This window comes from Anopheles moucheti, chromosome 2, assembly GCF_943734755.1.
Source record: "Anopheles moucheti chromosome 2, idAnoMoucSN_F20_07, whole genome shotgun sequence".
Taxonomy (NCBI): domain Eukaryota; kingdom Metazoa; phylum Arthropoda; class Insecta; order Diptera; family Culicidae; genus Anopheles; species Anopheles moucheti.
Genome location: NC_069140.1, coordinates 72,114,542 through 72,257,195, shown reverse-complemented (window position 1 = coordinate 72,257,195; position 142,654 = coordinate 72,114,542). Strand labels below are relative to the sequence as shown.

At 44.0% G+C, this 142,654-nt stretch overlaps 11 protein-coding genes across 12 annotated transcripts; 4 read left to right on the top strand and 7 right to left on the bottom strand.

Annotated features, from left to right (window-relative positions):
- Window positions 1-26,158: 26,158 nt before the first annotated feature.
- On the bottom strand, window positions 26,159-34,666 carry LOC128297072 (rho GDP-dissociation inhibitor 1). Its single transcript, XM_053032635.1, has 5 exons — window positions 34,534-34,666; window positions 30,411-30,637; window positions 30,214-30,323; window positions 30,026-30,140; window positions 26,159-28,722 (listed from the first exon to the last, which is right to left on the bottom strand). Exons 2-5 carry the CDS (start codon window positions 30,589-30,591, stop codon window positions 28,526-28,528), a joined length of 603 nt encoding a protein of 200 aa, XP_052888595.1. The 5' UTR covers window positions 30,592-30,637; window positions 34,534-34,666; the 3' UTR covers window positions 26,159-28,525.
- Window positions 34,667-35,718: 1,052 nt separating this feature from the next.
- On the top strand, window positions 35,719-41,043 carry LOC128304184 (chromosome transmission fidelity protein 8 homolog). The gene is made up of 4 exons (XM_053041347.1): window positions 35,719-35,738; window positions 39,727-39,868; window positions 39,944-40,823; window positions 40,904-41,043. Exons 1-3 carry the CDS (start codon window positions 35,719-35,721, stop codon window positions 40,286-40,288), a joined length of 507 nt encoding a protein of 168 aa, XP_052897307.1. The 3' UTR covers window positions 40,289-40,823; window positions 40,904-41,043.
- On the top strand, window positions 35,916-38,615 carry LOC128304170 (general transcription and DNA repair factor IIH helicase subunit XPB). 2 transcript variants are annotated; one of them, XM_053041335.1, is made up of 3 exons: window positions 35,916-36,322; window positions 36,402-36,811; window positions 36,921-38,615. In XM_053041335.1, the coding sequence occupies exons 1-3, from the start codon at window positions 35,937-35,939 to the stop codon at window positions 38,540-38,542; spliced, it is 2,418 nt and encodes an 805-aa protein (XP_052897295.1). In that variant the 5' UTR covers window positions 35,916-35,936; the 3' UTR covers window positions 38,543-38,615. The 2 variants fall into 2 exon arrangements, with proteins under 2 accessions (XP_052897295.1, XP_052897288.1); XM_053041328.1 differs by having other exon boundaries at window positions 36,885-38,615.
- Window positions 40,770-41,167, top strand: LOC128298867 (uncharacterized). Its single transcript, XM_053034673.1, has 2 exons — window positions 40,770-40,823; window positions 40,904-41,167. Exons 1-2 carry the CDS (start codon window positions 40,770-40,772, stop codon window positions 41,165-41,167), a joined length of 318 nt encoding a protein of 105 aa, XP_052890633.1.
- A 1,189-nt stretch (window positions 41,168-42,356) lies between these two features.
- Window positions 42,357-82,842, bottom strand: LOC128296884 (diacylglycerol lipase-beta-like). Its single transcript, XM_053032401.1, has 12 exons — window positions 82,739-82,842; window positions 81,485-82,257; window positions 71,768-71,961; window positions 50,443-50,540; window positions 50,152-50,364; window positions 49,111-49,223; window positions 48,077-48,629; window positions 47,875-47,998; window positions 44,294-44,797; window positions 44,065-44,223; window positions 43,726-43,838; window positions 42,357-43,656 (listed from the first exon to the last, which is right to left on the bottom strand). The coding sequence occupies exons 4-12, from the start codon at window positions 50,535-50,537 to the stop codon at window positions 43,470-43,472; spliced, it is 2,061 nt and encodes a 686-aa protein (XP_052888361.1). The 5' UTR covers window positions 50,538-50,540; window positions 71,768-71,961; window positions 81,485-82,257; window positions 82,739-82,842; the 3' UTR covers window positions 42,357-43,469.
- Window positions 82,843-83,826: 984 nt separating this feature from the next.
- On the bottom strand, window positions 83,827-85,905 carry LOC128297327 (uncharacterized protein F21D5.5). Its single transcript, XM_053032952.1, has 3 exons — window positions 85,758-85,905; window positions 84,211-85,690; window positions 83,827-84,134 (listed from the first exon to the last, which is right to left on the bottom strand). Exons 1-3 carry the CDS (start codon window positions 85,894-85,896, stop codon window positions 84,011-84,013), a joined length of 1,743 nt encoding a protein of 580 aa, XP_052888912.1. The 5' UTR covers window positions 85,897-85,905; the 3' UTR covers window positions 83,827-84,010.
- A 1,746-nt stretch (window positions 85,906-87,651) lies between these two features.
- Window positions 87,652-98,356, bottom strand: LOC128297478 (synaptojanin-1). Its single transcript, XM_053033122.1, has 7 exons — window positions 98,119-98,356; window positions 93,896-94,233; window positions 90,772-92,208; window positions 90,528-90,710; window positions 89,828-89,939; window positions 88,160-89,756; window positions 87,652-88,055 (listed from the first exon to the last, which is right to left on the bottom strand). Exons 2-7 carry the CDS (start codon window positions 94,020-94,022, stop codon window positions 87,741-87,743), a joined length of 3,771 nt encoding a protein of 1,256 aa, XP_052889082.1. The 5' UTR covers window positions 94,023-94,233; window positions 98,119-98,356; the 3' UTR covers window positions 87,652-87,740.
- Window positions 98,357-99,036: 680 nt separating this feature from the next.
- Window positions 99,037-101,526, bottom strand: LOC128296990 (mucin-19). Its single transcript, XM_053032527.1, has 2 exons — window positions 100,655-101,526; window positions 99,037-100,171 (listed from the first exon to the last, which is right to left on the bottom strand). The coding sequence occupies exons 1-2, from the start codon at window positions 101,524-101,526 to the stop codon at window positions 99,037-99,039; spliced, it is 2,007 nt and encodes a 668-aa protein (XP_052888487.1).
- Window positions 101,527-102,977: 1,451 nt separating this feature from the next.
- LOC128310237 (protein aveugle) lies at window positions 102,978-103,518 on the top strand. Its single transcript, XM_053046827.1, has 3 exons — window positions 102,978-103,085; window positions 103,145-103,258; window positions 103,327-103,518. Exons 1-3 carry the CDS (start codon window positions 103,050-103,052, stop codon window positions 103,510-103,512), a joined length of 336 nt encoding a protein of 111 aa, XP_052902787.1. The 5' UTR covers window positions 102,978-103,049; the 3' UTR covers window positions 103,513-103,518.
- A 161-nt stretch (window positions 103,519-103,679) lies between these two features.
- LOC128310236 (uncharacterized) lies at window positions 103,680-106,358 on the bottom strand. Its single transcript, XM_053046826.1, has 2 exons — window positions 105,060-106,358; window positions 103,680-104,983 (listed from the first exon to the last, which is right to left on the bottom strand). Exons 1-2 carry the CDS (start codon window positions 105,989-105,991, stop codon window positions 103,690-103,692), a joined length of 2,226 nt encoding a protein of 741 aa, XP_052902786.1. The 5' UTR covers window positions 105,992-106,358; the 3' UTR covers window positions 103,680-103,689.
- A 10,114-nt stretch (window positions 106,359-116,472) lies between these two features.
- LOC128310026 (calbindin-32) lies at window positions 116,473-140,100 on the bottom strand. Its single transcript, XM_053046558.1, has 13 exons — window positions 139,959-140,100; window positions 136,516-136,601; window positions 136,146-136,154; window positions 133,205-133,294; window positions 129,581-129,667; window positions 129,369-129,425; window positions 127,777-127,860; window positions 127,606-127,661; window positions 126,782-126,827; window positions 123,178-123,198; window positions 117,306-117,362; window positions 117,120-117,191; window positions 116,473-117,032 (listed from the first exon to the last, which is right to left on the bottom strand). The coding sequence occupies exons 1-13, from the start codon at window positions 140,098-140,100 to the stop codon at window positions 116,889-116,891; spliced, it is 951 nt and encodes a 316-aa protein (XP_052902518.1). The 3' UTR covers window positions 116,473-116,888.
- Window positions 140,101-142,654: the final 2,554 nt, after the last annotated feature.

The window sequence follows — 142,654 nt, the reverse complement described above, 5'->3', positions numbered from 1 at the left end:
CATCTTGTCCGCCATCTTGTCCGCCATCTTGGCCACCATCTTGTCCGACATCTTGGCTGCCATCTTGGCCGCCATCTTGTGTCCGCCATCTTGTCCACCATCTTGTCCGCTATCTTGTCCGCCATCTCGTGTCCGCCATCTTGTCCGCCATCTTGTCCGCCATCTTGTACGCCATCTTGGCCACCATCTTGTTCGACATCTTTTGTGCGCCATCTTGTGTCCGCCATCTTGGCCACCATCTTTTGTCCGCCATTTTGGCCGCCATCTTGGCCATTATCTTGGCCGCCATCTTGGCCACCATTTCTTCCGCCATCTTGTGTGCGCCATCTTGGCCGCCATCTTGGCCACCATTTCTTCCGCCATCTTGTGTGCGCCATCTTGGCCGCCATCTTGTGTCCGCCATCTTGGCCGCCATCTTGTCCGCCATCTTGTCCGCCAACTTGTCCACCATCTTGTCCGCCATCTTGTCCGCCATCTCGTGTCCACCATCTTGTCCGCCATCTTGTCCGCCATCTTGTCCGCCATCTTGTCTGTCATCTTGTCCGCCATCTTGGACGCCATCTTGTCCACCATCTTGTCCGCCATCTTGTGTGCGCCATCTTGTGTTCGCCATCTTGTCCGCCATCTTGGCCGACATCTTGTGCCCGCTATCTTGGCCGCCATCTTGGCCGCCATCTTGGCCACCATCTTGGCCGCCATCTTGTCCGCCATCTTGTCCACCATCTTTGCCGTCCTCTTGTGTTCGCATTCTTGTCCGCCATCTTGTCTGCCATCTTGGCCGCCATCTTGACCGCCATCTTGTCCGCCATCTTGGCCGCCATCTTGTTTCCGCCATCTTGTCCGACATCTTGTGTCCGCCATCTTGTCCGACATCTTGGTCACCATCTTGTGTCCGCCATCTTGTTCGCAATCATGTGTCCGCCATCTTGTCCGCCAACTTGTCCGCCATCTTGGCTGCCATCTTGTGGCTGCCATCTTATGTCCGCCATCTTGTCCGCAATCTTATCCGCCATCTTGTCCGCCATCTTGTCCGACATCTTGGCCGCCATCTTTTCCACCATCTTGTCCGCCATCTTGTATGCGCCATCTTGTGTCCGCCATCTTGTCCGCCATCTTGTCCGCCATCTTGTGTCCGCTCTCGTGGCCGCCATCTTGGCCGCCATGTTGTCCGCCATCTTGTCCGCCATCTTGTCCGCCATCTTGTCCGCTATCTTGCCCGCCATCTTGTCCACCATCTTGCCCGCCATCTTGTCCGCCATCTTGTCCGCCATCTTGTCCACCATCTTGTCCGCCATCTTGTCCACCATCTTGTCCGACATTTTGGCCGCCATCGTGTCCGCCATCTTGGCCACCATCTTGTCCGCCATCTTGTCCGCCATCTTGGCCGCCATCTTGTCCGCCATCTTGGCCGCCATCTTGTCCGCCACCTTGGCCGCCACCATGTCCGCCATCTTGGCCGCCATATTGTCCGCCTTCTTGTCCGCCATCTTGTCCACCATCTTGTCCACCATCTTGTCCGCTATCTTGTCCACCATCTTGTCCGCCATCTTGGCCGCCATCTTGGCCGCCTTCTTGTCCACCATGTTGTCCGCCATCTTATCCGCCATTTTGTCTGCCATCTTGCCCACCATCTTGTCCGCCATCTTGGCCGTCATCTTGTCCGCCATCTTGGCCGCCATCTTATCCGCCATCTTGTCCGCCATCTTGGCCGCCATCTTGTCCACCATCTTGTCCGCCATCTTGTGTGCGCCATCTGTGTCCGCCATCTTGTCCACCATCTTGGCCGCCATCTTGTGTCCGCTATCTTGGCCGCCATCTTGGCCGCCATCTTGGCCGCCATCATGTCCGCCATCTTGGCCGCCATCATGTCCGCTATCTTGCCCACCATCTTGTCCGCCATCTTTGCCGCCATCTTGTCCGCCATCTTGTCCGCCATCTTGTGTCCGCCATCTTGTGTCCGCCATCTTGGCCGCCATCTTGGCCGCCATCTTGTCCGCCATCTCGTCCGACATCTTGTCCGCCATCTTGTCCGCCATCTTGTCCGCCATCTTGGCCGCCATCTTGTGTCCGCCATCTTGTCCGCCATCTTGGCCGCAATCTTCCGCCATCTTGTCCCCAATCTGGGCCGCCATATTGTCCGCCATCTTGGCCGCCATCTTGTGTCCGCCATCTTGGCCGCCATCTTGTCCGCCATCTTGGCCGCCATCTTGTGTCCGCCATCTTTGCCGCCATCTTGTGTCCGCCATCTTTTCCGCCATCTTGGCCTCCGTCTTGTCCGCCCTCTTGTCCGCCATCTTGTCCGCCATCTTGTCCGCCATCTTGTCCGCCATCTTGGCCGCCATCTTGTCCGCCATCTTGTCCGCCATCTTGGCCGCCATCTTGTCCGACATCTTGGCCGCCATCTTGTCCGCCATCTTATCCGCCATCTTGTCCGCCATCTTGGCCGCCATCTTGTCCGCCATCTTGTCCGCCATCTTGGCCGCCATCTTGTCCGCCATCTTGGCCGCCATCTTGGCCGCCAAATTGTCTGCCATGTTGGGCGCCATCTTGTCCGCCATGTTGGCCGCCATCTTGTCCGCCACCTTGGCCGCCATCTTGTCCGCCATCTTGTCCGCCATCTTGTCCGCCATCTTGTGTCCGCCATCTTGTCCGCCATCTTGTCCGCCATCTTGTCCGCCATCTTGTCCACCATCTTGTCCGCCATCTTGTCCACCATCTTAGCCGCCATCTTGTCCGCCATCTTGTCTGCCATCTTGTCCACCATCTTGTCCGCCATCTTGTCCGCATTCTTGGACGCCATCTTGTCCGCCATCTTGTCCGCCATCTTGGCCGCCATATTGTCCACCATCTTGTCCCCAATCTTGGCCGCCATATTGTCCGCCATCTTGGCCGCCATCTTGTTTCCGCCATCTTGGCCACCATCTTGTCCGCCATCTTGGCTGCCATCTTGTGGCTGCCATCTTGTCCGCCATCTTGTCCACCATCTTGTCCGCCATCTTGGCCGCCATCTTGTCCACCATCTTGTTCGCACTCTTGTCCGCCATCTTGTCCGCCATCTTGTCCGCCATCTTGTGTCCGCCATTTTGGCTGCCATCTTGGCCGCTATCTTGGCCGCCATCTTGACCGCCATCTTGGCCACCATCTTGTCCGCCATCTTGACCGCCATCTTGGCCGCCATCTTGTCCGCCATCTTGTCTGCCATCTTGTCCGCCATCTTGTCCGCCATCTTGTGTCCGCCATCTTGGCCGCCATCTTGTCCGCCATCTTGGCCACCATCTTGTCCGTCATCTTTGCTGCCATCTTGTGGCTGCCATCTTGTCCGCCATCTTGTCTTTCTGTTTGGCCGCCATCTTACCCACCATCTTGTCCGCCATCTTGTCCGCCATCTTGTGTCCGCCATCTTGTGTCCGCCATCTTGTCCGCCATATTGTCCGCCATTTTGTGTCCACCATCTTGTGTCCGTCATCTTGTCCGCCATCTTGGCCGCCATCTTGTCCGCCATCTTGGCCGCCATCTTGTCCGCCATCTTCCGTCCGCCATCTTCTGTCCGCCATCTTGTCCGCCATGTTTTCCGCCATCTTGTCCGCCATCTTGTGTCCGCCATCTTGGCCACCATCTTGTCCGCCACCTTGGCCGCCATCTTGGCCGCCATCTTGTCCGCCATCTTGTCCACCATCTTGGCCGCCATCTTGTCCGCCATCTTGTGTCCGCCATCTTGGCCGCCATCTTGTGTCCGCCATCTTGTCCGCCATCTTGGCCGCCATCTTGTCCGCCATCTTGTCCGCCATCTTGTGTCCGCCATCTTGTCCGCCATCTTGTCCGCCATCTTGTCCGCCATCTTGTCCGCCATCTTGGCCGCCATCTTGTCCGCCATCTTGTGTCCGCCATCTTGGCCACCATCTTGTCCGCCACCTTGGCCGCCATCTTGGCCGCCATCTTGTCCGCCATCTTGTCCACCATCTTGGCCGCCATCTTGTCCGCCATCTTGTGTCCGCCATCTTGGCCGCCATCTTGTGTCCGCCATCTTGTCCGCCATCTTGGCCGCCATCTTGTCCGCCATCTTGTCCGCCATCTTGTGTCCGCCATCTTGTCCGCCATCTTGGCCGCCATCTTGTCCGCCATCTTGGCCGCCATCTTGTGTCCGCCATCTTGTCCGCCATCTTGTCCACCATCTTGTCGGCCATCTTGTTCACCATCTTGTCCGCCATCTTGTCCGCCATGTTGGCAACCATCTTGTCCGCCATCTTGTCCGCCATCTTGTCCGCCATCTTGTGTCCGCCATCTTGTCCGCCATCTTGTCCGCCATCTTGTCCGCCATCTTGTCCGCCATCTTGGCCGCCATCTTGTCCGCCATCTTGGCCGCCATCTTGTGTCCGCCATCTTGTCCGCCATCTTGTCCACCATCTTGTCCACCATCTTGTCCGCCATCTTGGCCAACATCTTGTCCACCATCTTGTCCACCATTTTGTCCGCCATGTTGTCCGCCATCTTGTCCGCCATCTTGTGTCCACCATCTTGGCCGCCATCTTGGCCGCTATCTTGGCCGCCATCTTGTCCGCCATCTTGGCCGCCATCTTGGCCGCCATCTTGGCCACCATCTTGGCCGCCATCTTGTCCGTCATCTCTTCCACCATCTTGTCCGCCATCTTGTCCGCCATCTTGTGTAAGCCATCTATGCCGCCAGCTTGGCCGCCATCTTGTGTCCGCCATCTTGGCCGCCATCTTGGCCGCCATCTTGTCCACCATCTGGTCCGCTATCTTGTGTGCGCCATTTTGTGTCCGCCATGTTGCCCGCCATCTTGTCCGCCATCTTTTCCGCCATCTTGGCCGGCATCTTGGCCACCATCTTGTCCGCCATCTTGTGTCCGCCATCCGGTCCGCCATCTTGGCCGCCATCTTGTCCGCCATGTTGTCCGCCATCTCGGTCGCCATCTTGTCCGCCATCTTGTCCACCATCTTGTCCAGCATCTTGGCCGCCATCTTATGTCCGCCATCTTGTCCGCCATCTTGGCCGCCTTCTTGTCCACCATCTTGTAAGCCATCTTGTGTGCGCCATCTTGTGTCCGCCATCTTGTCCGCCATCTTGGCCGCCATCTTGTGTCCGCTATCTTGGCCGCCATCTTGGCCGCCATCTTGGCCGCCATCTTGGCCACCATCTTGGCCGCCATCTTGTCCGCCATCTTTGCCGCCATCTTGTCCACCATCTTTGCCGCCCTCTTGTGTCTGCATTCTTGTCCGCCATCTTGTCCACCATTTTGTCCGCCATCTTGTCCACCATCTTGTGTCCGCCATCTTGGCCGCCATCTTGTGTCCGCCATCTTGTCTGCCATCTTGTCTGCCATCTTGTGTCCGCCATCTTGTCCGCCATCTTGTGTCCGCCATCTTGTCCGACATCTTGGCCACCATCTTGTGTCCGCCATCTTGTTCGCAATCATGTGTCCGCCATCTTGTCCGCCATCTTGTCCGCCATCTTGTATCCGCTATCTTTTCCGCCATCTTGGCCGCCATCTTCTGGCCGCCATCTTGTGGTCGCCATCTTGTCCGCCATCTTGTCCACCATCTTGGCCGCCATCTTATGTCCGCCATCTTATCCGCCATCTTGGCCGCCATCTTGTCCGCCATCTTGTACGCCATCTTGGCCGCCATCTTGTCCGCCATCTTGTGTGCGCCATCTTGTGTCCGCAATCTTGGCCACCATCTTGTGTCCGCCATCTTGGCCGCCATCTTGGCCGCCATCTTGTCCGCCATCTTGGCCGCCATCTTGTCCGCCATCTTGTCCACCATCTTGTTCGCCATCATGTCCGCCATCTTGTCCGCCATCTTGTCCGCCATCTTGTCCGCCATCTTGTCCGCCATCTTGGCCACCAACTTGTCCGCCATCTTGTCCGCCATCTTGTCCGCCATCTTGCCCGCCATCTTGTCCACCATTTTGGCCGCCATCTTGTCCGCCATGTTGTACGCCATCTTGTCCACCATCTTGTCCGCCATCTTGTCCACCATCTTGTTCGTCATTTTGGCCGCCATCGTGTCCGCCATACTGGCACCATCTTGTCCGCCATCTTGTCCGCCATCTTGGCCGCCATCTTGGCCGCCATCTTGGCCGCCATCTTGTCGGCCACCTTGGCCGCCATCATGTCCACCATCCTGTCCGTCTTCTTGGCCGCCATATTGTCCGCCATCTTGTCCGCCATCTTGTCCACCATCTTGTCCACCATCTTGTCCGCTATCTTGTCCACCATCTTGACCGCCATCTTGGCCGCCATCTTGGCCGCCTTCTTGTCCACCATGTTGTCCGCCATCTTGTCCGCCATGTTATGTCCATCATCTTGTCCGCCATCTTGGCCGCCATCTTGTCCGCCATCTTGGCCGCCATCTTATCCGCCATCTTGTCCACCATCTTGGCCGCCTTCTTGTCCACCATGTTGTCCGCCATCTTGGCTGCCATCTTTTCCGCCATCTTGTCCACCATCTTGGCCGCCATCTTGTCCGCCATCTTATCCGCCAGCTTTTCCGCCATCTTGTCCGCCATCTTGTGTAAGCCATCTATGCCGCCAGCTTGGCCACCATCTTGTGTCCGCCATCTTGGCCGCCATCTTGGCCGCCATCTTGTCCACCATCTGGTCCGCCATCTTGTGTGCGCCATTTTGTGTCCGCCATCTTGCCCGCCATCTTGTCCGCCATCTTTTCCACCATCTTGGCCGGCATCTTGGCCACCATCTTGTCCGCCATCTTGTGTCCGCCATCCGGTCCGCCATCTTGGCCGCCATCTTGTCCGCCATGTTGTCCGCCATCTCGGTCGCCATCTTGTCCGACATCTTGGCCACCATCTTGTGTCCGCCATCTTGTTTGCAATCATGTGTCCGCCATCTTGTCCGCCATCTTGTCCGCCATCTTGTATCCGCTATCTTGTCCGCCATCTTGGCTGCCATCTTCTGGCCGCCATCTTGTGGTCGTCATCTTGTCCGCCGTCTTGTCCGCCATCTTGGCCGCCATCTTATGTCCGCCATCTTATCCGCCATCTTGGCCGCCATCTTGTCCGCCATCTTGTACGCCATCTTGGCCGCCATCTTGTCCGCCATCTTGTGTGCGCCATCTTGTGTCCGCAATCTTGGCCACCATCTTGTGTCCGCCATCTTGGCCGCCATCTTGGCCGCCATCTTGGCCGCCATCTTGTCCGCCATCTTGTCCGCCATCTTGTCCGCCATCATGTCCGCTATCTTGCCCGCCATCTTGTCCACCATCTTTGCCGCCATCTTGTCCGCCACCTTGTCCGCCATTCTGTCCACCATCTTGTCCGCCATCTTGTCCGCCATCTTGCCTACCATCTTGTCCAGCATCTTGGCCGCCATCTTATGTCCGCCATCTTGTCGGCCATCTTTTCCGCCATCCTATCCGACATCTTATCCGCCATCTTGGCCGCCATCTTGTCCACCATCTTGTCCGCCATCTTGTGTCCGCCATCTTGTGTCCGCCATCTTGTCCGCCATCTTGGCCGCCATCTAATGTCCGCCATCTTGTTCGGCATCTTGTGTCCGCCATCTTGTCTGCCATCTTGTCCGCCCTCGTGGCTGTCATCTTGTCCACCATCTTGTCCGCCATCTTGGCCGCCATCTTGTGTCCACCATGTTGTCCACCATCTTGGCCGCCATCTTATGTCCGCCATCTTGTCCGCCATCTTGTCCGCCATCTTGGCCACCATCTTGTCCGACATCTTGGCTGCCATCTTGGCCGCCATCTTGTGTCCGCCATCTTGTCCACCATCTTGTCCGCTATCTTGTCCGCCATCTCGTGTCCGCCATCTTGTCCGCCATCTTGTCCGCCATCTTGTACGCCATCTTGGCCACCATCTTGTTCGACATCTTTTGTGCGCCATCTTGTGTCCGCCATCTTGGCCACCATCTTTTGTCCGCCATTTTGGCCGCCATCTTGGCCATTATCTTGGCCGCCATCTTGGCCACCATTTCTTCCGCCATCTTGTGTGCGCCATCTTGGCCGCCATCTTGGCCACCATTTCTTCCGCCATCTTGTGTGCGCCATCTTGGCCGCCATCTTGTGTCCGCCATCTTGGCCGCCATCTTGTCCGCCATCTTGTCCGCCAACTTGTCCACCATCTTGTCCGCCATCTTGTCCGCCATCTCGTGTCCACCATCTTGTCCGCCATCTTGTCCGCCATCTTGTCCGCCATCTTGTCTGTCATCTTGTCCGCCATCTTGGACGCCATCTTGTCCACCATCTTGTCCGCCATCTTGTGTGCGCCATCTTGTGTTCGCCATCTTGTCCGCCATCTTGGCCGACATCTTGTGCCCGCTATCTTGGCCGCCATCTTGGCCGCCATCTTGGCCACCATCTTGGCCGCCATCTTGTCCGCCATCTTGTCCACCATCTTTGCCGTCCTCTTGTGTTCGCATTCTTGTCCGCCATCTTGTCTGCCATCTTGGCCGCCATCTTGACCGCCATCTTGTCCGCCATCTTGGCCGCCATCTTGTTTCCGCCATCTTGTCCGACATCTTGTGTCCGCCATCTTGTCCGACATCTTGGTCACCATCTTGTGTCCGCCATCTTGTTCGCAATCATGTGTCCGCCATCTTGTCCGCCAACTTGTCCGCCATCTTGGCTGCCATCTTGTGGCTGCCATCTTATGTCCGCCATCTTGTCCGCAATCTTATCCGCCATCTTGTCCGCCATCTTGTCCGACATCTTGGCCGCCATCTTTTCCACCATCTTGTCCGCCATCTTGTATGCGCCATCTTGTGTCCGCCATCTTGTCCGCCATCTTGTCCGCCATCTTGTGTCCGCTCTCGTGGCCGCCATCTTGGCCGCCATGTTGTCCGCCATCTTGTCCGCCATCTTGTCCGCCATCTTGTCCGCTATCTTGCCCGCCATCTTGTCCACCATCTTGCCCGCCATCTTGTCCGCCATCTTGTCCGCCATCTTGTCCACCATCTTGTCCGCCATCTTGTCGACCATCTTGTCCGTCATTTTGGCCGCCATCGTGTCCGCCATCTTGGCCACCATCTTGTCCGCCATCTTGTCCGCCATCTTGGCCGCCATCTTGTCCGCCATCTTGGCCGCCATCTTGTCCGCCACCTTGGCCGCCACCATGTCCGCCATCTTGGCCGCCATATTGTCCGCCTTCTTGTCCGCCATCTTGTCCACCATCTTGTCCACCATCTTGTCCGCTATCTTGTCCACCATCTTGTCCGCCATCTTGGCCGCCATCTTGGCCGCCTTCTTGTCCACCATGTTGTCCGCCATCTTATCCGCCATTTTGTCTGCCATCTTTTCCACCATCTTGTCCGCCATCTTGGCCGTCATCTTGTCCGCCATCTTGGCCGCCATCTTATCCGCCATCTTGTCCGCCATCTTGGCCGCCATCTTGTCCACCATCTTGTCCGCCATCTTGTGTGCGCCATCTGTGTCCGCCATCTTGTCCACCATCTTGGCCGCCATCTTGTGTCCGCTATCTTGGCCGCCATCTTGGCCGCCATCTTGGCCGCCATCATGTCCGCCATCTTGGCCGCCATCATGTCCGCTATCTTGCCCACCATCTTGTCCGCCATCTTTGCCGCCATCTTGTCCGCCATCTTGTCCGCCATCTTGTGTCCGCCATCTTGTGTCCGCCATCTTGGCCGCCATCTTGGCCGCCATCTTGTCCGCCATCTCGTCCGACATCTTGTCCGCCATCTTGTCCGCCATCTTGTCCGCCATCTTGGCCGCCATCTTGTGTCCGCCATCTTGTCCGCCATCTTGGCCGCAATCTTCCGCCATCTTGTCCCCAATCTGGGCCGCCATATTGTCCGCCATCTTGGCCGCCATCTTGTGTCCGCCATCTTGGCCGCCATCTTGTCCGCCATCTTGGCCGCCATCTTGTGTCCGCCATCTTTGCCGCCATCTTGTGTCCGCCATCTTTTCCGCCATCTTGGCCTCCGTCTTGTCCGCCCTCTTGTCCGCCATCTTGTCCGCCATCTTGTCCGCCATCTTGGCCGCCATCTTGTCCGCCATCTTGTCCGCCATCTTGGCCGCCATCTTGTCCGACATCTTGGCCGCCATCTTGTCCGCCATCTTATCCGCCATCTTGTCCGCCATCTTGGCCGCCATCTTGTCCGCCATCTTGTCCGCCATCTTGGCCGCCATCTTGTCCGCCATCTTGGCCGCCATCTTGGCCGCCAAATTGTCTGCCATGTTGGCCGCCATCTTGTCCGCCATGTTGGCCGCCATCTTGTCCGCCACCTTGGCCGCCATCTTGTCCGCCATCTTGTCCGCCATCTTGTCCGCCATCTTGTGTCCGCCATCTTGTCCGCCATCTTGTCCGCCATCTTGTCCGCCATCTTGTCCACCATCTTGTCCGCCATCTTGTCCACCATCTTAGCCGCCATCTTGTCCGCCATCTTGTCTGCCATCTTGTCCACCATCTTGTCCGCCATCTTGTCCGCATTCTTGGACGCCATCTTGTCCGCCATCTTGTCCGCCATCTTGGCCGCCATATTGTCCACCATCTTGTCCCCAATCTTGGCCGCCATATTGTCCGCCATCTTGGCCGCCATCTTGTTTCCGCCATCTTGGCCACCATCTTGTCCGCCATCTTGGCTGCCATCTTGTGGCTGCCATCTTGTCCGCCATCTTGTCCACCATCTTGTCCGCCATCTTGGCCGCCATCTTGTCCACCATCTTGTTCGCACTCTTGTCCGCCATCTTGTCCGCCATCTTGTCCGCCATCTTGTGTCCGCCATTTTGGCTGCCATCTTGGCCGCTATCTTGGCCGCCATCTTGACCGCCATCTTGGCCACCATCTTGTCCGCCATCTTGACCGCCATCTTGGCCGCCATCTTGTCCGCCATCTTGTCTGCCATCTTGTCCGCCATCTTGTCCGCCATCTTGTGTCCGCCATCTTGGCCGCCATCTTGTCCGCCATCTTGGCCGCCATCTTGTCCGCCATCTTTGCTGCCATCTTGTGGCTGCCATCTTGTCCGCCATCTTGTCTTTCTGTTTGGCCGCCATCTTACCCACCATCTTGTCCGCCATCTTGTCCGCCATCTTGTGTCCGCCATCTTGTGTCCGCCATCTTGTCCGCCATATTGTCCGCCATTTTGTGTCCACCATCTTGTGTCCGTCATCTTGTCCGCCATCTTGGCCGCCATCTTGTCCGCCATCTTGGCCGCCATCTTGTCCGCCATCTTCCGTCCGCCATCTTCTGTCCGCCATCTTGTCCGCCATGTTTTCCGCCATCTTGTCCGCCATCTTGTGTCCGCCATCTTGGCCACCATCTTGTCCGCCACCTTGGCCGCCATCTTGGCCGCCATCTTGTCCACCATCTTGTCCGCCATCTTGTCCGCATTCTTGGACGCCATCTTGTCCGCCATCTTGTCCGCCATCTTGGCCGCCATATTGTCCACCATCTTGTCCCCAATCTTGGCCGCCATATTGTCCGCCATCTTGGCCGCCATCTTGTTTCCGCCATCTTGGCCACCATCTTGTCCGCCATCTTGGCTGCCATCTTGTGGCTGCCATCTTGTCCGCCATCTTGTCCACCATCTTGTCCGCCATCTTGGCCGCCATCTTGTCCACCATCTTGTTCGCACTCTTGTCCGCCATCTTGTCCGCCATCTTGTCCGCCATCTTGTGTCCGCCATTTTGGCTGCCATCTTGGCCGCTATCTTGGCCGCCATCTTGACCGCCATCTTGGCCACCATCTTGTCCGCCATCTTGACCGCCATCTTGGCCGCCATCTTGTCCGCCATCTTGTCTGCCATCTTGTCCGCCATCTTGTCCGCCATCTTGTGTCCGCCATCTTGGCCGCCATCTTGTCCGCCATCTTGGCCGCCATCTTGTCCGCCATCTTTGCTGCCATCTTGTGGCTGCCATCTTGTCCGCCATCTTGTCTTTCTGTTTGGCCGCCATCTTACCCACCATCTTGTCCGCCATCTTGTCCGCCATCTTGTGTCCGCCATCTTGTGTCCGCCATCTTGTCCGCCATATTGTCCGCCATTTTGTGTCCACCATCTTGTGTCCGTCATCTTGTCCGCCATCTTGGCCGCCATCTTGTCCGCCATCTTGGCCGCCATCTTGTCCGCCATCTTCCGTCCGCCATCTTCTGTCCGCCATCTTGTCCGCCATGTTTTCCGCCATCTTGTCCGCCATCTTGTGTCCGCCATCTTGGCCACCATCTTGTCCGCCACCTTGGCCGCCATCTTGGCCGCCATCTTGTCCGCCATCTTGTCCACCATCTTGGCCGCCATCTTGTCCGCCATCTTGTGTCCGCCATCTTGGCCGCCATCTTGTGTCCGCCATCTTGTCCGCCATCTTGGCCGCCATCTTGTCCGCCATCTTGTCCGCCATCTTGTGTCCGCCATCTTGTCCGCCATCTTGTCCGCCATCTTGTCCGCCATCTTGTCCGCCATCTTGGCCGCCATCTTGGCCGCCAGCTTGGCCGCCATCTTGTGTCCGCCATCTTGTCCGCCATCTTGTCCACCATCTTGTCGGCCATCTTGTTCACCATCTTGTCCGCCATCTTGTCCGCCATCTTGTCCACCATCTTGGCCGCCATCTTGTCCGCCATCTTGTGTCCGCCATCTTGGCCGCCATCTTGTGTCCGCCATCTTGTCCGCCATCTTGGCCGCCATCTTGTCCGCCATCTTGTCCGCCATCTTGTGTCCGCCATCTTGTCCGCCATCTTGTCCGCCATCTTGTCCGCCATCTTGTCCGCCATCTTGTCCGCCATCTTGTGTCCGCCATCTTGTCCGCCATCTTGTCCGCCATCTTGTCCGCCATCTTGTCCACCATCTTGTCCGCCATCTTGTCCACCATCTTAGCCGCCATCTTGTCCGCCATCTTGTCTGCCATCTTGTCCACCATCTTGTCCGCCATCTTGTCCGCATTCTTGGACGCCATCTTGTCCGCCATCTTGTCCGCCATCTTGGCCGCCATATTGTCCACCATCTTGTCCCCAATCTTGGCCGCCATATTGTCCGCCATCTTGGCCGCCATCTTGTTTCCGCCATCTTGGCCACCATCTTGTCCGCCATCTTGGCTGCCATCTTGTGGCTGCCATCTTGTCCGCCATCTTGTCCACCATCTTGTCCGCCATCTTGGCCGCCATCTTGTCCACCATCTTGTTCGCACTCTTGTCCGCCATCTTGTCCGCCATCTTGTCCGCCATCTTGTGTCCGCCATTTTGGCTGCCATCTTGGCCGCTATCTTGGCCGCCATCTTGACCGCCATCTTGGCCACCATCTTGTCCGCCATCTTGACCGCCATCTTGGCCGCCATCTTGTCCGCCATCTTGTCTGCCATCTTGTCCGCCATCTTGTCCGCCATCTTGTGTCCGCCATCTTGGCCGCCATCTTGTCCGCCATCTTGGCCGCCATCTTGTCCGCCATCTTTGCTGCCATCTTGTGGCTGCCATCTTGTCCGCCATCTTGTCTTTCTGTTTGGCCGCCATCTTACCCACCATCTTGTCCGCCATCTTGTCCGCCATCTTGTGTCCGCCATCTTGTGTCCGCCATCTTGTCCGCCATATTGTCCGCCATTTTGTGTCCACCATCTTGTGTCCGTCATCTTGTCCGCCATCTTGGCCGCCATCTTGTCCGCCATCTTGGCCGCCATCTTGTCCGCCATCTTCCGTCCGCCATCTTCTGTCCGCCATCTTGTCCGCCATGTTTTCCGCCATCTTGTCCGCCATCTTGTGTCCGCCATCTTGGCCACCATCTTGTCCGCCACCTTGGCCGCCATCTTGGCCGCCATCTTGTCCACCATCTTGTCCGCCATCTTGTCCGCATTCTTGGACGCCATCTTGTCCGCCATCTTGTCCGCCATCTTGGCCGCCATATTGTCCACCATCTTGTCCCCAATCTTGGCCGCCATATTGTCCGCCATCTTGGCCGCCATCTTGTTTCCGCCATCTTGGCCACCATCTTGTCCGCCATCTTGGCTGCCATCTTGTGGCTGCCATCTTGTCCGCCATCTTGTCCACCATCTTGTCCGCCATCTTGGCCGCCATCTTGTCCACCATCTTGTTCGCACTCTTGTCCGCCATCTTGTCCGCCATCTTGTCCGCCATCTTGTGTCCGCCATTTTGGCTGCCATCTTGGCCGCTATCTTGGCCGCCATCTTGACCGCCATCTTGGCCACCATCTTGTCCGCCATCTTGACCGCCATCTTGGCCGCCATCTTGTCCGCCATCTTGTCTGCCATCTTGTCCGCCATCTTGTCCGCCATCTTGTGTCCGCCATCTTGGCCGCCATCTTGTCCGCCATCTTGGCCGCCATCTTGTCCGCCATCTTTGCTGCCATCTTGTGGCTGCCATCTTGTCCGCCATCTTGTCTTTCTGTTTGGCCGCCATCTTACCCACCATCTTGTCCGCCATCTTGTCCGCCATCTTGTGTCCGCCATCTTGTGTCCGCCATCTTGTCCGCCATATTGTCCGCCATTTTGTGTCCACCATCTTGTGTCCGTCATCTTGTCCGGCATCTTGGCCGCCATCTTGTCCGCCATCTTGGCCGCCATTTTGTCCGCCATCTTCCGTCCGCCATCTTCTGTCCGCCATCTTGTCCGCCATGTTTTCCGCCATCTTGTCCGCCATCTTGTGTCCGCCATCTTGGCCACCATCTTGTCCGCCACCTTGGCCGCCATCTTGGCCGCCATCTTGTCCGCCATCTTGTCCACCATCTTGGCCGCCATCTTGTCCGCCATCTTGTGTCCGCCATCTTGGCCGCCATCTTGTGTCCGCCATCTTGTCCGCCATCTTGGCCGCCATCTTGTCCGCCATCTTGTCCGCCATCTTGTGTCCGCCATCTTGTCCGCCATCTTGTCCGCCATCTTGTCCGCCATCTTGTCCGCCATCTTGGCCGCCATCTTGTCCGCCATCTTGGCCGCCATCTTGTGTCCGCCATCTTGTCCGCCATCTTGTCCACCATCTTGTCGGCCATCTTGTTCACCATCTTGTCCGCCATCTTGTCCGCCATGTTGGCAACCATCTTGTCCGCCATCTTGTGTCCGCCATCTTGTGGCTGCCATCTTGTCCGCCATCTTGTCCGCCATCTTGTCTTTCTTCTTGTCCGCCATCTTGGCCAACATCTTGTCCACCATCTTGTCCACCATTTTGTCCGCCATGTTGTCCGCCATCTTGTCCGCCATCTTGTGTCCACCATCTTGGCCGCCATCTTGGCCGCTATCTTGGCCGCCATCTTGTCCGCCATCTTGGCCGCCATCTTGGCCGCCATCTTGGCCACCATCTTGGCCGCCATCTTGTCCGCCATCTCTTCCACCATCTTGTCCGCCATCTTGTCCGCCAGCTTGTCTTTCTTCTTGGCCGCCATCTTGGCCACCATCTTGGCCGCCATCTTGTCCGCCATCTTGGCCGCCATCTTGGCCGCCATTTCGTCTGCCATCTTGGCTGCCATCTTGTGGCTGCCATCTTGTCCGCCATCTTGTCCACCATCTTGTCCACCATCTTGTCCACCTTTATGTCCGCCATCTTGGCCGCCGTCTTGTCCGCCATCTTGTGTCCGCCATTTTGGCTGCCATCTTGGCCGCTATCTTGGCCGCCATCTTGGCCGCCATCTTGGCCGCCATCTTATCTGCCATCTTATCTGTCCACCATCTTGTCCGCCATCTTGTGTGCGCCATCTGTGTCCGCCATCTTGTCCACCATCTTGGCCGCCATCTTGTGTCCGCTATCTTGGCCGCCATCTTGGCCGCCATCTTGGCCGCCATCATGTCCGCCATCTTGGCCGCCATCATGTCCGCTATCTTGCCCACCATCTTGTCCGCCATCTTTGCCGCCATCTTGTCCGCCATCTTGTCCGCCATCTTGTGTCCGCCATCTTGTGTCCGCCATCTTGGCCGCCATCTTGGCCGCCATCTTGTCCGCCATCTCGTCCGACATCTTGTCCGCCATCTTGTCCGCCATCTTGTCCGCCATCTTGGCCGCCATCTTGTGTCCGCCATCTTGTCCGCCATCTTGGCCGCAATCTTCCGCCATCTTGTCCCCAATCTGGGCCGCCATATTGTCCGCCATCTTGGCCGCCATCTTGTGTCCGCCATCTTGGCCGCCATCTTGTCCGCCATCTTGGCCGCCATCTTGTGTCCGCCATCTTTGCCGCCATCTTGTGTCCGCCATCTTTTCCGCCATCTTGGCCTCCGTCTTGTCCGCCCTCTTGTCCGCCATCTTGTCCGCCATCTTGTCCGCCATCTTGTCCGCCATCTTGGCCGCCATCTTGTGTCCGCCATCTTGTCCGCCATCTTGGCCGCCATCTTGTCCGACATCTTGGCCGCCATCTTGTCCGCCATCTTATCCGCCATCTTGTCCGCCATCTTGGCCGCCATCTTGTCCGCCATCTTGTCCGCCATCTTGGCCGCCATCTTGTCCGCCATCTTGGCCGCCATCTTGGCCGCCAAATTGTCTGCCATGTTGGCCGCCATCTTGTCCGCCATGTTGGCCGCCATCTTGTCCGCCACCTTGGCCGCCATCTTGTCCGCCATCTTGTCCGCCATCTTGTCCGCCATCTTGTGTCCGCCATCTTGTCCGCCATCTTGTCCGCCATCTTGTCCACCATCTTGTCCGCCATCTTGTCCACCATCTTGGCCGCCATCTTGTCCGCCATCTTGTCTGCCATCTTGTCCACCATCTGGTCCGCCATCTTGTCCGCATTCTTGGACGCCATCTTGTCCGCCATCTTGTCCGCCATCTTGGCCGCCATATTGTCCACCATCTTGTCCCCAATCTTGGCCGCCATATTGTCCGCCATCTTGGCCGCCATCTTGTGTCCGCCATCTTGGCCACCATCTTGTCCGCCATCTTGGCTGCCATCTTGTGGCTGCCATCTTGTCCGCCATCTTGTCCACCATCTTGTCCGCCATCTTGGCCGCCATCTTGTCCACCATCTTGTTCGCACTCTTGTCCGCCATCTTGTCCGCCATCTTGTCCGCCATCTTGTGTCCGCCATTTTGGCTGCCATCTTGGCCGCTATCTTGGCCGCCATCTTGACCGCCATCTTGGCCACCATCTTGTCCGCCATCTTGACCGCCATCTTGGCCGCCATCTTGTCCGCCATCTTGTCTGCCATCTTGTCCGCCATCTTGTCCGCCATCTTGTGTCCGCCATCTTGGCCGCCATCTTGTCCGCCATCTTGGCCACCATCTTGTCCGCCATCTTTGCTGCCATCTTGTGGCTGCCATCTTGTCCGCCATCTTGTCTTTCTGTTTGGCCGCCATCTTACCCACCATCTTGTCCGCCATCTTGTCCGCCATCTTGTGTCCGCCATCTTGTGTCCGCCATCTTGTCCGCCATATTGTCCGCCATTTTGTGTCCACCATCTTGTGTCCGTCATCTTGTCCGCCATCTTGGCCGCCATCTTGTCCGCCATCTTGGCCGCCATCTTGTCCGCCATCTTCCGTCCGCCATCTTCTGTCCGCCATCTTGTCCGCCATGTTTTCCGCCATCTTGTCCGCCATCTTGTGTCCGCCATCTTGGCCACCATCTTGTCCGCCACCTTGGCCGCCATCTTGGCCGCCATCTTGTCTGCCATCTTGTCCACCATCTTGGCCGCCATCTTGTCCGCCATCTTGTGTCCGCCATCTTGGCCGCCATCTTGTGTCCGCCATCTTGTCCGCCATCTTGGCCGCCATCTTGTCCGCCATCTTGTCCGCCATCTTGGCCGCCATCTTGTGTCCGCCATCTTGTCCGCCATCTTGTCCGCCATCTTGTCCGCCATCTTGTCCGCCATCTTGTCCGCCATCTTGGCCGCCATCTTGTCCGCCATCTTGGCCGCCATCTTGTCCGCCATCTTGGCCGCCATCTTGTGTCCGCCATCTTGTCCGCCATCTTGTCCACCATCTTGTCGGCCATCTTGTTCACCATCTTGTCCGCCATCTTGTCCGCCATGTTGGCAACCATCTTGTCCGCCATCTTGTGTCCGCCATCTTGTGGCTGCCATCTTGTCCGCCATCTTGTCCGCCATCTTGTCTTTCTTCTTGTCCGCCATCTTGGCCAACATCTTGTCCACCATCTTGTCCACCATTTTGTCCGCCATGTTGTCCGCCATCTTGTCCGCCATCTTGTGTCCACCATCTTGGCCGCCATCTTGGCCGCTATCTTGGCCGCCATCTTGTCCGCCATCTTGGCCGCCATCTTGGCCGCCATCTTGGCCACCATCTTGGCCGCCATCTTGTCCGCCATCTTGTCCACCATCTTGTCCGCCATCTTGTCCGCCATTTTGTCTTTCTTCTTGGCCGCCATCTTGGCCACCATCTTGGCCGCCATCTTGTCCGCCATCTTGGCCGCCATCTTGGCCGCCATTTCGTCTGCCATCTTGGCTGCCATCTTGTGGCTGCCATCTTGTCCGCCATCTTGTCCACCATCTTGTCCACCATCTTGTCCACCTTTATGTCCGCCATCTTGGCCGCCGTCTTGTCCGCCATCTTGTGTCCGCCATTTTGGCTGCCATCTTGGCCGCTATCTTGGCCGCCATCTTGGCCGCCATCTTGGCCGCCATCTTATCTGCCATCTTGGCCGCCATCTTGGCCGCCATCTTGTCTGCCATCTTGTTCGCCATCTTGTGTCCGCCATCTTGGCCGCCATCTTGTTCGCCATCTTGTGTCCGCCATCTTGTCCGCCATCTTGTCCGCCATCTTGTGTCGGCCATCTTGGCCGCCATCTTGGCCGCCATCTTGGCCGCCATCTTGGCCGCCTTCTTGGCCGCCATCTTGTGTCCGCCATCTTGGCCGCCATCTTGGCCGCCATCTTGTCCGCCATCTTGTTTCCGCCATGTTGTCCGCCATCTTGGCTGCCATCTTGTCCGCCATCTTGTCCGCCATCTTGGCCGCCATCTTGGCCGCCATCTTGACCGCCATCTTGGCCGCCATCTTGTCCACCATCTTGACCGCCATCTTGTCCACCATCTTGTCCGCCATCTTGTCCGCCATCTTGTGGGGAAGGGGGGAGGGGGATGGAAGATGTCACCTCTTGAAGTACATGCTTTCCTGGTATCGCAAATCAGAAAACAGCTGGTTTGTATGAAAAGTTAGTGTATAAACATTGCATACCTTACGGCGCATTGCGTTGCAAGTTGGTTGCAAAGTTAGTGTATAAACATTGCATACCTTACGGCGCAGTACCAGGAGCTACCTCTTCCGTGGATGCTCTCCTGGTACTATACATTCGGAAACTGGTAGTTTTCGCAGAATTTTTTCACGACCAACGGGAAAGTTAGTGTTTAAACATTGCATACCTTTCGGCGGTTTTTGAGCAAAATTGCTGCAAAATTTGACTCGACCAACGGGAAAGTTAGTGTTTAAACATTGCATACTTTTCGGCGGTTTTCGAGCAAAATTGCTACAAATTTTTACTCTATCCACGGGAAAGTTAGTGTTGAAATATTGCATACCTTTCGGCGGTTTTTGACCAAAATTGCTGTACAAGGTGCTACCTCTTCCGTGGATGCTTTGCCAGTATCGGAAATCGGAAAACAGCTGGTTTTGTATGGAATTTCGTACCAGCCGACGGAAAGTATGAGCGAGATGAAGGATGCTTTCCGTTTTATTGATATTACTTATTAGCGATCGTTCTCACGTGTTTGATAGCATGCAATAGCAATTGTGATAGGCAAATTTGTCCCATGCTGCAGATGTCACCACTTGAAAACCATGCTCTCCTATAGTGGTTTTCACAGTTGACCAGCTGATTTGGTCATTGGACAAATTTGTCAGCATTTTGGCAACTCTCGTGGCCCTGCGCCTAATGGATCAACGAATGCTATAAAACATGATCAATTGTTGAAAAAGTTCAGTAAGTAGGAGCTCACCACAGAAGTCAACCATTAATTTTTGTTCATCGCCTAAAACATCTACATGAGCGGAACAGGTTGCTAAGAAATTTCGCTGATTGTTACCGAAAAAGTAAACCGATTGGAAACTGTACCTTGGGCGAATAAATCGTAGAAGGCGTTGGACTAATCAGGAATCATAAATGTACGTAGATCGTAGAAAATGTGATCCAAGTAGTGGGGTTATGGTTCTCCTTAGTTCATACAAACGTTTATATATAGACTAGCTTAACGGCCCGGTTTCAGGGCTACGCAATAGAAATCTGCGTTGTACGCAAGGGAACTTTGTTTTCGATACTTTGCTGATGTTTGTTTGATCATGGAGGTAATCTTTCAACACAAAAACTTGACTTGATTTTAGTTTTCAAATGCTAAAAGCTATGCAAATCTAACCGGCTGTGCATAACACAAATTACTATTATTATTAAATAAAATTTGCGTTCTTTGCTTAATGGGATACACAATGTTAAACAATCCACTAAATAACAAATAAATAAAAGAATCGAAATTCACAACTTAGTAACTCGCTCATTCTGTATTGCAAATCGTACTGGACTACATTCCTGTTATCAAGACTTGGATTACAAGCCACGGTGATTAACAGATCTGGTTTACCCAAAAGCACAAACAATGGTCATTGAATTTTGATACTGTGCCCTCATGTATCCGCTGCAACTGAGTGTTGCATGGCGAATATCCCGGAAGCACAGCGAGCGAACCAATTGCTCCTTGGATGCTGTAGTTGTAACTCCACCACGTGCTGCTTCTCGAAATTGGCGCACCTATGATTGTAGCTCCATTTAGAAGAGTACAGATACAGTGGTAACTGGTGTTGGTGGTGATATAGCCGGTTCCGTTATTGTATTCGAAGATGGTGATGGCCCTGGCGGACCATTTGAAGAAGATGATAAGGGGTGGCCCAACGGCGAATAAAACGGTAGGCGGAGTAGGCCCTTTCTTACTGCGCTTTTCGCCTTTTCTCATTTCAAGTCCCCTAAATGTTCCCCTCATCTCCTGCATGGATTTTAAAATAAGAGGCCCCAACTACAATTCCGCCCTGGGCCTCCAAGGGGATTGATCCTCTACTGAGTTTTCTGCCTCGAAAAACACGGAAAAAGCATCCTCCTGCGTTGGATGCTCTCCTGGTATCAGAGCTTGACAAACTGGTCAGTTTTGGCGAGTTTTCTGCCTCGAAAAACACGAAAAAAGCATCTTCTTGCATTGGATGCTCTCCTGGTATCAGAGCTTGACAAACTGGTTATTTTTGGTGAGTTTTCTGCCCCGAAGAACACGGAAAAAGCATCCTCTTGCGTTGGATGCTCTCCTGGTATCAGAGCTTGACAAACTGGTCATTTTTGGCGAGTTTTCTGGCTCGATCGACACGGAAAAAGCATCCTCCGGCGTTGGATGCTTTCCTGGTATCAGAGCTCGACAAACTGGTCATTTTTGACGAGTTTTCTGCCTCGAAAAACACGGAAAAAGCATCCTTTTGCGTTGGATGCTCTCCTGGCATCAGAGCTTGACAAACTGGTTATTTTTGGTGAGTTTTCTGCCCCGAAGAACACGGAAAAAGCATCCTCTTGCGTTGGATGCTCTCCTGGTATCAGAGCTTGACAAACTGGTCATTTTTGGCACGTTTTCTGGCTCGATCGACACGGAAAAAGCATCTTCCTGCATTGCATGCACTTCTGGTATCAGAGCTTGACAAACTGGTTATTTTTGGTGAGTTTTCTGCCCCGAAGAACACGGAAAAAGCATATTTGTGCGTTGGATGCTCTCCTGGTATCAGAGCTTGACAAACTGGTCAATTTTGGTGAGTTTTCTGCCTCGAAAAACACGGAAAAAGCATCCTCCTGCGTTGGATGCTCTCCTGGTATCAGAGCTTGACAAACTGGTCATTTTTGGCGAGTTTTCTGCCTCGAAAAACATGGAAAAAGCATCCTCCTGCATTGGATGCTCTCCTGGTATCAGAGCTTGACAAACCGGTTATTTTTGGCGAGTTTTCTGCCTCGAAAAACACGGAAAAAGCATCCTCCTGCATTGGATGCTCTCCTGGTATCAGAGCTTGACAAACTGGTCATTTTTGACGAGTTTTCTGCCTCGAATAACTTAGAAAAAGCATCCTCCTGCGTTGGATGCTCTCCGGGTATCAGAGCTTGACAAACTGGTCATTTTTGGCGAGTTTTCTGCCTCGAAAAACACGGAAAAAGCATTCTCCTGCGTTGGATGCTCTTCTGGTATCAGAGCTTGAACAAACTGGTCATTTTTGACGAGTTTTCTGCCTCGAAAAACACGGAAAAAGCATCCTCTTGCGTTGGATGCTCTCCTGGTATCAGAGCTTGACAAACTGGTCATTTTTGGCGAGTTTTCTGCCTCGAAAAACATGGAGAAGGCATCCTCCTGCAATGGATGCTCTCCTGGTATCAGAGCTTGACAAACCGGTCATTTTTGGCGAGTTTTCTGCCTCGAATAACTTGGAAAAAGCATCCTCCTGCGTTGGATGCTCTTCTGGTATCAGAGCTTGACAAACTGGTCATTTTTGGCGCGTTTTCTGCCTCGAAAAACACGGAAAAAGCAACCTTTTGCGTTGGATGCTCTCCTGGCATCAGAGCTTGACAAACTGGTTATTTTTGGTGAGTTTTCTGCCCCGAAGAACACGGAAAAAGCATCCTCTTGCGTTGGATGCTCTCCTGGTATCAGAGCTTGACAAACTGGTCATTTTTGGCACGTTTTCTGGCTCGATCGACACGGAAAAAGCATCTTCCTGCATTGCATGCACTTCTGGTATCAGAGCTTGACAAACTGGTTATTTTTGGTGAGTTTTCTGCCCCGAAGAACACGGAAAAAGCATATTTGTGCGTTGGATGCTCTCCTGGTATCAGAGCTTGACAAACTGGTCAATTTTGGTGAGTTTTCTGCCTCGAAAAACACGGAAATAGCATCCTCCTGAGTTGGATGCTCTCCTGGTATCAGAGCTTGACAAACTGGTCATTTTTGGCATGACATCATGATATCATGGCATTTATCAAACATGATAAAAGCATCCTCCTGCGTTGGATGCTCTCCTGGTATCAGAGCTTAACAAACTGGTCATTTTTGACGAGTTTTCTGCCTCGAATAACTTAGAAAAAGCATCCTCCTGCGTTGGATGCTCTTCTGATATCAGAGCTTGACAAACTGGTCATTTTTGGCGAGTTTTCTGCCTCGAAAAACACGGAAAAAGCATCCTCTTGTGTTGGATGCTCTCCTGGTATCAGAGCTTGACAAACTGGTCATTTTTGGCACGTTTTCTGGCTCGATCGACACGGAAAAAGCATCTTCCTGCATTGCATGCACTTCTGGTATCAGAGCTTGACAAACTGGTTATTTTTGGTGAGTTTTCTGCCCCGAAGAACACGGAAAAAGCATATTTGTGCGTTGGATGCTCTCCTGGTATCAGAGCTTGACAAACTGGTCAATTTTGGTGAGTTTTCTGCCTCGAAAAACACGGAAAAAGCATCCTCCTGCGTTGGATGCTCTCCTGGTATCAGAGCTTGACAAACTGGTCATTTTTGGCGAGTTTTCTGCCTCGAAAAACATGGAAAAAGCATCCTCCTGCATTGGATGCTCTCCTGGTATCAGAGCTTGACAAACCGGTTATTTTTGGCGAGTTTTCTGCCTCGAAAAACACGGAAAAAGCATCCTCCTGCATTGGATGCTCTCCTGGTATCAGAGCTTGACAAACTGGTCATTTTTGACGAGTTTTCTGCCTCGAAAAACACGGAGAAAGCATCCTCCTGCAATGGATGCTCTCCTGGTATCAGAGCTTGACAAACCGGTCATTTTTGGCGAGTTTTCTGCCTCGAAAAACACGGAAAAAGCATCCTCCTGAGTTGGATGCTCTTCTGGTATCAGAGCTTGACAAACTGGTCAATTTTGGAGCGTTTTCTGGCTCGAAAACATGGAAAAAGCATCCTCCTGCGTTGGATGCTCTCCTGGTATCAGAGCTTGACAAACTGGTAATTTTTGGCGAGTTTTTTGTCTCAATTGACACGGAAAAAGCATTCTCCTGAGTTGGATGCTCTTCTGGTATCAGAGCTTGACAAACTGGTTATTTTTGGAGCGTTTTCCTGCTCGAAAACATGGAAAAAGCATCCTCCTGAGTTGGATGCTCTCCTGGTATCAGAGCTTGACAAACTGGTCATTTTTGGCGAGTTTTCTGCCTCGAAAAACATGGAAAAAGCATCCTCCTGCGTTGGATGCTCTCCGGGTATCAGAGCTTGACAAACTGGTCATTTTTGGCTAGTTTTCTGCCTCGAAAAACACGGAAATAGCATCCTCCTGAGTTGGATGCTCTTCTGGTATCAGAGCTTGACAAACTGGTCATTTTTGGCGAGTTTTCTGTCTCGATCGACACGGAAAAAGCATCCTCTTGTGTTGGATGCTCTTCTGGTATCAGAGCTTGACAAACTGGTCATTTTTGGCGCGTTTTCTGCCTCGAAAAACACGGAAAAAGCATCCTCCTGCGTTGGATGCTCTCCTGGTATCAGAGCTTGACAAACTGGTCATTTTTGGCGAGTTTTCTGCCTCGAATAACTTAGAAAAAGCATCCTCCTGCAATGGATGCTCTCCTGGTATCAGAGCTTGACAAACTGGTCATTTTTGGCGAGTTTTCTGCCTCGAATAACTTGGAAAAAGCATCCTCCTGCGTTGGGTGCTCTCCTGGTATCAGAGCTTGACAAACTGGTCATTTTTGGCGAGTTTTCTGCCTCGAAAAACACGGAAATAGCATCCTCCTGAGTTGGATGCTCTTCTGGTATCAGAGCTTGACAAACTGGTCAATTTTGGAGCGTTTTCTGGCTCGAAAACATGGAAAAAGCATCCTCCTGCGTTGGATGCTCTCCTGGTATCAGAGCTTGACAAACTGGTAATTTTTGGCGAGTTTTTTGTCTCAATTGACACGGAAAAAGCATTCTCCTGAGTTGGATGCTCTTCTGGTATCAGAGCTTGACAAACTGGTTATTTTTGGAGCGTTTTCCTGCTCGAAAACATGGAAAAAGCATCCTCCTGAGTTGGATGCTCTCCTGGTATCAGAGCTTGACAAACTGGTAATTTTTGGCGAGTTTTCTGCCTCGAAAAACACGGAAAAAGCATCCTCTTGCGTTGGATGCTCTCCTGGTATCAGAGCTTGACAAACTGGTCATTTTTGGCGAGTTTTCTGCCTCGAAAAACATGGAGAAGGCATCCTCCTGCAATGGATGCTCTTCTGGTATCAGAGCTTGACAAACCGGTCATTTTTGGCGAGTTTTCTGCCTCGAATAACTTGGAAAAAGCATCCTCCTGCGTTGGATGCTCTTCTGGTATCAGAGCTTGACAAACTGGTAATTTTTGGCGAGTTTTCTGCCTCGAAAAACACGGAAAAAGCATCCTCTTGCGTTGGATGCTCTCCTGGTATCAGAGCTTGACAAACTGGTCATTTTTGGCGAGTTTTCTGCCTCGAAAAACATGGAGAAGGCATCCTCCTGCAATGGATGCTCTCCTGGTATCAGAGCTTGACAAACCGGTCATTTTTGGCGAGTTTTCTGCCTCGAATAACTTGGAAAAAGCATCCTCCTGCGTTGGATGCTCTTCTGGTATCAGAGCTTGACAAACTGGTCATTTTTGGCGCGTTTTCTGCCTCGAAAAACACGGAAAAAGCATCCTCCTGCGTTGGATGCTCTCCTGGTGAAAAATTTTCTTTCGAAAATTTGTGTTTTGTTCGGACCGAAAGCAAGAGCCTCCGACTAAACTGGACACTGGTACACCTTTTTGAGTTAGTGTTCGAATGACGTTCTTTATTTGAAAACCTTCTGTATTTATACTGTTCTTTAGGCCTTAGTTTAGCTTAATTCTAGCGCGCGCCAATTTCATTACTCGCTCGCGCTGTTTGACAAACATTTTGGTGACCTGGTTTTCCAGGTCTCACGCGACCGAGGTTGGTGTTTTCGTGGCCAGTTTTGTCAACATAAACCGGCGAACCGTTTAACTGCGAGCGAGTTCCGGTTTTAAATCCGTCTTGTCAGCAACAGACAGGTCGATAGAGCTCTTAGAGCTGTTGTGTCGACAAAGAAGAAGAAATTAGATAAATAAAGAAACTCTCTAATATAAACCCGTAAAAGTTAACAATCTCCATGCTTATACTGGGAAAAATGATGCACTGAAAACCGAAATAACCAACGAAAAGGTTAGAACTCAGCTTGCGAAATGGTCGAAAAAGGGGATGCACAAGGAACATTAACTGCAAATACACTAAGTGTTGTAGATTAGAGTAATTGTGAATACAAAACACTTCATTAAAACACACGCAATTGTACGCAAAGTAATGCAGAAACATTGTTGCCCCGGGGTTGCTTTTATTATTATAATTCTGTTTGTTTGTTTGTGTTTGCTTCATAATCGAACAAATTGAGCGTAGTTTAGTGGGTTTTTTTTCGGTTTAATCTTGATTATTATCTCTATTGGCGCTGTAAACCATACCCAGGGAATTCCGCCTGTTTGTCGCTTATTATACATTTCCTCCTACTACATAGCTGGATTTATAATCACACACATACACACATCGTGGTTTATGTAGCAGTTTGCAAGGAATTTCCTTTTTCTTTCACTCGCAAAGAATAGCTTCAACTTATTTCTGTTATACTTTTGCTTTCCACTTCTGTTTGGTTCAACTAGTAATTATGTACTTTTATAAATGAGTTGGTAGAAGAATGCTTGAACAAACATATTTTACTGATTTTTTTCTCTATTGATTTGTTTGTTCAATAGACTCGCAAGAAAGTTGATTAAAGCGGATTGTGTCTTGAGCTGAAAGCACCTGACTGTATGCAATCGTAGTTTTAGCCTTTTTCTCATATAGCGCGGATTGTTATGACACAGTTCAGACATTTTTATTCAATGTGATACTAACCCAGGCGAGTTTCCAGGTGCGATTTATACACTTACATCGTTTAGGTTGCACCATTTGCTGCATAACCGAAACGCAGCGCCTTTCAACGTTCCATCCAGCCAGCGTCAGTTATTTCGGCTAAATACATATCCGTCGTTTATAGCGCAAACCGCAAACCGTTCACAAGTTGGAGCAACTATTTCATAGGTGAATTTTATTATTGTTCGCTTCAACACCGTTACACACAAAATGTATTGCTTTCTTATACCGTAAATACACAGTCGCATCTGCACACCACTCACTACTCCTAAACGAATGGGATCCTTTGGATCGAGTCCATTATCCTGGTTCTATGTTCGCAGAACATCGTGTAGCTTATACGAACAGTACGATTTGCATTCCACATTTAGGACAGTGTATTTCTATACGTTGGGTGTTTGTGGGTTTTTCAATCGTTAAGCACCTCCGACGTGTTTTTGGTTTTATGTTTAACTTGCGACAGGCAAATTTATGCAAATGTTGCGTTACACTGTTGAACTCGTTTCAACGCTAAACGTACGGAAATGATGCTTAATCAATCATCTTTTAGACCTTTTATCATCCACAAGATGGGAGTACTTGAATGAGGGGAGGGATAAAGGGGGGTTGTTTAGTGAAATCCGTTCGCAATTTTTGAAGAATTGTATAGAGTTCTTGCTGTTATCGCTTACACTATTGAATACAATGTACTGTACCCTTTTAACGTCCGGTGGTGGCTAGTGAAATATAGCTCTTTTTATTTCTGTGCTGGCCAGATGAAGTGATCGTCTGAAGCGCTAATCTCTGCACATTTCGAGGAGAATTATATTTTGCGGTGCATACTAGGGACTTTGTTAAAATGCCATCGACTCTCGGGCGGAATTAAAATGGATCGAAAGGCAAACATTCCCGTTGGAAGGGTTTGCATAATGCGGCGAGAAAAGCTACGAAGAAACATAAGCTAAACGTATAAAACTGCAAGTTTATGATCGGATTTCCAGAATATCGCTACAACGCTGAAAAGAATAAAATCCAACTGGAATAAACATGTACCCCTCAGGACTGGCGTGGGAAGGGCTTCTCTATACTGAATGCTGATTTCATGGCAAATACTGCAGAATAACACCATCAATACACGGCGCATGGAAAATAGCGACCAAGTGTATGCAAAATGCGATTTTATAACGATTTGTTCGATCTTTCTCATGTGTTGTGTGCCTTATGTTCGTATGGGTATGTTGCTCGAAAGCCATTTTTAGTCTCATTTCTCATGCTTAATATTTCTGCTCGCTGTCAGTTATGCTGGCTGTATGGTGTGTATTCTGTTTTACACTAAATTCCTAGTCGCCGCAGGTTTAAAACAGCGTTCTTTTACTTTCGTGGCATGGTTTGTGTTGTCCCATATCACTTATTGCTATGCACCACCCCCCCGAAAGCCAGACTGCGGGGTTGAAGGAAATCAGTTCACTGCCTGGTCAATCTTACGAGCCGTACATGCTTGTTTATCCCCCATTAAACTGCTATTTTATTCCCGTACATTTTCTTTAAAGTTAATCTCAGTAACGGACCCATCATCGATTCCATACACACCTGAGTGCTAGTCACATCACACTGCTCAGCACGTCTATTTGCCTTCATGGTTCTCCCCAACTCTCGTCTAACATGCTCGACATCCTCTACGCAGTATATGCCTTGTATCAATCGCATTAATTTCAAATATATGTGTGTTTGTTTTGGGGGGCAATTTACTCGGTGTGGAGAGGGATGATTATGATTTCGTACATTACTGCCAGTCTTTTTTGATTTCAAAACTCCAATCCCACTTCAGATGCTCGTTCTTGTCGTCGTCGGTGAACAGGGAGGTGACGGAGTAGGTACCACGGGCCATCATACCGGACGGGGCTTCCTCGAACGGGGTCGTGTAGCTCTGGATTTCCTTCTTTGGTGGATAGGAACCAACCATTTGCACCATTTTATCGACTGCAGGAAAGGAGTGACAAGCGATTAGGAATAATGCACTGAAGCCGTACGCAACTACTTAACAATGCAAGCAACGCAAGAAAGAAACTAAAGTTTTTCAACTCAAATAAAAAAAAATATTAGTTTAAAAATCTTCCAGTATTGTAGTTCATTGATAGTGAAACTATTTGCGGTTTCGTTCTAATATACGATGTTTCGCTAATTAATAGAATAGTGCGATACAAAGTGCGCATCTAATTGTAAATCGATGTTCTAAATAAGTTAAAAAGAGCTTTTACACGCAGATCACATACATGATGTAGAGTATGATTACTATCTCTATGTACGTTTTCCGTAATTCTTTCCAATGCGGAAAAATAACGTACTCACTACAACAACAAAAAATCATCGCGTACGATCAGTCTACATATCTTACCATGTATGGCTAATAAGACGAATATTTGGAAGTTGTATTTTAAAGATTCATGATTGTATCGGACCACAACGGGGAGAAAGTGGAAGCGTAAATAAAATGAATCAATAAAACCTGAACATTCTCATCACAATTGAGTAAAACAGTATGGATGAAGGATGATTAATTCGGTAATGGACGACAACTTGTTAAACGCATATCCAGACATTTAGAACTCGAACGATATGTTGCTTGTGTGAGCGTATTTGAGCATCTAAGATCGAGCTACTAAAAAACTGTTTGTATTAGTTTAATTTATAGCTTCTATTAATACAATAACAAAACAAAACTTCACAAAAATATGTTTAAAAGCCACAGTGAAGAACAATAGAGTACAATCATATCTTAATTGGTCAAACTGATATTGTGATCTTGCAATATGCGCTGATATTCTTGACGAAATTGCTGTATATTTGGGGCCAAATGCCACTCATTCTTCGCAACTCGACACCTTATACATTTAACCAAAATCTGCTTTTGATCATATCAATATTTAAAACCTTCTGGCTTCTTCTTCTTCTTTAGTGGTACTGCAACATCATGAGGCCATTTGAGGATTTCTTCGATTTAATTCACCCGTAGCTGAATAGTCAGCCCTACGTACGGGAGATTAGTCCGCATAGGAATTTGTATCGGTCCTGTCGTGTGAAACTGTTCAATCCTAAACCGTTAATAATCATTGCAAAGACGAGTAATCGCTCAATTTTTAAATGTACGGATATGTGTAATGGGCCACTATATGTAGCTCATGTACCGACGATTTGGCATGATACAATGAGTAAATCGATTACATACTGCTTTGATTACTGCACCATTGCACTGCGGTTTGTCTTGAAGCTACAATATTCTTACCTGGAACACCCATGCGGTAGGTTTTCTGGACATATTTCAACCCGTGCACAATCTCTCGCTGAACGACGAAATCGATGCGAATTTTGTATTGAATGCCTTCTTTAATTACGAACACCTACAACGGAACAGAACACATGCTGGTGTCAAAACGGTGAAACGCAGTGAAACCTAGAGTGCTTGATACAAACATTCTTTTTCAGCTTCGTTAAATCCCCAGTCAGATCCAGCTCCATAGGGTCACGATCGGCGACGAGGAGTGCAAGCTTTTTCACGATCACCTTACGTGGATCAGATTCATCTAAAAAAATAAAAAAATATATATTGATTATATATATATAGATTAATAACATTCACTCCTTTGCGAGTACACTGATAGTGAGCCTACCGAAGACAATCTTTTCCGCCTGCGCTTCGCCTAGTAATGCTTCCTTGTACTTCCGCAAGCTTTCATCCTCCGAATCGGCAGCCATTATTTCCTCGATCGTTTTCTGCGGCGGTGGCTGATAGTTGGTGTCATGTTCCTCCTGCTCTACCTCCGCAGGATTCACTTCCTTTTCGGTCGACATCTTAAGGAACGATCGTGGATTTGCGCGTTCTTTTTTAAACCAAAAACTGCAAAAGAATACAACGTGACAACAACGATTACTAATCGATGAATGACTAAATAAATTCACTAAATAATGCACAAATTGAAATTAGATTACAAATACTTGGGCGCGGCGTGTGAATGGATGTGTGAACCAGAAATATTAGACTATTTGAAACCAAGTCAATAAAATGAACAGTGACGCGATTTTACATGGTAGATTAGATGGACAATATTAGTAACTGTTGACGTCTAATCCGCTACGGTGATACCAATTATAAACCGCCCTGCCTGCAACACCCCGTCGATAACATATCGCGTTTGTTATTCTTATCACATATTGTGATAAAAGCTGTCGAATGTGTGCTCGTTATAAACCTGACCTCGTATCTGACCGCAAACCAAAGCAGACAAGACGTTAAGAAACCATTAAACCATATGAACATTTCACAGCGAAAGAACGAAAACATTCATCACCAGTTAGTCTTTAAAATGGAATGATTTTGTTACGTTTAAATACTGTTCCGTACGCATACTGTAGCATCCGTTGGAGATTAAATCATCGAAGTAATACAATGTTCCCCATATTTCAATGCTCTTAACAAACTGTTCAGCTTATGGACCGATTAGGCTTCCTACCCTTCAGAAGGTGCATTTTTTGCGGCACAACAATTATGACACCGAAGGGCGAGTGCGAAATGACAACACGCTATCCATATTAAAAGTAATCAATAAAATTGATCCGATTCAACGGTTCTCGCATGCAAATGATGAATGGCCCGCAGACACCGAGATCTTCTATTTCTGTTCTTTTTTTTCAGCCCAATCTCTCTCCCTCTCTCGTATTGATTGGCCACAACTTAGCTTTCCCGGCCCGGGAACGAAAGAGGTTGTGGGTGGTGATTTACTCCAATGCGGTTGAGTAGCAATGAACCATTTTGTAAAGCCAAGCGTAGCTGTGTTTTGCTTTCCTACACTTTCCCTCCAGAGGATGCATTCTTCCAACGTTACGGATGCACAATGGCCTAGGTTTAGCAGAAATATGAATGCAGAATGAATCGCATATTTTATTCAACAGTCATCTGCAAACTTCCTTCTTATATGTATCACGCTACCGTCCAAAACGGTAAGTGCACTAACCACCTTAAACGAGAAAGATTAAAGCGACATTTTTACGCACAATGCGCGCAAGACATATTTGCGCGATTAGTCACCGTGGTACGGCCGTAAATGTGTGCACGCTAGTGATGGGTACAGTCCGATTTTTTCCGAAATCGGTTTAATTCATATCTGAAACATTTAGAGAGAGATTTCCGGAGCACTTTTTTTATGAAAAATTAGAAGACAAAATAAAAATACAAGAATCTTCGAAGAAAAAATGTATCACCGTACGTATTGATGAATAATAATTATTATCTGTTGATTAGACACAACAAACTCATAACATAACTCATCACATAACTTTTCAATGAAAAGTTGAAACATTTCTTCATAACATAACTAAAGAAAGTAAAAGCGTGAACTGAGAAAATATGCAAAGAATAACGCTGAAATACCAATTAAAAACTACGGAAAGTTTTGATATTGTTTAAAAACTTATGAATACCTAAGAGAAAACTGTAAGAAGCCTTAAGAGAAACTCTGCAAACCCCTAAAGCTATGTTAAAAATTTCTGAAGAAAAATACTCAAAATCTAATGGAAAGTTCTTTGGAAAGCAATGCTAAAATCTGAGGCAGCACAATCCGAGGAAACTACGAGATGCTACTAGCAGTTACTATTTTTTTAGATACTACTAGAAAATCTGGGCTGGAAACAGCGAGTTTCATCAGTTTAAAAATATAAATTTGTTTTAAAACCCATTGGAAAACTGCGGAAACAATCCGGTTGGTTGCGAAGCCCACTTTTTAGTCAACGCTGGAGTTAACTAAAGATTAATCCCGAGTAATTAGCAGTCAAATCCGGAGTAGAATCCTTAATAATCCGGATTCCAATACAGATGTTTTTCTGGAGTTGAATTCAGTTTTTCTGCTCATTTTCGGAATTGCCATCCCTATCGCACGTGTGAATAACAGCCACGGGCAGATCTAGGTATTGGACAATGAGTTCTGGATCGAATTCTGGGATTCGTTCCTTGATCGGATCTAAATCTTTAATTTAAAACCGTCACGATCCCATGTGAGGATTTGGGATTGAGTTCCAAAACAAGAGGGCATATTCAGATAATTTAGAATGCGAATATGTATATGTAACATAAGACGTTTCGATAATGACGAGGATCGATCCCAAGACGGATCCGGATCAGATCGGTCGGGATCGAATCCCATCATGAGTGAGTGATTTTTCTCATCATTACTTAGATAGTGATCCATATTAATACATGCTAGCTCCATATAGTGTCGGGTTGTAGCAGACTGGCTTTAAATCCAAGCAGCCTCTTTGCCTTGGATGTATTGTTTCTATAACTCCCGATTGGTATTGACTCTGTGTAATTCGTAGCTATAGCGAGCATGTTTATAGGATAATTTTCCCGAGAAAACCATAACTTCTGCTCCACTAAATGTGAGCAACGGTTGGCGAGATGTAGTAGAACAGTTAGTAACTACCAAAAAGGCCATTCCGACCAAAAAATCTTCGTACGCATCGTGTAAATAATTATCCCACCCATCCAGCAATACCGTCCCCGCTCTGGCAACCACCGGTCATCGTCGTGAGCGAGCCGGAAAAAAGAATTGTGATGGCAACAAACATCTTTTACCACGCAACTATCTTCCGCACTTGGTTCTGGCGGTTGTTTCGCTACCGAATTCTTTCACCTTCGCCAAAGGCGAGAAAATCACATTTTTGTCGAGAATGGGAATTTTCTCGCCGATACAGAGAAGGTCAGCGGTCAAGCAGAACGATGTTTTGGACCATGCCGGAATTCCGACCCGAAGTAAAGCGTTCCGTGGATGGGCTTGCAGAGTAAAGGTGAGGGTCAAAATCCAGAGAGATTGTGTGAAAGACGAAAAAAGCAAACAAGGAAAACCCGGCACGTACGAATCTAATTTTAGGATAATGATGCTCCACGTTTGGGGCCGGGGCAAAAAGGAGGACCGTACAACAAAAAAACACGAGCCGAAAAAGCATGTGCACACATGCGGCACATTGGAACACCCGCGGTTGGAAAAGCGAAGATGATGATGTGATGGAAAGCATGGGAGAAAACTAGATGGGAAAAAGGTGCTATATGTGTGGGTGTGTGTGTGTGTGTTTGTTTGTTCGTCTGTTTGCTAAAACATCCATTTGCTCATAGCCAATTTTGATTTTCACACTTCTGCTGGAGGTCTTCGGGAGCACACATACGCAACGCATTCTCTCTCGCCGCACACACAAACAACATCTTGGCTTTCGGCCTCCATTGGTTTGGTTTTCCAGGCTTTCCTCCGTCGTCATTTGGGGTGCTGCATTGGGGGTGGTTTCGTTTGATTATCGGACCAGCGGTAAAGATGTTGATTCATCAATTTTTTTCAAGTCCGTCTTCTTTCCCTACTTCTTTCTTGGATAACACAGTCAAGGTAAAATAATCAAGCGATGCGATAAGAATGATCGGGAATGTTCAGTTGGGAGACCTCAGGCCATGTTTCCACTCATGATGTGCTTTTTATGTTCTGGCGTTTTGAAAAACTTCATGAACAATGAAATATTGTATTGTATTTCATAAGTACCCAACTATTCCACGATAAACATACAAATCGTTTCGGCAAATAGTTACAGGCTGAGTCACTTTTTACACCGTACAAATTTTCCACACGGCACACAACTCATACACGCGCACACCAATACAATCGCAGATATTGCAATTATTTGCAATAAGCGTGCAGTTGGACAATTGTTGGACGAGATTTTAACTGCAGTTCCGCGGAATATACAAATGCAAATCACCTTCTCAGTCGGCCACCACTGCCACTACGCTTTTGCTCGTTGCTTTCGCTGCTACTCCGGCCGCACCACACGACGATAACACCGGGAAGGGACGATTAAGTTTCCGGCACCAACACACCAAGCAGGCAGGCACTTTTGCACGAAACGGGAACCAATAGAACGCGCCCGCACACAACACTCAAATCGTTACGAAAAACAACAATCGATCGCAGCACGCCGCGTGACACACAGAAAGGAACAATCGGCACGGTAATGGGCACGGCAACCACCACGAATAAAATGCCCCACGCTACAGTTTGTTCTTGCCACGAACAACAACACAACAAAACGTCCCCGGACGTAAACAAGCGCACAGCACAGCAAAACGTGAAAAAGTAATAAAAATGCACGAAACAATCACGAACGGGGTGCTGCACTAGTAGATGAGTTGACACGCGATTTCCTTCTTTTTATTTCCCACCCTTTTGATTTCCTGTGCGTGTGCGTGTGTGCGGTTTAGACGAAAAATACGGGACCGAACGAAACGAAAACGCGTTTTCTTCTCCGGTTATGTGGGGTGAAGATTTAAATGTCAACGCGGACGAAAAGAGGAAATAGAAAACATTAGCTGTCAAATGCTGTCACCCAGCGAAACAAATTCCCAGCCAACAAATTGTTCAACGACATGTAGGGGATTTAGATAAATTGAAATAGCTAAATAAGGCCAACACTAACCAAAGACAATAGACGAAGAGAAATGTCCTACTCTATCATTGTTTTGAAAAATGTACATTGCATCGCATGATTGGCGTTTCATTGTATAGCATTAGAGGTAAAATATCTAGAATATTATAGTTCAGCTAGCCACTAGGGCATCGAAATAACTTTCGAAACATTACCATACGATGTGTTTCTGGGAAGGAAAATATTTTGCCCTCAGGTGAAACTGTAGCGAGAAATGTATTGAGCAATATTTGAACAAGAGTCAGTTAACGAATGCTAACGGATGCTTAAATTTTAATTCATTTGCAGTGTTTTGTTAGCTGGGTCTTGTGATGTGATGCGCGCCATCTAGGAGAAAAAACAGAAAGCACGCAGAAATTCGCGCCAAACTTGTATTGCTTAAAAACCTCTAACAAGAGCGTGTTAACTGAAGTGTGATTTGTGGCTAAATCCGTGATTGAATTGAGAGAAGTGCTATTTGTAATGCCCATCTATGTGAGGAAGTAAGTAAAATCTAAAATATTTGCTCGGTAATATAAGGGAAATGTTTGTTTTTTGGCTTGAAACAAACGTTGCCGCAAAGATTATGGGCGCCTGCTTGGATGCTGTCAAATTGTGCTGTCAAGTGGTGGATGTTGTTGACAAACGCTTATTTCGCAACGTATATCGATCGTTCCTCGCGTTTGGATGACCTGTATACAATGGGTCCTCCAAAAAAGTCCTCCAAAAAAGATAAAAGTGGTTCCGGATCGAGCAGTGCGAGTGGTTTCGTAGAGAACAAATGGAACAAGAAACGCCGGACCGAGGATGAAGCGTACGCCGCCTTCGCCGATGATGACGATAGCAATCTCGGCGAGAGTGACTTTGTGCCGGATGCGGCTACAAAGAACGCGGAAAAAAATGACGAAGCCATCCAGGAGGACGAGTACGGAGCGAAGGACTATCGGTCGCAGATGGAACTCAAGCCGGACAACGAATCTCGGCCGCTGTGGGTTGCACCGAATGGCCACATCTTCCTGGAGTCGTTCTCTCCGGTGTACAAGCATGCTCATGACTTTCTGATTGCCATCTCGGAACCGGTTTGTCGGTAGGGTGTTGATGCCAACCACATGGAAATGTGCCATACGAGTGAAATGAGGCATAACAATTCTTTATAACATTTTCAGTCCCGAACATATACACGAGTACAAGCTGACACCGTACAGTTTGTATGCTGCCGTTTCGGTCGGACTGCAAACACACGATATCATCGAGTACTTGAAGCGATTGAGCAAAACAACCATTCCGGAGGGTATCGTAGAGTTTATTCGTCTCTGTACGCTTTCGTACGGCAAGGTGAAGCTCGTGCTAAAACACAACAAATATTTCGTGGAAAGCCCTCACCCGGAGGTATTACAGAAGTTGCTCAAAGATCCGGTGATTCAGTCGTGCCGTTTGCGACGCACCGAAGAAGAAGGAGGGGACGGATTCATCAAGCAAACGATTGAGAAGGGAAAAGGAATAACGGCCTTTGGTCAGACGAAGTTACCAGCCGGGCAAACCACGTTGCCAACCGGGGCGGCCACAACAGAGACGGGTAGGTGTAGGGGGTAACTCTCCACTTCCGAACAGACGAAAGATTAATTTATTCTGTTCTCACTGTGTGTTAGATAAACTTGGCGATGGTTTGGAAGTGGTCACCGAAGAGGCCACCGTACCGGAGGACATCACAAACTTCTACGACAAGATGGATAACGAGGAGGAAGAAGAGGAAGCGAATCTGAACACGGTTTCGTTTGAGGTGAACCAGGAAAAGATTGAAACGCTACAGAAACGTTGCATCGAAATAGAGTTTCCGCTGCTGGCAGAGTATGACTTCCGTAATGATACGATCAATGCGGACATTAATATCGATCTTAAACCGGCCGCCGTATTGCGCCCGTACCAGGAGAAAAGCCTTCGCAAGATGTTTGGCAACGGGCGTGCCCGGTCGGGCGTTATCGTTCTACCGTGCGGTGCGGGCAAATCGTTGGTCGGTGTTACGGCTTGCTGTACGGTGCGCAAACGTGCCCTGGTGCTTTGTAACAGCGGCGTATCGGTGGAACAGTGGAAGCAACAGTTTAAGATGTGGTCCACCGCCGATGACAGCATGATCTGTCGGTTTACGTCGGAGGCAAAGGATAAGCCGATGGGTTGTGGTATACTCGTGACGACGTACTCCATGATTACGCACACTCAGAAGCGGTCGTGGGAGGCGGAACAAACGATGCGTTGGCTGCAGGAACAGGAATGGGGCATAATGGTGCTGGATGAGGTGCACACGATACCGGCCAAAATGTTCCGTCGCGTGCTGACGATCGTGCAATCGCACTGTAAGCTCGGTCTGACCGCAACGTTGTTGCGAGAGGACGACAAGATAGCGGATCTAAACTTTCTGATCGGTCCAAAGCTGTACGAAGCGAACTGGTTGGAGCTGCAGAAACGTGGCTACATTGCGCGCGTCCAGTGCGCCGAGGTGTGGTGTCCGATGGCGCCGGAATTTTATCGCGAGTACTTGATCGCAAAAACGTCGAAAAAGATGCTACTGTACGTGATGAACCCAGCCAAATTTCGGGCCTGTCAGTATCTCATCCGCTACCATGAGAAGCGTGGCGATAAAACGATCGTGTTCAGCGACAATGTGTTCGCGCTGAAGCATTACGCGATCAAGATGAACAAACCGTACATCTATGGGCCAACGTCCCAGAACGAACGGATACAGATACTGCAGAACTTTAAGTTCAATCCGAAAGTGAACACGATTTTCGTGTCGAAGGTGGCCGATACAAGCTTTGATTTGCCGGAAGCGAACGTGTTGATACAGATTTCATCCCATGGCGGTTCCCGGCGACAGGAGGCACAGCGTTTGGGCCGTATCCTGCGTGCAAAGAAGGGTGCCATTGCTGAGGAGTACAATGCGTTCTTCTATACGCTCGTGTCGCAAGACACGCTCGAAATGGGCTACTCGCGCAAACGTCAGCGGTTCCTGGTGAACCAAGGCTACAGCTACAAGGTGATAACGCATCTGGCCGGCATGGACAGCGATCCGGATCTGTTCTACAAGACGCGCGAAGAGCAGGGCCAGCTGTTGCAGCAGGTACTGTCGGCGACGGATATGGACTGTGAGGATGAGCGCATGCCCGGCGACGGTACGGGAGTACCGAGACCGGGTGGATCGAAGCGAACCGGCGGGCTAAGCTCAATGGCCGGTGCGGACGATGCGATCTACTATGAGGCGCGTAAGAAATCTGCCCATCAGCATCCACTCTTCAAAAAGTTCCGCTGCTAGGTTTAATTGTCTAAATTGTGCATATTTTTTTTTGTTTTTCCAACACTTCTAAATAAAGGTTACTTTATATGCCTGTCAATCTTTTTGTTTTGCTTCTAAACGATTTCGCGTATTATTTTAATATTGGTACTAGCCTTCGTCATTTCAATGTCTATTCTGACCTCTTTGACTATTCCTTTTTTGCTTTCCTTTCGTTTTCGTCTTTCTTCGTCTCACACTCCTTCCTAATGTCCCTTCCTCTCTTGTTTTGTTTGCTCCTTTTTGCGTGTTGGTCTGTGAAGTGATCTTTGTAAAGATAAATCCAGTTTGTAAGATTCTTTGTAATTTTTAGTTTAAGTCTTGTTGCATAGCCCTTTGAAGCAAACAATAAATATTTGACATTGATTGGAAAAATGAAAACATATGGTTGTCATGTCAACATGCTCACATTTAAATCGACGATGTTAAAATTCATGACGACAGTTTTGAACTTGGCTGAAATGCAATGTATGTAATTTAGGATATTGGATACACGATATTGAAACAAAACAGACTACTTTCATTCATAGGAATGATAATTGAAAACTTTTATGAAATTTAATTTACCTCCCAGTTGTTAATACACGGTAGATATATTGGATAGGATCTAGAAGTTTAACATCCGGCATGTTGGAAAATTGGAGTACCATCAACTTCAATTCAATCCAGGCATACGTAGAGAAGGTCTACGCAAATTACGCTTGCTAAATGATAGTGATTGTGGCCTTGATAAAGGGTTCTGATCGCACTGGGATGATGTGCATGTATGTGATGGCACCTGTGAAGTCGTCCAAAGATTCTCCGGTCTTTCGCCAAAAGTTAGCACCAGTAAACATGCTGTTGAGGTTGACTGCTAACCAACCTCTCTAAAGTCTGGCAGTCAACTTCTCCAATTAGAACACCTGCAGCGATATGAAGCTCATATAATCCCAATGTTCGCATACTCTTCTGAGGAATGCATTTGCACGGAATCCTCTTGGCCGTATTCGAGAGAAAGATTTATAAAACATTGCTTGACCCTATATGACCATGGTAGGTCAGCAGACATCGACCCTCAATATCACTAAGCGTTTTGTTATGGCCTGATAGTTAATATAGAATAAACCTACAGTCTTCGTACAGCGTCTTATCTGGAATGTAATTTATCTCTTTCCTTTTGCTTAAAGTACTGCCAAAAATGGCGAGCGTCATCCAAACCTGGACGAATGGTGTATCGTGGAGTTACAGGGTGATCTCGATGTGCGTGGCGATCGCATAATGGCTGGCCAGTTTATAGGCGATCTGCTCTACAACAAATACGGTCAACCGGTAGGTTTCGCATTTGTGAAGCCGAAGGTAACCACCGTTCCGGACATTAAACACCGTCTAACGTTGTCGCTTCAGATTCTCATCATTGGACACCACATACTGCAAGGACGGCTGCAGAAAATCGACAAACCGTTGCTGGTGGTGGAAAAGTGTGACGTGCAGCGGCGGGGAGAAGCAGGGCAGGATGAAACGATGCTGGACATTAGCCAGCTGTCGGTCACCCAAAGCCAGGAGCAGCACGATCTCGATTCAACCGCCCATTCGATCACTTCCAATCGAACCGTGCTCGATTCGACCGTTGCCATCGAACACAAGGTGGTGCCGAAGGTGGAGTACCGAGTGCGGGCCGTGGTGCGGAACAAAGTGTTGTTTAAAGCACGCCCCAAACCCATCATTGCAAACGTTTCCAAAACAGTCTAAGGTTGTTACAGTGTAGTGTAAGTTTTTACGTAAATAAAATACAGATATAATTCGCTTTAATTATCTTCAAACCACCGTAAACATCAGCAGCATCATTTGCGAATGCGAATCGCATCTATAATGGCACCATTCACGGTGCTGAATCTTCCCGTGACCGCTTATCACAACGCTACAATGATGCTGCATTAGTGCATCATTTCCGCTAACAATGTGCAGTCGAGGTGCTAGTGTTGCGGTGAAGGTGATTTAGATTTATTTTTTCGTGTCATCCACCATTTGCTCACCGGATGTGAAACATTTGTCACACAAGTCGGATGAAAAATGACCACCCCATAGGGAAGGTTCACGATATCGATCTTTTATCCATACTATAAAAGCTTCATTCGCACTTGCTCGGACTATCGTCCAAGAGCGACAGTGATCCCGAACGGTGAAAACCACTCGTCAACGATTAATACACATAAAGGGTTTTGGGAGTAAGATGAATAAAATTACGGGCGCTTGTTTCGTGCTGTCGATGGTGCTACTGCTGGTGGTAAGTGGCAATGCTTTAAGCACCTAATTTCCCAACTCCTTCTGACCGAAATGTTTCTACTCCCTGTTTGCAATTTGCAGCATTACGCATCTGCCGAGCATAAGAAGCCGGACGAGAAACTCACGCGAATTGATAATGTGGACGGGGACATGATGAAACCGCTGCATGATATCCTAGGCGAGCTGGATGGCTTGAGAATCCGAAGAGCCGCTCAGGGTGGAAGTGGCGGACAGGGAGGTCAGAGTGGTGGTGGTGGTGATGGTAATGGAGGGCGCCGTGGACCTCCAAGTGGCGGCCAGGGACAGCGTGGCGGACAGGGTGGACAGGGCAGTGGTGAAAACTAATCACACAAACACAGACATTAGTCTTTTGGGGGGGGGCGATAGCAAGCTTTCCGAATAAAGTCTTTCTTTAATAGCATTGAAATTATGACTTTGATTCTATGGGTAAGAGCGTCAGTGTCGTTCCTATAGCATGAGGAATGCGGTCAGTGGGAGTTCTAGGACTAAATGCCCTAGTGGCACTGCCTTTTCAAGCGATCGAACCTTTTGAGCTTCTTTCTGTTGATGTTCATCAAGGGCTGCGTTAGTTCTATTGGTTTTTAGTAAGGCTACTATTCCATCAACAATAACATGTGATCCACAATCCAAAGGTCTAAGGGTTTTGCCTCGATATTCTCCAACGATTCTCGATGTGTCCCGCCGTCTAGTCGATCATTTTGTAAGCATCAGCTACGTAGCAGAGAGCCGGAAACCAATGATGTCTATTGTATAACCGTGTGCTAAAATCAGACGAGAATTATAAAAGATGGTCCACGAAGTTTCCACCTCCGAGTCGCGGAAGGCCCTGTTTAGCGCTAGGTTAAAGCGTCTATTTCCCTGATGCAGACCCCTTTTTTGTTAACGAGTAGGAAACCTTCAAAAGATGCCCACCTAGACGGGCTTATCGCGGCTAGACACCGGCCGTTCGAGATGGGTTATGTGAGATTCATTGTGACCCGTGAAGCGGATCAAGGATCAAGCTGATGCTGACCCTTGGTGGTAGCAAATGACTATAAGTGTTTTCCTTCCATTGGTCTTATGGTTTCAAATGCTGCCATGAAGTCGATGAAGAGATGGAAAGAGTGGAACTGCTGCTACGTCATCTTCTCCATGGTCTGAATCAGATCAGATCAGTAAATGATTTTCCGTTTCGGAATTCTCTCTGATAGTTTCCAACTATCTTTTCTGCGATTGGGCAAATCGTTAAAAGATCGTGCTATTCTTATGATATAGACATTACTGGTTTATGGTTCTCCTACAAAGCGGGTGACACCACCAGCGTCTCAGTTAATAATCCCTCTTTTTCGCAGGGGTGACGTGCAGATTGGTGGGCCCCAGCTTCATAGTCGTCCACCGGTCAGCACCGTCAACAACATTGATGTAGAGATACGCGCAAGGGTACTAACTGCCATCGGATCATTCTACAGTCTGGGGAAACTCGGACAGCTGATTGTTCGGATGTTCCTATCAAACCGCATTTGTACCCGTAATATACACAAAGAGAAGATATGTTTTTATCTATATATATAAAAAAAAACTACATACACTCACACAGCGGACGGTCTCCTGTACTCCGGTATTCATCATTATTGCTAATTATCCGTTCGCGATTTCAGTTTCGAAACATGATATAAGCCTAACCGACATAGGTCGGGCGTTCGAAAATTATTTATGTAAAAAGAAGGAATGAAAACTCGTCTACAAACGCAACAAAACTTCATAAGTTAATAAATATCTCGCGCGCTTCACAAAACGCGATTCAATTTTCTTTGTGTGCGTGCGTTTCAATATATCTTCTGGATTATGTGATGTTTTTCATTTGTTTAATTTGTCTACCATTTTTGCGCTTTTATCACAACCGAAAACACGTGAGAGTTTTGTGGTTTTGGTGTCTGCTGATGCAAGAGTTCCACAACTTTACGCTTTTTTTACGATTTTTCCAATCAAGAAAACAGAGCAAAAAGTGGAAGATCACTCCGCTCATCTTCTGTACGGTTACGGATTATGCTTATCTTACAGAAGAAACATCACTATCAGTATGGTGCTAGCTAGTAAATGTACCTTGCGCGGGGGTTCCCTCCGCAAAGAGGCAAAGGCAGCGGTGCCTCGAATGGAATGGACACAGGTGGAATCCGACATACCAACTTAAGCAAACACAATGGAACTATTTTACATTTAAAAAAAGGGGAATGTGTTTTAATTTGGCTGCTATTCTCGCTGGAATGCTCTTTGTCATACGCTTATAGTCAACTTAGTTTAGGACATGGGCATGAGGACGGGTGTAATAGTAATATCATCTTAGGTGGTTTCGTACGTTGGTTTTCCCCGCGCTGACTGAGAAACGCTGGTGGGGGGTACCGGGAATGTTTGTGGGCGCCAGCAGCCACTACCCCGGCTACTGATAGATACGGGAAGATATGATTAAGTTGACCACCGGGGGTGCGTGTGTGTGTGTGTGTGTGTGTGGCTGTGATTGGTCGCTTCTGTCGTCCACAGCACCACAAACAACCAATTTTAGGCAAGATCAATTTCACATAAGGCACTTTTGTTTTCTGGTGTCATCTGCACGTCCCAGTTACGGAATTGCTTGGTTTCCGTGTGGCGTTCAGATTTCCTGCAACGACAGCACGGAACCGTTGTGCGTTTTCTGGTCCTCCAGGATGGTGGTGAGCGTTTTGAAAACGTTATCGGGCAGATGGTCCAGCAGCATGCGCGGCATCACCTTCAGCTCGGTGAAGTCTTCGGCCGTTGCCCATCGCATCTCGTACATTGGACCGCCGCTGTTCGATTTCCTGCCGGAGGTTAATGGAAGGATTAGTGAAAGTTTTCATCACAGACACACGTGCGGGCGCATTACATACTTTTCCAGTTCCGTTTTCTTTCGGCGCACGATGTGCAGTATACGGCCACCGGTGTACAGACGCGTTTTGGCAAAGCGTCTCGAGGATATTTCGCTGGATAGTAATCCGCCCTCCTGAAAGGAATAAGCAAGCAGACAGGTTATTCATTACAGAGTTCTAAAAGTTTAGATCAATGAATCCATAAGAAAGCGGACAAGCGGACAACGGTTACTGCAGATTTGTATTAAATTATAGTCGTTAATGCTTCTTTTCACAACAATTTCAGATAAGTATTCGAATTTAATCTTGAATAGAAATTATCCTGGCATTGAATTTGTACCGCACTTTGTGTTTCCTTACCGCAGTGGCGACCGTTTGTATTGGCCGTTCGCCCGAAAGCAGTGGACTTTGGGCGGCGGCTTTTTTCGTGATTTCCGTCACATCGTGCCAGGTCGTTTCCAGGTCCCTCGATGGCACTCCGAACAGTGCGTACCCGAACCCGTTCAGCATGATGCGCCACTGCAGTAAAACAGAACGAGATGATTAGATTGGTTGGAAAATGAGAGATATTATATAAGTTTCGGCTCACCTTTGGCAGCTTGCACGCCCGTATCGTCTCTATCACGCTCGTGCGCAAATTCTCGATCGAATCCACACCGAGCCGCATCACGAAATCGTCCCCCACGCCGATCGTGAAGGCGAAACTTTCCGTGCAGCGGGCGGCCTCGCGCGAAAGCAGTCCCGCCGGTGTCGCGAACGCGTACACGCGCAGATCCGGAAAGCGGCTGCGCAGTTTGGCCGCGAGCAGGATCGACACGCCGGCCCCGAGACTGTGGCCGGTTAGCACAAGCGTGTAGTCCGGGTAGGTGGCACAGATCCGTTCCAGTATGTTGCCCTCGCGCAACCGCTTCAGCATACAGTCTACGCCGGCGACCATACCGCGATGGGCGGATGTTTCGGGCGGCATGCCGGGTGCGTCGAAGCGTTCCGCATTTGCGACCAGATCCGTGAACACATCGCGCATCGACAGGCTGCCCCGGATACCGATCACGATGCTTTTCGTACTGTGGTCCGCCATTATGCAGAATGGTAACTGGGGGGGAAGTTAGCAAATAAAGCACAAATTAGACTCAGTTCGTGTGGAGAACATAAAATCAAGTGGAGGAATGTTAATTAGCAATGTGTACAGCAATTTTGAAACGAAGTGGAACCGTCATATATAAACCCCTCCTACACAGTAGCTTGAAGTTGGGAGAAACTGTATTCTCTGGAGTGTTTAACAGAGTGCGCACTGTTAAAATATGGCGGCTCGGATGTACTTTCTCTTCGGTGTAACTATCGCTTGCTTTCTTATTCCATGCGTGCGGGCTGATAGTGAGTAATCATTAGTTGACCATACAATTATTTCTAACCATATCTGATTCCTACTCTTTTTTCTCTCGAATTGCACATTCAGGTTTTGTAGTGATTTCCAAGCGGTACAGCAACAATTCTTACTCCTGCTTCGTCCGCCACACTAAAGATGGACTCGAGTATCGTCTAACCTACAACGTCTGCATCCTAGAGCCGTCGGTCACACCGAATGGCACCGAACCTAGTGGGCAATTGGGACTGCGGTGTCTATACTACGAATGCACCATAACCGCCACCCAACTGATGGCCGACGGTGGCCAGCTGGGATGCGTTCGTTACGCATACCCATCTTCCGCTTCCTATCCACCAATGTTCGATCGCATCATCACCTACCGGCGGAACTGGCCAGTTTCCAAGTTTACAGTACCGAATCAGCACCGTGAACATAGGCGCAGGAAGCGCGACTTTAGTTGGGTGACATTTTTAGAAAAGATCTCGTTCATGGGTCGGCATCAGAGTACCGTGAGCAAGCAGAATGAAGCGTACTTCCAATATAATTACATGAACAAACCGGGCGGTTCATTATCGCCACCGGCCGCGTCTGGTTCTAGTCCGTCACCACAAACGGCACCGTTTACAACCGGTGAACCGCTGCCAAGTGAATCATAGTTTAATGGGTATCAAATGTACTGTAAGTCTAGTTATACGGTTGGCAGTCATAGTTGCTTTTTTGTGAAAAGTTTTGTAACATGTTCTGCTCCTTTAATCTTTTGAAAATAACCACTCAGATGAATCTTTTGTCTAAAGTCATTAGATTTTCATTGAGTCGATTCTCTAACGATTCATCTGCAAGTCTGCAATCAATTATGAATCGTCAAACATTCTCGATATCAATCTCTAAATATACACGCTTATGTTTTGAAACAGGTCATAAATCTCACACAGCAATTGTTAGTAGAATAATTAAAAATTATGCTTACAATTAAGATACAACTATTAATACTTTTCAGAACAATCGAAATTGAATTGTCGGAAAGTTTATATTAATTATCTGATGATCGCAGTTATGCAATTATTACGATCTGGTTGGTTCGTTCGTTTGATTTCTGCCCCGAACGTATTTGGCAAAATGTATTTTTCAAGGTAGATACTAGTGTTGAGTAATGGGATCCGAATAGGATTCTGGGAGATCCGGATTGATTCTAGTATCGTCAAGATTTGGGACTGGGATCCAAAACAAAAATCAGGATTCGGATCCTTCAGGATCCTGATCTTTCATGACGGGAATCCGAGATCGGAATCTAAAATAATAGTCCGAAATCGAAGGATTTTTCATTCTGGGAATTAGGAATTGAAATCCAAAGCAAGAATGAATATGGAAATCTTGCGAGAACCAAATTTGTCATTGTTGAAGCTGAATTATTCCCGATCAATCTGATATATGGAAGTCTTGTTGTTTTAATCTAAATCAAAACAAACCCCGTATATAGAAAAATGTTGCTTTTTTCAGTTTTATTTAAAAAATTTAAAGAAAAGTTTAATACAACGTCTAAGAATTATTACATGTTATGAACATGTGTTCTGCGATAAATATAAATATGTTCATATGCGTATAAATAAGTATATTATTATTTATTTCCCGAGGACCATTCGGCTTGGATTCAGAGGATAGACCCTCTGGAGATATGGATCGGTTGAATGCAAATCTACTTGGGAGCGATTTCTATATTCCCTGCTAGATAATTGGGAAATTATTGGGAAAATGGCAAATAGATTAATTCGGATGTCCTGATCATATTTGCTTTGGCGAACGAAAAGCAATCGCAGACATCAGGCAAAGGACCGATACAAACTTCCATCCGGATCGTTGCCCGGAAGGACAGACTGATTGGTAAAAGAAGGAAGCAAGAAATGACAGACATGAGCAAGTCGATCTGTACAACACGAAGAAGAAAACGATATAAGTCCACCAAGAACCCACCCTTCGTAGTGTAACACTTTCAGTCAATCATGCATACGGCCTTCCAAATATATGGCACACAAAAAATACATTAGCCCCAAACTGTCATGCCGCAAGAACATTTCTAATCTAAATGGGAAGAACCACCAAATGTGTTTTGTAATTCACACAGACACAACAGCACAAACATGACACCTGTCGGCCACACTCGAATTGCAACAGTGTGATAAGCTGCAATTCGTATCCAACAACGCACACTGAACTCCAATGTTGCGATTGGTAGCAGTTACTTCACATAAACTAACGATCGTCGGAAAAACCGGTCCCACCAGTTATCAGTAGAACGGAACTCCGGAGGTTCTCGGGCGTGGCGTATAAAGCCATCACACCTAGGCCAACGAGGTAGTCAGTGTGGAGTCATTCGTATTTGTGCCGTGCGTACGCTACCGTACTTTGTGAACATGAAAGTTGTCATTTTTGGACGGTGTTTGGCGACGTTGATGATGCTGGTGATGCTGATGGCGGTCATCTCCGGCACACCGTTGCAGTGTGACGATCCTGCAGGAAATCCGGAAGCAACGTACGGGAAGCTACAATCAGTTCCACCACCTAGCAGTGGTAAGTACTGCCCCCGAATGGTTAACAACCGAGCAATATGCGGCAACGGGTTTGATTTTTAACCTGTCCGTTTTGTTTTTAGGTTCCGTCGGGCTGGCAGATGAACCAGTAGAGTTTGCTCCTACCAAAACGCAACAGGACGTGCTGAAGTCAAGAAATTCTAAATTCCTTGGCGTAGATCGAAGCTCGGAGGAGTCGTGAACAGGTGGTGTTGGTGCGCTGACATGCGATCCTCTTACCTCAAACACATGGTTTTTAAACGAAGCATGCAGCACATCCTCACTGCGCAGACGGGACGTATGCCGTACACCGGCCAGGTGACATAGGCAACAGTTGTCATCGATGATGATCTGGGGTTTTCGTCTAAAATAAACAATAAAGAGGACAAATCGCATTATTATTCATGTTACGGAATACACATTCGCTTTGTAGGCACATTACCGGAAGCACGCGCAGCACGTCATCTTCGGTATTAGTCGATAGGGGCCGGTGCAGCAGTTTAGATAGCACACCATCGGCCAGCCGTACGCAGCCAGCGCAAAGCGCAGGAAATGCCTCGCATTCTTGATCGTCATCCAGGCCGGTGAGGTGGCAAAGACGCGCGTAATATCGGTCGAGTAGCGTGGCCCATCGTCGTTCAGCATGCGTATCCGGCGCATTTCGCGCGTTTCACGCTTCTGTCGAACACGCAGCAGCACACAGCCGGCCACAATGTCCGACGGTACGAGGTCGGTGCCGCGGAACAGCGCGCTCAGCAGGCTGGCCACCTGTGTGAACGCTTCATGGCCGAACTCGTCCCGGCGCAGGCAGCAGAACGCCCACCGAAACCGGCGGAACCACAGCTTGGAAACCTTCCGATGGATGGCCGATTCCGTCGGACCGTTGTCGTTCGTGTCCCGGCCATTCTTGTATTTGGCCGACCCAAGTGGGTCGAACACGATGGCTAGGCCGAATATTATCAGCGCAAACACTACCCAGTTGAATAGGACGATTGCTGGAAAATATTTTTGTAAAGATTTAGCGTTAGTTTTACTTTAGAAAACTTTTAGCGTCCAATTCCATTAAAACCGAACTGAAGAATTTGGAAAAAATTGGCTCTGTGCGCCTGGTGGTATGCAAAATATGAGTATTTGGTATTTTGGTAGTGGACTTTTTTTATAAAGTTGTATAATTTTCGAAATACACTACAAGATTTCACTAATCTATAAGCAAAATATGTTAACGCCCTTCCCCTAACACTGCATAGAGCCATAATTGTTACACTAAAAATACAGATTGCATACAGGCAGGCGGTTTCGGTTCATTTATGCACGAAATCATGTACTCATGGCATTTTTGTTTGTTTTATCGATGGCAATCGAAACAAGCAAGCTTATTTCATTTACAAGCGTGCAGTTTCTAGTAAAGCGATGGATAGATAATTCGGTTCGGGTGGTGGCTACATATTTATACAATTAATTGCTACAATAACCTACCTTCGATCACAGTTCGGGATACTTTATCGTTGCTTTTACACTCAAACGTTCCACAGAACGCCCACATGGTGCCCAGCACATTTAAGCCCGTTTCCGGTATGATTAGTAGTATTCTGAAAGTAAAGTAACGAGTTTTAATTTACACTAACAGAAGCTTATCAATTGTTAACTTATTCAATTTATTTAAAAGGACGACTATTTAACTTTTTGAATAGGTATTACTTTCACGAGAAATTGTTACATACAGGTGTACGTAAAACAAAAACAAACTATTGTTAAGACACCATAATATACGTTTTTGCAATCATTGTATCAAAAACTGGCAAAAACTCGAGTAAAGGCGATTTGTTAAATATAGTGTTAAACAATAAAAAAAGCTCTAAAGCATAATTTAAATAGATAGTGCAATTTTGTACTTAGCTAAACAGATTCAAATATTACAATTTATCGCAAAAACGGCAACATTTAACAACGGTAATATAAGTGAGTACTTTGAAACAAATTTCAAAGAGCTGTACAATGTTTTCTTGTTTCTTATCTTCGCACTGTACATTACATACATGTAAAAGTCATGCATAAATGCTTCATAGTATAATTGTTTCGCCCCAATAATTAATATGATTTGAAGTAACTGGACCAGTCAAAGTGATTGATCTAATAGTTTTTGTATTAAAAGTAAAACGGTATTCTTTCATTAATTTGATTATAAAACAAAAGAACAAAAAATGCAATAAAATAATACCATTAAAACCTCTCTTCATCTGATGAAAGTGATTCGGTTCGAAGACTTACAAGCCACACAGTTTTTAGAAAGTTGAAAAATGCATTTTTATAACAAATGTATGCATTTTTTTTCCTTTTTTTAGAATGAGCTTACATTTTATGACATGAGATATGAGTTTTCCCATGTTATTATTTTCTTCAATAATGATATAATTCAGTTGTAACGATTGTTGATGATAAATATTGCGTGAATAATTAAAATAAATAAATACAATCCGTGTACATTCCGCTGCAAAGCTGTTGACACTCGATACTCACTTTATTACCAGCAGCGGTGCGACCAGCCGGCGCTTGTGCACCTCGGTGATGCTGCCCTGGGCGCTGCGGTTGACTAAGATGACGAGTAGAACTATATTTACACTAATTAACACTATGGTCCCTACCAGATAGATCCGTACCGGGAGTGCATCCTTACCGCACTCCTCGGTCACGTTCCAGTAGGTGGACGTTACGCAGGAAATCAGCCCGAGCCTGCAAAATTGGTTGGAAAGTTGCACTTTATCCAGCACGATCCCCGCGGTTGGTTGGGTGGCAGTGGATGCTACTTACCATACGATCCGGAAGCAGATTTCGAACACGCACGGAAATACGAGGTCGTCCGAGGCGGCTAACCATTTCCGGCCAAACAGACGCAATGCCGGCATGACCTGTGGAGGGCCGAGAAGGGTAGAGGGGAGCGGGTGAGAAAATGTAAACGGACAAGTATGGTGAGAAAATTTATTGCTCAATCATTGCAACGGACGACGTACAGATGGAAGGGAAATGAGTAGAACTGATTGTTTGCACAGATGGTAGAGGCGAGATTATTCGTACAACGTAGTGTGACGGTTGTCGAAGAGAGCCACACTAACCCTTCGATGATGAAACGGAAAATTAAAAACAAAAAATATCATACGAAGAAGACACTGAGTAAAGTAAATTTAGGGAACTCGGATTTTCCTAAAGTGTTGGTCACTAGAGCTAATTTGTTCGTCTTCATTGAGCAATTTCTTCGACCACTAAACACAAAGTGCGGCCGAATATAGCCAGGGATAAGGTGCCTTTTCAACTGTTTAGATCGAAATATCTCCAAACTAATGGGAATTGTACCCAAGGTTAACATTTCAATAGATTTTGAATAGATAGATTTTCAATAGAAAAAATAAATCAAAACCAAGTGCAGGATGATACCAGCTGATCAATGGACATCATAGAGACATATCAGGCCAGAAAAGATTGTGTAATTGAAATATTAAAGTTGAACACACGTAAAAAAGGACGATCGACTCTCAAAGTCATAAATATGTCATGGAAAATCCGTCTAATAATTATGCAGAAAATGAGATAATATTAATTAGGGTTGTAATCATTTTGTTATCAACACATTGGCTCCAAAGTTATATTCGTTTATAGTTTCGACAATTTCGAACAGCTCCACCGCTTTCATTTGAGGGTTAACTAGAACTTTTCACAACTTAATCACCGTAGAACCACCGGACGCCTTTCACCACACAATTTAGTAGCAGTTGAAAACGTTTGCTGCAATTAGACGAAAACAACCATCCAGCTCCCAAGGGAAATGTGAGCACCCGCCAATAAACCAACAAACGGCCAATGCATATTTATACCATCCATCGCCCAGCCCAAGGGGATTCTCGCACAGCTTAAACGCTTGTTTGTTCTAGAAGCAGTTCTCCAAGGCACTCTACGAACACATGCGAAAAAAAAAGAACGCTTCGTCCTCCCATGAAGATGCGCAACGCTAATAATCGAATCGTGTATATCTCCGATCGTAGATCGCATTTTTAACTCCAGCGCTTCATTGAGCACTTGCGTTGGGGCTGGAGCAAACAAACAAAAGAAAATATATATATCGAACTTCTAGCACGCCCAGGCTCAATGCTTTAATTAAAACCTCACCCTGGGCGGGTGTACATGGGAGGCCTTTCAGTGAGTGGTTGCATAATTGGAATTTATGGCGTAACGTTTCGCATTTCGCCCTTCGGTCATCATCGTTCCGTTTCATGCGGAGTGGGCTAATGGAAACGGGTTCGGCCGCCCGGTATGTGGAATGTTTTCGGAAGCGAGATTCGCAAACGCTTCCCCACGCCCGACAACATGTACGCGCTGCTCTGCACACTATCGATCGTACCGTTGAGATAGGTGCTAATTAATCCAATCGGGTAGCGATGCTTTACAGCGAAAGCGATTCAGCGGAAGAAATAGTTTGTGACACGAGAGTGGCCCCAACCGAAGGTCCGCTGGGGCAGGAAGCGACCAAGCAAGGCACGCGCATTATTCTAACAGTAGAGTTGAGAATGGTGAAAGATTTTCGTTTTTAAGCGTTATGTGCGACTACATGAAAGGAAATATTGAGTTAATTAATCGTGTGATTTTGTATAACTGTCTGGAGTCTCTCGGAATTCTGAGTTCCAATTATTTAAGTCAACTAATCTCAATTCAAACAATCTCAAGGCATGCTTCTTTTATTTTTATGGACAGCGTAAAAGTCGGATTGAATTGAACTTTACAGCCAATGCATATGCTCATTGCACTGATGTTTGACAGAGTGACTTATCATTCTGAAGACCCATAAAGACTAGTATTGGGTAAAAACTTTTATTTTTCACTACAAGCACTAAGCTTCCTCGTGGAATACTGAGCCAGAATGTTCCTGTCTATATCCATGTTTTCTTCATTAGTGGTACTCTAAACTCAAGAATGCCAAGCCTGTCATTATTGGCTTATTCGTCCTTAGCAGGATAGTCAGTCCGGCATATGAAGGATTGATCCGGATAGGATTTCATGCCAGTCTTGTTGTGTGAAACCAGCACCACGCTCTAAGTAGTGTCCTCAAACAAATGACGAAAAATCAAGACATTGCTGGTAGACTGTAGCTCCAATAATACTGAGGATACGAACAAAGAATAGTGCTGAAATGACAATAAAGAAAACTATTATACAAAACTGTTTCACGAGGAAACTGAATTGGAATTTAGCTTCGTGAGTTACGGTCACGAAGCTTTTTTTTATTTTTGGATCTCAGGTAATTTGCTTAACGCACTTTTTCTTGGTTTTTTATATCGCTCCACGTGTTTCACTGTCAACTCTATCCCGCGTCTACCTGTCAACTCTTCCCAAGGTCTGTACAACCGCTGCGTTAGAACGCGTTTACGAACGCAGAGTACAAACCAAGATATGATGATAACGAGGTGACACCGCGTCGCCACAGAAATATAGTAGCCATTGGAATATAGTAGCGTAACGCGCAGAGATTATTTTTCGCAGGGCTACTTGACCATCGGATCGACTCGCCGGCACTACTATCCAGGCTCAACATCTACGTTCCGGCGAGGTCGCTCCGTGCCAGACTATTACTTGACGTGGAGGAACGTCATAGTCGCTTTGGTTCCTCTGGTCCGTTATTGTCCATGTGCCGAGAGTTTAACGCTGTTTGTGATCGTTTTGAACCTGACATGTCGCGTTTATTAATCTTAAATTGTATTCGTTCTGTGCGACCAACTACGTGTTAAATGTACTTTTAAACCCAAGCTTCAAAGGGGCACATATGAGGCTCATTGAATAAATAAATTAACAAATTAACAAATTCCTAATTCTGCATTCGTAAAACTCTCTACACTCGTTAAAAAGCTGTGCAAAAGTCTATGGAACATGCTGCACAGTTTGTGGAAATCTTCTAGAAAAGATATGGAAAATTGAGAAAAACTATTTAAAAACCTGTGGGACACTGCTGAAAAAATCCCGTATCAAATCCGGCGATGACTTCACCGTTGATGGCGGTATCGACTCCGAGTAGAACTCCAAAATACTCCGCAGTTAACACTCGAGCAACCAACAGAGTAAGCTCCCGAGTAGTCAGAGTCAACTGCGGAGTTTTTCGCGGTCTCTAATGAAGACCCTATGAGGCAATATTCTATAGGGTTCGGTTGGGAACATTTCAGGGTAGAAAAAAAACAAGATGCACCTCGCATGATTGGAGATTCGATGTAATCTTATCACGGTACTACAAGATTAAGATAACCGTCATATAAGGTGAGATTCTGTTCGCACCTGTATTTCTTTGCCAACCAATTCTAGGATCTTTGTTTATTCTTCTGGCAAATGCATATTAGAACAAGCAAAGAAGGGCTGAGGGCTACTTCCTCCACAAAAGTTCCCAACAATTTGGCAGAGATCACTTTCTCGCATCCTATCTGTCATTTGCGCTCGTTCGACGCCGCAAGCATAGGAAAGTATTAGCAGTCATAAGATTGTACAAAAGCAGCACGCGGACAGAAAGGATTAAAGTTTGCGATGAAAATTTATTGCTCGTGAAAAACTTCTGCGCGCTTCTCGCAGTAACAAGAAAACCTCATCAAATCAGATTCGCTTCAGTGATAAACGACTTCCACGTTTTCCTTCATTCGCTGCTACATTTCCAGCGGTGACCGTAGCTGCTCCGCGCCACTTCTTTCCGGTGCGCTTGGGTTTAATGTTTTCTGCCAGATGAAAGCAAACATGAAATGCAATAAGGAAAAGTACAACCCACGACCCATCGGCCATCGAGAGACTAAATAAATCATTCGCTTCCAAATGTCGTACGAACGCTTCCAGAAATACACGAGCGAACATGGAGCGCGTTCGTGTGGCCACATGTAGGTGTGGGAGGAGGTGTGTATGTGCGCGATGAAGAAGAAACGTCCGCGACACTGCTGACTTTTGTGCGACTTTTGTGCAGAACGTGAGTGTCCTTGAACGACGCCCGACTGTAGGTCGGTGTAACCTCCCCCGGTCGAGCACAACCGCTCGGAGGCTGTAATTCACACTGACGGCGCACTCTAGCGATACCAGCAGCGGGGCAGGAAGTGTCACGGTCAAAAGCTCATGCTAGCGTACCGACCCGCCCAACGTGATCGCCGCCCCGGCCGGATGGATGGACGGTCCGTTTTGCGTGTGGGCAGGATAAAAGCATGGCAAGAAATAAAGACGCTTCACGGTGGTTGAAAGGGCGTTGGTCAGAAAGGTCGCCGCTGGTGCAAAAGCAATAAACAATCGTGCGGCAGAGGGCAACGGGACGCCGTGGAGGTGGAGGGCGAGAAGGAAATGCAAAATCAAAACGGCATGCAAGTTCGATGAATTTATATGCTGGTACGACTGGTACAGTTTACCTTAACCTTTACCTTTTTTTTTAACACCCGCATTGAACTTTAGACCATGCTAATGATGCTAACCCTTAGGTGAGCAACATTCCATTTGCAAGCTTTCATAATTGCATCGTAAAGAGTCGATTGATAGGCAGAAGTAACGCGGACATTTAAGTGTGAACAATTAAAAACCAAGGTTTCAATGTAATTTTTTTACTTGTTTAAAGTTTGTCTAGTGTTTCCAACGCCTGAAAGTATGCAACTATTACAATAATCAACATTTTGTACTTTTTAGTATCTCGGAAAGCTTCTAAGCTCGTCCTCAGGAGATTGAAGTGATCTAAAACATACTTTGCATATATCCGGGCGCTCAAATATCAGACACAAACATTGCAATAATGGAACAGCATTTCGATAACGCAAAATTGGAGAATTGGCATTAAAGAATGCTAAATACCACCACCTGCCACTGTAATCTGTTTCTCTTTCGTTACAACACCCATTACACCTCAGGCCGGCCTTACCTTTTACCTTATGTGGACACGTGTGCAGGCAAGGATTGTGCGCGCTTCAAGTGCAGTGTTGGGGCACTTTATTGACTTATCGAACTCCGTTCGGTGCTCGCTCGGTAGTGCAGCTGTTGTTACACCCCGTCCGCGCGTTACCAAGGACAAGGTGGCTTACAATGGGTGACCCGAATGATCTAGGGTTTCACCGTCTCGCACAAACTCCGCCATTGTTTTCCCCTCCCGTTGGTAAAACTCTCGCGGTGCCCGGGCACGGTTGGTTATTAATTTAGCCAAGCACAAGATTATTGGTCTCCTTAGACTTTTTGCCCTTCTCACTTCCTTGCACACGCCCGCGACGGAGGCGAGGGAAAATTTTCTCATCTCCCCGATCGATGATGACCGATACGGCCGTGGAGCTTAATAATGGGCAGCCACAGGAGTAGTCAATTATTATTTCTTTCTACTGTTGTTGTTCTGACCATTTGGTGCTATCTCCCGCCCAGCCCGGGCGCACCGCTCTGTAGCAAACACGTGCAAGTCTTTCGACCCAACGTGCTCAACAAGTGTAATATGATGGCGGGGAAAAAATGATAGCTGCAAATAGAAACGTGTTCCGGTAGGCACATTGTGAACGGTACGCGATTCGTTTGGCTTCGATTGAACGATATTTTTTGTAATACTTTGACGTTTTCCAAAAAAAGCTTCAGTACAATAATTAGAATTAAAACGATGAAGTACCCATACTCGTCAAAGCTAGACCCCTGTAATATGAAATGTATTACAGAAGAACGTCTAGCGAAGCCACATTCTACTATCTCCTACAAAATTGCATACAAGAAATCACACTATGTGCATATATTTTTCAATATATGGTCTAAAGCCGACTAAACACACAAGGAGAGGTTTGTACAACGAAATAAACTTCAGTACCTTTAACTTCGATCATAGCTACATTATCTCCTAGGAATAAAAGCTTCTATCATGGACAACATCTTCTTCTTTTCATGATGACCTAATAGCTCAAATGTTCCATAACTGAACTAGGCCCAATATTCATTGCTTACTACAAGAACGTAATTCTAGAAGGAATTTGGTATGTAGAAGACCGTTGCCGCAACCAACGTGGACACGTCATGTGAATAACAACGTTGGATGGACTATCGTAAAGCCATTTTAGACACCTGGAATGAATCTTGAAGAGTTCATTTGCTGTGTGAATAGACATAACGATACTGAGCTTTTCAAACGATTCTTTTACACTCTCGCCGTTTCTTATAAGGGTTTACTACCTTTGTCGGTATCTTGGTATAGTCATTGTTTGACATGTCCGTGCATTGGCCTTATCAATGACTGGCATTAACCATGGTTGAACAATCAGTCTAGCAAAGGGACGAGTCTGAATCTTTGTGAAATTTGAACCCAGACTGGTTGATTGTACTGTACTAATTATTTGAACAGACCTACAAAAACAGACATGTGTGTACGGAATAGTAAGTTAATGGCCTTATTTATAACTTTGTCAAAAATTGACGAAACCCCTCTTAGTCGCGTTGGAGAGGAAGATGCTCAGAAGGATGTTTGGCGCCGCATATGCGTGGAAGACCTATGGATGAAAAGCTACAATGACGAGCTTTATGGTTCCGGTGGGCTGGCCACGTCATGAGAATGACACCGGATGACCCATCCCGTAAAGTCCTTTTAGATCGTCCACATGGACAGAGGAGACGTGGTAAGCCGTGGTCCGCAAAAAAGACCGAGATAATGAATTGGCATACGGTGGCGCTTGAAAGTAAGTATTTAGCAGCCCAAGATGCTAAGTAAGTAAGTAAGTAAGTAAGTAATTAACTAAATAAGTAAGTAAGTAAGTAAGTATTCTTATCTGTCATAACATTCCTGATGAGATGCAGAGATGAGAATCGATGCATGACTTTCGGTGTATTGTAGTGTTGGGTAATTCAGATACAGATTCATGAATCTGAATGAATCTTTCAAGATCAATGAATCTGAATCTCTATTCCGAAGATCCTCGAGATGTATGAATCCTCAGAGAATCATGAATCTTTTGAGAATCAACTCATGTTTTGAATGACTCCTTGTTAAAGATTTATATGAATGACTCTTCGTAAAAGATTCATTAAGCACAACACTAGTGTATTGCATCAAATCAAAGGTACAAGATTATCAGATGGATCAGATTACATAGATCAGATTACAGATTATTTGATTTATTCAAAAGATGACAAACGATTGAGGATTTTCCACCAGTGTCTAAATTACATGCAACACATTGAAGAAGTACATTTAATATGTTCATTCTGTGGTGAGGAGTTGACAGAGCAACATTTACTCATAAATTGATACGAATATAGCGATCAACGGAGGTTATACAACATGTTATGATGTTATCGTTATCGTTATGTTATTGTTATGGTTATCGAGTGATATTATCGAAGTTCCAATCTCAATTGGGAAGAACTGATAAGCTTTCTAAAGGCAACAAAATTTAAAAAAAAAGTTGCCTACGAAAACAATTCCACGGAGAGAGTAACATTCTTTGCCAAGATGCTTATAACAGTGTTTACTTTCAATATCACACAACAGTGACCCATTTGGTTCACTTTACCATAACCAGACAGCATTTTTAGCTTTTAGCAGAAATGTGTTTTCCACCTTGAGGAAACGATCATAAAGTGCAGTTAATGCTATCTTGCATATTGCTGCAACATTCACCTTTACCGGGGAAAATCCTCCTATTAAAAATTGTATTAAAAAAATATATAAACAGTAATGTTTAACACAGGATTCCGTTTTCGGTGCCTTATGCAATGCAATTAAGAGTAGAGATGCCTTTTAAAAATAAACTCCAACAAGCTCAGCGAGTAACAATCAGCACACCTTTCATACCATCGTCCATCCATGGGCAAAACAAAAGATATGTGCCCGGTGAAGAAAACAGCCTACCACGTTGTACAAGAGATAATGATCGCGCGTCATTCGGTGCCGTGACTCTTAAGCGAGTTCGCTTATAAATCATACATTAGCCTCGTCCACAATTGCTCTCCACAGCCGAGCCCGCATCGAATAATTGATGAAATTTTATTGTAAAGAAGGAAATCGCTCCGCCCTGTCCTTCAAGCGCACGGTGAAAAGGTTCAATGAGGTAAAACGCAAGGTCCGTTTGCGCAACAACCCTCGAGAGATGGTCGGATGCTTTGCGTTTGATCTTCGACAAAACACGCGAGAGCTGGCGAGGATCGTTTAAACCTCTGACACGTAAACGTATTTTAAATTTTAAAATATCGATAAGCATGTTCGCTATGCCTATTTTTTTGGCGCAGTTCTAATTTTTATAATTTTCGAATGTAATTGCTATATTATTTTTTTGGTGATCTTCTAACGCAAATGAAAAACAAAATTATTTGCCAAGCGTAGAAACAACTGTCACAAAAAAGAATTAATTTTGCGAACCATCAAAACAAGTGCGAAATATGAAGACTAAGTAATTTTGCTTAAAATACTATAAGGCTTTTTAAATCTGTTGTTTAAATTTTTAAACCTGTTGAGCTCTTATTTTTCTCAACCATTTTTTTATGAGATAGACTTAACATTCAACTAACTACGCAATTTTATTGTTACAAAGACCTGAGTTTCGCTTAAAGGGGAACATCATTCAGAGTACTTTATCTCAGCGATACATTTTTGATACGAAACGATATCAATTAGCAACGTCACTAGCGTCAACTTCAAATTAAACCTCAGCATTAGGATTGCCGGTGTCTATTTCGACCTCGGTCTCCAAGTATAGACCACGCTCTTAATTTTCCGAGAAACACTTAATTTAAATTATTGTGTAGGTAGACCCTTCCGTTTTTACCTTCTGCATTCTGTTTCTCATTCACCCACTTAACGGCAATGAAGTCAGTAAGGGAATGGTAAGCAATGGCAACGAGGACGCTTAAACGTGCTTTATGCGTGAGTGTGTGTTTTTTTTTCCTGAACTGCTCACCTGTAAAAAAAAAACACATAAAAATGTCTCTTTTGACTCTTTAAATTAGTTTCACTCTAATGCTTCCAGGAAACGCCACTTGTTAGTCGCTTCGCATCGATGTAAGATCGCCCGTGACAGCAGCCCATCGTTGTTAACCTCTGCGGCGGGTCAAACATGGCGTTACATTTGTGTCGAACGATGCAAAGCCCTACCGGTAGGATTTAGTCCACATCGTCGGCTTGTCACGCGCGAATTGAAGGGAGCTTAAGCAAGCCAACCTAAACGACAGCATAAACGTTTGCCATCAAACTGGTTCAGCATTATCCAATTAGAAAGCAGTAAACTTTACGAGCTTGCTGTGCATGACAAAAAATAAAATTAGCACGAAAACAGAAAGAACCACCACCTTCGAAAAGAGGATGACATTAATGAGGAATACGAAGAAAAGATACCACCGGTTGCAAAAAAGGCCCAAATCTGTGAGCTTCTTATCCAACAATCAACGCAAAGACTAGTGCGACAATTTTTTTAGTTTCGTTTTTTGTTGCAGATTCTTTCGACCTAGCTGGAGGGAGGGTGGGATTAGAAACCATCCCTCAAAAGTCCAACTGGCCGGCACCATTAGGACGACAGCCATCCATAGAAGATCCCCCTTTTTGCCAGTACGCAAATGTGTTTGATAGCCGCCGGTCTAGACGAAATGAAAATTAGTTTTGCTTCATTTGAACACAGCGCGAAGTAAAGCACAAGCGGTCGCTTAAGGTCTCGGACTGGGGGGGTGGAAAGAACAGTGATGGCTTAAAATGACTCGATTTTACACTTGTGCCTTCACAAATTTTAAATTGAATAAATAATAATTGCTTTATTTGATAAGGCTTGGCATAATGGCGATACAAGCTTAGCGATACAGGCCGTAACGGTCGTTACATAATAGAAATAGTTTTTTTTTATTCTTTCGTGTGATGTTGATGTTGATCTGGTTCTAAATAATACTGTCTTATCTGACACATCGGATATAGCTAAAAAGTATCTAAATGTGAGCCGAGAAGGTTTTTAACCAGAATTGCACTTAGCAAAAGCTTCATAAATGTGAAGAATTTCTACATTTCCTTCTTTTTTTGTGCCTCCAGAACCTCAAGAGTTTTTGGTCTAAAATATCTAGTTATCCTTGACTTTAATTACCCGTAGCTGGATAGTCTTGGATTCTCAGAAACGGAATTGGATTTGATAACTTCAACTTGAAAAATATCCAGAAATGGCTCCATTTCTGCCCTCACAGCTCACAAATTCTCTAATGTCCTTCAAAATACTTGAACATATCTTCAAAAACCTATTTAAAAGCGAAACGTCATTCGACTACATCATGCGACCACATCATTAAAATGAAATTGCATTTCGTACGAGATTTCGAAAAGCTTTCAGGGAAATAAACTTAAAGCCATCAACCGTTAAACGCCACATAACTCAAGGCAAGGCACTTTTATTACAGCACTGACTCGGGGCTGCTTTTTGTGACGTTATTCAAGAGAGTGCAGAGATGCAGAAAAAAGCCCCTTCCTCCAGAGCAGTACCAATCACGGGACTCCCAATCGAAGGATTAAGCTCACCTGAAGTACGTTGAATATTCAATGACACTGTCCGGAAGCAAGGTGAAGTTTATCGAATCGATCTTGTTGCGATCGATCGAACGTGACACTTCGTCTGCAACGATAGGGTTTGAAAGTTTCGCAAACCCACTCGCCACAGTGCAAAGACAAGTTCCAGAGGAAGTTTATGCGGAAATCTTTTAACGTACTGTGGGAAATTTTCCACGCAGCGGATAGATGTAAATGAAAATAAATCACCCGTGTGGTGTTATTAATCGTGTAATAAATATTACGCACGAATATCGATGGAGGTTTACTCGGGCTACACGTATTTGTGATGATTTTGAATGTGTAATGCAAACCTGTTGAATGTCGATTCATAGGAATGGAAACATGATTCAGGATAACAGTGTTAATGGAATTTAATCCCCGGGAGGTTGTGGAGTCTGGGGAACTTTCCGTTTGAATGAAAGAACGAATGAATTTCCTGTTAATGTGCAATGCAATCGATTGATGTAATCTGTTCTTCTTACAGCAGAATGTACCATTTAAAAGTACTTGGTTTATTGGTAAATCGTGAATATCAGGATATCATCGTGGAGAATTATTTACATTTTTAGCCTATTTTATAGTAGCGTAATAAAACTCACACTTTATTCGCTTCGCTTATCGCTTAAGTTTTATGTACCAATAGCAAATTACGGTAAGGTTGTGATTTTATAAAGGTACAAACAAGATGTCAAACTACTAGTTACTACTACTAACTGTCAAGTAACCAACTTTAGTAATATGTGAGAAATATGTGATCGATCTGGATTGTGGATTGTTTATTTATTTCACACTGTGCGCTCTGGTAAGTTAATTTTTTGCTTATGAAAGTATAAGGGGATAGCTTAATTTTAGATTTCCTTTGAGAATAAGCATAAACTCGATCAATTTTATTTACAGTAAACCCTCTTAAAGGGTGTCCCAACACTATAGATAGTTAACGAATTGACCGATCCTTTTCTAACTTTTAACCAATAAATATTAGTAAGTTAGTACGCTTTTGGCTTATTTATTTAATTTATCTTCTTAATCATAACCGTACACACGCTCCTTGCGTGTAACACCACGCATCAAGTTCTGTACAACAAGTACCAGAAGTCTTTGTCTGCGTCTCACATTCCACCTTTTTTAGTGTCTGCTTAACATTTGACCTTCAGTGGATGCTTCCGTAGTGCCTGCCTGATGCTAGTCTAGGGTCTATCACAGATCAGACCAGAAAATCGTAAGGCCCTCCAGTTTCTTTTTCTACAGAAGAAACAGATGCAGCTGTAGGAATCCGCTGAGGAACTCGGTAATAACGAACGAGCTATCATATACCTTCCTTAGAGTATATATCCGCTTGCCAAATCATGTTTTTCTTGTCAAATTTTGAAAGACTTTGCTATCTTACTTTCTCCGGAACGTCAAATATGTGCTTGGCGAGGAAGAACAGTAGTCCTGGACCTAATACGAAAGGCTAAGGCTTCGTCAGCTTCTAATGTCTTGAGCATATTATCACGATTATAATTACACGATTATAATATCGATTATTACTTTCACAATAGTATCTCCACAAACGGTAAAGTACACCCGGGATAAGGTGCCCTTTTACTGTTTGGTGAAGATTTATACCATAGATTAAGTATAAGCAATAGCTATACAATTACGCCTAAATCATCTGACCGTTTTACTTGAATAATAAAGTACCTCTATAATTTCTTTTAGAAGCTGGCACTTCCATTTGTTAAATTCGGAATTGTTTTCAACTCTCAATTCTCAACTTTTAGCCTCACCTTTCAAGGCAACTATTGGGCATTCCAAGTACAAAAGTTATCAAATACCTAACAAAAAAAAAGGTTATATAACCATAAAATATCTCTGGATTTGGTTTCATGAAGAACGGAAAAATACCGTATTGCTTTATGCAACTTGATCACACATAACATTGGGGCGTAGTAAAAGAATAAAAGTCACACAAAACACTCGAATAAAAATAAGTAAAAACAGAGAAGAAAAGCAAAATCACACCGGCCGTTACGAAACTAATCAAATAACCAACCTACCCCGGGACAGTCTACTTGAGCGCACGCAAAAACTATTCCAAACATCCAGCATACAGAATCTGGCACAGAAAGGAACAGCTAACACAAAGCCAGCAAACGAAAACGAAACACAGCAAAGCTGGCAAAGACGGGACACGTACATAAAGCATGGAATACGTGATAGCGACTTGGCGACCGTACTTCCGTGCCCACGGTCAGCATTCGGTGCCGTCCTCCGCATGCGAAAGCAAATTTGCCAGAGTTTGACGTCAATTCGCACAACCGGTACGGGACGCGGGCGTTGCCTTTGCCGGAAACGAGCACGCGTCTGTGTGTGAGGTTGTGTGTCGGTATGTTGGAGAATCTCCGAAAACACTGGTCACGGGGCTACCCGAAAGCTGTGCCAGGGCATGCACAGCAAACGCGGCTAGAGATGACGCGCGACTGAAATCGGTAAGTCATCGTGCATTAGTTCCACCGGGTTTCACATTTGCAAATTATCCGACAATTTCGCATCCGGCAGAGCGAAAGCCTTAAGTTTAACGTGTAGTACAACGAAACAAATTATCCTGTTGGATTAGAGCTTCCCAGATTATTCCGCAGGTTCCGCAGGCTGGTGAATGTACAGAGGTTAGGCGTGAGTAGGGATTCCCAAGTGCTACAAAATGATGCACACGTACCAGCAAGCACTACGTACATCACAAACACAGTGCGGAGGTGAGGGACAGTGCACCGCGAGACACCGACACACCGAGTGTTGCATGCTGTTGCAAAAGACGTCAAACAAGTTACGAGAGCTCATTGGGTCAGGGTACTCCACTGAAAGATTTGCACGGCCGTACGGCCGAGCGTTTGCTTAGGAAGGGAAACCTACTTTGTACCTTCTGATCTGAGGCTCTTCTAGGTCAGAGGTGCCCATGGTGGCAGGATGTGCAGGTGAGGGGCCGATCGTCAACAGGTTATTGACAAATGTGTGACAATTCTAGAGTAACTGCTGCGAGCTTCTAGATGTGAGGCCGGTTTTTGAGGTTAGCCAGCCCACACCACCGTTCCCAGATGGATCTCTCGGACGGTGTACAGCACCGCATGTTCACGCTTTACTGTGCGTTTTCTCTTGTGCTTACCACAATAATCGAATCACCACTCTTGAGATGAAATAAAATCACACACCGCCACGACTCGGCAAGGTCACCATGGGCAGGGGGGTTGAGATGCATGCCCCACACATTATGAAGCGCACATAAAACTGAACAACAAGTGCGACCATGCATTCCTACCCTACCGTACGATCGATTCGGAATGGAAGCTTGCGAGGTGGAAGCTAGTTATGATGAGCCGGTGCTTCAGCCGATTCATCGAGTACCGGGCGTCCTCTTCCCTGTTTGGAGGTAACTTTCCTACTTCAACTGCCGTTCCGATCGCCATTCGCCGCTGGCTGACATCATATGTTTCATTTGCGCGCTTTGACTCAATTGAAATTTGATTTACCGCAACACACCGCACCGCTTCGGTTGATTTTGTGTGCTACCACTGTTCCCTGTGCCGAATAGCAATCGGTGATGCTCTCTGTACAATTTATATAATTTGCATAATTTTCGGCGATTTAAAACAACATAAGTTTTTACTGAATTGTTTAAGCTTCCTAAAAATGGATACAGTAAAATATCATTTTGAAAAACCACAAATAAAATTACTGCTCAATAGGACGTCTTGGAATTACATTACATTAATTAATTGGACAGTGGTTAGTCACTTAATCAATTAAAATCTCACAGAAAATATCTAACTTTTGAGGTCTGAATTTATATTCACTTTGCGTTTTATGCAAGAAGTTATTTAACAGTTTTATAGATACATATTGACAATTTCTGATGATCCTTATGGATTCATGTAAGAAGATAATAGGATAGGTGTTTATTGATTACGATTAAGTGCACCGCTCTCATCGCTTCACCGATTGGAACTGATTCTTTCTCCTTCCTGCGCTAGCTTACATAAGCCTATTTTCAGGGCTGTCAAACCTCTTTCCCACATTCATGTTTTTTTTTGTTTATAAACCCTCCTAAGACACTCGTGATGAGTTGCGGTGATCTATTGAAACGCAATGAAAGTTAACGTTTACTAAATGTTTGCGCCAACAAGATGGGCTAGCTTTGAAGAAACTTTGGGAACCCTCTTCTATAAGTCAATCCAGATACACACACTGATTACATACACATCATTGGTTTTTGGCACTCCTATGTAGCTGATCCGTTATCTAGTAGCCTCCAGTAGAGGCCTAGTAGATGATTAGCTCTGGCAATTACTTCGTCAGTATGCAGATTGAAGATGTCAAGTTAGCATCGAGTAATCCACCCCGATCTTTTGTCGATTGACTACAGTACGATCAATATGGTAGGAAGCTGAAAGCGGATTCCTACCCCTACAGAATGAGATGAGTTCGAATAATGGACATAGCTACTAAATTTGGATAAATTTGCTACCCTAGTTACACGGATTATCGAATCTGGAATGCTTTCAACGACGACATTGTTATTTATCACACTATTAGGTAAAGAATTGGGCTGTGTTTAATGATTCTTTTGAGTCACTCATATCCATCTTTAACGAGGAGTCATTCAAATAAGAAATCGATTCTCAACAGATTTTCCGAGGATTCTCTGATCAAGGGTGGATCATGCTACTTGGGCCCATATTTGAACCATTTGAAAATATGTCATAATGTCTTTTTCTTCTTTTTCAAGTATATATTTTTAATGTATTAAAGAGATTTCGGAGCGGCCCGGTGGTATGATGGTAGCGGAGCCAGTCTTCACACGAACGTACCGGACCAAAATCCCATCCGGACCAATCCCCTGTAGTAAGGACTGACTATACGGCTTCGTGGTAAAATAAAGTCGATACGGCCAGGCCGTTCTATCGAAACAATCAAAAAATAGATTGAAGTATTTAAAATTGAAGAGTAAACTTAAGAATTTTGAATTTTAATTGAGTTTCGAATCGATTATTCGTTCTACGAAATATTTACTACGAGTCAAACAATATTCGACTTGAGCCGATGTTTCCAGAACTTATAAATCGCGTATCATGTTTAAACTTTGCAGAATCTTTAATTGAGCTAAACGAACTCTGCCTATAATTAGTAACTATTCACCACAAATGGTAAAATTATGACGCAAAGAAAACAAATATTAAAAAGCTATGTCAATTTCAAGGGTACTACTGAAGATGACATTGAGCTAATCATTTCATTAATTGACAGTAAATTGATTAAACATTCAATAAAGCCGCTCCGGGGTTTACGGGAGGATAGATGCGAATCTACGCTACCAAAAGCATTCACAACCAAAAGCTTTAAGATACAAACGGACGGGAATTGCCGTATTGCGGCTTCGAAAACATTGCCTTGAAAATGTATTTGCTTTGGTGTATTTGCCAAACAGATTTGTACGGGTTTGTCTTCTCCTTCCGCGCGGCGCACAGCACAGCTGGTTTTTTTTACCTTCACCTTCTGGTTCGCTTTCGGGAGTGCTTATCGAACGGAATATCAGACCCAAAGGGAGAATGTGTGCCGTATGTGTCTGGGCTTCTGGATAGGCTAACAACATTTTACACTGACGCCTCTGCCATTAAAATGAGCAGCACTGCAATGTTTCGCGGATGTTTCGCCGAATGAAACACAAAATCATGCCAGTGAACGAAAAAATAAAAAATCGAAGGAGAAAACAAACGGCCAGTCAATGATTGAAGGGCTCGGTGCGCGCACGGTGCTGCGGTTACGCGGTGCTGCACGTTCATATTTGCTTGAGTAACAAACGTTTACAAAATTTCAACACACACCCTAACGCTACCCTCTCCCTTCCACCCTGTTAGACCCGAACCATCCATACCCCGGGCCAATCTATCCAGCCGGTTGAGCACTCTGGTCAAGGTCAATCGTAGTGACGCCTAGCGATATTCCGCACGGCGCGTTTCGGTGCTATTTGCTGCTGGTTTTTGTTGTCAGTTTTCGTTTCAGTTTTGTTTTGAACGCAATTTTAGCGTTATGCTCGGTCGATGAAGTTTCAATTTCAATCATCTGGCCCACGTCGGGCACCACTCGGTACTGCTCGGTGGTGGTGGCGGCTGTCAAATGTCATTATTTAGTCGCTGCCGCCTGCCGCCGGTTGGCAAAATTACCCGTCATGCGATCCGGAGGCCCCCGCGTTTGCTGCGTTACTCGATGGAACGGGGAAGTATTGCACGGTGGTCCAATAATTGTGCAAATTACCCCGGAAGAAGCACAAACCATCGAGCCACCGAGTTCCTGATCGATATACTGAAGTTCAATAGCAGTGGGAAGGGTCACACTTACAGAACCACCTCACGTACACCATGCAGCCAGCACCAGACTACTGGACTCGTCCTGCCAGACTCGTCGCTAATCATTCACTAGCGGCAAGCAAAGTTCTCGCGACGTACCAATCAATCGACCGCACCGAACCAAAGTCCACCCCAAAGTGGACCGATTTCCCACAACAAACAGCTTAACGGACACAGACGTTCGGCTTCCTCGTTGACCACGCGTGATAGCGCATAACAAAATAACTGACCTGTCGCACGTCGCACGGCAGCACCACGGCTCCGTCACACTAACGGGTCTTTTTATCGGGCCGGGCGATGGAGTTGCTAAAACCAAATCCACAGTATCGGAGCGGGTGTATCGACGGTGCACTGTCGCTGACGGTGGTCACCGCACGTCTTCGATCGTGTTGGAAGTTGCACGCACGTATTAGCAGTAATTTACAGTACCGCACGCAATAATTGTGGCGTGATGGGAATTTAATTCCCGACGCCTGTTTATGCATAAAGCCGCGTGTTCGGTTCGGTGCGTTTCAGCGATTTCTGACGCGAATTGGAAATGTGTTCATTTAAAATGGAGTACGATAGTGAGATTTTAATGATATGATGACTATTGTTGCAAAAAAGATGGGATGAAAGACCTTTGCCTAGCAAATTAGAGCTTGAATGACCAAATCGGGGTGCTGTACTTTTCAATTTTAGTGAATTAGTGTCCGATTAGTGTCCGAGTGTCCATTTAACTCTCAAGTTCTTTCGGTGCAAAATTTCGCCATTTATCATACTTTAATCAAAACTCTAAAATTACAAAAAAAGTTTAAATTTTGAATTTTGAATTTGAATATATCTAAGACATGCTGCTGGGAAATTATATTTTACGTGACCTTTAACTAATAACAATTGTTAACTGTGGAACGCCGATTATCCGGGTGCCATTTACTCGGGTGTGCTGATTATCCGTGCAGCTCGGAAATGACAGTTCCAAAGTAAATTTGACATAGTCTCAGCAACATCGTTGAGAGAAGAAAAGAAAGATCCAATTTTATAAGTTAAAAAGAGCTCAAATTAGTTAAAACAAAAACAACTACAATTTCATTTGCAACAACACACAGGAAAAGCAAATTACACTCTAAAAAAAGCCCTACCAATGGCACATTATTCACTAATTTTATCATAAATAGGGCATGTGCCTATTATCCGCATTATCTGATTATCCTGCAACCGTGGAGTCCCGATAAGTACGGTTAATCGGCGATCCACTGTACTAATTTTTGACATAAAAGCTAGATGTGCCGATTATCCGTGTTATATACAACCGTCAAGTCTGCACGGATAATCGACGTTCCACTGTACAGTACGGTAGTATCCGGGCCTGATCCGTAGGCTAAAAAATCACAGCTAGTGGAATAGTTTTGACTAGGTTATCCGGATGGCCCAAGATACTCTTGAGAATTTTCTGTGAAGAGTTTATTCAGTTAAACTCCCTGTAAAATGTTCCATATTGTGAATAAAAACTAACTTTATCTATTAAAAACATATGAATTCTTTTAAACGTTGACCAGTCATTTTCTTCTTTAATTATTGAACATACTAAACTGAAGGTCCTATTATCCGTGGAAATCGATCTACCGGCAAGCGGCTGGTCCGCAATTGTTGTCCGTATAATCGACGTTTTACTGTACTTGTGAAATTCAATTGCAACGCACCATTTATCAATACAGAGCAATACTAATCGTGGCATCGTCTGTAAATATTGTAATCTCACGTTGGATTCTCACGTCACACAATTAAGCCGATGAAAAAATAATGGAATAAATGGACAAACCATATCGGTAACCGGGTGCGTTATCAATGTAGTAATGATAACGCGATGAACCAACGGATAGCTTACAACGGGGGAGCTTTGACTCCCTTTCAGAATCCCATCTTGCCTTAAATACAAGGCTAAAATCCAACCAGATAGCCCCAAACAGCACGGCAATAAACATCCACCACGTTTTGATAATAATGTGAAGAATTTTCGAGAAATCCGCACTCATATCTTGGGCATCTACCCGAGTCCATGTGTACGACCAGCGCGCAATGAAATCAATTGACATGGGAAATTACTGGGCTGCGTTCTGTGAACCCGCCACTTGTCGTCTTCTCGCACAGCGAACCGCACCACCGCACAAGCACAGAATGATAATTTATTGCTCAACATGCACTTTATTGTGCGATGCATATGTGCACATCTTGATCGTTTGTCTCGCCATTGCGCGGCCATGTTAATAAAGCAATTGCCGCCACTAACTGCACGATGAACAGAGTGCGGCTGTCTACCTTATCCCAAATGGTTCGGGATGGTCGTCGTTTCGAAGTGTAAACAAAACGAACGCACTGCCGCGTCCATCCGCTAGAGGCGTTTGATGAGCATGCTTCGCATGTAATTTTCGGTTTTTATAGCCCACAATCACGATCCTGCTGGGGTTGAAAATTATTCACGATGCGGGAATCGATAATGGTGATATTACCTCGTTTACAAGGTAGTAAGTTAGGGAAACACGTTGATTGTCACAAGATGATAGGATGAGAATATAAAAAAAATCTATAGGCACGCTCCAGAACAGCACCACTTTTTCCAGGAATAATTGTGCACGATAGGATAAAAAGTATTACGTGAAGTGGAATTTCCGATGTTGTTATCATCTATCATCTATCATCATCTATCTATCTATACATCCAGAACTAAGAGCTTCGGAATTTGTCGATCTAGCAGAGTTAATTAGAGTGATTTAAATTTCGATTTTACGAAGTTTTTACGATATTATTTAAAAGGAATAAAGCAAGTCCTCGAGAAATATGACAGAAAGCATTCAGTTTACATAAAATTAGGAAAGTAATTTTTGAACTTATTGGCCTTATAATTCAATCCAATAGTTTTTGATGCTTTAAAAAATTCTTTCTTTTAAAATGACGCCCAAACTGTTGGTTCTTTAACGTTTAATTAGCCAACGATATTGCATCCGGGTTTGACGACGGCGATAATTCAAGATTTGGAGATCTTCACTATTTACGGGGATATAAAGGAAGCTTTACAATGGAACAGGAGCTTCCATGTTTACCACAAGGATCTCTAAATAGAGAAATGGCCTCAAGTTTTCAGAAGTAACCATGTAAACGCGTTAGGCAGTGAGTCCTCTCCAAAAACACCGCAGATGTAGAGAATTTGTTTAAAATATCGTGCGCGTGTTAATCACAGATTATTACTCAGCGCCATGGTTAGATGAGTCCGCAGGAGTTACAATACGCCTACACTTGCACCCTGAGTGATCTTTGAGCAACGATGAAGGTTCGAAGGTTTGGAAAAGTACCTTCACTGTTGATTGTCAAGCGGTAATGATTCTGCTTGTAACTATCGCCATAGCGATCTTGGGATTCCCGCAGGTACATCATGTACGGAGAACGCGGAACAGCGTGACACTGTGACCTAACCGTGTGCAAATTAAACTAACCACCGATCGGTTTGGCGAGTTGGCGGGCGAAACCCAGCGTCTAACCGCCCGCCCGTGAACAGAATGAATGCAAATCAACCAGTTATGACATTAGATAGTTACTGGTCTTTTGTGCTATTAATCGCACTGAGACCCTCGTACCTACCTAACAGTTGCGGAATTAAAGAGGGACAGTACGGAGAACTGTAATCCTATTAAGCTGACCCTTAAATGATACGCTGTACAGCCGCCCTGCGCTATGTCCGGTTTGGCTAATCATTGTCCACCTTTTTGCTTGTCCTGCACAAATACCTAACGGAACAGTTTTTACCATAATTACGACATATTTTACGTCCAGAAATGTCTGTTCACAACAACCAACTTCACGGATGCGTAAAGTGTGAATCGCAAACTCATGAAAAATTTCACCCTTAAAACGTTCTAACAGGAAACACTAACGTGTCCTGCACCCCTTGGCAACCTCTCAAACAACCACTGAAAATATCTACCTCGCAGCTAATGGCACAACAGGCTCCGAAGCGGAAATCGCTAACAACCGGTGAACTATGGCTTATCGCTGTAAATAATAAGTTATGCACAGATAAACTCATGGTAAAGATACACTTATGCCTTAATTGGTGGTGAAACCCTTGAAACAATACGACCAGCGAGCAACGTTTGCGATATAATCGCCTCTATCGATAGTGTCGACAAGCACACAACCTTAAACGTTCTACACATTTTAATACACATCACACTTTCTCAAGTAAAACATATGCGAAACTTACCCTTACGTTTCTTACTGGTACGGTACCAGACTGGTCAAATGAATGTCACTGATGCAGGGCACCGATTTTGTCGAGCAGTACTAGTGTGGCTATTCGAACGCATGGCGCACATCGCTTTAGCCCTCAGCACCAAAGCTCAGTCTTTGCGGGTCGCTGATATTTGTGTTGTTAGTTTGGCGTTGCACATAGGAGGGCTGTATAAACGAAAAAAGATAAATCGAAGTGATTTTTAATAGCAATTCACTTAATATTATAGTTCATGTGTTTCGCTTACAGGGTTTGGCTGTAGATAGGATATGTCGAGCCAACTTTATGAAATCGCGCAGGCGAATAAGAAAAAGCCTGAGACTGATAGTAAAACGCAAAACAATACACACAAACAAATGGTATTGCAAGCACTAGATATGGAATCGCGTGCACAATTTAGTGAATATCAATTCTGCCAAGCTGGTTACGCACATGCTGATTCAAGAGTTAAGATTTAATTTACAATATTACAATATGAAAATTTAAAGAAAAAACGAGCAGATCAGGAATTAAAAATAATTTTAAATAGTGATAAATATTTGTGTTTAATTTTTATCAAACTAGATCGTCAAAAATTTCATTTTATTTCTCAACTCTTGAATCAGCATGTGCGTAAACAGCCTGCCAGAATTGGCATTCACTAAATTGTGCACGTGATTCCATACCTAGTTCTTGTAATACCGTAAAGTGTTTTGCGTTTCACTATCAATGTCATGCTTTATCTTATTCACTATATTGCCAAACCCTGGAATAGTATTTTTTTCCGTTTACACGTGGCAAATTTTTCATTTATCATTCCTTTTTGAATATCACCAGTAAGTTAAGTTGACAAAAGTTTTTATTTTACATTGTTTTTTTTTTAAATGTCTTAAAATTCTAAAGTACCATAACAATATTGTATCATAATTAAGCATATTATAATGCATTCCACCTGCATAATCAAATGCACCAACAATTACTGGTGTATAATATAAAAAAATGCATAGTAATACAAAGTTTACTAACATTATGTCTCTTTACATCATTGTATTTACTCAAGCTTTTTTACATACCCAAGCATAGTTTGTAGTGACGACAATCAATACGACATTCCCAAACACTGCACAAGCGTGAAGTTGCAAGCCCTACTTAAAAAAGTGCAACAAACTGTAGTTTATTGCTATTCCTACACATTTAAATCCGGCAGGGGAGGAAAGACGATGCACGAGCGAAATAAAACAAACCACAAAAAAACATGACACAAACAGCACCTGTGAGCCATTGCTACTAACAGACACCCGTGCCGACCGGACGTTCACTGGCAAACTGGTTAAAGCGCATAGATATTCCTTTCTATGGCGGATTTCGTTTACCCCCACATTATGCGATCAGGTTTTTGTTGTTTAGTGTTCTTGTTGTGAACTTCTGGTGGTGGTTTTCTGTATTTTTGATGGCTGGTTCAATATCGCTATTCGCGTAGCATTTGTGATGCATCATGCGATATTAGACATTAAGAACAGCAACAGCGCAGCAGTGGCTTTTTTCAGTTTTTGTGTTTTTTTAAATTTATATTAAATTAATGCATAACCAACAGTAATTGAACTAAAGATTTAATTGTTTTATTTATTTATTTCTAATTCCATTATTACGGCATTCGTCGTATTATTAAAGATTTAATTAATTATTATATTTATTTACAATTCCAATAGTACAGATTTCTACAGTTTCTAGTACAGAAGGGAAATTTAATTCTTTTCAAGGATTTTTATCCAAATTAAAGAGTTGAAATAAAGATTTAACTCTTTAACTCACACGTGAGTTAACTCCTGATTTGTTTGATTCATTTTGAATGAATTCAAGTTTTGAATGATTCAATTATCTGTAAATGAGTTAAATTGCAAAAGAGTTACAACCAATCTTCTAGGAAATATGAATTGAAATATGACATTGTTCACATCACTAGTTTCTACAAAGACCTCCGTACTAAGAGCTAATTATCTGTATCTGATTAAAAATTAACAACATGTAGCCCTTTTAAATGGCACGCGTATGACCTTGGAAGTATCATCAAGGCAGAGAGAACAAGCTATTACAAAACACATGGTTGTTTAATAAATAAAAACAGATCAGGAAAGTTTTTTACATAAACTCTATTGCAATTTGATCCCATAATGAATAACTTAAGAAAAAGCTGTTAGTTATCAGACCAAATGATGGGTTAAAGTTGCTATAAAAAAACTATAATTAAAAGTATCATACTACACTTTTTGCTTAACGGCGTGAATCATTTTCGTGCAAATACACACGTCAAAGAAGAATTGTTCATTAAACATGGATGCATGAAACGGTACTGATTCTTGACAGAAAAGGACAGTGTGGGATGGTCGATAAATGAATTCCATAAGCGAAAGCTTCAAGGAATAATGCCAGTTTGAATGTCAGTTTAAGAAACATAGTTCCGATTTTATACTGAAGGAAAATGTTCGATTGAAACACTATCAACCAAATGGGCACCAAACTGACATTAAAAGTTCCCTTTCAAACAGCCCATCTGCATGTAGGCGAGTGGTTTGTAACAGATACCATGAACATAACTGCTGCATACTAGCATAACCATACCAATTCTCCCTCGTTACTTCCGTCTACCTTCAACCACGAAGTTCCGCCGTGCCGCTTAGCGCGAGCTAGATGTCGCTAAAACATTCCGCTGCATTTCAACATTCACTGCTCGCCGTTTACCATTTGCGCAATGGCGAATTCTTCGCGACCAAATGGCAAACAAGTTTGTTGTTTGTGGGCAGCTGAAGAATGCCACCAATCAGAATTTCGTCATTGATGTGATGCCATTACCGCAAAACCACCCTTTTCCTTACGATTAATGCTCCTCGACGATCTTTACCAATCGCAGTCGAATAGAACCGTCGAAGTTGGCGGGAAGAAGATACGCATCCGATCGAGCTGCACCATACCTGCCTTTCAAAAACCAAAATGTGGATCTTAGCAATAATAAATTAGCGGCCGGCACAGAATATGACAACGAGTTGAGCAGTCATTATGCAAAGAAGTGGTAGAACCAGTTTGGTCTTGGTTTATTTTAAGAACTGCTTTTTTCCAACATCGAATCATGTGTGGACCGTTCTTGGGTAAATAAAACAAATCATATGTGTCTGGAATTTTCATGCTTGGCACAGAAGGAGCAGATGAAGAATTTCAAGAATACAGTCCGTTTCGCACCTGATGTAAGAATAAAAAAACATTAAATATAGTCGTATTGTACGTGCGCGTGCATTTGCTCTAGCAAGATCAGAAGTAGAAATGAGTCACTACGGCCGGACGAGTCAAAATCTACGATATCCGGGGCACGATCTTCACCCGGTCACTTCAATTCCTTGTCTCCGTGGATGACATCGACAACATTGGACGGACATCTGCGGTGGTTTGCGAAGCGTACAGCCGACTGAACCGTAAAGCCTTGAAGCCTTTGAGCTTTGCGGAGGTTCTCCAGGGGACCCGCCAGGGGATCAGAATATCAGAAGACGGAGCAGTACGGAAGTACTGCTATGTTTGTACGATCGAAACTTCGGATAACAACCTAAACAACGAAAGCTGGAGACGCATTGTGATGAGAAATCGTGCTCTGATATATCCGGGAATCCTTTCATGAGTCTTGGACGATACGGGCGGAGGCCGCTAACACTCTCCCGTCATTCTTGAGCAGCGGAGGCTACGGACTATCTTTGGTGGTATTTTAGACTAGCGTGTGTGAAGAAGCAGAATGAACCACGAGCTAGCTGAGCTGTTTGGGAAAGCAGAAAACCTCACGGAGACAAAGACCGGAAGGATACGATGCCGGAGACATGCCCTACCAGGAAGATGCTCGTCAGAGAACTCGTTCGTCAAGAGGCATAGTGAATCGCAGTTGACTGCATCAAGTGTGGATAGTGTTGGATGCAACCAGGACTGGAGGAGAACAGTCCTGAGAAAAAAAAATCATAGAAATGGAGTGCTGACTTGGCCATATCAGCACGATGTGCTCAACTGTGAGTGGGCCAAGAAGTCCGCCCATAATAGATACTTAATCTATCTTGACGTCTATACTTAAGTCCTATCCTTTCCAAAACTAATCGCTCCTTACTGGGGATGGAAGGTATGAAGATTAAGCTGAAATGAGTGGGAGCAGAAGGAAGCCAAAAGAGAGTGGTAATCAAAATCATGATACAGGCTGTTATCACATCAAAAAAGCAATGAGAAGTGGGTCATTTGCAGCGATCACTTCGAGAGAACAGAAAATCACCCGTCCCGGACTCGATCCCGTCGATGCTTGCATCGACACCAGGTCAAGTATTTAATACCGCACTTCCAAGGTAGGAATCGGAATACGCGATTGAAACCTAGAGGGCGCTATAAAAAACACCTCTACAGAGTGGCGGATCTAATCGCGGGCTAAGTAGGCAGACGCCTAGTGCATCGCCGTGTGTGCGGGGCTCCGAAAAATGCTGTCCAGCAGTATCTGAACTCCTATTCCTTTCCTCTCCCGCTTGACCTGTTCAAAGTGATATGATTAATCCATCCAATTCTTCAATTTGATCAACACTCCCTCGCTCATCTTTTTTCGAATAAGGGACCCAACTATCAGTCCGCCCTGTAATATATTGCATAATAAAATAGCTAATTATTGCTAATAATAGCTCTACTATTACTGTTACTGATACTAACTGGGGTTCTTATCGGTTCGGTTGTTTATCGTAAAACCTACTACTTTGAGATGTAATAAAGGCGTTCATTCGAGATTGCAACCTGTACCGAGCGTGTTATTGAGTCCGGTTTTATGGATGGCACTAGTCTGAATGTATTATATACAGAATCGTTCAGTTGAGTGTTATTTTACTAAATTCGTAGTATCATAACAGTCTTTTTCGAGTACAATTTCTGCTGGCCCCTGTTATCTCATCTTACTCATTAGAAGAGTTTCAAAAAACGCATTATCACCATTATATATTATATTTGCAAACGCGTTGACAGTTTTACCACAAATATCATACTAAATGTCGGTGAATAGGGAAAACAATATCAGTGCAATCAAATGATCCGGACATTGAAATATTTGACTCCACAGCTCATCGGTGTATCGCTTTTGACCAAAGGTTAAATCAAACTAAGCAATTCGAATCAACGACGTAAAAGGCATGAGTTGAAAAAATCTTCGCAAAAAAAACCCCAAGCCAATAGTTAGTTTCCTAGTCATCCACCATTCTCATCCAGCATGAATGGCAATTTATTATATCTCTGGTGATATAGCGAAGAAACACCTTTTGATGCGCTTTTAATGACGCATCCGACAGCTTCATGAATGTGATCTTCCTAACGGCAAACGTTCAAACAAACCTCCCAATGAAGGATCGTTTGCAATCCGCAACTTACTTAATGTCATGCTAAATTTATTGCTACTGTAAGGTGCTCCAGTGACGCTTCTTCCTTTGTGCGATCGAAACCCAAAGATAAGCGAACCGTCGGATGGTACCATCAAGCTGTAAACGAAACATGATTCAGAATTCAACCGGAATGGTGTGCAAATGATTTCGCAGCTTATTTCTGCTACATCATCACTATCAACCGGAGACATTCGGAGCAGGGGATGATTTGTGCGCACCATAAATTACACCAAAGTTAACCAATAGTCATGATGCTGGCCGCAAAAGAGTTGCACCCTATCTCCACTACAAACGGTACGTGGCGATAAGGTTTATCACCATTATCAGCGCCTGACGCCAAAATAACGAAGATTATTGCATCGATGGGATGAACGAGTCCAAAGTGTGAATTTATTATCCCAGGAAATTGGAGAGATTATAGCTGGCAAATGTTATCGATCGTCTGCGACTATTATACCCCTCGCCCATTGTATTTTAAATGATTTTCCCTCATTTAAATCATAGGTTTCATAATTCAATATTAAAGCTTGTTAACAGTAAGATACATTGACAATTAAAAACAATGCAACATTTCTCTAATTACTTGGGTTGTAGGATGATCTTAAACCAGTATGATTTCATACGAGCATAGATAAGGTCTACTTCCCCGGATTCCTGACAGATCAGGTATCAATCAGGAAGCACAGGTATCATCTAGAGGTATGTCTTTGTGGTATGACTTTGTCAATTAAAAATTGCCTGATTGAATTAAAAGCTTAGTATATAATTAATTCGTGTTTAACTATCACAGAGATATCATTCACGATTCGCAAATGAGTGGAACACCGGAGTCCACCATTACATATTACTTATTCTTGTCCTACTGCAGAAATCCTCTTAACCACTCGCGATCAAATGCCGTCTGTTGCCTATCCTTTTCAATTTTGAGTACGGTACACAATTGTTGATTCTTTAGTTACTTTAGGCTTGGATTAACCCTACCTATCCGCCCATAACAATCATGGTGAATTTACATGGTGAATATGACGTAAACAAATTATAAAACTTAACAAAACAGTACCTAGTTTGGTAATAGTTTCTTCGATTTACTACCCCATAATATCGTAGAACGAATTCGAGCAGTGCCTCCGTAGTAAGAATTAATTATCCGGATAATGACAATTGTAGTATACGGGTATGTCCTTATCTATCGTTATATCCAAAATCGGAAAAAATAGTGTATCAAATCTTTGTAGGAGACCATACCGTAGATCTAATATGAAATTTTGTGAAATGTCAAATCTACTATAATATTTTTTTCTTAATTGATAAATGTTAAATGAAGTGGTGTGTTCAAGGACTATTTAAGACATAATTTATCATATGAAAACTATCCCCAACGATGGATTGCATACATTTATTAAATTTCACTATTTGAATAACATTCTAAATGGAATGAGCAAATAAAACCAACCCACAACCATCGTTGGAAACGTCACAAATTACTATCACAAACAGTTGGCGTCCAATAGTGCGTCGCGGGTTTTATACCCACAAAAGCCTACCAATACTATCGAATGTCACACGATACCACACATGCGGGCCGGCCGTGGGATCTATGCGCGCCCTTGATCTTCCGTCGGAACCATTGCAGAAGCATCCACTTATTATTTGGTGGTGCGGGTCAAACATTGATGCTGAAGTCAATAGTGGTCGTGAACGGGGACCACTGCACAGCACTCGCAGCTTAACATCGCGCAGCTCGGCGATGATGTAATCGTCGCCTTTCAAACCAATGCCCAGTGAGCGCTGCAAAAATGTTAGACTCTTCCTTCCTGAAGTGCACTTGTGGTGTTGCGAAGAGTTGTAACGATAGGGCCAGCAAGACTGGTGGTTCCAAATAGTTCCAAAGTTTAACACGTTTCGACAATTGCTCCACTGTTTGTTTCATAATTTGGCGTAATGTGTAATCTATATATTTGCCTTCTATCTCTTTAAATACATACATTGTACAAGTGGGCACAAATGTTCGGACGCGATCAAACGATTTCAGACTCGCTAATCCAACTGATACATGCGGAATTGAACGGTCCATACGGTTCAGATGGTTATAGCGTGAGGAATAGGAGCTAAACTACTAGAGATGTTCCTTCGCTTCTGACCCATGTGGGCAATTACACGGAAGCGGCCCATCGAACGATGATCATACCATCACGCGACGATTCATAGCCGATAATCACTGTTTTGGATTCACTTGCACACGGATGTGTCACTGTCAGGTGGCTTGGTACGTCATGTGGGTCAAAGGTTTGACTGTGAATGTGTGGGAACCACAATCGATTAGCTGTACGAGCTCTAATCATATACTCGAATGTGCTGATCATTCCCTCATCTTGAACAGTGTGCTTCACAACAGTAGGAATAATATTATGTGGAGAATCTGAACAATTTCTCTTCAGCAACGAACAGACAACGAAAAGGAAAGCCATTTATGAACATTTTCAATATTAGTTCACTATTAATGCTGAATAAATGCATGTTTGGTAAACTTACTAAACGAAAGAGTTTGAATGTTAAATGTGCCTAGGTGAACGTTGTTTTATATTTTAAATTCATATTAAACATTTTTACTCTTACGCAGACTTAGAAAGATAATTATATGCTTTATCCTAAAAAGCATTTTTTTAGACAAAGGGACTTTTGTTGTTTAACAACAATCTCATAAAAATACAATTAGCAACCGTTTTCATTTCATTAAACTCATTTCTTTTTCATTAAATTTTTAAACGCTAAGCAACTTTGACAAATGCACTTTCTGCAGTGTGTCTGCTGAACGGCTGAATAGTTTCTTCTGCAGCCACAATTCGTTGAACTCAAAGCAGACTGCCTTCAGCCTCGGTCAGTTAATTCCACCGCACCGTACAGCATAAACTCATTTGCCCTGTTGCAGTGCCGAGCCGCAGATTCCTTGGTGCTTTATGCACTCCGTAGCCATAGGCTTTTTGCAGGCTTCTTATGAATTAAAAAAAAACGAATGAAAAAGGAAAGGGAAAGAGAGAGAGGGAAGGAGCAAAAAAGAGAGAGCAATACACAGAGAGACCCCGGGAAGGGAGAATAAAACACAAACAACCTAAACGGCAAAACAAGTTATGTTTTGGTGCATGCTGCTGTTGCTGCTGCTGCTGCCCCGGATTGTAGTCAGCCCCAGCATAAAAGCTTATACAACTACATTTGAATCGGTATCACCCGACCGTAGCTGCACCGCACCAAGGAAGTTGAGCTGTAATGTTGTTGGCGACCCACGGGGGTTTTGCAGTTTTTCCAGCCGGTTTGCAAGCACACTTGATAAGTTGCTAGCACAACAGCAGCATTCGTTAGCTTATTTTGATAGGTTTTCGATTGACTTCCATTACAGCATATTTCTTAGGTATTTTTCAATATTCATACAGTAGACTTAAATGGTACTTTAACTTCCATAACATAAAACGATTGCCTCACAAAAAACGAGACCTGACTAAGCTTGAAAATTTTCTAAACTTTATTACCAAAAAAGTCTACCCACACTTCATTTCGGTATGTATGACTTTTGACCAAGCAAACTATATTTATTCTTAATCTAAAAATTATATCATCAATAATGTGTCAATGTATCAATGTGTGTATGTATCAATATTTTTAATCTTTTGATTTGAACTCAAATTTGATGAAAACTAAGTAGTTTGTTATTGTTAAACATTTTCCTTAAACAATACGGCTAGACCGTCGTTATTGGCATAAGAAAACATAATTGTTCATTTATGTGTTTTGTATCATATGTTTAAAGTTTTGTAAAACATTCGATGCGGTTCGCCAATTCTTCAATCTACCTACACTTATCACTCATTGAGTTGTTCATGTAATTTCATATGCCATTCGGTAAAGTATGATCGATGTATGCTTTCTTTTGGGGAGCTCTGTATTAAGGTACTACTATAAACTTAACTGACTTATCTCATTTGTTAGTGTTTTATCGTGCTATGTTCTAGTGGTCAAAATTAACCCAATCAATGAGTTTTTGTGATCCGCTGTGCATCAATTGTGTCCAACACTGTTGATCATCACAGTGCAAATTAGTATGGGCTGTTCGCAATTAAAAGCATGCCATATCATGCCACTTACAACAAATGCTTGGGGAATCTTTTAGCTTACACTTACTATTTTAACACAAGCATGCCCGAAATATTTGCAAATTTTTGTTTTTGCACTGTTTTGCATTATTTTTTTCTTCCCTGCCACAAAATCCCATCCCACACGCACTTACCTGTTCAATTAGTTGCTCTATCTCTTTCTTTCCCGCTCTTGCTCTTGCACTCTTGTTGTGGTTTAGTGTTTGCAGCTCTTCAAATTACGCTTCTACGTGCGATCTAACTTCGGCTAGCTATGCCATCACTTTGCTTTCACTTTGCTTCAACCAACTTCTTGCCAACTGTTGCCCCGTTTGGTACTATTGCTTTTTTTTCTACTTTTTGCACCTTCTTTTCCTCCGCTTGTTTGCTTTCCCTTCACACTTCTTTCACTTCTTTTCTTACACTTCTTCTATTGCCATTCGCTTTTCACACTTTCAACCACGCACACACGCACGCACAAACTCTATGCACACGGCAGCGGGTTTAGATTATAATTCACTTTACAGCACTGACCGCCGATCGGATACCTTCCACCCGCTTTGGTACCGTTTTATTTTTTTTTCTCTTGTGGCTTTTGCACGTTTTTTTTTTTTTTTTGGTTTCGGTAGCACGGTCAGCTTAAGCGCACACAATTTTCCAGGCACATCTATTGCACGCTACACTACTTTTACTTCTGCGACCGCTTTTGCCATCGGCTGAACGAATGATCCCCCGTGTTCGTGTTGATGCGTTACAATTGACCCCTTCCACTAGCGGCTACAATTGCCTCCCACCAAACAGACGAGATTTTACGAGATCGCGATCATGCCCGTTACCCGGCATGCGTTACGAAGCCTTACCGTACGTTTTGTTTGTGTTTTCTCGCTACAATGGCAGTGCGCGCGATCCAGTTGCGTTGGTATAGCAACTGGTGTGAGAAAGAGAGATTGAGAGAGAATGGGTGAGTGATACACACATAGTGCACGTTACTGTGTGTTTGTGTTTTACATGTCGATACACACTACTAAAGCAAAACCAAAACATCACAACGTGATGCAAACTAGATCAAAAGAGAAAAGCTGCCCATTAAATGCAACCCACGGTTTAAAGAATTTAGAAACTTGACTGTCAGTTTAGCGATAAAATAACGCATTCTTTTAATAGATGCTTAATGGGATGTACTGAAGAATACCCTCTGGATTTACTCTTATAAAAAGAGTGTGATCATTCGGCTTGTGTACCATTTGTTTCTTCCTGTCTGACCGAATGCTTGCTGGAAGGTTGCAACGCGTGACCTCGTTTGACTTCCCCACTCACGTTCCATTCAATGATTTGCACACACGGAATATATTCGCGTAAAATTTTCACCGAACGTGTAACGCTCGTACCTATACACCTACGGGCCACACCATCGTACAAAAGCCGGTTTCGGGCAATGCATTTTTCCGCGGCAAATCATCGGCAGCCCTTTTGTTTCGTAAGCGTTATTTTCATTCGCACTCCTTCACACTAATACTTTATGTCTCCCTCTTTGTTTTGCACTTCAGAAACTGATCCCCCTCCACCCTACAGCGTACGAAGGAAAACTGCGTTCTGAAGGCGAACAGCAAATGCCTAATCCACTGTACCATGGTAAAGTCTTTGGACACGTGTGTGCGTGATTGTATCCTTTTTTACCACCTTGCGTGTGTGCGGTGCTGTGCATGTGTTAGTGTTTATGTCTAGCACGTAAACAACATTGCATCATTGATTCGCACCTGCAGCAATGTCTAATGTCACGCACACGCACACTCACACATACGCATTCAAAACAAACCACGCTACACTAATGAGAATTCTATCAGCTGTTTCCGATCGAATATGCACACGTGTGTGAAGGACGTGCAAAAGAACGTTGAAGAATTAGATTTTGCTTTTTCAAAGCTTTTGTAAGAATTGTTGATAATATTGCATACACAGAAACACAGATCATGTGATTAACACTCACAGTCCAGTCCATTTATCTATTCAAACTGTTCATTTCAATAATTAATACACACGATTCTAATTATTGAACTATAATATTAACATTCCACGATCCAGATTGAACAGCAAAATAACAAAACGCCGAATAGTTCCGTCACATTCGATCGCGAAACGGTTTGCTGTCGTTTAAGCTTGCAACTTACACTGCTTTTCACACGCACGTCTGTTCGGTTCTGTGATTCAAAACCGAATGATTCTCTCACCGGTGCGCTGCTGTGAAGCTGTGGCCGCACGTAGCAAACATTTGACAGCGGAGAGGGAGAGCGTATTGTTTTTTGCATTAAGCGTCACTTACACGTGCGCATTTGCAGGTGAGATTGAGTTTAGACGGAGTTTCGCTACCAGTTGCTTTGATAAACAAATAGATATTTAACTTTTATAGATATGTAGGTTTAAAGAACTTTACCTTTACTTTAAATTTTCTCTTATGAGCACATTTCTTGCTAAGCTGGGTGTTACTTTACTTATGTAGTAGTTGATCTTTGATTTGGGGTGAAATTAACATATTATCTTTATTTCTGATTAATGTCTAAACTAGCGCGAATAGTGATGCATAACGGCTCTCAAATTCATTTAAATGAAACTGTATAGGTACGCTATTTGTTGTAACAAGGAACAAGGTATGGTGGAAAGTGTTCCCTCGCTCAATCCGCTTTCTATTTTTCCAGCAAAAACATGCGGTAAAGTTCTTCGTGGCTTTTCGTAGTAAATTTTGGTACAAATTTAACCTTTACAATTTCGGCGAATCCTTCCGCTTGGGTCGGCTGTTGAAATTTGGATCTGTATAAAGAGATGCAATAACAATGTATTCTAATATTAGCAAAAGATTCATTCAAACGTATTGTGTTTCACTTACTTATACGAATTAAACACCATTTCCGAGATTATTGAATGCGAACGGTCAGTCATCTGCCGAAATTCATTATTGTGACGGGCGTGTTTGTAATCGACATCCATCAAGAAGCAGCGCACAGGGATTTTTGCACGATTGGCCACCAACACGTACCGTTTCCGGCTTTCCACATCCGGGCTCAAATTGTCTATGACGACGCTGTTGCCTTTTCGAAGACACGCTTCCATATGTGTTACACACTTCTGCCACGAACCGAGCGTGTCACGATTAACTATTTCGTATCCCTTGGGTGCGAGGTGCTGGCGGACGAAGTGACTTTTACCCGAACCCGGAAAACCAACCATTACGATCACCTCCTGGCCCGGACTAGTGAGCGACGCTCCGGCAGGTGAGAGTAACGTTTCATTCTCTGCCAAACTGCAAACCTCCTTCGGGTCGAACTCCGGTTTCGTCCAGATGGAATCGGGCAGATTTTGGAAATGTTGCTCCGGTGTCAGGAAGGTAATACCGACGTTAATAGCCAGTAGTCGATCGGCACATGAATGATCCTTCTTTCGCTTGATGGGTTTTTTCAGCTCCGGCCGACCGGCTGCATCGCCCACGTAGAAACTACGCACTCGATCGATAGGCACACCGTCGTTTTTACTGTCGCAAAGTGTTTGCCACATGCCCGTCCGTGGCTTTCGATATTTGCCCGATCCGGTCGAAATGAACACCTGCATCGGAACGGACAGTTTGCGCACCAATGCTACAATCTTTTGCTGAAAGTCTTCGATACGCACCTTTCCCTTGCCGATACCGGCTTGGTTTGTGAAAATCACTAACTTGAAACCGTTACGGTGGAGCGACTTTAGCTTACCCGGTACCTCCGGAAATGCGATCTGCCAATCGTCGATTGACTTGGGGAACACGTTGCCCGATTTGGTCTTAATTAACGTCCCGTCCATATCGTAGGCAGCTATCTTTTCCGAAGCCACCACACCGGCACTGGTGTAGATGTGAAGGAGTTTATCGTCCAACGATTCCCACTTATCTTTCATAGTGGGTGCCGAGGATGGCCTAGGTCTGGATTCCTGTTTTACCGATGGGGAAGGTTCGGCAGTTCCCTTGGAGCGTTTCGATGTAACTGCACTAGGCGAACCTTCCTCCCGCGAGCGTTTCGATGTAACTCCACTAGGCGAACTTTCCTCCCGCGAGCGTTTACTGTTACTGGTGCTATTTCGATGTGAATGTTTGCTAGCATCAATAGATTCTCCGGTGCTTTGTTTGCTTTTAAGCAATGAAGTGTCCGGCGGGCTCGCAATCGTTTCGTATATGAATTCAAACACGTACTTGTACATTCCTGGCAATAGCTCAATGGTATCGCCATGGACCGCTTCATGCGCTACGTTCCTTTCCAGCTCTTTACCATTCAGCACCGATGGATTCAACCCGAGTGGTTTCACCAGCACATATCCTTCCTTTAGATTCGCCTTCAGACACACTGTAATAAGAGAAATCTGTAATTTACGCAATGCTTATCCATCTCGATGCTTCCACGTATTACGTACCTTGCTTTCGTGAACAGTTTGCATCCTGTATTAATGTTTCCGGGCTTCGCCCGATTATCGTTTGCTCCGTGTTGATGCGTATCGGTGGGTGTTCGGAAGAGGCGGGCTTTAACATACATTCTTTAAGGATTTTCGGCATTTTTCGCTTAATAATAATATAATAGAAGCCGTCGCGGCCGGCGTAATAACCAATTGATTGGGCGGTAAAATGTAAACAATCGCTGCATTATTTTCATCTCCTAAATTTGACAGTTTAGTACGGAACAGCTGTTCGAGCTGTTTAGTACTGTGGTGCTCGAACTGCTCGAGACAAAACCGTTTGATTTAATTTGAAATTTTGATCAACTGCAGTTGACCAAAACTCAACGACCGAACGAACAATGCCACATAACAAAAACTGCTACAACTTGCTGTGTTTTACTAGCTTGTTTATTCATTCGTTTCATGATAATAGTTCATTCTGTATATGATGAGTTATTGCGCTGTGCTACCGGTTAGCTTTTTCATACACACACACCCCACTCAAACCTCCTTTCGCAATCTGATAAATATTTTCGCAAACGAAACATTCATACGATCATACCCCGTACGCACGCGAACTTGCGGACAAACATACACAGAACACTAACTCGTTACATCTTCGATACATATCGCATACTTTGCGGGATTATTGCAACTTACAACAACGCAACGACACAACACACTGGTCCGGCAGGAATGTACTAATTTCGTTTTCACTTCACTTCACGCCTCATCCCATTTTGATGATTGCTATTTATTTGCTGATATACAACTTTTAGCTACGTTGTATGCTATGTAGTATTTCAACTGCAAACGGGCTAATAATTGTGTAAATAACTGTCCACGCTATAATGTTTCCTTTAACCCAACACTTCAACTGTTTGCCCGGGAGTGACAATTAACCAGTTGCATAAGCGTAACCTTGTTATGTTTCGGTTATCGCAAACGCATACTTGCTTCTACTTCATCGAGTGAAGTGATGGCAAACGATGGTTATGAGAACGAATATGTTTTTTTTTTGCGCGTGTAATTGATCCTATCGGGCTACAGGCGAGAGAGGACATGAATATCCACCTGCCATAGTGCCACTAAATAAGCGTTGCCATTTGTTTACCAAGTCGCGCTAATATTGCTTCATCTATATATATCGCAAAACAATCTTCCCCGGCAAGGAATTAATAATTCACGTTTCTATTGTGTATAGTTCCTTCGTTTCGATTAAATTACTCAGCCCAATTCGATCGATATAACAAATTACCCAATTCCTATACACGTAGCTTTCCCGTGCATAGCTACAATTGTAATACTAAGCATAAACATAATAAAATAATATTATCAATAATGCAATAATAATAATAATAATAAACATTACCTTCCGAACACCTACGGTAATGAAGAAACAAGCTGGCAATAATCGGTTTTAACTTTAAGGGTATCTAACGAAGAGAAGAGTATCGTAAAGCAGTCCAACGCATTAAACATGGTGAATGTTAAAATGTTACTCTACTGTTTTGGAATGTGACACACACGATATAGAGCAGCTTCATTCCGTAATATCCAACCGCGTGACTTTTGTTTTCATTTTTAGCTTGATAGTATGTAGTAGCAGCGTAGCTAGTAGTGTAGTTAAACGCAATATAATATTCGCACTAGATATGCTGCGTATCCAAATATAAGTTATGTTTAGTATTTTCCATTCTTTTGGTCATCTAAGTTAGCTTTGATGAGCCTATTGCAACTGTCCCCTGTTTCTAACTTTTCTCATTGTATTGACTGATTGTGTATGTAGTGAGAGTTTGAGTACTGCAAACATCCACGGTATGCTATTCTTCTAATAAGCCTTATTCCTTAACGAACTCAAACAGTGGTTTCCTACTGTTTTGGGATAAGTAGATGGCTAAGGAGAGCGGTGGATTAATGTGACGATGATGATCCTTCAGGATATGGGCGCCCCCGTTAGTTTTAGGGATTGTTTGGACGCGCCGGTAAGGGTGGTGGGCCTCCGCTTCGGTTCGGTATTGGTGGTGGAGCACCACGTCGCATCGGTAGTGGTGGTGGTGCACCTTTAGGCGGTCCAGCTGAGGATAGTGGTGCATTGTTGCTGCCATTACCACCGGTCGATAAAGGAGAACCAGCTCCTGAGCTGCCGGATGTGCCCGGTGGCGATGTTTTGTTTGCCATCGTTTTACTGCCACTATTGTTGCTCACCACGTCCAGGTCGTACACATCGCTACGCGGCGGTGGTGGTGGTGGTCCACGCGGTTGCTCTGATACGGGCTGCAGGAGGAAAATGAAATATGTTAATGGTAGATAAATTTGGAGGCAATAAACCATTTACCCTCCATGTTACTTCAAGCCCATGGTCATAATAGAATACTTACGATATCGTCATTGATTTCTTCATATATTGCACCGGTATCTACTGGTGGTGGATTGGAACCTGATTGTGCCAAATGTCCCGTACCGTGCGATGGTGATCCAGCCAAGGGTGACGAGCTGGCATACTCTTCCACCGGTGGTGTGGGTCGCTGTGGAGGACAGGGGATGGCTGGTACGGGAGGCGGTACCTTTGGTTGTTGCTGCAACTTGGAAGCTAACAGTACCTCCGGTCCCAAACTAATAACACCCGCTCTTGGATGATGCTGATGGTGATGTTGCTGCGGTTGATGCTTTGGTGATGCTTGCGGGGACTTTGGTAACGGTGGACGACTTGGCGGGCCGGGACGGGTTAATTGCGGCGTGACCGAGGGTGGACTTTTCGGGCGTGCGGGTATCTCCGGTATGCCGAGACTGTTGTAATCTCCGCTGCTCTGGCTGCCATCGCAAAAGCTTACCGTGTTGGGCGTGCAGAGCAGAATCTCCTTCTCCACCTGCTCGACCCAATTTTCTGTCTTAAGTTTGATCGATAGCTGCACACCGCACACCAGTACCGACCGCTTCTGGGCCGCTGTCAGGGCCGATTGTCCATCGCGGAACGTTACCCACATCGTATCACCGACGAACCGCACAAGCGTCACCTCACCGATCTGTGTCAGTTCCTGTATCAATGCCGCCATTAGGTTCTCGTCATATATGCTTCCTTCATCTTCGTCACCGGAATCGGCCGTAACGCCACCGCTGGAGGGATTACACGCCTGTATGAGAATGGTACCATCCAGTGGACCGAGGTCGCGAATAACATCGCCAAATACAGCCGATCTGCGCTGGGGATCGATATAGTGCACCTCGATGTCGATCATGGCAATTACCGGTCGGTGATCGCTTTGCTTCAACTCCGCCCGTCCATAGTGCACGAGCCGACCCGGATTCCACCCAGGGTGCCTGTCCGCATCGGGGCTCTGTTTGCGCCTTCGCCACAGTACCCGGTCCGTCCAGGCCGGCGCACGGCATTTCTCGCTCGTATCGTAATCGTCGCTGAACAGATCGTACTTGTACGTCGGTGGGAATGAGATTTCCCCTTCGAGGAATTCGTTAAACACGCTGCCCGCATTTTGCTGGATGCGTAGCTGGTCGTACTGTAACACCGCGGTCAGGTCGTTCGGTGACTGCTTAAGCGCATCCCGCAGCTCGTCCTTATCCATGTCGATGCGATAGTTAAAGTCACCGCACCAGAAGATGTAATCGTGCGACTTTAACGAGCGTCCCATCGGGAACGCTATCTTGCGCGTAATTTCCGCATAGTCTGCATTGCGTTCGACCACCTGTGACTGACCGGCAGCAAAGTGAGCGCACACAAAGCAGACGGAGGTGCCGTGCAGCACGAAACGGATGGCGGCCGCTCCCTTGTTACCGGTCGCACCGCCCAATCCGGTCTTTACGCAATCGATTGCCACGTCGCGTATGTATTGGGCATGTTGGGGCCGAATGTAGATGTACAGGCAGACGCCTACCAGTTGCTGGTACGTCAGCAGCACGTATTCATGATCGCGACTTACAACCTTCTGCAACTCTTCCGCCCAGGCTTTTGCATTGTCGGAGCTAGTGGGAAGAGTAAAGGAAGGACAGTTATAAATATTTCTACTTAATAAATTCCCGCTTCCATTATTTACCTGGCGGCAACGATGTTGGATGCGTTCAAGTCGACAATTTCCTGAAATCCAATCGCAAATATATCCACCGGAGGTTCATTGCTGTCATCCACCTGGCTGAAATCGACCAGCGCTAGAAAGATAAAGCACACACGAATCGTTGATGATCATTTAATTTGAGTGTATTATTCCCCATGACAATTGACGATTGGATTGGTGTCTTGAATGCGCGCTGTTGGAAATATGGCAAAGGATATTTGTAATAAAAACAATTCATTACTTAAACAAGTGCAAGGGAGTTTCTTTTAAATAAACCGTAACGCAATATTGTAAAACTCATTTTGATGCGCACGTAGATGATTTCGTACATGTCGTGGAACATGGATAAATGGTGCAATATTTTCGAGTTCAAATAGTGTCTTTTCTGAATTAATTTGTAATAAAAACTGGAATACGTTGAGTTGGAATGCAGAATCATTCCAACTTTCCGGATCTCGGTCAAAATAAAATCGATCCAATGCTTCTTAACCAATAAATGGACTCATCGTCAGTGCAAAGCATAGTTAGTTTAGTATTTGAATTACTCCTGTCGTGAAGTAGACCGTCTCCGTTAACAAATATATGGCCTGTATTCAACAGCACTTTTAATCCAGGATACAATCCAAGCTCCATTGAGGGGAATATAGTTATGTTCATTGATTTGTATGGCATGCCCACTTACAACGAGATCGTGCCAACCGATGACAATCCAGCAACCAGTCAGCCAACGACACATCCTTGTATGCCACACTACGAAAGTGTTTACCACCGTTTACGTTGTACGTGCCGCAGGCTACTCGAAACACCAGCGGATTGACGTATTCTTCATATCGTTTGCACATTTCGCGTAGCACAGGCGTTGGAGCTAAAACACAAAAACCATGAATTAGTCGTTGAGGAACCAATCGTTTACGAGCTCATCCTACCGTGCAACATATTGGAGGGTAGCAGTATCCGTGCTCGGTCCGCGAGTTCCGAGCTGAGTGTCGAACCGACCAGCAGCACATCGATTGCCTCTTGCTTTGAATTATCCAGGAGATTGTTTTGAATCGTACGGGCAGCGGAACGTGCTCCGTCCATCAGCTTCGAGCCACCCTGTATTGCACCGGTGCCGGCATAGATCTTGCTCACCTCATTGCCATTGTTGATCCACATCTGTCGAAACACTTCCTCAAAGCGTGAGCTCATCTGCTGCTTCTTGTCCGCCAACGCGGCCATCAGTGCAATCTGTTCGTTCAACATCTCCAGCCCGATGTACGTTTGCACGCAATTCGTCCGATCGAGACAGTCCAGACAGTTCGTACGGATGGCACCATGCTGTTCCCGATACACCGCATCACCGATCGCGTAAAACATGCCAAAGTCCGAACAGGTCGCATCGATCTTCTGTCGCAGCTTGGACAGGGCGACTGTGTTACCGCCACGGCACTCCTGGTGATAATCGAACACGAGATGTGGCACATCAGAATGTTCGGATTCGCGATGATGCCGCTGAAACTCGTTGCTCAGCATGGCCTCACCTTCCTTGCTGCCGATCAAGCTGGTACCGAGCAGATTCACGATCGCCTGCTGCCCATAGCGTGCTTTCATCGATTGCATGTGTCGATCGAACGCAGCCCGCGACGCTTCAAAGCCACGGGACAGTTTCACCTTATGCGAGCCCACCTGTACGCCCGGCTGCTCCCAAAACAGTGGTACGCTCCCGCGCGTCTGCACGTACGATGTGATCTCGTTGTCCAGATAGATGCACTGTTCCGTCTCGACAAAGTTTGCCACACAACCTTCGTCGTTCGTGCCACGCACGTTAAAACGGGTTCCTGCCCGTTCGCAGCTCAGCCGCGATATGATGGCCGCCCGGGCCTGCTTGCTTCCTGCGTACACCGTACGTATCTCGACCGAACCGCACATCGCTTTCAGCAGCCAAAAGTTACACTCCACACCGAACCGCAGCAGATGAATGAACAGCATCCGATTCCAGAAGAACCGATTGTCCGTATCGTTCGTGCGCCGGCGTCTCTGTGCCGAAAGTGTCACATCGAATCCGAACGGCTGGACAAGGGTGACCTGTCCCGTTGCTGCACCCGCATTCGAGAAGGAAAAGTAAAACGTGCCCGAGTTAAGCACCTTGCGTATTTCGGCCACCTTGTCCTCGTTCGTCGGTTGGTACTGCAGCGATACGAACTGCGTCTGGGTGATGCGGAAGATTTCACTGTCGAGAATTTTGCCCACGGAAAAGCAACCCGTTACCATGACTAGGTAGAGCAGGGAGCTATCACCAGCATTCAGCTGTAGCACTCCCAGACACCCGTAAGCGTCAAGCACTTTGGTGTACTGTTTGCGAACGATTTCCGTCTCTTGGGCCGCTGTGGAAGATAAGGAAAGACAATAGCTTAATAAATGAATTTCATAAAAAAGTCATTAAAAGTACAAACTTGCGCTTAAGCTAACTAATTTTGGTTATCCTTTCATATTCGTATCATTTAAGATGATAACAGTTCATATAGTTTTGCAATAATATAATTCAATCCCCAAAAAATATAAAATGAAATAAAATACTATATTGTGCACACTATCCTCTTTTTCTAATTTATTGTCGTTATAAACGAAACCATTAAAAAAATATAAATGGATTAAAAAAATGATGATAGAATACAACAACAACAATTCTTCGTAGTAGTTAACAATTAAAGTAAACTGTTTAAAGTACAATTTAAATAGTAATCGAAATATTTTATCAATTTTATTCCCAAATCATCAGGATATCAGGCACAGAAAAATACCGAAGTATATTATTTGATCAATAATACAAATATAAATAATCCCTCGGCAAATTTTTCTGTTTTCTGTCAACGTGTGCATGGTCTAAGAGTTGCAAAACAAAATGACAAAATATACGTCCATCAAACGATAAACGACGTGATAACTATACATGGTTCCGATCCATTTTAGCAGTGAGCAATCCGGTAGACAGAGATCACTTTATAGTAGATCGTTACGCTAATAATAATAAATAATTTGTAAATTACGACAACCGTGCCGTGCCAATTAGAATTGGTTCAAACGTATAGGAATCATATGGTATATTGAACAAGCAAAGGTGAGCGGATCACTGATTTGGAACGAAGAATAAGTCTACTCATTCGCTGATTGATCGTTTTGCACCAGAGAAGTTTATTTGTTTCACATGCGTCGTTAGCTTATCTTCCACAGTTCTGTCTTTATCTCGTTGGTAAAGAGATAACGTATGTTGCTGGATTCTTTTCAAATTCGAAATGTTTCAATGCAACATTTTCGTGCAGTATGCTGCATGACGATAAAGGGTGCACAGTATGCTTGTCGAAATAACTTAAAATAAAATTGTTTTTTGCAGTTCAAAAGATCTTCAAATCGAAATGGATTTCACATCTATATGAACACATCCTAAACCAACTTAAAAAGCTGGAACAATTGGAATCTCGGAAATGACTGGAACTTTGCCAATTGCACTCGAAAACCCTGTAAAGCAGTCACGTCATACAAAAAGTCTAAGCGATCATTCAAAACAGTAGTAATAATATAAAATTTAACAATTTAGCGTCCTCAAGATATAGTCGGGTAGAAATCGGTGGGAAATACCAATTTCATTTACCAACAAACAATCATAACTAACAGCAAATAACAGCAAAAATGTAATGAGAATGACACCATACGAGCAAGCCCGTAGTACTAATGCAAGTTTCTACAAATCATTACGGCGCTGGTTGATTTGTGAAACGTTTTACTGTGTCTGATAGATAAGCACAGCCGAGTTTCTCGCAGTCCTTCGCATAAACCAGACCACAGACCTTCCACTACCATCGAACAGTGTGCGCTTTACTAACTGAACCATAAACTATTCGGGCTAGAACTAAAGGCCTTGTTTTTTAGCTTGGAAAGCAGAGCGAGGACACATATCATCGATTCGATTTCTTCAATCAATCGGGCATGCGAGAAACACTACAATGCACCGTGTAAGGGTGTCTGTGTTCTACCCAGTGTCGAATGTTATTTGAGCACTGAAGATATACTTACACAGCACTGCAACGGCTTGCGACTCGAAGAGTAACGTTTCCGGCTTATTTCGATGCTCCAGCAACACGCTGTGCGGTGAGGGTGGTTTGGATTTCTCCAGCACACGGAATCCCTTCGACATGGCCATGATGGTGCCTGGTGCGTGATGGTGCGGGTGGTATGTGTTAAGTTCGCGAAATGTTTCCCCTCTCGCGGTCAAACAAACACAGCGCGGGAAACTCGTTACCGCCGGGTAAGCACTTTCGCTTTTTTCGTTGCGTTGAAGCTGTGACGGGGGGCCCAACGGGCGAAGCTGCCCTTTACTGCTACGGGGAGAGGGCCTTCTCTACCCACTGTGGCTAAAAATGTACAACAATAAAAGAACATTTTAGTCTTCGTAAGCCCGAATTGCTGTATGACATATAAGAGAGGAAACCCCGATTCCCCACCGAACGGTCAACAGTGACCGACCCGGAGGGAACAGTATCAGATTCCCATCGGACTAAAGATGTGTGCTTTTTTTTTGGTTTAAAATTCTTTCCCCGCGTTAGGCTCATCCGTGAGATGATCTGAAGCAGAAGATACCCCTCTTTGCCGTTCTACCGTTTCGCCCGTTTCGCTTCCTTCTCCTGCCAAAGGCCACGAAGGTGAGATACGGCGTATCTTAATCTAACGTTGTTGCTGGTAACAAATACTTCCTCACTCGTACTGGGCTCATTCTTTCGTACGCTTCACGTCCCTTTGGCCTAGCGTACCCAGCAGCCGTTTGCGAGATCAGCGCGGTACGCTTCCGAGAACGATCGTCTTCCGTCTTGCGTTGCGCGTCCCTTTCGTTTACGCGTTCGGGGCAGGCGCAACAACGAACCGGTTCCCGTGTGTCCGCGGGAATCACCACGAGTTCACCACACCTGAACGCTTCGGCGCGCTCGCCTCGGGACCGGCGAGCCGGTACCGAGCACGCACGGGAAGAAGAAGGAAGGTGTTGTTAGGAACTTTCTCACGATTCGAAAATTTTCCCACGACAAATGTTAATTACAGATTATGCCTGTTTTTTATGAGTATTGCCTTTCTTCTCGCACCTCGGCTTTTGGTTGGAGAAAATAAACACAATGTTTTTTTTTCTTCTTCCACAGCTTCAAGCTCGTAGAGCCACCGCCACAGTTTCGGGGCTGCGGTGTCTGTTTTCGCTTCGTTTCGGACCGTCTACAAACAACAAATACAACTCATTCAAGAAACACATACCAAAACTCACAGATCGATCGAGGCTCGCAATCGAGCAGGCAGTTGTGGCAGCGAGAGCGAGGAGTTGGGGTGGTTTTGGATTAAAGCGCGGATCGTGGCCGAACAAGAGGGTAAAGCAACAGGCCGCGAAGAAACGGTGAAGCGTATACTTGAAATCGTGGCATTCTTGGATCACCACGGGAAAGAAGTTCGTTCGGTCAAGTTCTCGCGTTTGTTGGGATTTCCTTTCCACGGTCTGTTCGCCCGTTAGACGGTGCTGTTTTTTTTGTTGGCCACGGCCTCATGCTCAAGCACCCTTGGCACACGGGAGGGGGCGTGTGGGGTGTTGGTAGGGAAGAATAGTTGCGGCGCGGGTTGTATCCCACGCGGTCAGCGGCGGTAAGCACCGGGTCGGTTAAAAACACTTTGTTCTGGATGATGTCCAGAAGGGACATAATTTTATTTTTTCCCCACAATCGTGCGATGTGCGGCTTGGGGGAAAGCAATCAGTGTGTGGGTCCGCTGTTGCTGCATCCACAGCAAACGCCTACTGTGGTGATTGATTATACTGCATAAACCTAGCGAAAGGTGTTGCCAGGTTAGGTAAACAAGGCTCGAAATTGTACTTTAACTTATTGCATAGAGAATGCGTTGAATGAAGGATAAAAAGTGCTTAGTAAAACATACATCAGTTGTACACTTTACTTTCAATTTAATTGCAAGATATACACAACACACTACACTTCTATACACTTTACGTAACATCATGGTAATTTTGTAAACTCTGGTTCATTTCCGTATTTGTTATTATATAAAGAAAAATTGTAATTCGATTAACAATAAATAATATATCCATTTTTTCCAACATATTTTCAATATCTTTTACAGAAAGCAATGTCTCCAAACTAATGTAAATGGTACTTTAGATGAAGAATCCAATAGATTTAGTCAAATAGTCAAATAAAAAGAAGCCACATAAATCTCAACTAGACCACGGGTGCATATCTGTAGGACTTTCATACATTTAACATCCTCATAACGAGGAAATTTAAATGCTACTTTAGTAGACTTCCTGGAACTTCTAATGTTGTTGTTGATGTCGATAACTTGAGCAAATTCTGATCTAATATGGCATGTTTAGAAGATTCTGCGGAGATCAGTGCCATCAGTGTCTGTCGTTAATGAACTTGTGTTCTTGCCCACTAATTTAGTATTGAGACAATAGATAATTTTTATATCAAAGAGCTTCTAACGGAATACACCGAAGAATTCCTATGAAATCTCCGAAGAACTTGTGGAGTTACTGAATGTCCAGGAGAAATATGTCTGCAGTTCAAGACGGAATACATGAGTATTCCCGAGAACATTCTAAAGGCGCAGAATAAGTTAAAATACATTATTCTAGCGTTGAAAAGACTCCTCGCACGAATGAAACGTATTTAACTGAAGTAGTGTTGGGCTCAACGAATCTTTTGAGGAAACTCATTCATATGAATCTTTACAAATCACACAAATCAGGAATCGACTCTGAAAAGATTCTCTTTATTTATTCTGAATCATTGCAATAGATTCAAATTCATTCCGATTCAGATTTACCCAACACCCAACTGAAGTTATTTCTCATTTACGAGTCAATATTACGAAAAAAAAGATCGTTTATAGCGATCAAACACAAATTAAGCAATTATATGATCGAAGGCTTATGAAAAAGCCTGATAAAATGAAAAACAAATTTGATGCACTTTAAATGAGTATGGATGTCGTATTGCGAATGGGTTGTGGATATCACTTTTAATACAAATTGCAACGGAACAAAACCTTCCGCATAATAACTAAAATATTTATACTCGTTATAGAAGCCACTATAATATTTAAGTTATAGATGGGTATCAGTTCTGTGAACTAAAATTGAGGCAGAATAATTCTCCCAAAACTAATTACCGATGCAGCTATGTGTCGGGTTTCTTTATTTACATGCAGGTTCAAACCAGAATTAAAACTGTCCATGTTAATATTGAGAATTGTCCATAAAGATGATTAAATCACCCTCTTATTTATCATATTTAGATCATATTCAAAGCATTCATAGTCAAACAATTTCTTGGGCGGTGGGCATGGTTTGAACATTCATCTGCTGAAGATTTTCCCAGCCTTGGACATTTGACCTTTCCATCACTAGCCTCACAACGTCTCCCTGTTTTGTGTAGGTATTGTTCACTAAATCTAATGGGTTTGCACTGATTTTTTTTCTTTTCCGAATAACTAGAACCTTTTCAGATTGTACGTGGGATTAAATCGATGATATAGCTTTGGGTAATATTATTGTTGTTTCCACAGAGAGGAAAAAACACATCTTTATCAACAACAAGAAACCTTCACCTTTCTTCTCTGACGCCCCTTTCTATGTTTCTTTGGTCCTTTTGTCAGACACATTCACGGTCATGTGGAATTTCACTTTACTTAATTTCACTTTAATTTAGTCACTTTTCTTTTTTCACTGGATGTTAAATTCCTCACATTCGTACTGTGCACTAGCTGCAAAACAGTTGGAACTGCATCCTACGAGGAACTTCCGACGAAAAAATCACGACACACTCTCAGCGTGGGAAGCGACCCACGATATGACGTAAGTGGGAAAAAAGAACCCAATTCCCTGCGACGTTGCTGAAGGAAAGCTCGGTGCTTCCGGCAAACGGGCAACGCCGTGTATAGGAATGAGGACTGTTTCACTGCTTCATTCCTTGCTCATATATGCAACGTGTACCACTGGCACATAAAGAAATGCTTTCAGCCCATATGGAACGGAACACTGTGGATGCTTTGATCACTTTTGAAAATCAATAACAACACTGCAAAGACACACATTCACGCATGCACGCACGCACGCAGTAGGGCTGTGTTTGTGGGCGGCTGGCAAAGGATGGTAAACTGGCACATTTCTTTTTCATTCTGTTTCCACAATAATTTCCCCACTGTAAAGGTAGGAAAAAAAAACGACACCCTACAATCAGTGCTTCCCTTACCCGGACGGATTGACGATGGGTGAGTTGGTTGCAGCTCTGCTGGTCACGCACTAAAACACACCATTCGCGTACTCACATCGATCGTCCATAGTGGGGACACATGTTTTGCCGAGAATTCCCACCAAAACGAATACGGTCGCTTTTCTAAAAAGCACACTCGCGAACACTTTTCAGGGGCTTGTACCCTACACGTTTGGCCGTTGTTTTCCGATTGAGTTTTCTGCGACGACGGACGACGGGTTCCAATCGACCAGCACTGGCAAAGTTTGGGGAAGCAACAAAAATCACAACAAAAAAAACTGTACGTCAAAATTTCAACCTTTCAACTTCGGTATAAACGGAGCCATTGTTTGAGCGAAGAAACGAGCACGTACGCAGCCGAAAATAACATGCAGTTCGAATTCGAAGAAGATTTTCGAAAAATGCATTTTTGAAATTGGGACTGTCAGTTGGTTTTATGAATGTACATACATTTAGGTTAATATTTAAATAATGTTTAGCTACATGCTTACTTACTTATCCGGCGATACAACTGATTCGCGGTCTTGGTTTGCTGCAGTAGTCCACTCTAATATACGGTCCTTTCGCACGCATTAGTGTCATCATTCCATCTTAAAGCCTCCTTTACCCATGCGGACAAACTAAAAATGCTTTACGGGCTGGATAGTCCGGTGTCATTCTAATGACGTCTCCTTGCGAGTTCATCATTATTGCGGCTTCTACATTGCTGACACATACGAAACCAAGAATCCTTCTGAGCATCTTCCTGTCAAACGCGGCTAAGAGGTCAGTTTTGGACAAAGTTCATATAAGCGATTCTCAACTTAATAAGTGATATACACAGCTTAGTTGCACAGCTCACATAGCCAAATTGAAGAGATTTCGCGAGTGAATCGCTTATAAAGTATTTTATTTCACCTAACTTTCCTCCGAATCACTGATCACTTCCGTTTTCATGTCATCGTCGTGTCGGCTAACGCTGCGCCCCGGACTAGAGATTGGACTATCACTCAATATCTTAACTGTGGCCTCTTCTTCGTCCTCCTCCTCCTCATTCTCTTCATCATCCTCTTCCGATTCTTTCATTTCCGGCAGCCCACCATTGACTTCTGTCAGCAGCGCATTCAGCTCGCCGAGCGCATCCAGCAACGAATTCGCAACGGACTTTTCATTGCCAAACCGTTCCTTCTCCGCTACCAGGCGCATTCTCGTAATGCCCAGATTTTCGCGCTGCAACCCAACGAGCTGATTCAGCAGGGACTTAAAGCCGCCGAGCTTCGGTGTAGGTGTGGCAGCCGGTCGCACCGTCGGTATGGTGGTCGCGGTTCGTATAATGTTTCTACCGAGCGTTGCCGTACCGGGGGCGTTCAGTAGCTGCTTCGGCTGGATGCTGATCTGTGGGAGGCCGGACACGTGCGAGGTACCTTGCAGCGATACACCGGTCGAGGTGGTATAGAGCTGTTTGGTGGCTGCCGACGTGAGGAGCTGCTGCTTGGAGGACGACCCATCCTTGGAGAGTGTGTTGACTAGAAACACTTTCATCGGTGCACCGGGCGTGCCGGCGGTTGACGTTGTCACTCCACCGGTCGCACCGACGGACACAATCGGTTGCGCGCCCGGCGATGGTTTGGTGGCCGCGATTGATACGGTCGGTTTCGTGTACAGCTGTATCGGTTGCTTAAAGCCGATGCCGGACGCTTGTGGATTCAGCAGGAAGTTGGTCGGTACGAGAGAAATTTTGCTCGGTGCAGTGGTGGTAGTGGTCGTTGCATCCGATTTCCCAGCAAGAGTCGTTACGCCGACCGTAGACGCAACGGATGTTGCCGCACTGACGACGTTTGCTACCGTGGACAGTTTAAAGTTGGCACCGCCGGCGTAATTAATAATCTTTATCGTTCCGGGCACCGGCTGTGCTGTGGTGCTGCTCGTCGAACCATTTCCTTTCGTAGCGACACTGGCATTGGTCGATGGGGTCTTCCCGCCAGGAGTTGGATTAGATTTCTTGGTTTTATGTGCACGCCGCGTGCGACGTCTTAGCCGGGTCGATCGATCGCTGCAAGGAACAAGCAATAAGAAAGAAGAATCAGCACGCTGTTTAAACGGAGGCAACTGCACAAGCCACCTGTTGCACCGTAGCACCGCAAATGTCAACAAAACAGTACAGTCGGACCAGTCGGAAACACCCGAACAAGCACGTGGTCCGTAGCGATCGCGTGCCGCACGCATATTGTGCGCCGACGCCAACGAGCGCCATTTTCAAATATAGGGGAAGCTGTTTTTATCCGTTTTGTTGTTTGGTACAGATTGAGGGGAAACGTTACCCTGCTTACGGTAGTAGAAACGTACGCGCAAACGCCAAATAAGCAAAAACGAGAAGCGCTTGTAAAAAAGGCTTGTCAGAAAACCATTTTTTTTCTTGGTGCATATGAATTTCTCTAAAGAGATTTTTTGGTAAAATATTATCAAAAACAAAAAAACCCATTCTAATCGGTTTCCAACTTCACAAAATGCCCAAACGACAAGTTATGTTCATTACCTTTCATCAGCCTCATCCATGCCGGAGCTTTCATCGTCTGTTTCGCTTCCACCCTCATCCTCAAAGTCCGGATCATTCGGATCGTCTTCGTCTTCCTCCATCGGTTCATCCTTCGGTATCAGCAGGTTGGGCTCCTTGAGTTCGACCTGTTCCGCATTCTTCAGCAGGTCCTCCGGCCGTATTTCCTTTTCCTCGTCGCTTACCAACTCCAGCTTCACCTCGATCTGTTCCGGATCGAGCTCCGGCAGCTCCGGTCCGCTCGCCGAACCGGCGGACAGACTCGGACGAGCTACACGGCCACTGCCGGCAGCATTTGTCGGACCAGAACCCGATCCCGATGCAACCGGTGTGGGTTGATAACGGCTTGCTGCATTAGCACCGCCAAAAACTGGCCGCGTCAAGATTTCATCCATCGCGTGGAAATGTTTCCAGGACGGTTCGTTAATAACGCCCGTTTCCAGATCCTTCTTGATGCGGTTGTAGAAACACTTGAGGTTCTTGATGCGCGTGTTAATTTCCTCCGTCGAACGGTTGTACCCGTACTCGCGCATCTTTTCCGCCAGCTTCGCTATTACCGGATGTTTCTTGTGCGTGGTGATGAGCGTCCGCTGCACCAGTGGGTCACCCCACAGCGATATCAGCAGCTTCGTTTCCTCGCAGTCAAAGTTCGGATTGCGACAGTGCGTTTTCTTCAGTCCGCCCACCGATCCGATCAGCACTTTGTTGGTTGAGACCCACATTTTTGACCACGGTTTCTTCTGCTTTTGATGGCCAAACAGTAGCCGCTTTTTGCTACCGCCAACGGTGTGCCGCTGCGCCAACACTGTGTTCCGCAAACGCAAACGTATCGCGACGGCTCGCGAGGGCGACATTCAATTAAAGCGTCGGCACCGTCTTTCCACTAGCACGTTGGTTGCAGCACCGGCACAATTCACCTACTTGGCACCAAGTAACATTCACCAACGAATAATCAAACACATCACTAAAGCGTACGCAGTGGTACCGTTTGTTCCAGTCCGGAAAACGTAACTGGCGCGTCACGACTACTGGAGCTGGGGTTTTGCAGTGTAGAAAAATCGATATCGAAGTCGGACGTGCACCGTTGTCCTGTCTATCTTTACGGTCGTTCCTTTCCCCTTTCGATAACCGTTTCCGGTGGGAGAGCGATAGAGCGATAGGCGAGAGAGCGAATTAAAGAGCACGCGTACACACCGAGGAAAAGGCTCGTGCGGTTTAGACTGCTGGGACGATGCGTGGTGAATGCGTACTGGTCTTTGTTGTATTTTTTTTCCTGCTACAACCAAACATAAACGAGGGTGGCATTCTGGCTTGATTGCATTTCACTGTCCACCCCTTGCGAGCCGCAGCGCTACCCTTAGAGGGGTTTTTCGTCGCGTGAGAATGGGACAAGGGATGGTTGGGATGGCTTGGTAAACTTGGTACGCAAGACACGCATGCGCTTGGGCTTCCATGAGCAAGGTGGTGGTTGCGTAGTACGAGCCTCGCTACACACTTGTGCATCTCATCGCCGAACTGGGATTCGCGTTTACCCTCCGCTTACCGGTTCCTTGTATTGCGTCACTCCGGTGAGACTACCTGGTGCTCCGTACTGGTGTCCAGTGAGAACATATTCAGGGCAGGCGCACACCACCCGGTGCGTACTTGCGTGTGTAATTGGTATCGTGTGCTGTTGAACGAGGCGAACGGAGGATGTAAATGGCGCACGGAAACTGGCAACCTCTCTCAAGGATACGCTAGTTAGCTTCATTGCTAATCATCTATTAACATGCTCTAAGGTGCAATTTTGTCATCTAAATTTAGGCCGATGGTCTGCGCATAATCTTGCGATGATGCGATGAGTTCCTGTTTTGTAAGAGAAATAATTTACAGGATGCATTTGCTTTAGTAACTTGTAATGATGGATGCTTTACCTACCTGAAGCTTAAGACGAACTCGAAACAACGGAAAATTGATCCGTTTTCCGCTTCGTTTTCTTATATTAGTATAGAAGCAGTCGTACCAAACAATCCTATTTAAGCTACGGGCGTCACAAAACCTCCAAATGTACTTAGGCATCTCTATGACATCTTGGATGTGCATTACTGGAATTCTTGCCTAAGTTGAAAAATAGGTTTATTATGAATGTATCTTTTTTAAATATAAATTATGCTCAAATTGTAAAAGTTTTTGGACAACTGACCAAAAGGAAAAAGGATTCGATTTCCCAAACAAATCAACACCCAAAACGGTACGACTCTGCCCTCTGGTGTTCGATCTACGAACCCATCCCTGACAACACTTTTTGACAGCGCCCAGATTTGTTTACATTTGCACTGTTTTGTTTTTCCGTCATCTACTGCAAAGACGCTACAAAAGGCTAATTTTGTTGGGAAAAATGGTCGAGGAAACGGTTCCGGTGGCAAAAACGAAGGTAAGCTAATGGTAGCGCTTGCAGCCATGCATTACAGGGATTATTTTTTACTTGTCTAGACGAAGACTGCTCGTCCCAAACCGGTGTACATGTGGACCGTCGCTGATACACTGAAATGGCTGCGAAGACACTGCAACGAACGATGCGCGCAATATCAGGAGCTGTTTCAGCGGGTAAGTTAGAGATTTCTTTCCCGCAAGCTAGCGCAACGTTCTTGTATAGCAATATCTGTTACGTTTAGCATGAAATAACGGGCCGAGCGCTGTTGCGAATAACAGACGAGCTGACACTGCATCGGATGGGCATTCACGATGAAAAAGATCGGGACGACATTCTGCGCGAAATCATCAAACAACGGCTGAAGACGGACATCATGGAGATACGTGATATGGAGCTGATGAACAATGTGTACCAAAACTGTTACTAGAAAGTGTGCTAAAATGTTTCACTTTGTTTATTGGTATTAAATCATTCTTTTCGCTTACAATTTTCATACCGTTTGCAAAAAAAGGGGTTCCAGTGAACGAAGGGAAGAAAATCGTCTGGTTTCAATAATAAGCTATTCCGATAAAGGAACTTGTTGTGCAACGATGACTCGTTAATCCTACGGATCGTCGGCATCGCTGATAGTTTCCGTTTTAAGTGAATCTTCAGTGCCGTTCGCGGTCGACTGGATGTGCTGCGCCGAGTTGCGAGTCAGCATACGACGCATCTTCGGTAAGGACACGTCCGATGTGGATGAAGGCTTCACGAACGAAGGTACCGGCGTGAGGGGAGGTGGTGAGGAGGAAGGTGCGGAACGTTTCACACCTGTGGTGGGTTCCTTCGACTCGTTTCCACTGTCCGCAGACGATGCTTTCGTCGTTGACGTTGGTGACGCAACCCGTGACACGGATGATGACAATGATGCAGAGGATGAAATTTCATGCCCCTCCAAACCAGTACGGCCATCGGTAGCGACCAGCGGTGGAGTTTTGGCGTCTTCGTCACGTTCCATTTGCGGATCAACCGATTTGTTGCTGGGTTGCGGTTGGTGCTGTGTTTCTTTCAGTTGTTGCTGTTCCTTCCGCTGATGCTGCAGCATACCGGTAAAGAAAGTGCTCATGTTGCGCACCATACCGACGAGTGAACCGCCGAACTGCTTTTCGAACTCTAGTCGCTGCTTTTCCAGTGCCAAACGTTCCTTGTTGAGGGTCAGATTTTCACGCTGAATAGTAACGAGCTGGGTGAGTAGTGTGCGAAATCCCGCAGATTGGCCACCATTTGCTGTCCGCGCACCGGCAGTTCCTTGTTTGATCGGTTCGCCTAACTTCTTCGGTACGTTTGCCGTCGGTATGGTGACGATCGGTGATTGACCGGTTACCGAGACTGGTAGCTTGGAGTGATGCACGGGCGCAGGTATAAGCTTCGGCATGGTCGCGGTTGCTTCCGATGCGGGCCTTAGTATCTGATGAGTTGTTCCATCCTTTGCGACGGTGTTCACTAGCAGCAGCTTCATTGGGGCCGTACCTACACCTTGACCTATGCCCGTACCGGCCGTTCCGGCCGTAGCAACCATAGTCGCTGCTCCCGTACCGACGCTCTTTGCGATGCTCACCGTTGGCTTGGTGTAAATCTGTATCGGTGTGGCCAAACTGCACGCAACCGATGAAGGTTGTTTCATCAGTAGATTTGTCGGTACGACAGATATCTTCCCGGTGGTCGGAATACTCGTGGAGGATGTACCGGTTGCCGTGATAGTGGTACCGTTGCCCGACGTGATTGTTTCAATTACCAATCCGCTCGTACTGGCTGGTTTGCCTGCTGCACCGCTCACCGATTTTGTCCCGCCAGAGCCGGAAGTGGATTTTGTGGCTTGTGCTTTTTGAAGCAATTCGTCCAAACCATCGTTAAATTCACTGCAACACGAAAGAAAACAACAGGTCGTAAGGGATTGGTCCACAGGGAACACTTCACCAGAGTGTAGCTACTTACTTTTCCACGTCGAAATCGCTGCCTTCATCATCCTCTTCCTCCTCCTCCTCATCCTCATCATCATCCTCATCCTCCTCATCATCATCGTCGTCTTCCTCCGTTGGCTTGCGGTTACCTCCTCTTCTTCCGTTAGTGACATTCTTGCCAACACGGTTACCACCGCCGGCGGCACCATTTCTATTGCGACGCAATGCACGCTGCCTTGGTACTGTTGGCGAATCTTCCGGGAACTTTGCATCGATGGTAAGCAAATCTTCCGCCCGTATCTCCGTCGGTTCGTATTCATCATCATTGTCGCTCATTACTTCCAGCTTTACCGGGAACTGTGGAAGCGGATCCTTAACATCATCGTCCTGGTCGTTCTCCTGCTTGGATGATTGTGCCACGGCTTCCTGCTGTTGCTGGTCGTGCTTCGTTTGTTGCTGCAAGTGGAGCCGGTGCGCATTGCCAAACACCGGTCGGCTAATGATTTCGTCCATCTCGGCGTAATGGCGCCAAGTCGTCTGATTAATAATACCGGCCGCCATGTCTTTTTTGATGCGGTTATAGAAACACTTGAGATTTTTGATGCGCGTATTTATTTCCTCGGTCGACCGGTTATATCCGTGGTCTCGCATCTTTCGCGCCAGTTCCGCAATGACCGGATGTTTCTTGTGCGTGGTGATGAGGGTTTTCTGCACCACCGGGTCGCCCCACAGCGCAATCAGCAGCTTCGTTTCGTCATAGTCAAAGTTTGGATTGCGGCTGTTGATGCGTCGACCGCACAGGCTGCTGTTGAGAATTTTGTTCGTCGATATCCACGGTTCCCGTGTGCTGCATGATGACGAATCGGTACCATCGCTTGGGGCACGCTGCTTTTGGCTGATCCGACCGCTACTCAACCGTATGCTTGCACCCTCCGTGCCGGCGGATGAAGCCGATGTGGTCGTCATAGCTTGGCCTTAATGAATTACTTAACTTTGGAATTGTTTTATATCACTCTCACTGGTCCAACCAAGCTGCGAAGCTGCTTACGTCAAGCGCTTGCGACACAGAGAGGGCACACGCAGCACCAGCTGGGTCGGGCGCACGTTGTCCTGGAGCTTTCCGGCGATGGTTCTGTGCGGAATGGCGTGTTTCCCCCACTCGTGCACGGTGAACCAGCGTTCCCGAATGCGCGCACACAGACTCGGAACCACCGTCGGAGAATTTACAAGCGGGAGAGAAAATCAATATTCACATCGGCCACAACAAACGGCACACCACACTTAGGACCGCTTATTTTCGCTCCCTTTCGCGAATGAACGATTGTGCACTGTTGCTGTCTCTTGCCAGGGTAAGGCAAAAACAACACTTCCGGCAGCAGAAACGCAGCAAAGTTCGGGATCCTGTCAATGACAACGCCACACGCACACTGTCTGAACCAGAGCCGCGTCCTGGACCAGTAGCTCGAACCGCTCAGCTGACTTGATATCCCCTGTTTTTTTGCAGAGAGAGCGCGCGAGCGAGAGAGAGACAGCAGCAACAACGGAAGAAAGCGTGGAAACGATAGAGAGATGAGATGCGTTATCCTTTTGTTCCAGTCCTTTTAGTTGCTTAGCCACCCTATTTAACATTCGATTGACATGGGAGCTAGGGTTTTCGTTTTGTAGTCGCGAGATTTTTTTTAAGATCATTGAGCGAAACACTTTCATTCGATTCTCTTTTCTTCTTTGCGCAAGTCGTTTTCGAAGGCTTCGATTTGATGATTACGCGATGATACTTAATGACAGTGTGGATTGTGTTCTGGTTTGCGTTTGAAGAGATGTTTTAATAGTCTTTTTGGTTTTTCTTGATAATAATGTTTGTAACATGTTCTTTTTGGAGTACAACAAACCAGAACACAAGCGCTACTAACCTAATCTCCACAATTTGTTTCCATGAGCGAAGCACGCCTAGGTTTCTCACGATGCAAACGGCGCACGCGCGTGCACAGGGTAGCATCAACGAACGAACGTGCAATGAGGGTGGAAATACAAATCTGCCCAACAGGGGCGAGTTTCCTCCCCTTTTTCAACCTTCAACCTGAGCTAAGCATAATCGAAGCAGTCTGCTGCAGTCGGCTGAGCGTCGCATCGGTGTTGCAGCCAGTCGTACGAGCGCCAGCAGTGTCAGGCCAGGTAAGCGTACAAAAACGCACACAAGCACATATCGGGTCGATAAACGCGTTCAGTACCAGGTCGGTTGGGTAGTAGTGGCTCAATTTTATTACCGCTATGGCCTTTGTTTTCCACCCTTCTTGTTGTTGGCCTTCCTTAGCAACCCCAAATGCGTACACAAGGATGGCTGGGTTTTTTTTGCTACTTCCCGCAAGGACGAACCTAGGGTATGGTGAATTAAAGAAACGTTTCTGATTCGCCTAGGGCAGTGGTTGATGGACCATAGGATCCGGACTTAGATTCATTAATCTTGTTTGAGATGTTGCTTAAAATCTAGCTCTAGAAATTCTATAAAAATCCTTCAAAGTTGGTTAAACTGTGTTTAAATTTAAGTGTTAAATTATCTTATTTTGTATTAATTTATTTCATTTGTATTAATATTTCCCAACCTTTTTTTAACAATTCTAGACAATCGAGCGAGACTCGAAAAATTAAGACTTTCTCTAAGCTCGTGGTTCGTCGGCTTAACTTAAAAATATGCCTTAATTGCTTAAGAAAAATATTTCTTTTCTTTTATACTAACAAACAATTTTTAGTTTTAAATCTAGAGTTATTGCCTGCTTGTATGACCTCGAAAAATGTTGAAGTTTGATTAATTATTAACCCCAGTTCAGGTAACTACAGGTAATCCATTTAATTTCTCAAAACTTTCTCCAACATGTCCATCGAATAAAAGTAGATTTATAAACTATTATTTTTTTATTATTTCTTACTGCATTATTGTTGATTTTAAAAACTGATGGTAAAAAATATTAATATGTCTTGTGGTTTTTTTTCAAAATATATACCATATAAAGAGCATGACAACTATGTTGTACATAGGTCGTGGGACTTAAAATGCGGCCAGGCCATTCTGTGCGAATGACTTAATAAAACAATGTTCATCTCTTACCCCAGCACAGGTTGGTGCTGCAATAAAATAAAAGAAACGTCAACTTCTGATCTATTTTTTCGTCAAACAATCGTCTCAACGCTTAGCGAATACGATTGTATTTATAAAATACGTCCTATGTATATTTGACGGCTTCTTGCGTAAGAACATTTGGTTACCAGTCGCCAAACACTTTCTGACCTCATGGAGCTATTGTTAAATGTACTTTTGAGCGGAAAACAGTTAACAACAGAAATTACAGAAATTATTGATGAAAACAGTACGTTTAAAATAGTTGAAGAACAGTAATTCTTATGTTGCCCCTTTGTACCTATCGAAAAGACTATTCCTAAATTGTAGTTATTCTGTAACACTAAAAAAAGGATTATTAAGAGTTTTTACTATAATTGTCATATGAAGCTTGTGTTATTTTCTCATTTTGTTACTACCGAAAATACAACTCTCCGTCGTATTGTATCAACCGGAAATAGGTTCGACATTTCACCCATAATGTTACCATATGTTATTCAAATCTTCAATTGCTCTTTCATCTCAAAAGAATTGTGGTTGGAAAGAGGTATTCTATGAAATATTGACATATGTCCCCAAATGTTAAAGACAGCGTTCAAAGCAACCTTGTACTTAATGTGCTGTTTGGATTTGTGTATTACCCCGTTAACCCAACTTGTAACAGAAACACTGCGCAAACAACACCACATGCGCATAAGAATTCAACATCAAAGTGATAAGAATTCATTAAACAGGATATGGATGTGGAACAATTTTGAACCCAAATAGAATGACACTTGTGTATGAAACGGTCGCTCGGCGTGCTTTAACATACGTGCGCTAGCAGGAAAGATATACACTTTAGCTAAAGAAACAGGAGCAACAGAAGATCGTCCTAGTTCATCTCGCATGGGAAATATTCTCACTGCAGCTCTGGCGAAATCCACGAAATATCACACAAAAAGGGATGATCGAATGACCTATCGGAATCATTCTCACAGTAGAAATATTGATTGATACCAGATCCCTTGAACTTAATCGGAATCACTTTTATGGATCGAATCGGACTCAGTATTGCATCGGATCGGATCGGAATCACGATCGGAATCATGATTCCGGCCCGGAGCGCTCACCTCAAATTATGATAATTGTCAAAGTCGTATTCTTCCTGCACTGGAAGTAAAGTAGACGCATGGGCTAAGCATAAATTGGACATTCACAAAAAAGTAGCTTAAAACGCAATTTAACGTCTCCACAGCATTAAAATTCGTGGATTCTCAATCAAATATTTCAGCAACAATAATTTGCTAAATAATTTTATAGTCTTTATTTAGTTATATTCTAAAAGACTTTGTTTGTCATATTATATTATTAGTATTATACAACATTTGAGGGGCGATTTTGTGGTATGATGGTAGCGGCGCCGGTTTTCACACGAAGGAACCGGACCTAAATCCCTTCTGGACCAATCCCCCGTAGCGCAAGGACTGGCTATTCAGCTACGTGGTAAAGTAAATTTAGTAAACCAGAAATGGGAGACATATATCCTGGCAGGTCGTTACGCCAAGAAGAGAGAGATAAAGAGAGAGAGAGAATATTTTATGTACGGTTGAACTTCTTAAGTTCCTGAATCTTTTTTTTAATCTGTTAGCGCTTTACGCTTATCTTTACCCCTACCCTATTGCACGGTGGTGTACGGCTTCCGCAAGAGATAGACCGGTTTAAGCAATCTAAAACCAACCCCAGTTTGAACATCGTCGTGTGATCATGTTCACGAATCGCCCTTCAAGTGTCCCTACTTTACGAGGGATTTCCCTTTGAGCACGCCTTGCCTGATCGTTGCCAATGCTTTGTTCGTTTAATCGGGTTTTGGTGTGAATGGCAAGAATAAAATATTCCATTTTAGGGAAAATTATTTGAAACACTATGACTGGCAAACAAATATATAAATGCGCAGTTTTATTAAAAAATAATAAATAACACAAACATACCAGATAGCTTAAGTTTAAGTGAAATTGAACATACTCTGCAAACAATGAATCATACCTAGCCCTTCATACCTAGTCCCTTCAATGCGTTAGATAGTTAAACCACCCTCGTGTCTGCTTGTGTAAAAGGGTTGCTAGAGAGCGTGTCGTTTTGCCGCAGGTTGGTCACGTTGACGTTTTGCCATCTCACCATACACCACGCAAGCCTGCTGTTGCGCAGTATGTACGTACGCAAGATGGTTTGTGCGCACAAACGACCAAAATCGATAAATTTGTGAAACCCCGCATATCGACGAGGGGGGAGAATAACATTAAACGCTTGTAGCAAATGTGTAATTTATTTTTTTTATTCTACTTTTTTATTTCCGTCTATAGTGGCGGGCTTAAGCTATGACTATGCTTAAGCTAGGTTTTAATATTTGACAATTATTGTTAAATAACAAGTTTGAATAGAAAAATAATCACAATAATCATAACTTTTTGTACAAAAATAAGAGATTTGAGAAAAATTTGTGATTGATCTCGCATTTCGCTCATTGTTAGATGTTGTTTTGTATAATACAATACAAAAGATGCTTCTTTTCCATGTGTCTATGCAGTTTGAAGCTTAAAAAAATTATTTGCTTCCTCTCCTAAAGGTGCGCCTGCGTGTTCCTCATCCTGCCGATGACGTCATCTTCGTTCCAAGGACGCTAAGTTCCTTTCGTTCGCTTCGCCTCGCTCTTTCTTCCTTTTCGTCTCGCTAAAGTTGAAACCAAAAGGCGCATTGGTACACAAGGAGTAAAATTGTGCGCATTTCTTATTTTATTTGTACATGTTTCAGTTTAGCGTATTCCAGTAAGCGTTTATTGGCTGTGTGTCATGTTTACTCATCTGCATTTGCAACTGTTTTGCAGGTCATCGACTGACATCGACCTTCTGCGCATGATTCCTTCTGCACCGAGCAGAGTAGGCTGCGGTTCCCATCTCATCCGTCCTGGGCGAGGGGATTGCGTTTACTGTGCCTCTCTGTGCGTGTAGAGGTGCAGTTTTTTTTTTCGTCGTTTCGTTTCCACTCTATCGCTCAATACACCTTTGCTGTTGGTGGTGTTTGTAGCAATAATGGCACGTGTCATAAGATACTGCATGTTTTTCTTTTAATCGAAAATATTCCCAATTGAACGCATTTCATAGATCATAAGGTAATGTAAGGGAGAAAACCGACTTAACTTAGTTTCATTCGCCAGGAATGTTTCTCAATTCAATTATTAAATTACAATTCTCAATATTAATTTACATTCATTTATTTGAACATACTTAAACATCAATTGTAACATTTCATCAAAATTGAAAAATAAAATACTGTCTCAGCTGATAAAACATAACAATAATTACCTGCACGGATATTCTCGCCGAGGAATGATTTTGCATCCTCGTACAAGGATAATTTTTCTACACGTGGCTACGCTTAGCGTCATCTAGCGGTGGGTCCGCGTATCACATTAACGCATTGAAAGCTTTCTGTGTGCTTTTGAAACACGTGGAAATGATTCCCAAGCAGGCGGATGATTGATGATGTTTGAAAAACTTCGCGACAACTTTTAGGCGACTAAAAAATGGTCTTAAAGTGTTCCTTCTTATTTGTAGATTTTGACCAAACATTTAGAATTTTTATGAAATTTATGGTTTTTGAACAACTTCGTGACAACTTTTAGACCACTAAAAATGGTACAGAAATTTCGAAATTGGCTCTCGATCACCCTGTTCATGACTCTGTCCGAGGATTATAAGTCAGGGTTATTTAGTTGCTAGAGAACCAACGGAAACCTCGGATGTGGATATGTGGAAAATCTCAAATAAAAGTGGATTTTTACCTCGGAAAATAGTGGAAAATGCAGTGTAAAATTGATAAAACAACTATTGAAATATCTATACTAGTAATTGTTGAATAAATGTAACAGATATTCGCTGAAAACCTCGTAGTCTACTGTGAAGTCCCCGTATGAAATGAACGAAAAATCCTGTGATATTCATTGGAAAATCCGGGGGAAATTTTTGAAAATTGTGTGGAATACTACAGTGCAATGTAAAGCAGGCAGGAAAATGCGCAAGAAATCTATAGAAAAATAGATAAGTGTCCCCAATAAAAACTGAGGCAAACCCAGAAAAAAGTGTTTGGAAAAACAGCAGAAAGAATAGAAAATTTGTAAAAACTGGTTGGAAAAATCAGGGAAAAATCAATATACAGTGTAGTAGTAAACCTCAGAATAAGAGTATAGTAAACGTTTAACACTGACGATAAACTCGTGGATGATTACTGGAATGTCAATAAAAAACAGGACAATTCACGTTGATTACCAATCGTGACATATAATCTGGAATGTCTTTAGCAGACAAATTATCTTCCTATAAATGGCCAGACTCAAAGCAATCTGGAGTATAGATGGTACTCCGTATATTCTGTTTGATGTATTTCGGAGAATTCTTAAGTAGTCTAGTACAGTTGTTATACTCCGATCCGAGAGGCGATTACGAATTTTTCTTCGTATCCCATTTTTCAGCGGCGGAGTAAGTGCATAGTGGATTGGTGAAAACATTTCGAATTTCTGATCAATAGATAGAGAAAGTTTCGGATAAATAATAATTGAAGAAAAATCATCATTATATCTAAATATTGGCAGGATTAAAAATTAACACACACACACACCGTTTCATTTGTTTTTTTTCTCATTTTTATTTATATTTAACAGTAATATATTTGCACGTTTGCACTATAGTGCCAGTAAAAATCTGCTGCTGAAGTCTAACAACAAAAAAGGCATTTGTCTACATCTTTACATCCATATCTGAACGGGATGCTGTTTTAGTGTGCTGCTGCTGCTGCTGCTTTGGTGTGTTGCTGTGTGTAATGTTGATGCCGTGTAGCGTGTGTTGAATTGTGTATGTCATATAGAGGATAAAGTGTGTCACGGTACGGAGTATGCACCAACACCACCACATGCTGCACATGCACAAGTGGGAGGATGTCGTGTGACGGTAAAAAGAAGGTTAGCGTAACATCTTCGCGCCGGTGAGATGTGATATCGCACTCACTGCGCCAAAACATGGACAGAGTATCATTGTTTCACCGTTTGAAGGATGGCCGGATAGTACAGCCGCAAATGCAGCTTGTCTGGAGCTTGTTTTGGCAACTCTGCCGTGTAACAGTATGGTGGAGCAAACTCAAAAACACAACGAATGTAGGGATGGATTTATGTGGTATGGTTTTTCGTCTGTTTTTTGCACAAAATCCTCATATTAACTGTTTAACGTTCAATCGGTAACAACGATGCAGCCGTCGTTCATATAAGTAGCATTTAAGAGTTGCAATCGCATCGATTAAGGTTGGCTTTGGTTAGGAAACATTTAGATAGATAGAGAAAGATGTAGTATTATTAGGTTTTAAAACGCTTCGCACATCCGACGCAAGATTTTCCAAACGGGGCTTCATTTTCACGTCACAACCACCACGTGCACCACATCCAGTTCCGGTTAGCGTATAGTTATGGGAATAAACCTTTCTCCACATCAACGGGAACAAGCAACAGCTTTACATAGATAACATCATTATTCGTTTTGCTAACAATTATTTCATAGTGAACAGAAAATGGGAGCAAAAACATACAGAATTAAGGGGAGCTTCAACACGTCGAATGGAAGGCATAGGGGTATGTTCCGTATGTTTTCCTACTTTAAAACATCAGTGGAGGTGGGAAAACAGAAAAAGCTAAGGCGTACAACATTTTCCGACGCATTCCTATCTTTCTCCCACTAACCAACGCACTGTTCACAGCTTCCATAAGGTTGTTACGATTAACGGGTTAACAATGTTAACATATCCTTTCGGCTAGAGACGGCTCTAAAAGCGCATTGTTTTGTCTGTGATTCCATCGTTTTTTAAAAAAAAACCGTTGATCTGGTGTTGGTTTGGATCAGAGGACAACACCACGTTTGGCACTGCACATTTTTCATTCCACATTTACAATCAATCGCTAAGCAATGTATCGCAAGCAAACGTTTGCGGTGGTAAATGGTTATGCTCGAGCGAATCCATATGTACAGTGGAACTCCGTTTATCCGTGCTCTCAATGTGGGACTCGACCGCTACCGGATAAGCGGGCAACACGATCGAAAGGTATATCTACTTATTGCTGATATACATAATATAGTGGAACGTCGATTATCCGGGTTCGATTAACCGGCGCTCGTGTTGGTGTCAACTGCGCAAACGGAGATGATAAAAGTAACTATTTTAATCTCATTCGAAATTGTCTAATATTAGTAATAAAAAATAACCTTGCATTAAAGTCTTATTAGACTATCAGGTTGCACTAATGGTCTATGATTACATGGGCGTCTTTGCTATAATCTCAAGCCTGAATATTGGAGCTTGAATATGCGTCAATAAGATGACAGAGAAAATTTGTTTTGTGGACAGCAATCACCACATACATACAGAATCAGAAGGTCGACATGTCTCATGCCTTTTAATTCTTCAGGGATGTTGCAAGAGTCTCCATATTCTAGGGACACAGCAACAAAAACAGCCCCCCATCTGCGCAAATTCATTAGTTCCCAAACAATCGAAGATCGAGGAGAAATTAATATCGATCTATTATGAAGCCAAACAATGAAGAAGTTCACCTGGACAAGATAGACGTTGTTGAGAGAAAGTTTCTGTCGAGAGCCGTCACGTCTGATAAGGCGCCACAGTATGACTGAAGATTCTGACGTATAATTTCGCTTTGTCTGATAAAGGATATCGCTTTACCAGAGAACTCAGATGCGTCGGACAGAATCTTTTAGGTCCAAACAGAGCATCGAATCCAAAAAAAGCCGAGAGCAGTCCTCAAAAATCGAAACTATTGATGGTGTTTTTTTTTGTTTCTTTAGAATGGCCTGGCCGTATCGACTTATTTTACCACGTAGCAGGATAGTCAGTCCTTGCTACGGGGGATTGGTCCGGATGGGATTTTGGTCCGGTCCGTTCGTGTGAAGACCGACTCCGCTACCATCATGCCACCGGGCTATTGATGGTCAATGGGCACAAAAAACTGTTTGAGTTCAGGTCTGCTGACACAATGCCGCGTCCGGATTGTAGTTAAGTCCTTTTTCCTGAAGGCAAAATAAATTCTAAGCATAGAATACATGAAAACTGTAATCATGCAATCTTCAGTCAGTAATTTTTTAATCACCATTCATATTTAGTAGGTTTTATTTGACTTTGTAGTTGATTATTGCAAAAAAAAAACCTCCAATTGTTGTTGATAACATTCCCTGGCATTGAGGCTTTCACCGTTTGCCATCATGGACTTTGCAGGTGATAGGGCAAATTGTGTTGGGAATTGGGACTATCACATTGGAATTGTTATTTCTGATCAGCACCGATAAACCATCCGAGCCACTTAACAGACATCCGGATAAACGTTATTCCACTGTACATTCGCACGCAGATGGAATCGAAACGAAAGGAAGCTGCTTAGCAAATAGCACAACGTGTTTTTATCAGCTTAAAGTTTAGCCATGGCCCAACATTTTTAGTCCCTTAGGCCATAACCATCCTGTATCACTCAAAATTTACGTACATCGTGTGTGTGTGTGGGATGAAAACCCGCCATCACATTCCATTATAACGCGTTTGCCTGAGAAGTTTGCCGTGTGTCATTGTTGTTTTTTTTTCTTCTTCTAACGCTCGGTTTATAGCAATGGTACGTATATGCGAATATTGACTGGTTGGTTTAATTTGTTCGTATATTAGCATTTGCCTGTTGAGCAGTTTCTCGATGTTACGGTTTCACAGTAGCGAAAAGGGGATAAAAAGCGTACCGCATTAAAAAACAGAGAAAGATTCTAACACTCAATCACATCAATCCTGGCTTAACCTCACCGATGCATTTCCTTGCCGAGGAGAAGCACACAACATTCTGCCACAATCAGGGATAGTTTTTTTGTTTGCATATTAGCGTAATAAGTGAAATAGTTAGATTAGAGATTTAGTGTGTTGTTTCGCTTAAATAGCAGATATGCGTTTTTAAAAGTGTGTTGCATTGTGTTTGTGTGTGTCTGTAACGTTCAACAACGAGTTTTGAAAAAACATGCATTTCCGGTTGTTTTTTTTTTGTTTTCATTCCGGATTCCGATCGCAGACCTTCGCAGACGGAGTTCGTTAACAGGTTCGGTTCGTTTCGGGGAGGAAGCCGTTCAACGGGGTAAGTCTTCTTGCTTATTTGTTGTTGTTGTGTTGTGTGTTTTATAATTTCTAATTGTACGCGTCCTTCGTTGCAACGGCATTATGTGTGTTGTGTTGACATTGCACCGACCGTACGGCCAGCACCCGTGCCGATCTGCCGCGTTTTTTTGTTTTCTATAATGTGTTGCATTGTGTTTGGTGTGTCTTGATGGTGTTCAATTTTTGTTTTGTTACTTGTCACTAGGTGGCTTTCGATTCCCTTCACCATGCGAAGCGCATCACGAAAACGGGGAATTGTATCGTTTCGTTTACCTTAAAGCATTAAAAACCACTAAGAAAGCATAGCTGCCCTGTTTGCGTGCTGATGCTGCTGCTGCTGCTGCTGCTGCTAGAGTGCGGCTAGTCCTTCTTGTGAATCTTTCGCCGAAACTTACGATACAGATCCCTGATGCCGTCCTGCACGCTGGCGATGGGCGGAAAGAGGTCCTTGGTGATCGGGTCCTGGCTGCTGCTACCACTACTACTACAGGGCTGGCTGCTACTAGTAGTCTCGATGCAGACCGCCGACGCCATTAATTACTGGTCGTCCTCTGGCGGCAGTTTGGCCAGCGCCAGCAGAATCATGGTGAGCTCTTTGCGCGAAATTTTACCATCCTTGTCGTACCCGACGCCACGCAGAATCGTTTCCTCGAACTCGATCAAGTCCTGCGCGTCGTAATCCTGGTGGTAAGGAAGAGAATTGACAGGGGAAATAAGTGTGTTCACGGGAAAGGTTAAACTTTACGCTGGAAGCTGGCAGCCACGTACCTTCTTCACTAACTCGAGCAGATCTTTCAAGAAACCTCTTAATTCTTCGTTCTCAATTGAACCATTATTGTCCTAGTGCAAGCAAAGAGAAACATAAACCAAGAAAGCAAAACAAATATTAAAATGGTTTATATCATATCACTTGATCTTGGATGTTACTATCACACATTAAGCTGAATTTCTTACACGATCGTAGAGTGAAAACACTTTTTCGATGTCATCTTTCGTTAGCTTAGCGGCGCCCTGGTTCAGCGGCGTGGAAAAAGAAAAACATACAGAACCGGATTAATAAATCAGCGTCACACATATCATACTGTGAAAGCATGGCAAACAGTACTTATAAGTGCTGCGTTGGCATTGCCATTGAGCAGTTGCAAAGTCCTGTAACAAAACCAGCCATTAAACAGACACAATCCTACAGCAAAACGGGAAAATTTTCCAAATAACGCAAAACCAAAAAACGCAACGTTTTTAAGAACAAACACCAGTAACTCAATGAAACAAACGGCTTAGCCAAAGCTACGATAGAAAGTTCAGCACCAGATGAAACGTTACTTTCCTAATCCTAGTCGATCTTACGCAAACGGAAGTTCTATAACCGTCATTTGTTACGCACCGCAACATGTCGGAAATGGTAAATATACATTTTTATTATGAAAAAGGTAACATTTTGTAAACATTATTTGTTTTAATAAACAAACGATCCAATCGTACTACTAGTAACACCAATTAGTAATTATAAGAAACACCAATTAGAATTCAAAGTTGCTAAAAACATAATTGAAAGTTTTAGCCACCTACGAAAAGGTTACATAATTTCATTTATTACATTTTGGAACAATAAAAATGACACAAAAATATATAATTTGATTTGTAAATGAAAGTGAAAAATTAATGTTACACAAACATTGCTATTTTAATCTGAAACACATTATTATACTAATAACAAATGCTGCAAATTGCCTACTGTTAGGCGCTTTGGCATGAGTGTGATGTGACCGCAAGTTAGACAACATTCTACAAAACGCCTTAGTTTATGCAATTTACGTGACAAAATGGCTTTTTTAGAATTTTCATGATAAATATTCATATATTATTATTTATATTTCTATTTCGAAAATGATTTTAATAGTGAATTTCCACAAATTAAGCTTACAAAAGTTGCAGAAAGTATTACAACGAAAACCGCCTTACTTTATGCAATTTATATGACGAAATGAATTTTAGAATTTTGATGATAAATATTCATATATTTAAATTTATATTTCTATTACGAAAGCGATTATAATAGCGAATTTCCACAAATGTTTCTAAGCTTACAAATGTTGCAGAAAGTATTACAAAGAAAAGATACAAAGGCGTATCTGTTCATTCGCAAAAGAAAAGATGCTCGAACGAACTGCCCAGCATTAGCATGGTCTTAACCAGAATATGACAAACTATAAAGTAAAGATCGAACCCGGTTGGGCATTGGTAAAGAAGGACGAATAAAGCGAAATGAGACAGTGGCAGCTTAGTGAATGCCGAGCTGTCCCACAACGCCTGCTGCTACCCGGTTTACCAGCGTATAGAAACATTCTTCCAAGTGCATAAAAGTACTTCGTGTGAAGACAGTAAAATAATCATCTTAATGGTGATACCGAGCCGATTCCGAAAGCGATTTTCCCAGCGTACGGCGGTGTCCTTTGGAGCTTTTCTTCTCATCATTATATTGGCTTTCCTGGAAGGACTTCTGCGCGTCCTTGTACGCACCCGCATCAGCTACGGCAGGAGACAAAGCCTTCGGTTTATTATTATTTTTGTTTTGCTTTGTGTCGCGCTATAGCTGTGGGATGTTATATTCTGTGCTGTTTTTTTTACGCTAGACCGGTTTCTTACAGCGTCTTATGAACGAACGTACAGTACCATATGCTTCAGTGCATAATAATCGTTTCAGGGCATTCTAGCTAGAGATCAGATATGAGCTTCTTATGAGTAGAGCTAGTGGGGTTTGTTAAGGACACTACCGGCAAACTTTTGTGAATCGTTACGTTGGCGTTGGTGCAAAGGGAAGATAAAACGACAACCATTTGGCTTTGCTGGAATGTAATTTGTAACGACCGCTGGACCGCTCGTTTCTTAGAGCGAATTTGCTTTAAACTGTGTAACTTTTTTCATTTCACTGATCGTAATGGTCGTTTGGCGAACGAGACAAAGTATTCATAATCGCGCTCTCATTCAGCTAGCTCGTGTTGCGTTATGGAATTCGAAACGAACGTAACATTTGCGCGAGGGCCCAAAAGTGTCGTTTGTACCTGTCCTGTCAGACTATTGATTCAGCGCTATCGTTTACTCGTTCGTGCATGAAGCACACAATGAAGCACACGTATGGGCACATCATGCGTTGTGATCGATTTTCAAGTTGAGAAATCCTTACACACTCTTATCGGCTCCGTTTCAGGTCGAGTTACATTTCGTCCCGAGCGGGAAGGACGCATAGGTAACGGTAACATTATCTTTGTTTTATGTGGGCAGCATATAGCACGCCGTTCCATTTCATGCACGTGTAAGCCAACGACAGGTGGGAAGTATGTCACCGATACTAAACAGAGGCTAGCGGGTAGTTTGCAGAGGTGTCAAAGAAACGTGTCGGAAGATGGTTTTTCGATTTTATTAAATCATGGTATGCAGTAGGCGAGACGAACAGAACATATGGTCTGGTATGTATTCGAGACAGTTATTGGTGTTTTAGGGTTTTGTTATTCAAAGATACCATCAGGCTACGTTATACGATTCGTTTCTTTTACAATTGTTTCGCCAGATTGGAGCTGTTTCTAACTTTAGTTTGGCATTTAAATCTTAGCATTTTAAATTTACAGAAGTACGGCCAGGTCGTGCCTTCATGAAATGATTGTAACTCTTAACATGAAGTTTGGTAAACCTTTGGAATAGCGCACATCACGCGATCGTAACTTAGATTGCTATAATTCGTAGTAGGGTCACATCGATGTTGACAGTTGAAAACTTAATTAATAAATAAATATTCATTCGTGAAGTTTGATAGAACAAAATTAATTCAGTGTCCTAAACATCACACCACTAATAATGAAATTGTTAAGTAGCAAAATATGAAGTGTGAGTGGTTATTCACTTCGTAGAATTCACACAGTTAAAATTAGCGAAAATCAATACAGAAGGACGTTAGCTATGATTAATCAGCAAAGAAATATTTTCTCATATTACGGCACTTTTGAACTTATTTAACGAACATATTTTATACAAAATATTGGATATAGTGGTAATTATTGTTTAAACTAATATTTTATCGCCTTTTATTGATGAATTCATTTCTTTAAATTCGTTATTAATTCCTAAATGAAACAATTTACACAATTTTATATATCCACTACTTATATGCCAACGTAAAACGAAAGAACATAAACTATTAAAATACATTGTTATACAAAACATCTTTTTTAATTAACGGTTTATAGTAACTTCATAGTTAAGCTAAGTTTCGTTCACGGCTTGAACGGCGATGTGACCCTGACACATTTTGTACACCTTTATTTATGCAACCGAAATCACGTCCAGCTGATTTGCGCTTAATTTTGTATTTGTTTTTTGAAAACAGTTGGTTCAATTCATTTGTTACCGTGCAAATAGACGTGCAGCAATTTTTCTCAGTGAGACATTTCGCAATGCTATTCGATGAAATGCGATGATAAGATGAAACACGGCTGGTCGTTTTGATCGCGTCTAAGAAATTGCTCAATTTGGCTGTCATTGATTACAAACGAAGTCATTGATTATGTCGAAGTAAAAAATCGGTGTAGATTGTGTTTAAAATTATATTTATTATATTACATTATTACTTAAATATATTATTTTTTAAATTATATTATAACTTTCCAGTTGGTCGAGAAAAATTTCTTCAAAAACTACCAGTTTCCAAATGTATAGTACCAGGAGAGCATCCACGGAAGAGGTAGCTCCTGGTACTGCGCCGTAAGGTATGCAATATTTAAACACTAACTTTGCAACCAACTTGCAATGCAATGCGCCGTAAGGTATGCAATTTTTAAACAATAACATTCCATACAAAACGGCTGTTTTGAGATTTTCGATACCAGGAGAGCATGTCTCTCAAGAGGTGACCCGCAGACACTCAGGCACTCAGTCACTCAGTCACTCAGTCACTCATGAGTGACCGGCACTCATGAGTGACCGACACTCATGAGTGACCGGCACTCATGAGTGACCGGCACTCATGAGTGACCGGCACTCATGAGTGACCGGCACTCATGAGTGACCGGCACTCATGAGTGACCGGCACTCATGAGTGACCGGCGCTCATGAGTGACTGGCACTCATGGGTGACTGAGTGACTGAGTGTCTGCGGGTCACCTCTTGAGAGACATGCTCTCCTGGTATCGAAAATCTCAAAACAGCCGTTTTGTATGGAATGTTATTGTTTAAAAATTGCATACCTTACGGCGCATTGCATTGCAAGTTGGTTGCAAAGTTAGTGTTTAAATATTGCATACCTTACGGCGCAGTACCAGGAGCTACCTCTTCCGTGGATGCTCTCCTGGTACTATACATTCGGAAACTGGTAGTTTTTGAAGAAATTTTTCTCGACCAACTGGAAAGTTATAATATAATTTAAAAAATAATATATTTAAGTAATAATGTAATATAATAAATATAATTTTAAACACAATCTACACCGATTTTTTACTTCGACATAATCAATGACTTCGTTTGTAATCAATGACAGCCAAATTGAGCAATTTCTTAGACGCGATCAAAACGACCAGCCGTGTTTCATCTTATCATCGCATTTCATCGAATAGCATTGCGAAATGTCTCACTGAGAAAAATCGCTACATGTCTATTTGCACGGTTATGTATAAATGTTAGCAATGTAAGTATATAATATATAATTTTATTGGTTTGAGTGTATCAGTGTTTCTTTATGGAAAATCGTTTTATTTGTATTAATTTCAATAATGGTAATAAGAATATTTTATTCATGCATGCTTAAAAGGAATCTACTCTACTAACCATGCATTCAACGTACATGCTTAACTTTTACTTAATTATATTAAATAATCATGTTTTAATGTCTGTTGTGCAGAATGCACATTGATTAATTATGTTACGGGCATGGGTAGAGCTACATATTTTTTGGGTTTATTTTCGGTATGAGTGTGTGTGAGTTCTTGGAATGAGGGAAACTAGCGAAAAGGACTCGATTTATTAACTCATTTTCGTCAAGCAGCATATTTCATGGAATCGTAATTAAACGACAGAACGCCACCTGTACGGTAGGCGAAATAGTTTATTGTCACACCTGCACCGTTACGAATGCATTTTACGACACTGGAAGGAAGAAAAGTGCCCCATAAGGGAAAATTAAAATTAAAAAATTGGCATTCATTCGCACAAACAACCCCATTTTATGCAACAGGAAAAAAAGAAAGGAACAAAACCACGAAGCTTTTATGCCACCAGCTGCCAAATGGTAAGCGAAACCACCAACGAGTGGCACATTATTGTGTCACTTTCAATTGAGTTTCAGTTTTGAACCAATCCCGTTCTGGTTTGCAAAGTGTGAAGCAACGTTCACAACCCATTTTTTCGTCCCAAATGGCTACTAATAATAAATAAACCAAACATAAAACAATTGAACCACTCGAAAACACCGAATATGGTTTGTGGAGGAAAATAAAATAACAAAAAGGTATAGGAATCCAAACAAAATGAATGATTTTATCACATTCACTACCCGGTACGCATGTCTCTACCGATTTCAACAATAAACGAAAACGACGCAGCATAAACAAACCAGCGACAGTGAAACAATCGAACATCGTAGCTGCATTTGCAAAATTGGAAAAACCGCACACAACTTGTTACCACTAAGTTACACAACACAATCAAAACAGGTAAACGAGATAGAAATAGAGAGAAATGTAGTAACGAAAACCAAAGAAGACAAAAGAGATCGTAAAACAGCCAGTAGTGTTTTTGTTTTGTTTTGATCCTTCGCGGATGGACGGAGGCTGGTACTCACTTCTTCGTCTATTTTCCCTTCCTAGGGAGTCGCTCGTGAAAGGAATACAACGGGATGGTCGGAATTTCACGGATGTGTTTTTGTTATGTTTTCATTCGGAAGGCCGTTAGTTGTGTTAGTTGCCATTTGTAGTTTATTGTTATTTGTTTGTGCAAGGTGTTGCGCAACACAAATGTCGAATTGTGATGGTGTTTTATAGTGGGTTGGTTTTGGGTTTTTTAACGCAGTTTTGTTTTACAATTTAGTACCGTTTATTTATATTGTATGCATTTGTTTTTTGTTTTTTGCATTTCAGTTTCCACAAGTGATTGTATTTTTTAGTTAGAATTATTCAACCATTTTGGTTTTTATTTATTGTTACGTTTTTGCATTTTTTTATACAGCATACAAACGGAAGAGTAGTGCAGAGACAGAGAGATTAAAAGAGAAGATAAGAGTGATATTATAATTAGGAACATTGCGTGATTGATTGGTTATAATGAAGCAATTTGTCGTACTGAACACATCGATGTCGAAAGTTTACAAACCATTTTTAAACCATTGATTTAAATAAAAAAGCGACAAAACATGAAAACCTAATTGAGAGTGAAAAAGAAAATTATGTTTACGTGAATAAAGTGTATGTAAAATTAGTTGCGGTGAATGAAAAAGGAACGAAGAGTAGAAGAATGCTTTTGAGGAAATTATTCATGTGTAAAGTGAACAAGCGATTGCATTTTGGGTGGTGAACAATTGTGGGATTATGGTAATAGTAAACCGAGCGAAATTATTTAAATCAACAACGTAAAAACAGACAGACAGTAAGCGATAGAGATAAATGGTGAAACATTCGAAAAGCCGATTATGAGCGATGTTTTGCTTTATATGGGGCTGCAGCATTACAACCCAGTTGCTTGTTGCATTCGTGCTCGTGACGATTAATTTTAATTTCAACGAACAAATATAAATCCTACACTCGTATCAGCAACCAAAAAACTTCCAGTCCCCAGTGTTTCCGCTTTCAGCAGGATTTGGAATGAAGCCAGACTAATATTTCCCTTCGGTTAAAGAAAAAAAACATCGCCCTTGGTCAAAGTTAGTATCAAGAAAAAGGAGAGAAATGAAAGTTTTTCACCCAACAATTTGCTTCTTTGGCAAATATTGAAACTCCTGCCTTGCTACGCGTGTCCTTGCAGCTGGTTTTTTTCGGGAGGAACGGGATGGGTTTTAGTTTTTGCGGTGTAGTGGAGACCATTCCGAGACACTCCTACCATTGTTGAGTGGTTGTTGGTACGAAGATATTTGGACCTTCAGGGAACCTGCACCCTGAGCGCTCAAAATTTCCTGACCGAATAATTTTGACGGTCGAAGAAAGTTGAAACCAAGTAGGTGAAGTTTGCGGAAAGTTTTCGAGCGCATTTTACGGTAGGGCCTGTCAGATGATTTTGAGGACAACTAAAAATCAACCCTTAAAGTGCGGGCTGGTTAGCTAGTGTATCGATCGTACAATCATTTGAAATTTGTAGCCTCAAACATTATGGAATGGACGTTTTTCATGAATAATAAAAATTGTATGCCAAATACGTCTGTCAGTATGCAATCAATTTTGGTAGTATGATTATAGTAGAACCTCGATTATCCGGGTGCAACCGATTAAACAAATGTCATGGGTAACCGGGACTGCAGGTTTAAAAGATTATCCGGAGGCTGATTAAACGGCGGGTGGATTATCCGTGAGGTTAAAAATGACGACTAGTGGAATAGTTTTGACTTGTTTAACAGTTTTACCTGTTGGCCCGAGAGGAATTTGAAATATTCTAAAAGATAAAATCAAGCCATCTTTTTTATCAGCACTATTATTATTTTTTTTTGTTTCGCTAGAACCGGATAGTCAGTCCAAGCTACGGGAGATTGGATTTTGGTCCGGTCCGTTCGTGTGATGACCGGCTTCGCTACCATCATTCCACTGGGCCGCTCCAATTATTTATACAAAGCACAAAAACAATTTACTAAAATTAAAAACAAATGAATGCTTATAGCGTTCAGCTTAAATTCAAGGGCATGCAAAGGGCAAATTTTCTAATAGAAATCAATGTGAAAGGAATAAAATATTTTGCTACTAAAATCGGTTTTACTGACATTCGACATTCTGGCATTTGTTTAATATTTAATGTTTATTAATCAATTCGTCCACCGAGAACGGTTTAATGAGGATCGTTGTTTGCAATTACAATAATTTGACATTTGATGTAAAGCAGCTCTTGAGCAGTATTCAATATTTGGGCAGTTTTAATATTACATCCATTATTCAGGCGGTGTTCGCGGATAATCGACGTTCCACTTTATTGGATAGTTGATCTAAACTGTACACAGAGTAAAACAGCTATTGAACACATTCTATTATGGCATTCGTCACTAGAGGGTTAACCAGCGATGAGCATCGTAAATGGACCGTATTTTGAGATGGTCTCGCCGGGCAAGATGCGCAGAAAGGGAGAGTTCCTTCAAATTAGTCTTATATGTATCCTCATTGCTAGTTCCGACAGGGAAAATGATACAGCTAAACGAACAAATAAACCAAAACCGATGAAGGACGCGAACAAACTTCCAAAAACCATCCCTTCCTAAAGTGTCCTGGTCCTACAAGTTTGTAACTTTTGCCATCATTGTTCGAAGGTTGGCCGGGATTTGTATTTTTTTTTTGTTGTCTTGGAATTCGCCCAAGCCGGGACCAAGTCCAGACAGACTGCGTAACTTCTGACGAATGGACCGACGTTTAAAGTTTCATTTTTCTTTCCTTTCCCGACGAAATTTCTCACCCTTCCCGACGCACTCATGTCTCCGAGTCTGTTTCGGCACGGCAAGCATAAATCAGTGTTGCAAGCATAAATCAGACATCATCTCAGTAAGCCACAAACGGTGGAACAGTGGACTTGATGCGATATCAAAGACAGACTGCTGACGGTAGGCATTATAATGGACAGATTAAGTTTGACTGCACATAATCATGAACGAATGTAGCTAAATTGAGTCCATAATTCATACAAATCACAGAGGGTCAGCAGTACGAGAAGAGAACGTCTTAGTACTGAGCTTTAGTGAGGAGAATAATCTATTTTTTCTACAAGGATTATGGAAAGAAAATATTCAATTTTACATCTACGTTGTATGGTAAGGAGGAGATTCAGTTTCTGTTGAATGTGTTCTGAGAAATGGTATGGAGTTTGTTTTATCAAAAATCAGCAAGCAAAGGATTACAGCTTCGAAATGAACTATCAAGCTACTAATGGGTGTATTCAAAACAGAGAATGTACGGCAGTTATTGAGCTGTTCGTCTGTGTCTGTGATTATTTGTTGAGCTGACGACTAACGAATATGTGTTTTCTCAACAGTAACTGTCGAAGCAAACAGAGATGTTTATATATTCCGTAACCCAAGAACAGGACATAATAAAATATGAGCAGAAAATCAGAAAACGCAAAACAGAGTTTAACCACCAAAAATAGAGTAAAGGTAAGAAACATCATCCCACTCGCAGAACCCAACGATCGATCGGTTTCATCCCGTTTCCGCATCCATTCATGTGCCACCTAAAATTATTCGAAATTGGCTTATTGACACCTACCTTAAACACCTGCCGGCACAGGAAGTTTTCTTTCACTGGAAGCAGTCTGGCAGGTGGAAGCAAAGGGAGAAACGAAAGAAGAAACTTTAATTAAAACAACAAACGAATCAAACTTTCGCTCAAAGGAGAAAATTTCACTCGCAAAACCGGTGTTCGGTTAGAACTTTTCGATCGTTCGATGCTACAGCAGCACGTGACGAGTGTACAACTTTTTATGTTTGTAAGCAACGCTTTGAAAACAACAAACAGCAAACACATTTGTCTACTTTATGTGCGTAAATGTGTTATTTTCTAGCCAGCATTTGTCATGGTGAACGCAACAAGTGCGTTGTTAAACGTTACAACCGGAGCTTTTATTCCGGCACAGCGTGCAGCTAACCAGCACCACAGGAAAGGGTGTTGAAATTTGTGAGGAATTTATGTCCATAAACAAACCCGAACAGGCACCTCACTTTGGAAAACTTTTGCTTTACATTATGAAGGAATGTTTACTTGATGAAGATACAAATGTTACATTTTTGAGTTTGAAATGTGTCGTTGGAATCCTCGGATGAAGACAATTATTTTTTTTTTTCAATAGAAAAGATTTGATATGTGTGAAAAGCTAAGAAGAATATTTTGCATATTTAACCGTCATTGTAACACAAGTTCATTTGTTTTGTTAATTATTTTGAATAGCGAAAATTATTTGTTCCATTTTAAATTCAAGATTTTCAACACCCTATTGGGTACTTATTGGTAAGAAAAATGCTTTTGTCACGTACTCTGCCTTCTGTATCGAAAAATTGTTAGTTTTAAGGCGTAATCAGCCACCATTTACTTACTTCGCCATTTCCGACAGCTGCAATCTTCCATCTTTGTTTGCATCGAAAACTCGTAGCTACAAATAGAAAACGAAAAAAAAACAATAGATAATAATGATCACTCGCCAATCATGTCAAATCGTTTAACGTTCAACGGCAGTAGGATGGTTCACTACCCGTGCAAAAACTCACCATTGTATCGGTGTACTCGATCAATTTGTCCTCCGACACGTCGTTTATCTTTTTCGCCTCCTTCAAGAGATCCCGCAGGAAGTTCTGCAAATAGGCGATGAAAAAAAAGGGGTAGCCATGAGTAAAGCACCCCGACACCCAGACCAGAGCTGGCAAAAAGATTATGCTGATTGATGTGGCTTTTTGCCGGGGGTTTGGGCGGTTAGATGGGTGCACACTTGCACCCGTGCGGTCCGGGAGTAACGTTGCGGTGGTGAGCTAATTAAGACGATGTTGAGAGCCACTTTAAATGTCCTTTCAAGACGCCGCTGTGGTTGGTAAATTATGTTTCCCGCTATTTGTCACGGCTGTCAAAGTTTCGGCACGGCGTGCTGAACTCCTTCGCCCGACACTGCCGACCGATCAGGGCCGGGTCTTCTGAAAATTGCGCGTTAAATCGCTACTTTATTATCTGAATTAACTCCAGCACATTCCCGTCGCACGGTAGACGCTGTTGTTCCCCAAGGTTAATGGGGAGCGGATTCGTGTCTTAGTACGATTAAGTGCAAGGGTTATCCATGGATCAAAATTAAATTGTTTATTATTGTTTCGAGATGCTAATCCTGAAATGAGGTTAATCAACCAAACGATTGATGAATGCATTAGGTTGAACGGGTGTATTTTATAATATAAGGTAAAAAAGTAAAACATATTAAACAAATTTACTACTTATTCTTCGAACAAAGCAATAGTAATGTACAATGATTTTGATCATCATTGATTACACGCCTAAAAGTATGCATTTATAACGCAAATAAGTCAAAAACAGCTATCAAAAGATATTGTTTAAACCAAAATTCATCGATTAACCGTTAAATTTTGAAGGCCTCGTGAAAGTGATTCTAGTGGAGGAGAATGCTTTTAAATTTTGGTTACGAGGGTTGTGAAGTTTACAACCAAATTGGTGGTATTATCTATATTTTATCTAATAATATATCTGATCTAATGGACGTGAATAAAAATTTTAATTCATGGCATGTGTTTAACTTAATGTTATTTCTTTTATGACATTGCTACCTCAAGAGCTCTGTTGGCTGATTTACATTCTAGTGAATTATAAACAACTGCCCGAAAACGCTGTTTAAACACAAAATGTTTCAATAATTTTAAAAACAATAATTTCATGTTACAATTTCGGATATCCCTTAACCTGTATAATGTCGTGTCAAAATTGTTAGATGCGGTATCCATAGATCACAACTTTGGGTTATGTAGCGCGGAACATGTTGAAGTTATATATATATTTTACAGACTATACAATATAATTATCCTGTAAGGGATTATTACAAATCAACCCTTTGTTTATAATGTCAAAATTACACATCAAAACACACTGCAAGAAATTGTAAAACATTAAAAAAGTTCTAAGTTCCTTGAAAATAAATGGTGTGAAATACAAACCAAAACGCCCTAAAGTATGCTATTCGTATATCAAAATCACTTATCCCACGTTTTACATTCTCACTTGCAACTCGATGCCATTAAGTGGGTTAAGTGAATAATTGTAAGCTCTTTACAAACTCATGCTTGCACAATAAAAACAATTTACGTACCTTAAGTTCATCCGCCTCGATGTAGCCACTGTTGTCGGAGTCATATTCTCGCCAGATCTGTCACGAACAAAACGGGATTGAATCAATTAATGCAATTTTAATTACCATCTCCTGCTGCACCCTTTGGCACACACTCGCGTACGTGTGGATATCTGCTGATTTATCACTTATCGCATCAGTTTCGTTCCCTGCTCGCGGTTTCCTCTACCTACCTTCATAAATTCGACGCTCGATTCGAGTGGATTATCGAACCGAAAGAGCAGCAAAAAGTTCTCCTCCATCGGGAGCAGCTGGGCGAGCTGAAAGTGGCAGCAGGGGATGAAACAGAAAAAGACAGATTCACAGGATCATGACTAACTGCTGATAATATATTGCATCATAAAATTATCACGCTCGATAATATCGGAGAAAATAAAACGATTAACTTTTATCGCACTCCGCGCTACTGGCGGCACCGGAAACGGTTGGCGGAGGGAATCGTTCGTTAAATCGTTTAAAATTCAATTCTCATCTATGATGTTCATGACCAGCTGGTACCAATTCCGCGACACAAAACCGTTTGCTACCGAACTCTTCCGTTCCAGCATCAGATATCCCTCCGCGCAAACCGTGTTGACTTCATTGCGGAGCAAAGTCCTATTCGAGTGGAGATAATTAAGCAACAATTAGTTTCATAACGACCAATTCGATAGTTATTCCACTCAATTCGGTACAACACAATAAAGAAACGGAATCATCGCGAAAAGTGCAAGATATCCGGACTTCTTGTACAACGCCCAGTTACTACCAAACATGCTTGCCAACGCTTCCAAGATACAATCCCAAAGAACGTGGGATGTGAAAATTGAGCAAAAAAGAACAAAAACTCCGGTGAAGGAAATGTTTCCCGCATTGTTGGGCGGTAATGACATAGAAATGGGCCATTTTTGCGGCACAATTCGTGACGGTTTTTGCGGTCATAATTTTTGGCAGCGATCGCTCCATCAGATGGGGCTTTGGCAAATGGGATTGGGAAAATGAGTAGAACGTGTGAAAAACGGTCATAACGGTATGGGACAGTAGTATTACCGAAAAAGAAAGGGTTTTCCCTGCTACAATTTTTTAATGACAAAAAAGCATCGGATATGATTGTTTTTCCAAAAATAATTGCTGTGAAAAATATTAATATTTTACAATATTATCAGAGTTCGAAATGCATAAAGTATGACAATCATAATTTTTGACCATTCGCAGCACTTGTAGCACTAAAGTGGAAATGGGCGACAGTAGGCACAGAAGGAAAGTGCTTGAAACATCCAACGTGAACAATGGAACCTCAACCATAATAGGCACTGCGAAGGAATTTGTCTACCGTCGTGCTATAAATAGACTAAAGCTTTCCATGAAACCAGTTCGTAACGCTTTCCTTACGGTTTTACTTCTCGTTCGCTGTGCCAAGAATGGTGCCGCATCATGCGCGCACACTAAAATCAACATCAGCAAGCAAAAATATTCCTTTCCATCCCGACGCTTTCAGTGCTCGCGCACAGCACGCAGCGGAAACACGGACAGGATGGATTTATGGTAAAATGATTTTGAATACATTTCTTACGGAAGAAGGGCATTAAAACCGGTGGAAAAGAAGGACGATGTGACGGAGCGCCATGCTCACAATTTTTGAACTATCGTCGCGCAACGTGCGATGCATACAAAGTGAGCGACTAGGGCGCGCAAGCACTGTCCATTCAGTTCGTATCCATGCGCTTATGGGCAATTTGCCAAATGAGGATTCCATCCACGGACTCAAACGAAGCCTTTGATCCGCTTGCAAGTGGTTGAGCGGATGAATATTTTGACGCTACGTTCGGCCGTACGAGTGGATGCAGTTTTTAAAAAGTAGGCTTCGGGTGATTGTTATGGTTGTGCAGTAGAATGGAAGGAGATGAATAAGACATACAGACACAGCAAGAATTTCCCTGATCATAGTCTATCAAATTTACGTAATCTAGAGAAGACTCTTGCCTGACGTTTGAAGCTAAAAGTTCCAAACCAAGCTGTCAAATTAATTCATTTTATACGACAAAAATCTCATTTTGAGGGTATAGTGATGCTGTGAGCAATCTGGTCCTGTTGTAGTTTAGCTGAAGGAGAACCCAAATCGATTGTTGATTGAAGGTCCAATCAACGGAACTTGATCCCATTTGGCAGCTATGAAAATCTACATCATATTAGATAGCTCAATAAGTTGTGCACTAATCTATATACCATGAATAGATAGCCAATTCTGAAGTTTGCATGTATACGTTCGACAAATTACAGGGTTTTCGGGGATTATATTGACGAGTTCAGTTGGATGGTGTTTACTTCGGGCATATAATTGATTCGTCCGTCAAATTGAATTGAACGGAAGCAGATGTTGACACATAAGATGGCAACATGTTCGGTGTTGATACGTTGCAATCGAAGTATCCTTGCAATTTCATGATTTTTTTTAATTATTTCGAGCTATTTTCTTGGGAATTTTGATTTGTTTCTCAAGTTAGTCAAGGTTTTGCTCTATTGAACCGGAATGCGCAGAGGTGTGACCAATTTTATTTGTATCTAAGCGGTTATCCCATAAAGCGGTTATCCCTTACAACGCTGTATATTGCATCATACAAAAACTAATGTGAATTAATGGAGGCGCCCAGTACTTTATAGAAATTAATTCGAAAACACATTTTTATCGTCAAATATGTGTCACTAGGTGCTCGCGACGTACTTATTCTATATCGATATAGTTGTCAGTGTTGGATTTGTAAGGGTTTATTAATATGTCAAGTAATCATCTTTGTGTTTATCTGTAAACTTATATTTGACAACTCTTTATATGTTAACAGGACCATTTTGTGCGTGCATGAACTGTACACTTTTGGAATATAAGCTATGATAGAACAATGATGCATGAACCAGAAATGAATTTATGTAAAATGAACTCAAAGAACTAGAGAATAAACAGTAGCAAACGGAATGCCGGAATGGAATGTTTTTTTAAATAACAGCTTCAAATTCAACACAGCGTACTTTAACATTTAGTTTATGGTTTAAGTTGTTGCCTCTACTATCCGAAACATCTACAGAGATAAGTACTACGCATTTCAGCAAACCGATGTACCAGAACAGATGATAATTCCAAAACTAGTTTCTGAAATATTTAAACGACTTCTTGGACAAAATTTTGTGGACTCCAAATTTTGTGGATCGACTTTTTGTTTGGTCCTGTATGTCCTTAACAGACATATACTCCTGTATGGTCCTGGTCCTGTCTTTACTAAAAGCAAGGTTGGACCAGTTCAAGAAGAAAATTCTCAAAATCTCGAATGAAATTTCGGCCGCTGCGTCTAGCTCGAGAATTGTGTGAAGCTCATGAAGAAATATGGAGATGTACGGAGTTTTTTCAAAGACATATTTTATGCATTCTTTATGAGCACAGCCTTGAATCTGCTTTATCGGCACAACAATTTCAAGAGATCTAGCACTGCTATTTCTGGCTTTCATGGCTTTATTTAACCATAGCTGGATAGTCAGTCCTGCGCTCGGGAGATAAATCCAGATGGGATTTTGGAGCGGTCCTGTTGTATAAAGACCGGCGCCGCTACCAATACACATGAATCCACATCGCCTTTTGAAAGTGTATTCGAACTTATTGATATTGACTTATTGCAGTATAGTCTTCATAGAGCTTTTAACATAAATTTTTAGAAAAACTCCATAGATGTACCCAAACAATTATTTTTCTAGATGTGCTACATAAATTTTCTTTAATACCATTTTATATCTTTCAGTTTCACTGTCAATCCACCGCGGTTGTCACTCACCTCTCTGATGTCAATTTTGCCATCCTGATTATCGTCGTACGCCTCCATGAAGCATGATTTCAGCTCAACCAGCATCTCATCGGTAAGTGACTGATGTGTTTTCCGTATTTGCATTTGTATCCAGCGTGAAAGGGCAGCGGAATGATACACGGTAACGAAAGAAAATGTGTTTTAGTTCAAGCTGAAAACAATCGCGTAAAATAAGAAGCAAACGTCACACCAAAGCAATGCTCTACATTCGCTAGTAGATCTAGTATCGTTCTGTTAATGCCTTCTGTTAGCTAACATATTTTATGAAATTGATCCCAAAAAACGGTCCAATCCAATCAGTGCAAAGGTTAGGGAAAATGCATGGAACACGAGTGATTGTGTACGGAAAAAAATGTGTCTTACAGAGTGATAGAGCGCTATATTGTGATACTCGGTGCTAAGGGTCGTGCTAATGTTTCAGTTAGTGATATTAAATGTCATGACACAAAAACAATGTTGTAGTCCAACAGCCGCGAAGAAGAAATAATAAATTAAAATTCCACCCTTATCAGCAACAGTGATTACGAGTTGTAAACACCGCTAACTGTTTGGGGCGGAAGCGGACACTCTGATAAGAAGGTTCGAAGGATCGCATCATAAATCAAGCAAAACGCTAAAACAGGCACTAAATCTCAATTAAACCGACAAATTTAAACATTTATTACCGCTCATAACGACGCGCCCGGTGGTAGCGATAGCTTACTTTAGCTTCAAATATTCATGCGAAATGAAACATGATTTAACGCAAGGTCAATGTGACTGACTTGCGCACGGTACGGTCAACCCATAAATCTGTTGAACGCGTTCCAGAAGAAAAGTGAAGAAAACACAATAATGTTCAATATTCACCTAGCGCATGGTGCTTCCGCGTGAAGTGCAAAACCAGCTGCGTTCTGGCAGTTTGATGCAAAAAGGTTTATACTTTTTACTTTAACAAATGTGTGGGAAATTACTGTATCCTTTTTTTTCTCGCTATGGACACATCGGTTTCGACGTTCAATTTAAAATATGTTTCATCGGGGACGCAAAAAAAAGCAGTATATCAAATGGCGTGCGATATGAAATTTCAATCATCTCCACCTGCCTTAACAAAGTCATCAGAATGAGAGATAGATGACATTAAGGAACGGACAAATTTATTTATACACACACACACACACCATCACAAAACGATCGGTTTCAAAGGGCACTGCATCGTTAGAAGTTTTCAAAAAGCTACGAAAAGTTGTGCTGTTTTTTTTAAGCAACTCCACGAATCGTTCCGTTGACGGTGATGACTGGACAGAATGATCTAGACGCTGCGTGATGAAACATTAATTTCAAAAAAGCAACATTATTAAAAGCGTGCTATGGTCCAACAAACCAGGCGACAGCGGACCGCGGACCGATGGTGCACGAAATGAGGAAAAAGTTGTACAAAATCAATTGTGCCGTAGAATTGTGCCGCACCCTGCCGGTGCGCGGAAACGAACGAACGAAAAGCACGAGGCAAGCTGCTTAAGGTGGAGGAACGGATGCGATGCGAAAGGAAACTAACGCAAATGTTGCTTTTTCATTTCACTCCAAATAAAAGGGCTGCTGGAAGGGAAGGTAAAAGGACAGGTGGATAAAATTTAATCACAAGACTCGCTACCAGAACGAAAGGTTTCGGTGCTGTTTTCTATTGTTTGAAAGCAATCAAGCGACTGTGAGTGGATTTTTATTGGGAAGGTGAAACTAGGAACAATCTAGCCCACTGCGCTCCTGGGTCCGGTATCGTCGTAGTTTGATAATGTTTGTCTGTTTCTTTTGGACGATAACGGTTTGCGCTTGTCAAGCAATCAATCTCAAGAATGTCTCGAAAATCACAGTTTGTTGGTACCGGTTTGTCAGTTGGTTCGTGATGCTTGTGTACTTGTCATGTTGAGTGTTGGACACGTTTTCGAAGCAGAAATGTTTCCCCAAAGAGGGCTTAACCGAACGGGAAAATTGTTGAAAGTCTCCCGGAAGGGGAAAAATGATCATTTGACAATGAGAAGTTTCGCGATGTTGTTTAGCGTTGTCAATTATGCTTCTGATTTTCGATAAAACAATCAAAACCATACACATTTCAATACTTGTTAATACTTAACTAACACTTGTTTTACTATTAGGTACGTTTTTTGTTTTGCTTTCCTGTTTTTAAAGTTATTCAACCAACGATAAATTAAGACAAGTAAATACAGGGTTTTCGAGTTCAAGTGACAAATTTTCTCAAGTTGAATTATAATGTATCCGAATAGATCTGAAATTCATAGCACTTTTTTATTTTATTTTCCAAATAAATTTGCTTTTGTTGAAAGCTTGTTCGATTAACACATTTGCAAAGCTTTCAGTGTCGGACACAATTGATTTCAACTTTGTAAAAGTTCCAGATAGTACGAAGAATTTCTTATATACTTTAACCCATTCTACTTTAGAAAATTTAATATTGTACTTGATTTCATAATTTTTAAATCGGAAACTTATTGGAGTAAAGTACATGAGATATATTTAAAAAAAAGCAAACATAGAATATTTTCTTTAAATATTTACATTTACATTTTAAATGGACCTAAAAACAACTTACAGCTGTATTATACATAGAGTTATGTATCAATAAGAACAATTATAGACTAGTACTTTCTAATATGTCAATAATGAAAAAAAGCAGAATGAATTATTATTTCCATGTAGCATTATTGGTGAAAACAAACATTTGTCTAATCGATTAAGCCACTCTTTATGGTGTGTTATTTGTATATTTGGCTTTGTATATGTTAACGCTTGATTTTTTTTTTGTTGAAACGTTCCGAAGTACAGGAGGTTAGTGTGGGTATGGTTTTAGATTTGTTTCTCATCTTCCTACGCTAGCACAAACCGTCTCACACATTAGACTTTTCTACATACTAACCGCTTTTTGCTGAGGGAACCGAAATAAAGAAAACGTAACACGAAACGTAATCGAAACGGGAACCGAATCCAAAGGAAAAAAAACAACACATCAGTGAATTAATCAATGAGGATTTTTTTTGTACGAATGGAATGGTGGGCTGAACAAGAACGCATCGGTTACAGGGTAACGTTGACGTTGACCTGATGGAAAGATATTCCTTTTGCCTGAAGGACATACAAATACATCCCACAGCACATTCACACACAACCGCACACACACCGGCTCACACACCAACAAACAGACACACACGCGCACACACACACAACCACACCGAGGAAAACAGACGAGACCGAAAAGTGCTGTCGGTGCAAATAAGTTATGAACTTACCTCCGGGCTGATGTCGGTAGCGTTGGCGCTTGAGACGAACTCCTTGAGAAAACCGTCCAGCTCGGAACCTTCGATGTAACCGTTTCCTGTTAGGGATAGGGATAGAAATGAACGGTTGTGAAAAAAATGTCTTGTTTACGTCTTGTAGCAAAACACAAGGAATAAAAATGAATTTTTCAAAGTGGATTAATAACTTCTAGTCCAGAAGGAAGTCTTAAAAGCATGTCACTAAATTCCTTCTTGAATTTTCCACAAAGAACAATCTGTTTTTTTTCTAATATTTTCAAAATCAAGCAAATTGGAACATTCGATTTTGAATAAATAAACATTTTGAAATAACAGCTTTTTTTAAATATAGGAGGGCTGGCAGTCGACGACAAAATGAAGAACAATGTATAACAGTAGCTGAGAGTAAGAACAGTGAATGCTGGCGGGGCAGTAGTGACGCGAACTTTTGTGGCAGTCAGGATAAAAGTTGAAGAAGCTGATTACGAACGAATGAAGTGTAGACAAACAGCTAATGCGACACATATTTCAGGTTGGGCGCTTCTTGTTGGCACCTTTCGTAATATTTTAATGGCATACGAGATTCACAGATTCATAAAATACAATATACTCAGCTATGTAGTATCTTGATTTTTTTTCTCTTCTCTTATACATTTCTTTTCTTTATACATAATGGAAAATAGATTCGACTGTCGAGATGTTACGATGTATGCTTTGTTCCTGATATTCTTGATTAACTCAGAAGAATCGGGAACTGACTCTCCAAAGCGGATACCATAATCATTTGTGATGCTACGGACACATGACTTGTCGGTGTCACACACAAGTGTCTTTCGGCAGATATCAGTTTGATCAAGAAGCGTAACGCGTAGCGGGAATGAGTTTTATGCTCTGACCGTGTTTCTATGACGTAATGAGACTGAGATGCCAAGAGGCGCTGCACTTGCCCAAGATAAACGCTTTGTTGAAGACGGCCAACTCCCCTAAGGTTTCTCAAATTACGACCTACTCATGGTACAACATCAAATACCTCATTGAGCCAAATGCTGACATTAATCGTTCCAATCTTCTTAGTGAACGGTCTGGTCAATGAGCATAAGATTATGCGACCAGATGAATTCTTCATTCAAAATACAAAGTAAAACTGGCAATGCATATGTAGTGTGTTAAATATAAATATATATAAGTTAAATGAGTAAGGCCATTGAAACTGACGTTGAACTAACTACACTAAGTATCTCGTTTCAGTATACTATTTTATTACAATATGGACAAAGAGGCAAGAACTTCGCATTTATTTTATTATGTAATAAATAAATGGTCTCTTTATAGTAGAAAGACAGTGATAGGCTAGAATTGACTAGACAGTGCGATAACAGGCAATGGCCATAATAGAGGATATTGAGACAGAAATAGTCAATCCCCTTGAATGATGACGGTGTTGAAAATAGCGTAACTGATAAAGCGATTAAATTTATTCCTGATCCGCATAACATAGCAGCTACTAGACAGGGCGAAGGCGTGCTGAAAATACTTTGTATTGGTATCTGCATAATGGAGATTCCAAAACCCATTACAAATGCTTCACGATTGCGTTTGAGAGATTTTTGAAAGTTTTGCATTTAAATTAACGCATAAAAGGGTGCCACGCAGAAGCGGTAGGCCTTTTGAGAAATGAAAAATTGGCAACCCGAAGATGAGTTTTTCGAAGGTTTTGTAATTAAAATTGGAGTGCTTCTCGTTCGTTCTTACGTAAGATTAATCCATTCTAAATAAATTCGATATAAAATTATGTGAAAAGATACTAATTCGCATAACTTTTTTTTTACCAAATTATTCCGCCTCTTCTAAGTAATAAATGCTGAAAAATGCAATCAGCGCAAAACTATTGGGCGCCCTTAATTAGCACGTACCATGTTACAATCATCAAGTTGGCACGAGACCAGCGACTTTCAATCAATCATCAGTGCCAAAGAGTTTGCTAACGCTTACGTGACAAAACTACGTACCATCGCACACTGCGCACTGTAAATACACGCTTACCCATTAACAAGCGGGGTAATCATTTTACGATTCTACAGAACAGGATGCCACGGCAACGCTAAGCACTTTATCACCGTTTGCCGTCTCGAGTGTACGGTTGCGTTTTGTATCGATGCTCGTTACGAGACTTTAATGAAGCTTTGGTTTCCGGTGTTTGTTGTTGACTGTATAAATTGTTAATCACATCAACCTTTTTGCGTGATGCACTGAGGCGGTGAGCGCAGTCTAATGAACAGGGATTTTAATTAATTTATAAACCATACCCATCATCTCCGCTCATCAGGCGGTTTGCTGTGGCTTTTCAAAGTGCGTGCTGAAGAGGATTTATTTTGAAAAGTTATGAGAGCTTCATCCAAAAAAAGCTATTGTTATACAATTTGCGGTAGAAAAACTATGACGCGAATTTAATTATCGTTAAGCAGCAACAGAGTTAGAAAAACTTGATAAAAATCTCTAATTTCTGTTGGTAGGTCAAGGAAGTGCAGGGAGAAAAACTTTCAAAAACATTGTCCCACAGCAGTGGGAAGAGATAAAGAACATCAACAAAAACAACTTGTCACGGAAGCATAATAGAGCGTAGCAAAACATTGACAGGATTCGAACCAATAAATTTGATTAGATATGCAGTCAGAAAGCATCCACGGCGCCAAAAGTTTCATCGCTCGAAGCTTTCTATGAGCCATAAAACTTGCCACTGCAGACAACAAACACGGCCCAATATTAAGGTGGATACAGTTTTATTGAGATGCTCCGTTCCAACTGTCGGATGCTAATAAAAAGAAAACCCGGCAATCATACAAAAAAACCTTGAAGATTCTTATACCATCCATCGAAGGTATGGTACAATAAAATCTGCCAGCATAAAAGCACAAACATTGGCAACAAGGGGCTAGAAGAGCGGGGATTTTTTTTTCTCCATAGTGACAACCATTTTTCTTTTACCGCGGCGGTACACTTCGCTGCCAACAAATTGTGCTAACCTTGTGCACAAGAAGTAAGAAAAAAATTGTACTTCAGCTAAGATAAGCAACTTCAATGCCAAAAGTGGGCAAACGAAATCTTAAAAGCAAGCAACGACGTTATGGTTTGCGGGGAGAAAAATCATAAAATGAACACACTTCTTGAAGGTAAAACCCCTGAAAAAGAAAAACACACTTTGAAATGATACATTGATTCAATTGAAACGAAACGAAGAAAATGTGCCGGGTAAGCAAATATAGAAACACCCCCAGTTTTTGCTCAGTACCACAATAATCTCCTCGGTGCCTTGCTTTTAAGGGCAGGATTGATAAAATCGAAACACTTCTTCTCCTGGGCAAGTCCCAAAAGTATGTCCCGCCCGCACGGTTATGAATTGTTATTTTCGTAAACAATTTACCCCTGTTGTTACTCACCATCGCGATCATAATGACTCCAGACGTCCATGAACTGGTTGGCGGACAGCTTCTTCAGTTCGCGCGACTCCGGATCCCGGTACTGGCGCATGAAGTTCTGTGCCTTCTCCAGATGTACCTTGTTGTTTGGCGATTGATCCATGGTTGTTTGCGCTCAACGCGGAAAGCGTTCTCGAACAATGCGAATACTGGAGCCCGGGCGCACCAGGCGGGCGTCTGTAAGAGAGTGAAACGGGTCTATCAGAAGAAAATTCATTCGATTCTGGAAAGGATGGAGTCTGTCAGTCGGTGAAAATACATAACGCTAAAGCTTTTTCGCTCGCTCAACATAACCGTACATAACTCTAGGCCAGATTGACCAGATCATCGGTGACCTGGCGCTGGGTACACGCTTATGAAGCGTGTAACACATTGTGGAGTTGTTTTTGTGGATACGCTCCAGCGCAGTCAACGTCCAGAACGGACATTGACGCGTGGTAACGCATGATGTCGCTGGAAAGCAGGGAAAGCTGGCAGGAAAAACATGGGTACAAGTGTCACGAGCCACTGCAGAAGGCGAACAAGAGAACATCCGGATTTCTGAACCCCAAACACAGGCAACAAACACACACTCGGCATCAGCAGTGTCTCGGAAGTATCCTTCTAGGATATTGATTCTTCAGACAGATTTAACCGACCCATAGCCCTGGCTGGCGGTCCACTGGCCGTAGCTGGTTCAGGTCGGTGTGTGAAAGCCGGTTGAGTAAACATGCCAGCCATCACTTGTTGCAAAGTGCCGCAAGGTTTTACTACTGGATTTGAGATCGTTTCTCAAAAAAAAAAACGCTCACCCTGCACGGACGTTGCACGGACTGTTGGTTCCCAGCGATACAACCAGCTCCGTGCTGTCTCGTAAGCATGATGACCGCAGGCATCGAAGCGTACGCGCGTGCGGTTGCTTTTGCCGCGCTTGCCATTGGTGGCAACTCGACGGCTTGTAATTTGATTTCCGATGTTATTGGTACACATCTTGATGCCGGTTCGGGGCTCTATTTCACGGTGCCGCTTGTTGTGTGAGTTAGTTTCGATAGCGATGCATAAATTACATTAGTTTCTCGTGTTGTTTTACTTTTTTGTTATGGAATAAACATGTTTGTCGGGGAATCTCGATCTTGCCTAAGAGCGGATAGAAGTTTAACACGTTCTTCAAACAGAGAAGGACTGACTGTTTGTGGGATGTTTGGATTTTGCATGTTTCTTCCCACTGTCACAGCAGCTCAAATGGTCAGAGGCATAACTTTTTGCGCAAAAAGGAGAACACGTGGGATTGCGTTTGTACCTAAGCTAAGATAAACATAAGCAAAGAGTGGAAAAAGGTCTTATTTAATGAAGTTAAAGTTGAAATGGAATATATGAAGATAAAATTAAAGAGAAATATTTTCAGGATATCTACCGATGTTCAAAGTAAAGGAATCTAACAAATATTTTAGTTAGTTTCGAAGCTTTTATTTTTAGAACATATTCTGTTTGACGAATTATTTTTCCACAAACAACTTTTTATTCAAATGAATAATATATGACAACATTAGTATATGACGTATTCGACAGTACACCTTTTGAAAGGATTTTGAGTGTAAGATATTTAAACTACATTATTTTTACTAAAATGTAATTAATTTCTAATATTTGTCTATGATATATTTCCTAATAATCAATCAATGTTTCTTATATCGAACGAAAAACTAATTAAATTTTGTTTAAATGTTTTGTTCCTTAACTGGTAAAATATATTCGGTACAACATATGAAAGATTTTTTTTTGTTTCGTTAGAACGGCCAGGCCGTATAGACATATGAAACAATGTGAAATAGCGAGAAAATAACATGCAAATATGTTGAGTACAACCCGGTTGAGCCTGAAAACATGAATTTTTGTACCACCTTGTTTCAGTAAGAAATGGCATAGGCAAACATGTTTATTTGTAAAATATTATTATAAGTGATTATTAGAATGCGTGGGTGTTCAGTACGATTTTCTAAAGTTTTTATAATTTTAATCACTTATGGAAGGTAATGAGATATAAATATGTGCATAAATTGATTTAGAATAAAAAGGAAGAAGAGAAGGCTCTTGGCGCCTAGATGTATGCAATATGTATATAGAAAATAAATTATAATCATTTAAGCGATTCCGAACTGCAATTGAACACTAAGAAGAGAAGCTTCGGCACAAGGCCTCTTATATTTTCAATGTAACAAAAATAAACTGAGACATATATTTACAAATATGAAGAAATTAACAACAAAGCGTGTACTAAAAACTTTAATCTAATTCAAAAGCACAGGCACATTCTTTATTAAAACCATTTCACCAGGAAATAAATTCATTTCAATCCCTGCCACCAAAAAAGCGTTAATGAATCAAAATTCTTTGAAAAACTTTACGGTAGGGTTGCAATCTATCACGAGGGCAAAACATTTACCCTTTTGCTGCCGTTGGAAAGGAAAGGTGGGAAGGAGAGAAGGAAAACGGTATGAAATATTCACACTTTGACTCAATTATCTAGCTAAACGCTAATCCTAAAGGACAAACGTTGCAACTTGAGCCGAGTGCTCTCGACCGCAACATAGCACCGGCAAAAACGAGATTATGTAATTGATGGGTCCACTTACGATGATGAAGCAACATACTTCCCATGCACTCTGTCAGCATGATAT

Coding starts and splice junctions, on each gene's coding strand:
- LOC128297072 (XM_053032635.1), bottom strand. CDS start 30,591: ATGTCGACCGAAAAGGAAGTGAATCCTGCGGAGGTAGAGCAGGAGGAA. Junction 30,141..30,213: donor TAACGAAGCTGAAAAAGAAT/GTTTGTATCAAG, acceptor GTTCCGTTGTAG/GTGTTCGTAATTAAAGAAGG. Junction 28,723..30,025: donor CTACCGCATGGGTGTTCCAG/GTAAGAATATTG, acceptor CCTTTCCTGCAG/TCGATAAAATGGTGCAAATG.
- LOC128304184 (XM_053041347.1), top strand. CDS start 35,719: ATGCCCATCTATGTGAGGAA. Junction 35,739..39,726: donor ATGCCCATCTATGTGAGGAA/GTAAGTAAAATC, acceptor TTTTGCTTAAAG/TACTGCCAAAAATGGCGAGC. Junction 39,869..39,943: donor ACAACAAATACGGTCAACCG/GTAGGTTTCGCA, acceptor TTGTCGCTTCAG/ATTCTCATCATTGGACACCA.
- LOC128304170 (XM_053041328.1), top strand. CDS start 35,937: ATGGGTCCTCCAAAAAAGTCCTCCAAAAAAGATAAAAGTGGTTCCGGA. Junction 36,323..36,401: donor ATCTCGGAACCGGTTTGTCG/GTAGGGTGTTGA, acceptor TAACATTTTCAG/TCCCGAACATATACACGAGT. Junction 36,812..36,884: donor GGCGGCCACAACAGAGACGG/GTAGGTGTAGGG, acceptor ACTGTGTGTTAG/ATAAACTTGGCGATGGTTTG.
- LOC128298867 (XM_053034673.1), top strand. CDS start 40,770: ATGAATAAAATTACGGGCGCTTGTTTCGTGCTGTCGATGGTGCTACTG. Junction 40,824..40,903: donor CGATGGTGCTACTGCTGGTG/GTAAGTGGCAAT, acceptor TGCAATTTGCAG/CATTACGCATCTGCCGAGCA.
- LOC128296884 (XM_053032401.1), bottom strand. CDS start 50,537: ATGCCGGCATTGCGTCTGTTTGGCCGGAAATGGTTAGCCGCCTCGGAC. Junction 48,630..49,110: donor ATCCCGAACTGTGATCGAAG/GTAGGTTATTGT, acceptor AATATTTTCCAG/CAATCGTCCTATTCAACTGG. Junction 43,657..43,725: donor AAGAAAACGGAACTGGAAAA/GTATGTAATGCG, acceptor AACCTCCGGCAG/GAAATCGAACAGCGGCGGTC.
- LOC128297327 (XM_053032952.1), bottom strand. CDS start 85,896: ATGCCGAAAATCCTTAAAGAATGTATGTTAAAGCCCGCCTCTTCCGAA. Junction 85,691..85,757: donor AAACTGTTCACGAAAGCAAG/GTACGTAATACG, acceptor CTCTTATTACAG/TGTGTCTGAAGGCGAATCTA. Junction 84,135..84,210: donor ATGGTGTTTAATTCGTATAA/GTAAGTGAAACA, acceptor CTCTTTATACAG/ATCCAAATTTCAACAGCCGA.
- LOC128297478 (XM_053033122.1), bottom strand. CDS start 94,022: ATGGCCATGTCGAAGGGATTCCGTGTGCTGGAGAAATCCAAACCACCC. Junction 92,209..93,895: donor GCAAGCCGTTGCAGTGCTGT/GTAAGTATATCT, acceptor TATCTTCCACAG/CGGCCCAAGAGACGGAAATC. Junction 89,940..90,527: donor TCGGTTGGCACGATCTCGTT/GTAAGTGGGCAT, acceptor TTATCTTTCTAG/CGCTGGTCGATTTCAGCCAG.
- LOC128296990 (XM_053032527.1), bottom strand. CDS start 101,526: ATGTCGCCCTCGCGAGCCGTCGCGATACGTTTGCGTTTGCGGAACACA. Junction 100,172..100,654: donor ATGGATGAGGCTGATGAAAG/GTAATGAACATA, acceptor TGTTCCTTGCAG/CGATCGATCGACCCGGCTAA.
- LOC128310237 (XM_053046827.1), top strand. CDS start 103,050: ATGGTCGAGGAAACGGTTCCGGTGGCAAAAACGAAG. Junction 103,086..103,144: donor TTCCGGTGGCAAAAACGAAG/GTAAGCTAATGG, acceptor TTACTTGTCTAG/ACGAAGACTGCTCGTCCCAA. Junction 103,259..103,326: donor ATCAGGAGCTGTTTCAGCGG/GTAAGTTAGAGA, acceptor TGTTACGTTTAG/CATGAAATAACGGGCCGAGC.
- LOC128310236 (XM_053046826.1), bottom strand. CDS start 105,991: ATGACGACCACATCGGCTTCATCCGCCGGCACGGAGGGTGCAAGCATA. Junction 104,984..105,059: donor AGCGATTTCGACGTGGAAAA/GTAAGTAGCTAC, acceptor TTCGTGTTGCAG/TGAATTTAACGATGGTTTGG.
- LOC128310026 (XM_053046558.1), bottom strand. CDS start 140,100: ATGGATCAATCGCCAAACAACAAGGTACATCTGGAGAAGGCACAGAAC. Junction 117,192..117,305: donor TGTTTTCACTCTACGATCGT/GTAAGAAATTCA, acceptor TGCTTGCACTAG/GACAATAATGGTTCAATTGA. Junction 117,033..117,119: donor TGCTCGAGTTAGTGAAGAAG/GTACGTGGCTGC, acceptor CCTTACCACCAG/GATTACGACGCGCAGGACTT.